Here is a 131,848-nt window from a genome sequence, read left to right as displayed (position 1 = left end):
ATGCTGCTGGAAACAAGGTTGGTGAGAGTGAAACAGAGCAGTAAAGGTGCAGGCCCCTTAAACGACACGACGAGCCGACAGAGCTGAGGGCGTCTGTGTGGGTTCAGACAACAAGCTGTGGCGCTCCACGTCGTCCCTTCAGCCACTGTTAATATAAAAAGATCCGTTTATTTTCATAGTCAAAGTCAAGGCTGATGGAGGATTGAAGTCTGAGCTATGTCAGCCTCTGCTTCTAGATTTCCTGTGGGTCGGACAGCTGGGAGCTTCAGCCACAGCGCTCCATCTTCTTCTGCTTCCCTATTTATAACGACCAGGACAGGATGCTGCACACAATAAACTTGGAAGCACCACACCCGTGACCACGGCCCATTTGGAGTGCCCCGCGAACAATCCAAGAGCCAGAAAACAATGGGCTTACCCACACACACACACACACACACGCACACACACACACCCCTGCACTTTCTGACCCCCACCCACCTACAGCAAACCACACACAGCCGCTGGATTTTCAGCATCCATGTGTGGTGACACATGGACTTACACGTAGCCACTCTGAATGACACGTGCACATTACCTAATGATGTTTTAACACGTTGGAGCTCAGTCACTACAGCGTTAATATAATCTCATATATATTATAATAAATAATAATATCTAAACCATACGACTTACTTCAGATTCTTGTTTTATTTCTAACTTGCACTCAGCCAACGATAATGAATCAGCTGGTGTAAATTTCACACGAGGCAAAGAAATAATCCCAGTGAACATCTAGTCTAAGTTGATTTATTCAACGCCTGTATGAATTTGCTGATGAGGACATGCGATACGGCTGAAAGCTCCAGAGTGGCTGCCAAATGGACCTTGAGGTGAGTTAATCTGTCTCTCAATACTTTCTGATTTTCCTCCCCCCCGCCTGCTGCTCTCAGCTCCGAGCCCATTAGTTCCTACTGAACCCTAAATCTTTGAAAACTCCTCACTCATATAAGTTTCATATTTCCTAAAGCAGCGTAGTGATTTCCTAAGACAGCTGTTTTCTGTAGTTTGAACGATTGTTACTTAAACAGAAGACAATAGGACATTTGTTGGGGACTATTTTCATTGGAGGAGTAATCCACATTTGTTGCCCTGGTGAGTATTTGTCACTGTCACGGCCACAACACTCTACCTCTAGACTAGACTCTAACTTTTAACTCAACATGTGGAAAAGTGGGACAACTTGACATTTTCTTCAACCGGTCACGTTCTCCAGTCGGCAACACGACAAGCGGATTTTCAAAATGCGACGTAAATCTGACAGAGCTCACTCTTCGAATCCCTGAGAGGCTGAAGTCACCAAACTTCACATGCTTCAGTCCGGTGCTCAGAATGTTCTGCGAGGCCGTGCTGCTCAGGTGGTGGATGACGTGAACCACATTTAAATTCTTCAGCATATTCTCAAGAGCCGGTGAAGCTGGAGAAACTCCCACGGCATGTGAATGCGGCATTAGGACAGTGTCAGGGGTTCGCAGATAAGAGTCTGCTCTGGTCAAGTGGAGGCTGGTAGAGCCGAGCCTGTCCTGTCTCTGGGAAGCACGCACACATCACTTATCAGCCTGCAGCCCACTGCCGTAAACACCGTTCCTCAGAGGAGTCCTTTGATTGGGCTGAGTGTTCTATCTACAGGACATGTGCTGCTTGCTGCTCCAACAGCTCGTAGATTTGCTCGATGAAGGCTTTTCCCCCCACTCACTCCCTTCACGGGTACTTCTTTCTAGAGATGCTGCTGAGTTGTTTTTTTTTTTTTGCATTGTTGTGTTTTTCTGAGATGTCTCGAAAATCAATTTGTCCGTTTCTCCCTCCGCCCCCGCCGTCTCTCGCGTTCTCCTCCCACAGGTGCGGTGTCTGGTTCGCCGTGACCCCCGTTGACCCGAGCTGTCACTGATGCATCTGTTTCCTAGCGGGCAACAGCACCCGCTGAACCCGCTCCTATCAGTGCCGAGGCTGTTTTTACCTCACCCACACATTCCTCACCGCACGGCCTCACCACCTGTAGTCCGTCAAACCCGCTGCCTCCCTCTCAGCTCAACACAGCACACATCCCTCTTCCTACTTCGTTTATCTCTAAAAAAAAAAAAAAAAAAAAAAGCTGATTGAGTTAAGTTAAAGTTAAACTTAAAACTGCACTGGTCAGTGTTTCTAAATGAACAATCACTGAAACATTATTACGACAGAGAATTGTCACCAACTCCACGGTGCCACTTTGTCGTCTTTTCGACCACTGTTTTTCTTTCATGGCCTGTAAGCTTGAATGTTTCGGCCTTCGGAGCTGTAGACTCTAATGATCTTATCATCTCTACTATGAGCTGACTCCAGGCAGCACGGTGAGCGTGAATAGTTTCTACAGAGATAAAATCATTTCCCCTGTGTTTTATAGGACGGAGGTTGTTGAGGCAGGTTTAAATGAACGTCAGTGACCCACGTCATGTCTTCTCTCCAGAAGGGACGTGATGCTCACTGCTATCTTTTTGTCTACGAAGCCGGCGTATTACCCCATTTCCTTTCAGAATTGCTATATGACTCAGACGGGCTCTATCAGGCCCACTCTACTTAGGAAGACTGCTTTTAATTTCAGAGCACCTGACTGCAGGAACGTAATACAGCACCTCCTTCAGATCAATACACGTTTACCTTTAGGACATTTTAGAAATTCGATCTTAAACCTCGTATCCTCTACTTGTAACTGTTTTCCACAACAGTATTTCATTTATATTAATGTATTTATCAAATGTCTACTCTGTTCGCAAAGTTTTAAAGCTTTTCTTCTTCCATAACTGCGTTCATTTGACAGATGGATCGACTGTGATGAGTCTGCTGGGCCCAGAAATACTGCTTTAACCTGTGAGACATTCCACCAAGCTAGTTAAATGTCACCACGCTTGGTCTTTGTAAAAACCTCTCCTGACCCATTCTACAACTTTAGGACCTTTCTAACCGACAATAACAGACCAACAGTCAGCCTCCGCCGGTCCGACCGTGTGGAGCTGAGTCCCGCCAGCTGACCTTCCAGCAGAGCGGAGACACAGTAACACCGCGCTGTTGTTATGCTGTTTGTCTCTGGGTGTAACCTGCTCCTGGGGGGGCTGCGTGAGGGTCAGACAGAAGAGGGTGTGAGAACCGACCCGCTGTCCTTTCCCTGGCTCTTCTTTCTACTTCTTGGCTCCCTTCAGTGACAGGAAACAGTCCTGTTGATTTGGGCCTGTGTGTGACTTCTAATTTTGTAGCTCACACAACCAAAAGGACTTCTGCTGGTATTATGCCAGTTGTTTCTATTGTTTGATCCGTCCCAACCAATCACGCTTACCTTTGGCCCAAAGCTAAGGGGGAACCGTGATGGACAACCTGTGCTGCTTAAGGCTGTACCGATCAATATTTTTATAGAAATAAACTTTTCTGTTTTAGTTCAGTTTCACCACTTTCATCAACCTTGTTTCCAGCATTTTGACGGTAGCCACTGACTGATGAAGGTAGTGGACCATTTAGCAGCAAAAGAGCGAGACGTTTTTCTCAGGAGTGGTTGGAGAGTGAATGCTGGACGGAGCACCCATCAGCTGGACACTAACTCAGTCTCAAATGAATGCTGCACCATGTAAATGGTCTGTATCTGCACAGCATCTTCCACTCAAAGCTAAACCATTCATTTGTCATTAATAGGAGAAGAATATAACTACAAACTAGTCTTAATTGTCATAATGTTGTTACTTTTTGCGCTGATTTATCAATCAATCAATCAAATGTATTACTTTATGGCGCAAGTCAGCGTCCAGGTCTCGAAGATTCAGGAGAAAAAGAGCGACAGTATGACACGTCCTCACATTGGTCTGTCCTCAGTGACCTGCTCCACCTCTGGAGCCAGTCCTTTAGTGAGCCTGTGGAGCGTGACGGTGTTTAGCCTGTATTCACTGAGACCAAGTGGAGGTCCGGAGGAGGTCAGAGGGTGCTCTCTGTCTCCCTCCCCTCCCTTTAGGGGGTCCCACCGCTTGGTTCCAGCAGGCGTCGACCCCATCCTGTCCAGTGTGAGAACCACCGTCCGCACACATTAAAGGAGAATAACAGCATGGCCAGAGGGTGGAGATTGCTTAAATTGTCTTCCCTTCCTGACCGCCATGTTATAAATAAATGCCCCCGCGAACGAGGCGCCGCACACACTGCAACGTGGAGAGGATCAGAATGAAGAGACAGAGGGGACGGCTTCATTACTGCCTCAGCAAATACTGCTGATACCAGTGCTTGAGATGGTTTGTTCCCATTCAGCCTCATTAGTGAGATGCAGCACTAATGCTGGCGATCAGTTTGTGTTTGAGTTCACCCTAAAGGTGCTGGATGGGGTTTAGCTGGGGGCTCTGAGCAGCACAGTCACACAGTAAACTGGGAGAACCGTTTCTTTTGTGCACGCAGGCGTTGTCACGTTGAAGCAGGAAAAGGACAAACACCATTTTCTTTGGTTTTCCGTGGGCAAAAGGAGTGGTACTTTCTGTTTTTTTCACCTCCAAGAGAGTTGAGCTGATACTAAAAGGTGCCGTAGAAACCCTGCAGACCACTGATTGGTCAGAGAGAATTGTACCGCAAACCGCAAATGTTGATTCATTTAAATTCAGTCAACCCAGATTTTGAAAAATGAGCCTGCAAAAGCACACTATGGTCGACTGAGCGAGGGTCAGAGCGACAGCGATCTAAAATATCATTGCATGATGACGCATTAAAGAGGGAATGAGTGGAGGGGCTGATTTATTGGAACGTAACCTAACTCTCTGTTGATGGAAAACTGTCCGCGTGGAACAAAAAGTTGCCCTAATAGATAAAACAGTAGCCCAGCTGGAAAGAGTGCCCCCTGGCTCTAACACACACACAAGAGTGGCATCAGTCTCGTCTTTTAACTGTCAGCCAGAAAGAGAAGAGGAGCATCTTCCCACACGTCTAACCATCTTTATAAAGACTGTCACGAAGGGAAAGTGTGTGTCCACATATTCTAGATACTGTACAACCACACGTCAGGTATCAAACAAGCTCCACATACAGCAGCAAGGGTGGACAAAATAACAGGAACACCGGAGCAACACAATGCCACTATTTGTTCAGGGATTATTGTTTTAGTTTTGGTCGTGTTGTTAAATTTCATGGTGTGTGTGTGTGTGTGTGCTTGTGCATGCCAGCCATCCAGCCAGCTCTCCGTCCAGCTTGCCAGAGGCCGTGCCTGTAACCCCGGATTGAAGTGCGTCTGAGCGTGAACATGCACTATTGGTGCCAAACGGAGGAGAGTAAATAAATAAATGTAGCTGTCGCTCCAAAGCGCCGGTGGAACAAAGCCGCCCCGTTAGCTTGGTGACAGCCCACACAAAGGCCCCTCTGGCCCCACGTGCGGCCATGCAGGCGTGGGCTACTCCCTCACGGCAGACCCCTGCTGCAGCCGGGGCCTTTTAGGGGTTCGGCTGCCCCCCCGTCCTCGTCCTCGTCCCATTGAGAGAGGTAATTCAGTTCTCTGTGGGAATGACACTGGGTAGGAGGGGGGGGGGAGGGGGGTCTTAGTTATACATGGTGCACTCCAATGAAGGGAGGTGAGGAGCTGTGAATGCAAAAACACTCGGCAGGAATAAAAGGGAGACGAGTAAAAGGGGGGGGGGGTGAGAGGAGAGACAGCGAAGAGGGGTTAGAAACGCTGTAAATCTAACGGCCACATGGAAATAAGTGACCACACACACACACACACACACACACACACACAGAATAACACCCTTGTACACATTATCCACAAACAACACACTCCCTGTCCTTGGAGACCAGACTGGTATGTGTGTTTATACGCTGGGGGGGGGGGGGCACTAATGGTAAAAGCTCCGTCACAACCCCTCATCACACACACACACACACACACCCCTCTGCCGGTAAGTAGAGAGAACATGAGCAGGAATTAATCTGCACCCTTAGATGTTTTTGACACGTTGCTACCTGACACACCCCCATAACTTCAATGAACTGGGCCCCCCCCTGCCGGTTTCATACATGTGGAGTTACATGTTGCTGGTTTGTGTGGTCACTTAGTGACAGTCCAGTCTGTCTTCATCTGAGATGATACATAAAGAAATTGCTCCTTTTCTAAACGGCATATCAAAGGACTAGTGTGGATTATAGGAGGTACTCATCCGTTAACTCACAGCTGATGGTGGTCGGCACAGTCCAGCCTGGGGGAGCAGCCATGAGTCCCACCATGGATGTAAGCAACGTACTGCCATGGACTATGTAGTGAGAATATTTTCATCTCTTACATTGCCACCTGACAGCCATCACCAACAGGGCTAAAGCCATTATCTCTTCCTCCTCACTCGCCTCAAAGACGCCATCATTCCATCGACAGAAGCCGTTTTCAGTGATAGTTAGTTTCAGAGAACTAACACACTGTCGTTTGGCCCCAAACTAACATGTTAGCTCACTGATCAGGCAGCAGGAGCACAGCGTGACAACTTTAGTTCTCCGTCGGAAAGTAAAGAGGAGAAAATAGTCTAAACACTTAGACTTTCTACAAGAGTTTGGTCTAGACCTGCTCTTCATAGAAAGAGTCTGGAGATAACGCTGTTGTGAATTGGCACTATAGAAATAATAAAGACTGATTGATTGACTTTCTTTGCCTTTTTTTAAAATACGTTTTTCCTCTTACCCCCCCACTGACAGCAGTACATCGATTAGAGTCTGTGCCTGCTCTTCCAAACTGGAGACCCCCCCCATCTACTGCAGGTAATGATAAGTACCTCATACAACCACACTTCACACAACCCAAGCTATCCCTTTAGTACACACACACTCTTACACGACTGTTACATTTGAAACAGTTGATAGATAGTTTGTGTGTTCACTGATAGATACACTGGCCGTGTGTTCTTCATGGTAACTTGACTATATTAATGCGTCTTATAGAGACGAGCTGAGAAAACACACCTTCTCGTCCATGAGCGTTTGAAACTTAGAATTATTCATATTTTCAGTGACTCAGTGACACAGAAACAAGTTGGGATACAATCTCTTTACATGTAAATATATTCTATAATAATATTTTAGGTGACTGTCACTAATAATTTGTACCATTAAATAGGTGCCCGTGTCATTTTTCTTCTATGATGTGTTTGAAGAACAAAGAAAATAGTCTTGCTGTGTGAAATAATAATAAGGACAGTTCAGGAGAGGTTCACAGCAAATAGACCTGAGAGAAAACTGATGAGGGTCACGTTTCTCTAATTGGATGTAAGAAATGACACAAAAACTCTTTTCTAAACACCAGTAATGAACATGCTGAGATGTTTCTGCCACAAAAATATAGAAGAACTATTTTATACTTTGTGTGAAACTGCGCTTTAAGAGAATTAGGAGAGGCTCAGTGTGTAGGCATGTTTCATTCACACACACACACACACACACACACACACACACACACACACACACACAGTCTTTACTCCTAGCTAATGTTGCCGCAGCTGTTTTCTGTTTTCCTAAAACCTTAGAAGTGAGGGGAGTTCACACAAAGTGATGAGGCAGAAGAAAAGAGTGCTGAGAAAGTAAGGAGGAGGAGATGAAGAGAGAGCGAGGAATGAGGAGGAGGAGGAGAGCGAAGGTCCGCGACGGTACCAGCCGCTGGCCTGATTAATGGACACCTGGGTGTGCAAGCGTGGCATGCTGGGTGGAGGGAGGGAGGGTGAGGTTACAGTAGAGGTGAAGGCGAATGGCTCTTTATCTGGAGCATCGGACAGTGATGAAACGCTCGGCTTTACGGTTCCTCCCTGAAGGAAGCCTGCATCCACATGCCAGCCATGCCTGGCCTTTCAAAACAAGAGCCGCTGCATCTGGACAGAACATCTATAACGGAGGAGGGGGGGGGCTCGGACCTCGTGAGGTCCTTGAGGGAGAGCAGGAATTTGAGTTTGCACAAGTATTTCATTTCCAAGGTGTTTGAACAGTTGGAATGATGAGGTGTTCAAGGACGCATGGGCTTCAGATATTTGAGAATTATCTGAAACATGAAGCAGTGACGACGCCGGATGTCCTACAGCACATCACAGCTCAACATTTTAAGGCAACAGAATTTTAAGCTGGAGAAACTTCTTAAAGATGTATTTTATCTGACACAACTTTGAGTTTTCACTCTACTACGTGTTCAAATGACTCAGTGCATCTGTGCGTTATATCTTTTTGGAATTTCTGCTTATTTTGTATCAAGTGTGACTCTGTGAGAGCCGCGGCCTCCACTTGTGATCTGTAACTGTGGTTGGTATTAACAGCAGTCAGATTCAGCTCCACATGACACACAGGGTGCAGGATAACTGGAACTGAAGCCTTGTGTTCATCATAGAAAACACCGGGGGTATGGAATAAGGACACATAACATGCCTCCATCAAGCAGCTCTTCAAATTAGACAGATGAACGTCTTCTGGAGCTTTTTTTTAAAACCTGTAAAGGCCTGTTTCCCCTAATGTGAGGAACATAACAACCATAACATAATTGTTATTTTGAGAAAAGTAGTCATGATTTTGAGTCATTATTTAGTATTTCACTAAGAAAAGTGTCTAATCATAATGACTTGCAGGAACTTTTTTTTTTTCCCCCCATCTTGTTGGAGGAAACGGGCTTCCATAGGAGATACATGTTAATATGCTGTTTCATGTATATGAATATAATAATATATGAATATGTTTAATATAGATGTTTCTAAACTGCCAGGTGTGTTAGGTGAGCCACCAATTGGACATTTAGTCAGCTTCTTCTTTCACTACAGGACTGAAGGTTCCAACTGTGGAGGCCAGACAATCTTTGATTTGAAAATCAGGCAGAAGAAGCAGAAGACTCCAGGATAGTTAAATATTTCTAAATGACCGGGAAAGATTTTGTTTTGTTAATGCAAGAGTCTGGCTTGGTTTGGTCATTTATATTTCATAATCATAATCCTTTTTATTTATGCCAAAGAGTTGAAAGGAGGTATTTCTATCATGGACTGAAAACAATGGCTGCCTGGAAATAAAAAAAAAGTTTGTGATTAAATTGCTAAAATATGTAAAAAGTATATTATTGTCGTCCACAACCTGAAGCAGCATCTTCAAAACAGTGTCCAAATCTGAAACCCCTCTTTTCACTTGGCTCCTGAATATTGGACTTCCACAGATCGTTCTCCACCGTCCAGCTGGATGGAAAGCCTCCCCGCGGCTGAGTGGGAGTGGGTGGCTCAAGGCCGCCTCCTGCCACCACACCCTCCTTGGGAACCGCAATGTTTTCGTCCCATCTATTGTTCTCCGCTCTCTCTCTCTCTCTCCCCCGTGTGTGCCGGTCAGCGCAGACACCAGACGAGTGTGCCAAGCAGGCAGCGTCTCCTCAGGCCCGTGGTGTCCGGACAGGCCAGGAACCCCGAGCGCCTGTTATCTTGTAGGAAATGAACAAGTCGTGAACCCACAAACGCACGAGGAAGATGGTCTGCATAGAGTCAGGAAGTCCTGGAGGGACTGATAACTGATGGCGCTGCTTTCTTCCCTTAGTTCCAAATGATTTCACATATCATCACTATCAAGCATTTCATGATTCACTTGAGCTGCACACTCACACAGAATTACCTTCCTAAACTCTGTGATGCCACCTCACCTCACCTCACCTCACCTCACCTCACAGGAATGCCGTCGGAGCCAGAGGCCCGAGTGGACTAGAGTAAAAGCGAAGCTAAGAAATACATCGTCATTCCAGCGGGGAGCACGAGGCCGATTCGCTTCATTCGTAATGAAACAACGTCAACGTGGTGAATAGTGGTAGAACGCAGCTGCAACCCCAAACAGCAGTGCTGTCCCCACAACACGGAGGCAACAGATACAAACCTCCAGCTGAATAATTGGACGTTTAATGACACAACAAGTGCAGGAAAACTGAATTAACACCTTCTGCTTCATCTGGTAAAATACTTGGACTGTAACAAACAGGCTCATGAACACTTCCAACATTAAGGACTTAGTTAAACAGCAACAGTCATTAATACAGAACTGGGTTTTGGGTCCACTGTCATGGGGCTAAAACTTCTCCCACCTTGTGTTCATGGAACCTCTGACACATGGACATTTGCCAAATTTGGCTAAAGATAATCTCAGTGTGCATTTTAATCAATACTGACTAGACCCAACTGTCTTATAGGTAATAATAATAATTTGATAATAAATAGAATCACTCCAGCAGGTTTGTGGTCTGATGACAGCGTAAAGGGAAAATGCTGTTGGAGCCAGTGTACATCACATTCATTCACATTCACTGCTAAGCTTTAGAAGTGCCGCTGGAGGATTAAACGTGTGAACACAGGCGAGCTGGTTCCCCATGTTGCCAGTCTTTGTGCTGAGCTAAGCTAACCGGCTGCTGGCTCCAGCTTCATATTTAGTGGACAGACACAGAGAGCGGGATCGATCTTCCCACGTAACTCTAAACCGAATGTGCATATTTCCTAAAATGTCAATCAATCAATCTTTATTTATAGAGCGCCAATTCATAACAGTGTTATCTCCAGACTCTTTCCATAAAGAGCAGGTCTAGACCAAACTCTTTAATTAGAGAGAGACCCAACGATTCAGGAATTCAACATTAAGGATTCAAGAATCCCCACATGAGCAGCATCAGATATTAGATTAGGACACAGTGGAGGAAGAACTCCCCTTTAACAGGAAGAAACCTCAAACAGACCCAGGCTCAATGTGGGCGGCTTCTGTAGGGGTCAGCGTTGGAATGTCAAACTATTCCTTTAGATGATCTTCGAAGGGTTTGTACGTGGACTTGTGTTGAAAAACTGCTCAAGTAAAAGTGCAAAAGTGGCTCTTTTGGGGAAAATGTGACCCCAGTGAAAGGACCGACGCTGCGTCCTGACGTCTGCAGCTCAACTGTGACCGTGTTTTTACATCACAAAGGTTTCTCATACACTACCGTGTGATGGGGGGAGACCGCTTGGCTTTAGCAACAGTTGCAGGCTGCACGTTAATACAAGTAACATCAATGAGGAGAAATCAGAATCGGTCGTAGTACAAGGAAGCTGCTCGGTGGCAAAGTTTCTTTAAAACCAGATCATTGTGAATGTGAATGTGAATGTGCAGACGTTCAGCAGCACTCGTGATAACAGGCCGTTGAACATACAGACACAGCTGCACGTTCTCATGCGTCGGGCTTTTATTTTTAGAAAAACAGCGCTGAGCTCTTCAGTCTGAGTTTTGGGGCTGTGTCACTGTTTGGTTTTTTACAAGAAATAAAAGCCTCCCATCTGAAGCCACCGACTGCAGTGGGAGCGAGAGCACAGCAGGTGCATAATTAAAGAAAAACACTTTCCTCTCAATCGGGGGAGGGAGGGGGGGGAGAGGGGGGTCAAGGGTGTGCTTCATTATTCAGGCTCCTTCTGTCCTCAGCCACAGCTTTTGGAGGACTGTGTGTGTGTGTTTGGAGGTAGGGGGGCTTTGGGGAGCCCTCTTTGCTGTGTGTGTGTGTGGGGGGGGGGCTGATCACAGCTACCTTCACACATTCTCCCGTCCACGCAGCAGCCGTGGGAACGTGTCCTTCCCAAACAGGTTGACGGTCACACAGAACACACCGAATGATGTTCTCAGAGCAACAGTAAACAGCCCCCCCCCCCCCACCCCCCTCTTTCCTCTATGACTTTCATATGTGCTATGTGTTTCATGACATATGTGCAAATTTAGATGCAACTGCTGTGAGCACAAGGTTTGACCTAAACTATCCAGTGGACCTGTGGAGGAGGAAACACAGCAGAAAGCAGTCACTTTGCTTTGCTTCCAAATTCACAAAGCCTTCTATTAGTCTGAATCCAGCCTGTGTGAATATGATATGATTTACAGTTACTAATAATGTTAATCAGCTGCCCTCCATCCAGCAGAGGAACATCACTATACATAACGTCTGAGCTACCTCATTACAGCCTGGATGTGACAGTTTGGAGCTTTACTAATTATCAGGATTGTACGTAGGAAACAAATAGTGATCTCACAAAATATTAAGAAATAGATGAAAGCCGTGGTCACTGGGGGGGGTCACTGACACTGGGGGTCACCAGATTAAAAAGAATCAAAGATATTTATACCACACAGAGCACTGGCAGCCCTTCGAATGATGATACAGTCTGAGTGGGAAAAAGTCTCTGAGGTCAAACTGCAGGCAGCCGTTGTCCTGAGGGTCCACGAGCAGAAAGAAAGCCCACCACCCCAAAAGAGTGGGACCCCAGGGGGGGGGGGCGGCTGGATTCAAGGCTCAGCGGCACGAGAAGCAGTTCAACGTGAAAATGCTGCTCATACTTTCAGTCCAACCATATAAATATATATATATATCCAACAGCAGAGGGAGGGGCCACTCACTTCACCTCACCACTGTCACAGCTGACAGACTCTTTACTCTACAGGTCTTAAAGCTCTTCACCAACACCTGCAACACCAACATGCTGCTGGGCCACCAGCATGAAACATAGAATAATGTAGTACACAAGGCATCAGTCATGGTGGGGGGGTCTGTCTGCTCACTGGACGCTTTTACTTTGACACTCAAGTATTTTACTGACACTTTTCCTGCTACAGGAGTTAGAATGTACTGCAGATCATCATCATCATCATCATCATCATCATCATCATCACCACACTGCTACAACACTTCTGTAGAACTCTGGTAACTGTGAGCACCTGTTGCAGCATCAAGCTTCTGCTCATTCAGCCCCAAGTCAAACACACTCTGCACAGCCCCCCCACCCTCCCCGTGGACAGCAGCCCCACGCACGGCCCGTGGCTCTGGGGTGTACTCACTGAGTGAAAGCAGCAGCCACGTGATCCTCCCCGTCGCCCTCATCCTGCTCCTGCTCGTGTCTTCTCCCGGATGGGGGGCTCCCTCACGCGCCGCGGTCCCTCGCTCTGTGCGTGGGGACGTCTGAGAGTGTCCGCTCCGGTCCGCTCCGGTCCGCCTGTCTGTCTGTCTGTCCCCCTCGGTGTGTCTCCCCAGTAACTGATCTCCCCCCGTATTGTCCCGGAGCTTCTCCTCCGCTCACAGCCAAGAATGCTTTTGTTGGCCGCTGCTCTCTCTCTCCTCTCTGCTGAGGGATCTGAGGGGGGGGGGAGTGTTTCTGCCTCGCTCCTTGGCTGGACCTTGTAGCCTGGTCTCCCCCCCCCCCCCCCTTCCTCTCTCTCTCTCTCTCTCTCTCTCTCTCTCTGTGTCTCTGTCTCTCTCTCTCTCTCTCTCTCACTCACTCACCCTGTCTCTATCTCACTCACTCAACCTCCCTCACTCACCCTCTCTCTCTCTCTCTCTCTCTCTCTCTCACTCACTCACCCTCCCTCTCTCTCTCCCTCCCCCTCTCTCTCTCACCCCCCCCACCCCTGTATTGTGCTCACTCAGTCCAGACCAGGAGCTCTGCCCCCCCCCCTGCCTCCCTTATCATGAGGAACCAGGGCAGCCCCAGCCTGGTCCAGTCCCAGAGTCCTGCTGAACAACAGAGGAAGCAGTGAGACAATGTGCTCCCCCTGCTTTGGATCCTGTCCTAAACTGGTCCACGACTCCAGGACTCAGGCTGAAGCCTCCCTGGGGGGCTGCTGTGTGGTCAGAGGAGAAAGGCCTTCGCAGAGTCAGCATGTCTTCATGTCCACTCGTCCTCCTGCTGACGCTCTCACAGATCCAGCAGTGATGCTCAGAGCAGATCTCCTCACTGGAGTCAGTTTGGTCAAAGGATTCCTTCAAAACATCTGTTACCCCCCCCCCCACTGACCCGAAACACGGCCTCGTCATCCCTGACTGACCAACACACCAAACTCTGTTCATAATTCTTGATTTTCTACAGGTTTCCCGCTGAGTGTTGGGGACCAGTGCTGAATCGAACGACTCCTGCCTCTTTTTGACTGACCTACACTGGGCCTCGTTCTGTGGGGCTCACATCTACTGTGTTGGACAGTCACACCGAATATTCTCTAAACTGGACCGAGAAAAGAACGGATCGTTCCAAAAAGTGATCCAGCTCAGTTTGTTCACCCAAACCATTGTCTCTTTTGGACACGTGGAGTGCAGCACTTTACTGCTTGTCCTGTCTGTGATCAGCTGATCCTCTCATCACATTCAGTGTCAGACAGCACGTACACAGTAAAAATTCACTTTTTTATTTTATTTTTAAATGAAAGAAGACTTAGCTTTAAGGTTACTGTTATTTCATCTGTTCACTCTCATTTTCTCTAAAACAAACAAGGACAAAGTCTTGTTTTCATTTTCCTTCCTCAGTCACCAGACAAAGCCAAATGATTGCATTGCCTCTGTAATGCCCATGTAAGGGAGACTAGAATTAACCCCCACTGGTCGTGTCTTTTCTTGTTCTGGGATTTTTAAACGACGAATATTCGTTTGTTCCTTTTCCATTAGCCTGCGACGACAGATTCATTTAGCACAGAAGTGTGCACACTGGTCCAGCTGGTGTTGTGTTTGACTTTTGGATTAAAGTCTGGCAGCTCAGCCAGATTGTTGCCCTGCAGGAGGAGCTCGGTTGACTCAGTCGCTTGTAGCCATGACGACGGATATTCACAAACGTCCTGGGAATTGCTTTCAGGGCAGTTTTTACTATGCTTCCATTCACTTAGCTCCAAAGCTCTCTGAACTGACAGCTCCAGACCCTTCTTTGAATACGAAACACAAAAACAACCAGCAAGTCTCTTTTTCTTTTTCTTTTTTTTTTAATAAAAAAACATTGTAATAATCTAGCTTCTATTGTGCTCTTGGGGATGTGATGCAAGTTCCACTGGCTGTTGATGGGAAGTCTGTGGAAAAAAAAAAAAATAGGAGTGATAACATCAGGGGTGTGGAGGCTTTCCTGGGTGTTTCCTTCCACTGGAACAGTTAGGAGTCATTAATAAAAAAAGCTTCAAAGACACGACAGTCACGCTTTGGACTGCAGATCTGTAAAACTTACACCAAGATCTACGGATGGCTGTGTGATTGTGTGTGCACGTGCACAACGACATGACGTACAAGCAGTTACTGACAAGGAAAAGCTCTGTGTTCTTAACTGGACCTAAATGCACAGTGAGTCACTTCTCCCCTTCTTCACGTTACGGCGTCTCATTCTAACGAACTGTTAGCTGAGTAAACGCTAACCTGCTAACAGGAATTAGTAATCATAGTAGTCATGAGTGGGAGACTTCTTTCCTTCTTTGCTCTCTGAAACATCATCTTGGTGTTTCCCACGTTTCCCCAGAAGCTGCAGTCACCGGGGGTAAAGAGGACATGATGCCACTGACAGGGGACCAAATGAAATGCACTTTCCCTTGATTATTACTCTAATTACAGATCTTTTCTGTACTGCTGGGATAATAGAAATATGTAACTAAACCAACTACACACCAGAGGTCTAGTCCTTTTTAGACATTTTAATGTGAAAATGTGAACTCGGCAAATATTAGCACTCACAGGGAACACTCTTGACTCTCTACCCAGAATCTGGACAGGTGAAGAAGTTCTGTCATGAACTGCCTGCATGCACGACTGCCGGCAGCCACCCCAGTTCTCAGTTAGAGGAGTGCCATCTTGCTTTGGAGCTCAAACGTGGTCTGATCTCAAAGATCCTCAGATTTCAACCTCCATTAGCTCCCCGTGGCCTGGATGATGTCCAGCTGTGTGCGGGGCGGACAGGGTGTAGAGCTGAGATCACTGAGAAAATGATGGATGGAAGGGCGAGAGAGGGAAGGATGTGTCACAGCGCTTCCTCCGTGGAACTTTGTTTCTCTCGTCGTTGGTCCGCTTGTCAGACCAGCAGGATGTTATTCACCCACTTTGATGTTAACTTTAGCCGCTCATAGACTGCTGATCACAGCCGGCTCATTTGGCTTTTGCCACGACAGATGTGCAAACAATAGGTATTTGAAGGCCAACGCCACTGCTCATGTTTTGTGCTGATTCAGTCAAATTCTCAGCGACTCTTTTGGAATAATTAACACTAATCCCTTTCTTCACTGCCTGGCCTTGTGTTTAAGAGGCACGCTCTACCATATAACTGCAGCATCTCCATGTTGGGTTCCAGCCGCTGACCTCTCCCCCTTCCTGCATTTCCTGCCTGTGTCACACCTACATTGAAACGTGAACTATCATTTGAACATGTAATACTCAATCTATAATGAGCATGTAATAAAGCGGTGATGATTTCTATTTTTAAAATTCAATTCAATTCAATTCAATTTTATTTGTATAGCCCAATATCACAACAGAGTGTCTCATAGTGCTTTACAAAATGAGATGTGTCAAAGGACAGCATTGAAACAATAATGACATATGAAAATAGGAAAGCTCTTCTTTTCTTATCATTATTACAATATATACAATAAGCTTATTGTTTGGTGGGCAGCCTGGGTTCAGTTTCACTGCTCCCATAGCACCATGTTCTCAGCAGCATGCAGACATGGTTAGAGAGCATTTAAAAAAAACCGAACTCAAAAAGGTTACTACTAACTGTTTGCCATATTAACATCCCAGCCGTAACTGGACGCTGAATATATGAGGCAGCCATCACAAAATCATCTGAATTTGTTGTCGAAGCAGCAAGAGGAAGCGCATATTAAAAAAAACAACTGTTCACCGTGATCGTTTCCTTTCTGGTATGTCATCTTCTACCTCAGCCAATTTTTTTTTTCTTTTTTGGCAGTATTTTTGCTTCCCAGGGTGGAGAATCCTGCTAACTAGATCATCAGGTGCCAGCAGAATTTTCCATTCCAATGTAATTCTAGATGGATCTCTTGTGAGTTTGAAGGAGTTCAAATTGCTTCTCTGTTCAGGGAGGAAACTCCATCCCATCCTCGTGGATGTCAGAACTGGCCGATGTCTTTCTCACACCGACGCAGCATCGTCCAGCCTGATGTAGGTGTGTGTGTGTGTGTGTGTGTGTGTGTGTGTGTGTGTGTGTGTGTGCCGTTAGAATCCTGCTGGCACAGAGTCGTGCCCTCTCACGTCCGGCGTTTGGAATTCCTCAGCCGTGAGCTCAGCCACTCCTGGCCGGCCGGCACTCCAGTGGTTTTGTCCTCTCTCTCTGGGCCCAGGGCAGCGCTCACTCCCCCCCTCGCCTCATTAGCCTGCTACAATGAGGCGGGCATGCCAGGAATGTGAAAGTGCATTCTTCCTTGTACCCCCCAACTCCCTACCAGTAACCTCCTCAGCACCTTCTGGGTGTCCTTTAAACACTCACTGCACCCCCCCCCCTCTCCCCTGTTGCATCTCTCCTCTCCTCATATGCACACTCCTCCACGTCTCACAGAGCTCACCCCTTCCACATCTCCTCTTTCAGAATATCACAGCTCCCTTGAGACGTGGTACCCATCACGTGGAGATAAGATTCGAACCCTCCCCATAATTGAGCGCATTTTTTCCAGGCAGATTTATTGTGGCTAACATCTCTGAGCGAGAGTGAGGCTGTTCTCTCGTCGTATAGATTCAGTAAAAGCTGCACGGACTTCCTTCACACAGAGGAAACTGTGATTAACATCGCAAACTGTGGTCCATAAATGATTAGGGAAAGGACGAGTCTGTTGGCATTAACATCACAGTAAACAACTGAACAGGAAACATTAGACCCTTATTGACAATTTCTATATCTGTAGAATAAGTACGACTGCTTGGGTGCAGTGAACAAGCTGTAAAGTTGTAAAACTTATTAGCGTAGCTGCTTATTTACACTCCCAGCAGGCTCAGAGTAACATCAGCATTCCACTGGAGGGATATATATATATATATGTATCTGCCCACTTGACCACTAAGTCAATTGTTCACTTTACTGTTAGCTCTGAGAGAAATATCTGGCTCTTGAGCTGCTAAATGGTCCAGTATGCTGAGCGGGGCATTGTTCTGCTGGCCAGTTCTGAAACCCCAATAGACTGAAAAGTGTCCCACTGGACAGGAAGTCCATTTGACTGACAGCCGATTATCCCAAAAACAAACGCCCACTGCTCTGACACTCTGGATGAAGTTCTCCTTCACTGAGGTTAACACACAATATGCATCTCGATGCATTGACAACAATCAGATACATTACAGGCACATTCAATTCAATTCAATTAAATTCAATTCAATTTATTTGTATAGCCCAATATCACAACAGAGTGTCTCACAGTGCTTTACAAAGTTCACTGAAATAAACAAGAAGTGTGAGCGAACAAACAATCTAATAAAGAGTCCAACAAGAGTCCTTCGGGAAGGAAAAACTCAAAAAACCCAGTGGGAAAAGAGAAACCTCCGGGAGCACCACAGTGAAGGAGAGATCCAGCTCCCAAGGACGGACAGGCTGGAGCCTTGGACAGACGCACATCCATTGGCTGATGGAGAACCACATATGAAGCAACTACCAATGCGCCCCTTTACCCCCATTACCCCCCGCAGTACGATTTGACACCATTTGATTCAACAAAATGCGATATGATGTGATGCAATTCAGTATGATACAGAGAGTTTTTTTTTCTTTGGTTCTTCTTAAGAAAACAACAAACCATAAATGAATTGAACAAGTGACATTTTTACTCCATATTATTTTCTCTCTCTTATTTTCTCTTGTACTGAAACTCAGTAATCAGCTTGTTTATGCTGCTTGTTTTTGGCCCCTAAAAAGCAGGCGTTTTGGCATATTTTGTATTGCAAAAAATAAAATAAAATAAAAAAACAAAAGAAGTAAATGTTAAAAAAAAGGTACAAGAACATATTGTGTATTGAATTCATCTCCAGATGCTCCAGTTCCAAAGGAGCCCAAATCTTCAGGTACATTTTTTAATCGGGAAAATCTCATGATGAACTTTTAAGCTGGTGCAACGATGCAAATGAGTGCATCTTCTTATCCACACACGGTTCAGTTAGGTCGTCCTAACTGAACCGTGTGGCACGGAATGAGTTTTTGATCATCTTATGTCTAATGGCTCAGTGACAGGGGGGGTGCACCAACTGGGTAAAACTGAACTGCAGCGAGTGTGTATATTTCAGACAAATGTCCAATGGCCCGTTCGATTTCCACTGCCTTTATATTGTTATTTACATTGTTTTTTTTCTAAAACCCAACTGATCTTTATGGTTTTAAGATTTTGCCATGAGTGGTGATATTTTTTGTGTAATTGATCCAATTTCATATTATTGACTCGTCTTACTCCACGCCTTGTGACTGTGATGTGCTGGGGAGAACCAGCACTTAGTAGCAATACAAAAGTAACGCACTTGTTTTTCTCTGTGCACATCCTCACATGTCATTACAACGCACACACAGTGCGAAGCACTCAGACAGAAACTTGACAAATCCCGTGGGGATGTCATATTTTCCTGTGAAGCGCGTTTGTAAATTCACTCAAACAGTCGTTTTTTTTTTTCACACATCCTGAAGTTGGCCATGACAGACTTTTTCAGTACAGAAGAGTACTCTGTGAAGTCAGGTTAACTGTCAGGAGTCATTGTTGGGACGATAGAACAGACGTTTCTTTTGTTCCTCTACAGTAAAAACATGCAATGACTCATATATATATATATATATATATATATATATATATGTATATATGTGTATATATATATACACTGTTGCCCATAAAGTTGGAATAATTGTTCAGTACCCCCAACTTTGTTAAAGCCTGAATCCACAGTCTGCAAAGGTTCATTGTGGTTTAAGTTTCACTGTGATATGTTTGGAAGAGTTTGATCAATAAAGTTGAGAAGATATAAACTTTATTTATCAAGAATAAATCACATTGTCACAATCATTTCATGAGAAGAGGTAAAAAACATTTGATTCCAACTTTATGGGCAACAGTGTATATACATATATATGTATATATATATACACACACACACACACATATATATTTATATATATATATATATACCTAAGTCATTCAACATTTGTACAAAATAACACCTGTTATTGATAGCACACACATAGGAGAACATCTAATTGCTTTTTCAAAATATCTTTCTGAAAAGTCTTACTTTCGTCCCAGCTTTTCCTTACAGTACATTTCTGCTTCTTCCAGTGAGAGTGATGTGAAATGTAATGTCTTTATTGTGGCACCAATAATTCTAGAAACATTTCTCCAAAAGTCGGCACAACACATTCGGCATCTCTGGAATCTTCTCTAGTGTTTAACATCAGGTCCTGTACGGGCTGAGTCACAGTGGTGCTGGGGAAGCTAAACAGTTTGTGGATACTTTCAGGCAGTTACTTTAATAAACCAAATGATTCCTAACTAAAATTCCACCTTCATCAGGGCAAGCTGGGGCTGATTCCAAGAGGTGCACTCAAAGATACAGCGGTCTGTCAAGAGAACAAGATGTCTCCAGCTCCTGGCTCCAGGAAGCATTTGCATATTTGCATGATGTTAAACTGCTGGTATTTAGCAGGGTGATGGCTGAAGTGAGAGTTTAAGACCTTTCATCACGTTTACTGGATCATGTTTACTGCTCTGTTCTGCACGCCATGTCTGATGTGGGAGGAGGCCTGGCATGAGAGTAATGATAGGATGCAGATCCCCCCATCACCCCGTAATCAGAAGCCTGGTACCAAGTGGAGCCTTAAGTACGCTATGTGAGTGTGTGTGTGTGTGAGATGTTGGAAAAAAATTCAGTGTCAGGAGGTTCTGCTCCGAGCAAATGCCTCTTTCCTCTGCGATGACTGTGAAAAGCTTTTTTGTTAACCCTCCTTCCTTCAGTTCACACCGTCAGTCATCTTCCCCTCTCAGAAAGGATGGGGAAGATGGGTCAAAGGTTAAAGGGAGGAAGGAGGGGATGTGTGTGTGTGTGTGTGTGTGTGTGTGTGTGTGTGTGTGTGTGTGTGCACCCTGGGGGAACATTCTCCAGACACACACACACACACACAGGGATAGCTATCAGGCTGAGGAGCCTCGGAGGAATCAGTGACAGCAGATACCTCTATCTGCCTTTGATAGGACACACAGCACAGGCTTGTCTGGAGGTGCTAGCGCACAGCTCCGTCTCAGACGCTGCAAACCGTCATCCAGAGTGACAGCAGACGTCTCGGTCCACCGCAATGTTCCCTAGCTTGTCTCTGGGATGCACCAGCAGCAGTGTGGTTGGAGAAGTGATGGGTGCACTGATGTCACAGCTTTTGTGCAAGAACCACCGTGTCCCATCAGTGTCACATCTCTGCAAGTGTGCAAGAAAATGGAGTCCGACATATCAGTCTACACTAAAAGTCCCCTTACTAAGTTTTACTTTTACTTTACTCACCTAAGTTTTGTCAAACAAAGATGTTGTGCTCAGCACTTTTATCTTGACTTTTAGCTTGATAGTTCAATCTCAACTTTGGAAACAGCAGTTCACAAAATAATCTCCTCTCAAGGTCTACTTACTTGTCTGAGCTGTCGATCACATCACATGGTCTGCAGGCTTTAAGCTCGACTAGTAGCCATTACTCAGAGCACCAAAAGTCCATAATTGAACTTTGAAGGAAGTGAGAATTTAAAAAACATTGCCAATGGATGTGATCACCTATAACTCTGGTAGGTATCTTGCAACTTTTGTTGAGATGACCATGACATTTGGTAGGAATACTCATGTCCCCCTGAGGATGGACCTTGATTCTGGTAACTCCTGCCTTGACCTGTAGCACCAGCGTCAAGTCAAAATGTCACCTTGACCGTCACTTTGCTCCGTGATTTTCTCTGGAGATATTCATGGACCACAAATACTTTCCTTGCAGAGATGTCGAGACTGTGAAGGCCACCTCGGATCATTTTCATACTCATGAAACATCCAGTGTGCCCTCATGCATTACATGTATTCAGGTTTTCCCTTTAATTTGTTAGATATCCTACTTTGGACACATGCTATGTCCTCATGTCACTAGAAGTTGAATCTTCGAGCAGCTCTTTCAGGACAAAATATCAGCCGCACACACGATCATATCAGGAAACTGCAATTGAACTTGAGCGTGATTACACTGCGACCTTATGGTCTTTCCTCTAGTGCCACCCTCAGGACGAACTTCAAGCTTTAAGCCACGCAGACGGTAAAACCAGAACATTCTTCAGTGAGACCTTCGACTTCTCGCTCTGCCCAGAGTGTGTAGTGTTGTGATATGTGAGGACAGAAACAGTAAAACCTGAACTCGGACTTTCACTCTTATGAGACAGTCCGCTGTTATTTATAGTTAAATATAACAAAGGGATGGGTGGGGGGGCCAAATTAGTAAAACAGTAGAAAAGGAGGAAAAGGAAAGGGAGGAGGCAGGCTTGTGGGGGGGGGGGGTCTTTTTTAGGACTAGTTCCTCAGACAGAACATCGATGTGATGTGCTGCCAGTGAAGTGTGAGTGTGTGTCTGTCTGTCTGTCCATCAAGGGATATACAAGGCTGCAGGCAGACACCACAGTGTGCTGTGTATTCAAGGAGTGGAGTGGAGGGGGGGGGGCTCAGGAAACAGCCAACAGGAGCTTCCCGGGGAAAGAGGCGAGGGGCGATCCTCACAGTTCTATAGGAGGAAATGAGCCACGGGGGCGTGGGCCTGATGGAGACCACTTCCAGCCACCCACAGGAAATATAACATGTTACACTTACATTACATGTACGTTGAGGTATTTAGCTTATCAAGAACAACTGAACACAATAATGAAGCCAGATGCCAGAGACTGACTAAGACTACAAGCACTGAGCGGCAGAGCCGAAACCACAAACTGTTCTGTAAACTAGATTAGAGGAGGCTGTCAAGAATGGACGTGAGGGACATTTTACACAAAGCAGTGAGCCACTTAGTCTTTCAAGTGGCAAAGAAAGGTGAACGTAGAGAGGGAGAGAGAGAGAGAGAGAGAGAGAGAGAGAGCTTGTCTACGCGTGCTTGTGGATGGTAATCAGTAAAAGGCCGTCACATTGTCCTTAAAAACTTTACAGCAAAGCCAGGGAAATGGGACTGCTTGTTAATCAGACTGATTAACGTTGATTATGACCAAAACCAAGCTAAATAAAGACTTATACCAAGCCAGTCTTCCCAAAATAGGACCTTTGTGAATTTTCATCTTAGGATCACTTACGGTAACTAGAGCATGTGTGACTGCTGACTGCTGAAAAGCTGACGCCAAACTGGATTGCTGACTTTTGAGTTCAATGAAAAATTAGCCGAAGGAATATGAGTGAGGTTCTAACCACTATGAAAGGGATTTATTTTACTGTGAATAATGACCAGAAACTATGGAACAGGAAACATTTCAATGTTTGCATCAATTACAAATCAGTAAAAATGATCGTAATACTTGAATAAAGCTAAATATTTTGAATGAACCACAGCAGGAGAACCAGGACCAGGATCCACAGGAACCAGAGAACCACAGCAGGAGAACCAGGACCAGGATCCACAGGAACCAGAGAACCACAGCAGGAGAACCAGGATCAGGATCCACAGGAACCTGAGAACCACAGCAGGAGAACCAGGATCAGGATCCACAGGAACCTGAGAACCACAGCAGGAGGACCAGGACCAGGATCCACAGGAACCAGAGAACCACAGCAGGAGAACCAGGACCAGGATCCACAGGAACCAGAGAACCACAGCAGGAGAACCAGGACCAGGATCCACAGGAACCAGAGAACCACAGCAGGAGAACCAGGACCAGGATCCACAGGAACCTGAGAACCACAGCAGGAGGACCAGGACCAGGATCCACAGGAACCTGAGAACCACAGCAGGAGAACCAGGACCAGGATCCACAGGAACCAGAGAGATGAGAAAAGCACAGAAAGGCTCCAGGGAAGATACCAAGTTAGTAACAGACATTAAAGAGACATGAAGCATCAGGATGGAGAGGAAGAGGAGGAGAGAGGAGCCCAGTGCATCATGGGAGTCCCCCGGCAGTCTGAGCCTATAGCAGCATAACTAGGGGCTGGTCCAAGGCCTGATCCAGCCCTAAACTATAGGCTTTATCACTAAGGAAGGTTTTTAGTCTACTCTTAAATGTAGAGAGGGTGTCTGCCCCCCGAACCCAAACTGGAAGGAGGTTCCACAGGAGAGGAGCCTGATAGCTGAAAGCTCTGGCTCCATTACTACTTTAGAGGACTTTAGGAACCACCAGTAGGCCTGCATTCTGGGAGCACAGTGCTCTAGTGGGGTAGTACGTTACTATGAGCTCTTTAAGATATGATGGAGCCTGAACATTAAGAACCTTGTAGGTGAGGAGAAGGATTTTAAACTCTATTCTAGATTTTACTGGAAGCCAGTGAAGAGAAGCCAGTACAAGAGAAATATGGTCTCTTCTTTTAGTTCTCATTAGAACAGGAGCAGCTGGAGAAATGTTTCTGCATCATTCATAGAGAAGATGGGCCTGATTTTAGCAATATTACATTTTTGACACCCCTGATTTACACTCGGAGAGAAGCCAGTTGTATAATATAAGAATATTAAAGTCACCTACAATAATTACTTTATCTGCACTAAGGACTAAATTTTATAAAACTCTGAGAATTCACTTAGGAATTGGCCAGGAGGGCGGCACACGCTAAATAAATGGATTGGTATATGTCCAACTTTTAAGTTCAGCCTGTTGATACGTTTTTTAAGATATCACGATGCATTTGAAGAGAGAGAGCAAGTGTGTCAGTCTCAAAAGGCAAATCTTAGGGAATAAAGCAGCAGCGTTAGAACATACAGAATAACCAACTCTGCAGACTTTTCTTAGGACCTCTCTTAAGAACAAATTTAAGAAGAAACTTGAATGAGGTCTACTGTTCTATACAAACTCAGTGTTCCCACCTCCATCACCAAGAGTCATGGCATGAGCTGGAGGCAGATTACTTTTGTTCGGCTGTGTCTCTGCTTGCTGTAGGTTCATGGAGTTAACATGTTCCACTCAGCCGAACGGTGCCAGGAATAACCCACTGCCCAACACAGACCTCAGATCAGTCTTAGGTGCCAATTTAGGCTGCATCGAGGAAGCAATCTGTTATGTGATCAGCAGATATATACAGAATTACACACATATTAGTCAATCAAAAATTAATGAGCAACTATTTTAATTTAGTCATTTTTCAAGCAAAAATACATTTCAATATTTGTTGATTCTAGATTCTCAAATGTGAAGATTTATCTGATTGTCTGTTAGTCAAACAAAGCAGGAGATTTGAAAACACTTTGTGATTCATCATTTTGGACATTTATCCAATAGATATGTATGGATCTTCTCATCTAAATCTATTTAAATTTAATTCTGATTTGTAGTTAGACTCAGTGTCAAAAATCCAGCGGGCCTTAAATCCTGTGTGTGGACAGTTTCTGACTTTGGTTCCCTCCGGTGGAAGTATCAAACTTCCCATCCTCCTAAACAGATCTGACACGAGGACACAAGAACTAAGAGCTGAAAGTAAACGCAAAAACAACCCAAAAGCTTCAGCCGTGAGAATAATTTGAGGAGTGCTTTTAATCACGTTAATTAACTTTTGACTTTTGTAAACTTTAGTGACAGCCTGGAAGTGAAACCCCTCTAATGAGTGTATATTTACCTTTAGTCTTCTTTACAGCCCCTCATTCCAGACACATTTCATTTACAGGGGTAGTGAAGTTCTGTCACTTAGGGCATCGTCTCCCCAGAGTACATGTGGTTTACATGTTTTACCACAAGGTGGCACTGTTTTACAAACTGCTGACTTAGTGGTGCTTTGTCAACCCTAAACTGAGATCTCTGCTTCCTCCTCTACCTCAGGGTGTCCTCCTGATCTGTGTGGGGGGGGGCAGTGTTTGGGTTGGCAGCCAGTCCGTGGAGATGAAAGGACTTTAATGAGTAAGCAGCTAACTGCTTGTAAATTGTCTTTGCCGGGGCAATGATTCATTTGGTAAGACGCCAAGTGTTGTAGTAGTAGATCACCTCAGCTGGGAGCCCACGAACTGGCTGCAATAGCTGCCTCGCTCTGCTCACTGCCACCAGATACCAGTGAAAAAGACAGTAAGTTAACCTGGTAGAAGACAGGAGGTGCTGGTGTGCTGCTGCCTCGACAGGTTTGTTTGTGTGTTATTGTGTTTTAAAGGGTTCGTTCAGTTCTAATGTAAGTTAAACAAACCACAGTCAGAATGAATGCCAGACTCTGGAGTTCCTGCGTCCTCTGAAGATTCCTCTGGAGACGACACGTGGTTGGCCGCTCTCTGTTCAGGTCAGACGCTCCTCAGGACTTCCCGGAAAACACCAGGAGTGCGATCTGTTAATCCATAAAGCTTCGTGCTACTTGCTGAGATATAGAGGCTTTAGCCACTCCTTGGATTCTGAACATTACCCATAAACTGTATCAAAGGAATTTGTCTTCTACGTTTGTGAGCTCTGTGTGAGCTTGAGAGCAGTTCAAGTAGATCTTTTCTAACCAAAAAGCAGGATGTTGCAGTCATGTCGTACGGCCACAGTAATATAAGGATGTCCTTACTAATCCCTGCCTCTTCACCCCATGGGACAGAAAAGCTGCTCACACAGTCAGCAGACGGCCGAACAAGACATGCTGTGGACAAGAGACTTCATGTGACATAAGTGAACAAAAAATAATAATAATGGGAGTTTCATAATAAAAAGAAACTGTGAGCTTGTTTAGAATGTATCATTTCCACGGTGTTCTATTTCTGCCAGGCATCACTTTTAATTGGGCTAATTGGGATGACCAGCATCTAGAAGGTTTAAACGGTATCAGTGTAGTTAGAGCCTGGGAATGTGTACAAAGGCTACGACAACTGAATATGAACCTATGCAGGATGGTAATTGTTTTATGTGAGAAATGAAAATGGAAACATTTCAAAGATCACTTTTGAATTTTTATTCAAAGGTTTTACTTAACATTAAAGCACATGGTAAATTGTGTGAACTTACAAAAGAGCTGCATGATCTGATGTGACAGTATCAACGTGGCTTCTCTCACAGAGAAGGCGTTCAAAAATAAGTATTCAGTACAACACTTCCCCTTATCCCCCCCCACCCACCCCCACCCCTAGCCCAACCCCGTCCCCAAGAGAAGAAAATGCATAAAAGCAAACACATTAACACACACGCACAAAAAGAATTTGACCACTAAATAATGTAGTAAGACTAGCCTTTAAAATAAAGCCTCAATTTCCCAGCTGGTTTGGATGCACTCCAAAACATTTGGTACCTCACAACTAGAAACTACACTTTCTACTCAACAGGTAGTGATTTCTCTGTACATGAGGGTTTCTGCAGACGCCTCTCCCCCTCCTCCCTGCCCGTCTGATCACCTTTACCCTGTGACGGGGTCCCAGGTCATCTGGCAAGGTGAGCCGGGTAAGGAGCCGCTGTGCTCAGGCTTGGGGTAAGGCCTCGTCATGAAAACTGGATCTGTTGTACGGTGGGAATCTGCAACACAGAGACGGTGTCTGTTATTTCCTTCTTTATCACCCCATCCACATCTGGGAGGGAGCTTTGAAAGTAGTGCTGCAAACAACACATCCAACCAGTGACGTGCACTTTACCTGTTGATATGAGGTGGTGTACACCATGACATTCTGCTGCTGACCATCTGCTGTGATAATCCCAGCTGGCAGTGGATTTGCTGACGAGGGACAAAGTTGATTTTAATGAGAATATGAACTTCAGAGGTTCAGACAGAAAACATAGTCTTGGATATGTTAATATATATTGTGTGATGTAAGAAAAACGTCTGTCGTGCCACATTGTGCCTTTTATTTCATATTTATTTCCATCCCTGTCTGTCTGTGTGTGGATCACCCCTGTGAGTTCTATCTCACAGCTCTACACTGTCATGAAACTTCAAGCAATGCATGTCAAAAGAGGAGGAATATAAAAATGAGGACAAATTCTAAAATGTTTGCCATAAATTTAACTATTTCAACTTACTGAAGCCATCGTCTGTGAGATCCTCTCCCAGGCTTTCTCCCACCGCCACCCCCGGAATCCCCTTCTCCCCCTTCATTGCCTGGAAAAACACCGGAGAAGCAGAAAACATTACAAATAGGAGCACGGAAGCATCTGGAACCAAACAGGAATGTGGTGTAAACTGGACCGATTCCGTTTTCAGGTCTTTGAAGTCACGTGAAACCTTGAAATCAGATGAGGAAGGGGAAAATACGGACTAAATTGATTAGAAAATCGATTATATTTAATCATTTTAAACAGTTCAGCACAGGTTTTAACATCTGGCAACCCAGCTGCTTCACACTGTGTCTGAGGACACGTGAGTTTCTGCCCAGCTGGGCTTCTTCTAGTTACAGGAGAAAATGTCGACGGAAAAACAAACTGGATAAACTGGTAAAAATGATTTGGATGAGTATTTGGTAAAAGCGTTAGAATACTAAATGTAATCATCAGACAGACAAACCTAACTGTTGTATCACTTTAAATTAAAGCAGCTGGTGTTTCGGTCCATGTTTTGCGTCTCACCTCTCTGAACTTCTGCAGGTAAAGCTTCAGTGGCTCCACGTACATGTCAAAGCCCAGCGTGGACATGGCGAACAGGATGTCCTCCCCATTGATGGTCTTCCTCTTTTCCTGATGGCAGCGCTCGCTCGCCTCTGACGTAATGAAGCTGATGAACTCGCTCACACACTCCTGCACACACTCCTTGGCATCTTTTGCAATCTGCGAAGAGCAGAAACAAGTTACAGACAGGCGGATGTTGTCTAGAGTTGTTGAGATATAAGCTCTTCCCTTTTTGCTGAATAAACACGACCATTAAATGTTGAGCGCTCATCACTTGGTACAAGCAGCTGCCCCATGTCATCCAAATAGAGAAACATTAGACAAAGCTCCCATAGGCCATAGCAATTAAAATAGCTTGGAAAGGCCTGGCAATGATGAAAATAATCCTTTAAAACGCCACAGGAAAAAAAAAGTACTCCTCATAGGGGAACGTTTCTCTGTGTTCACCTGAAATCTGTCCTGTGGACTGAGTTTACGTTCAGTCTTCGAGGCCTTGAAGCGTGTTAAATGCATTCCCTTCCTCGCAGCTGTTTTAAATCTTCAAAGATCATTTTCTATCATTTGGAAATCGACAAATAGACTAAAGCAATTTTAATTTAAGGGTGTGCCTGTATCACAGAAAAGGTCCTCAGAATGAACAAAACATTCTACCTCCTGCTATTCTGAGAAACCGCTGCAGTAAAAATAATGACACAGGTTGACTTTTAAAGCTTAAATGACACATTTTCCTTTCCTGATAAAATAATAACTGCATTTCATAACTGAAGGAAACGTTGAGTGTTCCTAATCCTTCCCTCTTCTCTCACTAACCTTTCCAGTCTGAGGAACAGCGTTCTTCATGATGCGAGCCACATTGGCAATGGGAAGGTAGATGTCCTGCTCCCTGAAGTTCTCCTTGATGCCGCTTTCGTCATGGTCATTCAGACTCTCCTCTCCGTCATCTACAGGAAACAAACACACACACACACATCATGGAATCAGCTCTTCGTGACCACAGCGTCAACGCAACACTGGTGCGTGTTTTCCGACGATGTGCAATCTGGCTGCTTCTTACCATCCTGAGACTGGAGAACGTAGTGACCTGATGCCATGTACTCCCCAGTGATGCCCAGCTGGGAGGCGTCGGTAGTCGAGCTGTCTCCGTCCATCTGCAGACATACACACACACAAGGCAGCTCGTCTGAATACGTGAAGCTACAAGTAATAATAGCAATAGTACTAGTGCAGCAGTCATAGTAGTAGTACCACCAGTAACAGCAGTCTCAAATTCACTCCATGGCATCACACTCAAAATCTGACTTGAGAGTTACTGGAGAAGCTTCCCCCATGCACACACAGCCACGACGAGGAGCAGACAGTCTGTCTGCTTTGGAACTCAAGGACAGGTTGTTTTACTAAACTCTAACCTAGATGGTTGAAAGCAGGAAGAACTGAATAAATACTGGAAGTAACTTGCGGATGGATGACAAGCAAGTCCCACACACGTAAAATACAATATGTGTAATTTTTTCATTACAAAATGTAATTGCCTGAATTACTTGACTGTTTAAATGCCTGAGCTTGATTCACTGTTCTTTAGGCAGTACAATAGTTTTAAAATGTTGGACCTATAGATCTGAAGTAAACCTGCTTTGGCTACAATAACAAGATCTATTTAGATCACTTTAACTCTTCTGTTGGCCTGCATGGGTCCGTATGTCTTGTCTGTATTTCATTCTACCAGCCGAGAAACCTCATGAATGGATATAATAGTAAACTGAGTAACTAGACAAAACCACATGAATACCTCACTATAGGCTTTTTCCCCCACTAGAGCCACAGTTACACAGCACGAGGCTCGCACACCACCGAGCCGAAGAGCAAGAGGGCTGCGACTCACAATACATCAAGGATGGATTATATGAACTGGTACTACAGCGGTGATGTTTGTTTTACAAAAGTTACTTAAAAACACACAATAGCTGGAGGTGTCTGCAGTTTTACAGACATCTCTTTTAGGATGGCTGTCCATGGAGAAAACGCTTTTTGGGCTGCAGCTGATTTTTTTTTTTTTTTTTTTGCTATACCGCAAGTGGCCACAGGGAAAAACTGGAGGCCAGGCTGGGTGAATGTTCTGGATCCAATTCTCCTAATACATTCATGGAGACAACCCGTAGCTCATGGAGACATCGAAGTAGCTCTGAGCGGACGGTAACATTATGTCTGTGACAGAGTTGTGGGATTTTTGGTTGAATACTTTAAAAATCTAGCTGCTCTTGCTCGTTCCTCCAATGTTACATACCCTGCCTTTAATCTAGAGCCACAGCTTTACAGCCACATCCCCACAGCGGTTGGAGTACATCTTGTTGAGGTTCCTCACTTACTACAACCAAAACATGCAATTCTTTGCACAATTATTTTCGGTAAATAAATTATTCATACAAGGGTTGGATAACCTCCCCCATTGTAACAACAGCTTTGACCATGGCGGCCATAAAGCGGCACTCATTCATGGCCTTCCGGAAGACCTGGTAATGCTCCAGATGTTGCACTTAGCTCATTAGCGTTGTGTTTTCATTCTAAAAGATACCAACTAAACATGCGTAGCCTCCTTAGAGGACGGATATATTCTGAGGAGGTGGACGGTGAAGGATACCAAATTATGACCCCCCCGCCTTCACAACACATGCAGTTTCTATACTGAAACGTATTAGCGGGCTCAGGGGAAAACATTCTGCCGAGATACCCAACATTTGGCACGGCACTGGGGCTGGAAGCTGGCTGTGTTAATGCGGTTAGCATTGGCGCGTTGACTTTAAATGGAAAAAAACCCGCTAGTTAGTTATCCAGCTGTTTTAAACCCTCATTGGGGTCAGTTAACGTTAGCCACACGACACATATATTGCTCCGTGTTCAGCTATCGTACGCTAACTAGCTAGCAGATGTCAGCCGCGGGACATGCGAGACATTTAGCTAGCGTTAGCTTCTGTTAACCCACTAACAGAGCTAGCTCGCCAGTTCGCCTGTCTGGATACAAAGAAGGAGTTCAGCATAATGAAAAGAGGCTGTCCAGCGGGCTATTACCTTTGGTAGTTAACCTATTCAGGTAAACAGTGTCCCGTGAATACATTTTCATTGTAAATCCAGTGCAACCCGCGCCAGCAGAGACTGCGTTGGCCTGTTCTTTGTCGTACAGAGCGGAGCAAGACGTAGCCAGGGCCGAAATGTTAAATAGTGGTTTTAAAAGTTTTGCCCGCTGGATACTTCCTGATGAGCAGCCCTCATTCACTCAGACAACAAATAAAAAATCAGACAGAGACGGACATTTCCATTCGAGCTAACGAGAAATCGGTTAGCAATCATTGGCCGGAGCCAGGCACAAACCTGCAATGAAGCCCTGGTTGGTTACCTTCCTGAGACGGCTGTTTGGTTGGACAGAAAATGGCTGCGAAAGGACCAGTCCCAGCGCGGAGCCGTGGCTACACTACCTCCTCTGGCCGGCAGAGGGCTGCGCTGCGTTCAGGGACTGAGCAAAATCAGTAGCCGAAACACAACGAGTAGTACATGTGAAATTGCAAACATGGCTCCGGTGGTCAGTTGAATGTGTGTATTACAGCTGCTTAGTCTAATGATAAAGGCCAAGTACAGAACCACTACACCCTGAAACGACAGAGTGGGGAGAAAATAGGCCTACAAATGAGTCATGCGTTTTCAGAGTAATGTCGATCGGTCGCAATCGCAATGCGTTTGAATAATTCCTACATTTCTGGCACTATTCAAACGCATCTCTTCTTGCTACCAGGTTTGCCCAAATGTTCCTCCTCTCAGGCGGACTGCGGTGGCTGTGACCACCCCTGTGTTAGTGTACAGGAGCACTTCAGGCCACCGTAATGCTGCAAAGAAGGACCAGATACCCCCAGAAAGTCCTGTTGGGCATGTTAAGAGGCTATTAAGGCCAACGGGGCGAGTTAGTGTGTGGAGAAGTGTTAAAAGAAGTGCTTACATTCCACCACAGCCACTTGACATGCAGAAGTTACGCTGTGAATCCTGAACAGCTCTCCGATCAGCTAAAGCCACACTTTATTGACAGCTGTACTGAATCTGTAGCTTCCATGCACTTCATTACGTTTATTTGCGGTGCTTTGGGTGGTAGAGGCGGGACATGGTCACCGAGACTGCTCCAGAGGCTGCAGCGTAGTTAACATACTGAAGTCTGTAGTGATGTGACGGTCGCGAACGATCCGGTTCTTAGAGCCGGTTTTCTTTTTTCTGTTAAGGCCGCACGTGATTGGTCAAGATGTGTGGCGGTGTCTGTGTGTCCACACTGAGCAGGGCAGGACAGGTGAGAAAAATGAGGGACAGAAAATGTAGTAAAATTTGGACACACATTGATAGTTCGAGGGCAGAGTGCAGACTTTGCAAAATTAAAATTTCATATCAGGCAGGCTCCACAAGCAACCTGCACAGACGTGTGTGTACTGTTCACCCATCAATTCAGTTAGAGGAGAATAGACAAGCAAGGGAAGCTGCTGTTAATGAGGGTGCCAGTGTGTCTGCTGCAACAGTTGCTGCTCCTACAAGCATAGTCTGCAGCATCATCCAGGACAACAGCACAGCCGCCAAGACCTACAGCCCAGAGCTCTATGAGACAGTTTTTGCAAGAGGCTATGACATATTCGATACAATGTGTTATTTACATTAGTAATTCATTTTACACATAATTTGGTAATAAATTTATTGAAGCAACAAAAAAATCTGAGGAGCCACTTGGGAGCCGAAAGAGCCCGCTCTTTTTAGGGAGCCGAGCCAAAAGAACCGGCTCTCTAAAAAGAGCCGAAATTCCCATCACTAGTTCAGAACGTGTCTCCTCAGACACCAGAACCATTGACCTCTGGTGTTGGTGCCGGTGACTCTGAGTCCATGAACTCTTTTACTGTGGCTGGCAGCCTGGGTGTTAAGCCACCAAGCCATCAGTGACAGGAAAATCCACACAATCTGTACAGCTTTCAGACTGCAGCAGCACAAACTCAGAGTCTGAAACCTTTTCCAAAAGAGGTTCTATGATTTGAATCCCTGTTCTTGGACAGCTTTCTTTTTCCCGCTCAAAAAGCTGTCCTCTGATGTGTTCCCTTCTGATGAGGTCTCCTCTGAGGTGACTGATTCTACTACTATGACTGATGTCCACTGTTGTGCTGTTAGTCCATTAAAAAAGGTTTCAACCAGTGAACACATGGTTTCTACTGTAACTTCTGGCATCTCCAATGCCTGTGATTTTCTTTGTCTGTCCATGGGGAGTGTTACTGTACTAAAATTACCTTTTAAAGAAATACCTTAAATACCTTAAATACTTTGGGTTTGGTGAACTCATTGGTGTAGTTTTCCTGTACTGGTCTGTGGAGAAGTACTGACAGAAATGTAGACTGACAGGTACAGCAGTTTTCACATTCTGTCATAAAATACTTTGTTGTTCAGCAAAACTGATCAGACCTTTATTTGTCACATACACAGTTATACACAGTATAATCCTCTGCTTCAGATGGAGACTTATTCATACACAGAAAGCAACAATATCCCACTAATATTTACAGTTATACTAAAACTCACACCCTTTCACAGTTCACAAATTAGTCTCTACTAAGGTTGCAAAATTCCGGGAATTTTCTAAGTAGGAAACTTTCCATGGGAATTAATGGGAATAATGTGGGGATATTCAATGTTTAAGGTGAGAAACTTCAGATAGTTGTTAAGTTAATTTTGGCTAAAATAATAAGTTATGATACCAAAACTGAATAGCAATGGTGCTCCTCATCCCAGGCACATGACAGTTACACACTGAAGGGCTGTTGAGGCCATACCCCTTGCATGCACAGTTCATTCCTCCATCACATGTACAGATTTCTAGAAGTCTGACACTCACCACTACTGAAACTACACATTTGAACCCAAGGACTACATCTAGTCAAGTAAGTTTTGATGAAATGAGGTAGATATTTTTATTTGACACATTAACATTTAACATAACCTTTTCATTAGAGTCTAGCATGGCTAGCATACGACCTACCTAATTTTTCTGTTTTCTGTAACCAAAAATATTTTAAAGACCATTAGCTTTGTGGTTTTACACTTTGTCATTTTATTCAACAGAAGAATGCCACGTGCACCATCTGAGGTGTGGAGGCATTTCTCACCAGCTAATGTTTTTGTGTAAATACTGTGGAAATAGTTATGTGAAGAATGCTACCAAGCTGCAGCAACATATTGAGATTTCCTGTTAATTCTCATAAATTCCCAAAATTCCCATGGAAAGTTTACATTTTGGAATATTTCCAAAATTCCCAAGCTAAAGTTCCCATGGAAAGTTACCAGTAATTTTCCAGAAATTTGTCAGAAATTTTCCACCCCTTTGCAACCCTAGTCTCTACTAGGGAGAGACAAAAAAGTATTCTACGAAACTATTTTAAGAACTATTTACACACAGACTATTTGCAAAATAAAGTCAAAGGCTTCTCAAAAGAATGCACTGGAAAACAAAAGCATGATGGGGTTTGTTTTAAAAGATTCATCTGCAGTTTCATGTTATATAGTCATTATTTCACAGTTTCCAGTTACTCATAGCAGAGTGAAAATATATGAATAACCAAGTATATCTAATCTAATCTAATCTAATCACCCTCTAAAGCAAGTGGTAAGGCTTCATAGGCAAAAACTATTTGCGTTTATGTGGTAATTCCTACACTGGCGGGAGGCAGAGGGCAGAGAAGGAGTCGATCTCCAGCTAAAAGAGGCTGCAGAAGTGGAGGAAGGAGTCGGTCTCTGTTTCGAGGATGCAGTGGGGGCTCCAGGTCAGAGACGCTTGCTGATGTCACAGCTGGCTGGAATGTGGAAAATGTGCCTGACAACTTGCCACATGCCCTACCACATTTCCTGCCCAAAAGAAGGCCAGGTGTGCAGCCACCTCTTTCAAACTGCGTGGACAATCCATCTCCATCTGAGCTTTTCCAGATGTATTTTGACCGGGTTGCCATCAAAATATTGTGTGCCAACACAAACAAAAATGCAGAAAAAAATATTTCAAAAGGGAAGAAATTCAAATGGACTGACATCACAGAGGCTGAAAGGTTAGAATGCATTTTAGGTTCATCCTGAGATTTCACCTGAAAGCTGAATATCCTGAATATCCCTAACTTTTAGTGAGTAAACTAATGGAGATCCAAATAAACAATGTAAAAACAATCATTGGTTTCCGGACTGCTTCTCTGCTGGGTGCAGGGCCCTCGTGGGAGGTCCCACAGGTCCAACAATGAGAAGAAAATAAAAAATGACCACTGTCCAGCTTGGTATAGGTGGAAGTCCAAGATCAGAACACTGGTCAAAGAGGAGGGTACGTCCTGATTCTATGTATCTTGATTCCTTGAAATAATGAAGGATTTTTAATATTCACCATCAGAGTGCCTTCTACATCACAGACCTCCACCTACACCGAGTGGTCAGACAGTCATAGTTTCTTTATTTGCTTCTAACTGAAACTAAACCGAAAAATAAAATGAAAAACTAAATTAAAATAAAAACTAAGGAAAACATAAAACTACAAACACTCCTCTATATGAACATATGAAGCCTGATTCGTTTCTTAGTCTTTTTATCTCCTTTATTTAAACTTTAGCGTTTAAAAGAAGTAGCGTTAAGCAGTTTCAAGTTATTTTTCGTTCGGTATGATCGTGAATGAATGTGTTTATCTTTGAGGTTGTATCATTTTTAATACATACTTTTTATGTATTTATATTTTTTACTTCTGTGTTTGAACTTTATTCTTATTCTTTTGGAGCTGTGTGTAACAAAAAGCAATTTCCCCCTGGGGATTATTAAAGGAATTCTGATTCTGATTCTGATTCTGAAATCGACTGGCAGTTTACATTAATAAAACCCTTCACGTGAATGATACAGTTGTTAGATTTCATTCTTCCTGCAGATTTGCTCTAACATTATTTTAAAACCTATCTGAGCGTCAGCAGACAACCCTGTCGTGTTTTCTCTTAATCATACCAGCAATTACAAGACTATCATTATTCATTTGTCACATACACTGATGAATTCTTTCTACAGTTGCACCTCTGAGGTGATATTTCTTGTTGCCTTCGCACAGAATGGCAATGCAAACGCATGGTTTTATTCAATTAAACCACGGATGTATTAAACAGGTGACAATGGGTTACACACTCTGATAAATTGTTGAACTTTTAAATGTGTTTATTCCAGCCAATTATTACACCTTAAACATATTATATTATATATATTATTATGGATGAATCAAACAAAAACTGGATAAATATGAGTGGATTGCTGTTGTTTTCTGTGTATGAATAAGTCTCCATCTGAAGCAGAGATAAGATACAAACAATGGGTGGAATAACATGTACGGTAGCACAGAAATTTCCTTCCTGGTATTGATCTGGTATTGATAATGTGTTGAAATGGACATGAACAGACTCAATCTAAACTCTGGGTAGTGTGGTGGTAACTTTCAATGAGACAAGTGTTGTGCTGAAGAAATCAACCTGCAAACTGCTAAATATTGATGATGAAGTGTTATACTGAAGTGAACTGTGATGTGCTATTAACCATGATATGCTATGAAATAGATTAGGAAAAGTATGACGTAAGTAAGTAAGTATTCAACAATATGTCTTATGCACTCCTCACCGCACCACCTGCTCTGCAGAGTTGGAAAGCCCCCAGTCCGGGGTTTCACCACAAGATGTCGCCCTGTTACCATGGAAACACTACAGGGTCTCTTTTGGCGATCGCCTTTTTACACATAAAGAAAATGTATTGCGCTGCCTTTGCTGTTCATTTGAAATGTTTCTAATGTCTTTTCTTCACAGTGTGGATTATATATAGCATAATGAAACACTCCTATGCACGTTTATCAGTTCTAGTGTTTGTCAGAAGCCTTTAGGCTGGAGGGGTTTCTGTCAGTTATTAGATTAGATTTCACACTAAAACACCGTTTAATATACTTGTGTTAGCAGTCTGTGCCTCCAAGTCTAAATGCTGTCGAATAAGGTCTTTTCTATCCAAATATGGACGACACTCACAAATGCCAGTCGGTGACGTCATCCGGTGTGATCCACATCCAGCCTACAGTCAGACTGAGCTCCGGGGCCAAAGTCCCTCCTCACACTTGTGGCTTTGCTGTTGTGCGTCTGTGCCTCCAGGAGCCACAGCAGAGGAAGGTTCTTAGTGAAGCATGGAGCCACCAACCGGGCCACCATCTGGACCTTATGACTACGACCTGCTGGTCATTGGAGGGGGGTCAGGAGGCCTGGCTGTGGCAAAGGTCAGCTCCATTCCCACTCTGAGTGTTTTCACTGCATTTAATTGGTTCCAACTAGTCAAACTTTTTCTCTGCTTCTCTTTAGTTCAGATTTTTTTAAGCTTAGAGATAAAAAAGCAAGCAGTGATGATAGAAAGCAGAGCCTAAAGACAGTAGAAGTCCATGTGTTCTCTTTTATACACTGCACATGTACAGTATTAGATTCCTGATCTTTGCCCCCATGGTGTTTTTTTATTCAGTAGTGCTGTGCAACATTTTGATCTGGCAAGGAAAAAAACTAAACTAAACTAAATCTAAGCTTTTGCAGCTTTGCTTTGTTTTGAATGGAAGTTAATTAAACAGTTTTTAACTACTTGGTAGTTTTTGATATTGTCTCAATCAATCTGTTAATCAAAAGCAATTTCCAGATGAATCAGGAAAATCAGAGAATAATAATTTACATAAAAAGTTTGAAATCAAATTGAGTAAACACACACACACATGCATGATCACAGACACACACACACACACACACACACACACACACACACACACACACACACACACACACACACACACACACACACACACATAATAGAATAATCAAAGCCAAACATTATGCTCTTCCCTTTTTTCTAGTTCCTCCTCTTGTCTCTGCTGTGTGACATGTCTTCGTGCTCGTCACTTATATTATTGCACTGTAAACTAATAAAACAGAGAAAATAAAAGATAAAAAAAAAGCGGGAAAGGGATAATAATGTGCAGTGAAATGAATAAAAAGGAAAAACAGAAAATAATAATTTGCGTCAAAGGTTTGAATTCAGATTCTTTTGATTCTAATTCCAGTTGTCCTGGATATTAGTCCTGAATATTAAAGCTTACACCTCTGACTGTTAGATGGGATTTTGAAACTCTCCCCTTATTTGCATTTGTACTTTCCATTGTTTGAAGTTCCTCTGCATGCATCCAACTGTGAGTCCTGCTTCATTCCTGTGGTTAGAGGACACTCCACCAACTCAGCCTCATAATTACTGCTAATCTGGTCAACGAACGCACACTTTACCAAAGCACAGCTCAGATAATTATCATATTAATGGGATTTATGGTAATGGGCCGATTTGTGAGCAGCTCTAGAGGAAAGTGGAAATGAGATGAAGGGGCAGGAGATGAGATTGTTGAGAAGGACAAATGCTTAACCTGTTTCAATATTTAATTTCTGTCTCTCTCTTTTGCTCTTTGACTCTTGTCTCATTTATTCTGTTTTTCTCTTGTCTCGCTCCCTTAGGAGGCTGCAGGGTTGAGGAAAAAGGTGCTGATCATTGACCTCGCTGATTCCTCTCCAAGAGGCACCAGGAGGGGTGAGTGTTTAATCCTGTCTGCTGAAGAACGGTAGCAAATATGAATCTCTTCTCTTCTCTTCTGTAGACATGTTAGTTATCATAGACTGTGTGTTCCTACTGAGCTGTATTCTTGAATGAAATGTGGCAATTACTTTTTTTTGTGTGCTTCTCGTGCTCTTTCATGTTACCAACATGAGTGCATGTCAAGTGTCCAACTAGAGGGGAGAACACTCTTGATCATGTGTGTTCAAACATCATGCATAGAGCCATACCCCCCCCCACCTCGGCCAGTCAGACCATCTCTCCCTGCTGCTTACCCCAGCATACGCCCCCCCTCAGACGGAACCAGGCCTATCACAAAGACTTCTACTACAACTTGGCCTGGAAATGCACTCTCTGAGTTACAGGACTGTTTCGAACACACAAGTTGGGATTTATTTGAACACCTGGAAATATTCACAGTGACTGTGTTGGATTACGTCAAGCTCTGTATTGGAAATGTGACTGTGGATAAAAACATTCGGGTTTTCCCAAATCAGAAACCCTGGATGACCAGCCAGGTCCGCACGCTCCTCAGGGCCCGCGACGCTGCCTTCAGGTCTGGTGACAGAGCTCTGTACAGAGCGGCTCGAGCTGACCTGAAAAGAGGAATTAAAGAAGCCAAGGCGGACTATAAGAGTGAACCCCAGGAAGGCTGCCGGCCCAGATGGAGTACCTGGCAAGGTGCTCAGAGCATGTGCCCACCAGCTCACACTCATCTTTACCAGGATTTTCAATCTCTCCCTGGCCCAAGCAGTCACCCCCCCCCCCTCTGCCTAAAAATAGCCACAATCATCCCGGTGCCAAAGAAGTCGCCCACAGTCAGCCGAAATGATTACCGGCCTGTTGCCCTCACACCTGTAATCATGAAGTGCTTCCAGAGGCTGGTTCTTCAGCACATGAAAGGCTGCCCCCCCCCCATCTTCGACCCTCACCAGTTCGCATACTGGGTGAACTGACGACACTACAGTGGTAGGACTCATCTCTAAGGGGGACGAGTCAGCCTACAGAGAGGAGGTCCTGAAGTTAACAGCCTGGTGTTCAGTCAATAATCTGGCACTGACCACAAAAACAAAGATCATCCTGGACTTGAGGAAGCACAGAACAGAACCCCCCTCCACAGTAATGGCCAGTGTGTGGAGAGGGTCCACACCCACAGGTTTCTTGCTGTCCTCCTCTCTGCTGACCTCTCCTGGACAGATAACATCACAGCTGCCACCTAGAGAGCCCAGCAGTGACCACACTTCCTGAGAGCACTCAGAGGAACAACCTGGACTCTAAACTGCTGCTGACTGTCCACCACTCGTCCACTGAGAGCCTGCTGACATACTGTATTGCAGTATGGTTGGGGAGCTGCACTGAGGCAGACAGGAGGCTTCAGAGAGTAATCAAAGCTCTCCCCCCTCCCTGATGGACATGTACACCTCCCGCTGCCTCAGCAGAGCACAACACATCACCAAGGACAGCTCACACCCTGGTTTCCACATGTTTGACCTGTTGCCCTCTGGCAGGTGCTACAGGTGCATCAAGGCAAGAACACACAGACTAAAAACAGTTTCTTCCCCAGAGCCAGAACCTCTCGGAACTCTCACACAGACTGATCCCCCACCACACATCCTCCCACCTACTGTGCAATATGTTTATATATGGATTTTCTTCTCAGGGAGCAAATGTTATCTTGTTATACATTGTATAATGACAATAAAGGCATTCTATTCTATTCTATTCTATTCTATCTTTGCTGTCATGCTTTCCACTTCTTTCTTGTCTTCTTCTTTTCCTTTCCATTCCTCTAGAACTTGGCGGTTCCCGTCTCGACCTGGACAGCGTTAGGAAGCTTCTACAACAGACGTCCCTGCTGGGAAAAGCTATTGAAGACTGTCAGAACTATGGTTGGGGGTTGAAAGTGCCTGGTAATCAAAAACAATCCCTAAAAATGAAATGTGTGACTCAGAGAGCCTTGAATACAAACTAGATGGGAAAAGTTGGAACAGTGCTGCAACATAAGAATCAAATATATATATAATCAAATATAAGCAATGTTGAGGTTACATGTTTTATATGGTTTATATGGTTGTTTTATAGGGCATGGCTGGGGGGAGCTGATGGAGGCTGTGCAGGAGCTGGTGAATTCTCACAGTTTGGAGCTGAAGAGAGAGCTGAAGAGGTGTGGAGTCTTTTACCTCGGTGCTCGTGGAGAGATCGTAGCTCCCCATACAGTGGAGGTAAAACCATCGGAACACCTACAATCCACGTCTGTGATGCAGGGAACGATCAGAAAATTCAAATTTAGGCAAACAATACAGAGTGGGAGGAGTTAGGGACAGGCAGGTGTGAGAGGTCTACCTGAACAACACCTTTCCAAATGTCCTTATGACAGACACAGTGAAAGAAGTCCCACCGGCAGCTTTGACCTAAACTCTGGGTGACTTTGTATTTCTAGAGAGACATTGAGAATTTCCCTAATCCTGTTATCTGCTGTCACAGTAACTGCCACAGCTTCGCCATGGGCTATGCTGTAAGTGACATGCCTGAAAACTGAAACCTTAATGTGTGCGTCAGGGCTCCAGTATGTGTGGACCACAGCAAGTGTGACTGGTCTGATGTCATCGACCTGGGACAATTTCAGCTGCAATGTAAGCTGTGTTTTGTCTTGTTGTTGCTCAACCAGGCGACAGACGTGAACGGGATGAAGAGGCGTCTGACAGCAGAGACCTTGATCATCGCTACGGGGGACAGACCCCAGTTTCTGGGCATACCAGGAGACCGACAGTGCTGCCTCACCAGGTCACCCTGCACCCAGGGCCTCAGTTAATAGCACTGTCTAAATACAAAAAACCATCATCACAGAACTCACCTCTGAAATCCCTTTCCTCTTTCACCCCTCAGCGAGGATCTCCTCTCCCTGCCTCACCCCCCGGGTCGGACCCTGGTGGTAGGCGGATCTGCAGAGGGGTTGGAGTGTGCCGGCTTCCTGTGTGGCCTTGGAATGCAGGTTACTGTCTTGCTGCAACCAGACCTGCTGTCTGGGTTTGACCAGAGGATGGCACAGAAGATAGAAAACCACATGGCCGTCAGTGGGGTGGACTTCCTTTATCACTACTTACTCACCAAGGTACTCAGTAACATAAAGACTGGGGCTGGATTACTTACATCAGAAAGCTGGAAGCTCTTTTTATGTAGTCTTGTTTGTGTCTGTGTTAGGTGGAGCAGACTGAAGCCTTCAGTGAGGATGTCATCTCAGGTATGGCAAACCAAATACTGCACTTAGGTACAAGTTTGTAGTTCTTGTGCCTGATTTGAGTGTTTCCACTTTATGCTTCATTATATTACATGTACAATTTAGGGATATATATATATATATGTATATATACTTTTAACTGTCACTAGCTTCTTTTCAGACTAAAATTATACATAAAAAGCTTAGACCTAATTCTAAATCACTGTTACAGATAAACCAGTAGTTTCTAACCTTTAAGGCCTGTGAACCTTTACCAACAAAACAGTGCCTGGTTGAGGACCATTGTCAGATTTCAGATTTCTATGGTAATATGGTAGCAGTTCCAACAAAGAGAAATTTTCCCTCAGAAAGTTATTTAGATTCATTTATTAAATTTGCTTATTATGTCTATTTAGAACTGTTTCAAGACCCAAAGAGGTAAAATCCCCAATATTTTACAAAAATCTGAAAGGACTTTGCTTTTTCCTTTTTTCTTCTCGTATTAATCATCTCATGACCTCTCAGATTGATTGGCCTGACCTCCATGTCAGAACCACTGGACTTATATGTAAAATCTCTACTTTGACTTTATCTTGATTTTATGATCTGACTACTTTTCCCACCGCTGGCCACGGGCTGTTTGATGTCTACCAGTAAGATGTTCCTTCATTACTGCCGCGATGGGGGAAATGTACAGTACATGATTTGGGTGTGATGTTTGGTTTTTGTAAGCTGTTTTTAAAGATTTACATCCTCAGTAGGAGTCAAAGAACTGAGAAGTGAGAGCCGCAGAGAGGGTGGGACGTTTTAACAGTCAACTCAACCTTTAAAGAGGACATATAAGTGCTGTGACTGGCATCACCATGAACAATTACAACTGCTCAACTTACACATGAAATTCACATTTTTATAGTATATAAGTTATAATCTAAATATGACATTATACATCTATTTTATTATCATTTGAATTAGGTGATTCTGAAACGAGATCCCAGCAGATTTCTAGGGGGAGACTTCGAGTAACCATCATCTCCAAGGAAGGCCAAAGCAAACAGGAAGACTTTGATACGGTGCGTCATCTGCTGCCAGTGAATCTTTGTCGTTTCTCTCCAAAAATGCTCCCGTCATTGTCTTAAAAAGAAGAGTAGAAAGCAGTCGTGTAATTAGATTGGTGAACGTGCATTGTGAGATGATCCTGTAGATGCTGAAAGGACTTCCTGCTGGTGAAGTGTGTTTGTGTGTGTCTTTGTGTGCAGGTGCTGCTTGCCGTTGGGAGGAAACCCTCCACCAGCGACATTGGCCTGGAGTGTGTTGGGGTGCAGTGCAGCCAGGGGTGCGTTTGCTCTCTCCGCGATCATTTTAGCCTAAATGTGTGTGCAGCACATTTAGTTTAATGGCTCTGTGTGTTCTTCATGTATACATAGTTTGATTTCTGTGTCGTGCAGCACTGGCAGGATCCTGGTGAATGAAAGGGATCGGACCAGTGTAGATCATATTTATGCAATCGGATCAGTGCAGCATGGACGCCCCTCCTCCACAGGCCTCTCGGTGCATGCTGGGACCCTGCTGGCCCGTCGACTCTACAGAGGAGACAGCGTCTTGGTGCGCGCTTTGCAAACAGTTTGATTGAATAATTATATCATTGTGTGTGAAACCAAATGTTTGCATATTAGACAAGAAAGTGATTTGAGCTAATATCATTTTTCATCCACAGTGTGATTACACCAATGTGCCAGCTGCTGTGCTCACTCCTCTGGAATATGCTGCCTGCGGTCTGTCTGAGGAGAAAGCCAATCTCACATTTGGGGAAGCCAATGTAGAGGTACACACACACGCATACTAAACATCCTAAACTTGCCATCTTGTAGAAAGATTTCAAATCCAGATATCTGCCCTTTTACAGGTGTATCACAGCCACTACTGGCCCCTGGAGTGGGAGCTGCCTGCCAGAAATAAAAACTCCTGCTATGTTAAAGTCATCTGCAACATCTCTGACCATGTAGGAGTCTTTTTTTTTTTTTAAAGCTGCACTTATCAGTAGTTTTATATAAACAAAGGATGGAATAACTGTGTGTAATGTGAAAGATGAACCCATCATCACCAGTTCCACTCAGCGGGGGACACGTGACAGTGTAACGCTCACTGAGGAGAGCGGGGTTAAGTGGTCTCACAGGTTGGTCGTCATGGTGCAGCCAAACCAGAGGGTGGTGTTTCATCATGTTCATGTCAAAACATGTCGCGCTCGTTTCTGTCTGGCTATTTTGTGTAAGACACACAAGACACTGAGGGCAGAGGACATTTTTTATGTCGCTTTTGTTTTTGTAATAAAAGTTTGTAGGCAGTTAGGCATCGCACAATCAAACATTTATTCAGTGTAAGGAAGGCGATAGCTCTCTTTTTAGTCTACTTTACAGCTGCTAGTTAAAGACACACGCTCGCTAGCATCAAACCCTTGTCAGAAGGTCCGGTGGGTAGGGTCATCGCACCTGTGACCTTCATTAGATGTTACATACATAATGAGTTGTTGAGAAACTCTGCAAATTCCTTCATTTTTCTTCTCATTCCAGAGAATAATTCAAACCAATAATCATGAGTCACATTAACGGTCTAAACAATTAGATAAATACACATTAGAGTGTTCCAGTGATGGTGATTCCACTCATTATATAACTAATTTGGTGTCAGAGTGTCTTTAATGGTTAATAACTTAATAATAAGTTTTAAGAATCCGCTACAGCTCCACAAACTGTAGCCTTGACGTCATTTTGTCTGGGTCTCTGTGTCTCTGGGTCTCTGTGTCTCTGTGTCTCTGGGTCTCTGGGTCTCTGTGTCTCTGGGTCTCTGGGTCTCTGGGTCTCTGGGTCTCTGTGTCTCTGGGTCTCTGTGTCTCTGGGTCTCTGGGTCTCTGTGTCTCTGGATCTCTGTGTCTCTGTGTCTCTGGGTCTCTGTGTCTCTGGATCTCTGTGTCTCTGTGTCTCTGGGTCTCTGGGTCTCTGTGTCTCTGTGTCTCTGGATCTCTGTGTCTCTGTGTCTCTGGGTCTCTGTGTCTCTGTGTCTCTGTGTCTCTGGGTCTCTGTGTCTCTGGATCTCTGTGTCTCTGTGTCTCTGGGTCTCTGTGTCTCTGGATCTCTGTGTCTCTGTGTCTCTGGGTCTCTGTGTCTCTGTGTCTCTGTGTCTCTGTGTCTCTGTGTCTCTGGATCTCTGTGTCTCTGTGTCTCTGTGTCTCTGGGTCTCTGGGTCTCTGTGTCTCTGTGTCTCTGGGTCTCTGTGTCTCTGTGTCTCTGTGTCTCTGTGTCTCTGGATCTCTGGGTCTCTGTGTCTCTGTGTCTCTGGGTCTCTGGGTCTCTGGGTCTCTGGGTCTCTGGGTCCAGTCACCTGTGTGGTATCTGCTGAAGTGCTCATCTAGCGTCTGTACCTTCTTTTTCCTGTAGTCATTTAACTTATGAGGATTGATGCCTGTAAAGTACATTATAACATCTATTGCTCAGTGCTGCACATAATAAGATATCACTCTACTGAGATGTGTGTAGCTGTAGACATGTTCATGATCTAACCCTAACTGAAGACACCCCCCCCACACACACACACATTCATAAGTGTGATGTATGCCTCAGCGCCTTAGCTATAAAATAAATAGATCTTTTTGCTCCTTTGCCCTGGGGATGTTTAGTCATGATGCCAGTGGTGCGATAGCTCATACCTCATTAAACCACGTACCCCTGTTATATTTTCAGCTCTTTCCACAGTTGACTTGGCACCACTGGAAATAATGCATTTCAGAGTTGCTCTCTGCCAGGCTGGTGATGACTATGTTAATATCAATGCTCTCTGCTCATTTACACTGATTATCTTTGAGTAAATTCTGCTGCGATCCCTCAGATATTTTAATTGCACTTTATTCCCTGTCTGCAGACAGTTATCATCATTGAAATTACACTGCAGTCATCCCAAACACTAAACCATCTTGGAAGATAAATTACATTTTATTGTTATTAATTTGCTCTAGTGTGGATAATTTGAAAGCAGCCTGGAGACTCAGACTCACAGCCACACTTGGGCTTATCTCTGGCGTGACAACAGCAGCACTGACTTGATCTAAGCTCGCATATGACCCTGGCGACTTGGACATAACCCTCCAGACATGACCGCAGCGGTGACCAGGAGTCACACGTGGTGTGCAAGGGCTCGATTAAGTCAATACCACGGCAATTTAGACTTCCACACTGAAGAATGACTGTGTGACACGGACCAGGGGGTCGACTCTGACTCACACACAGAGGAACTAGACTCTGACTCAGGATCGTAGGGATTTGGAAACACACTCAGACCTGAGTCAGTGGGAGCCATGCTGATGTCTGAAGTCCTCTTCAAACATCAGCATGGCTCCCGCTGAGTAACTAGCACTCTGAAAAGACTCACTCAAGACAGAATCCAGAGACTATTTGGACTTGACACATGACATCGGTGCCTCTGACTTGAACAGCTCAGCCTGTGGTGAACCTACTGTAACATCCCTGTGTCTCGACAGGAGCGTGTGGTTGGTCTCCATGTCATGGGCTCCAACGCCGGAGATATCCTCCAAGGGTTTGCTGCAGCGATGAAATGCGGTCTTACTAAACAACAGCTGGACTCGACAGTGGGCATCCACCCCGGGTCAGCACAGGTCAGCACCCCCTTTTTTTCCCCACACTATTTAATAAAAACGTCTAAGATTGGTTCACTATTAAGTCTCTAATTGGCCACTTTGCTGCCTTTGACAGCTATTGATTTTCTCCCCGGCACTGATTTTAATTCGCTGTCAGCTCCTCGATGTGGTGTCACACTCTGTTTCGCAGTGCCGTGCTGAGAGGTCACTTTTGAGATATTACCATGTTCAGCCCTTGGAAAAGCTCTGCTGTCTGGGGTCAGCGCCAGAGCAGCAGATTCAAATGAGTCTCCTGCTCTGAATGCTGCCTGTCTGAATTATTCATGGTCAATATTTAATAAACCTCGCCGCTCCCAGTCCGTCTCTGTGGGGACCGACCCCCACAGAACATGAGAGGGTTAAAACTTGACATTTTCAAACTTAATTAACAAGGTAGTCAATGGAGTGTTAAATAGAGGTTGCTGTTCCTGGTGATGGCGGCTACTAAAAGGGCTTTGGGGACCCTGTGTGTAATGGCTGACCGTAGATCCCCGCTGGACTCACTGGTTGCATAAATTGATTTCTCTGAGGACAGAGGATCCTGTCATTATGAACCTTTTATTAACAGCATGTTTTACAGCTTACAGCGCAAAGATTTCAGAATGCTAAATGTTTCTAAACTTGTCTGTGCTCATACAGTATGTTGCTTTTTTTCCTTATTACATTCACCCTGCAGGTCTTTTGACAGTTGCTGCAGTTTGGAAACAGATCATTTGGCTTGTCTGTTGCCCACGGGCTGTCAGCTGTTAAAGCTGACAAAGGCTGCTAGTTAGCAGTCACCGTAATGTGACAGACATTTGAGCTGGAGTTTCAAGGTTCATTTGTTTCATTTGTGTCATTTTACAACACAGGGTTTCACAACGACATGAAAGTTGTGGCCCCTTCCTGCTACACATTTAGAAATATGCATTTGGAATTACTTAAGGGTTACCCTCTGTCATTCCCCTCAGCTCTACAGAGCCTTTTAGGGCCTTTCAGCTCATTGCTTGGATTTTCTGGCCCATAACTCCGCTGTCATTAACCTAGCTCTGATAAATCCACCGCACACTACTGTCCCAGCAGCAAACAGACAAAGTTGGCAAATAGCTGGTGAAATAGAGCATCAGTAGATAGTATTTGGTGGTAAAGACAAACTAGAACAGAGACAAGAGAAGAGTGAATGTTGGACTCTATGTCTTTAGCTAACTTTATATGCCAACATGGGAGCCATAAGAACTTTATAGTTTGAGATCATATCAGTAGGCGTTTTTCATTTTCATGGTTCTGTGAGTAAATGAGTAAATGAAAATGCTGCAGTCGCCATCTTACATCTACAGAACTTTGTTTTATAGGTCAGAAGGGATTTGCACTTAAGAAATGCTCCTAAATGCTCCTGTACAACTCATTTTTCATGTGCAATAATTATTTATTTATTTTTCATTTCACATCAACAGCCACATCAATATGCTGCACACCGTGTGTTTCCACTAAGAGTGAAAGGTGTACATAGTGGAAATATTTATTATTATTACAATATATATTTTTCTACTGTTGCTTATTTTTTTCTATTGTTGCTGATCTTGCCCCTGCCTTTGTTGCCGCTATAACATTCCCCCGATGGCTGATCAATAAAGTCCCTCTTATCTCTTATCTTATCTTAAACGATAGAATGTGTTAATGCTCCATGTGTCCCAGAGGACAGCGTGGTAATTCATGTCTGTCCCGGCCTGGTGACACACACTGATAAGGTACTGGTCTCTCCCTGCTGCCTAGGTGCTCTGCTCTTTGACCCAAACCCAGCGTATGTCTGAGGCCTTGATGATGAGGGGAAACTGCTGAGGTTAGCCCCCTGCTGTCAGTCAAAGTAGAAGATGGCAGGGGAAGTGCTTGTTATCACCGTGAGGAGTGATGGCGGCAGGATGGCCACCTGACCATCCAATGACGTCTTCACCTGAAGCCTGACGGACAGGCGGGCGAGGACCGATGCTCTGCTGCTGACACACTTCCTGTTTTGTGCGCGCTTGTGTCTTCGTCTGTGCTGCTTTTTAGGTTTGTTTGCATTTCTTATGAACTATTTGCTTCCCAGCTTAACTTTGAAATATGCAGTACAATTGATGCATTTTTATGGCTCTCAGCTTTGAGGAAGATAAGATGCTCCCTACGGTTCTGCCTCTGAAAGCCTCTGTAAGCTTTAATATAGCTGAGTTTTTAAAGGCTGCAGGAGAGTGATAAGACGCTGGGATTTGATGCCTTTGCATGGAGCAAAAGCTCAGGCTTATGCTCTGTGTTTTTATTGCTCTGGCACAAGCCTCAGGGGTTTTACAGCCTTAATTTCATGTAATGAACTAGAAGGGGATTATGGAATTACCCAAATTAATAGTGTTTATCGGTAAATGCTCTCGCTTTAATTGATGCATATGGAGTCTTTATTGAGACATTAGGACAGAGTTCCTGATGCACTCCCTTGTTTTATAGGCTCTCTTTGATTCAGTGCTGCCAAGCATGGCGACTTAAAACAACTGTTGAATATTCATGCGGATCATTAAGTGAAGGGTTTCATACAAATGAATGCAGGGACGGGAGTTCAGATATTTCTTAAAAGCATGCCGCTGACCCTTCAAGTGTTCCCCACCAGCTCCGCTTTACATTCTGCATTTAAATCAGAAAATGTATCTGTGAGCGTGCAAAATGAGTGTGCCCTGTGCAAGGGCGTCATTTTCATTCTCTCGGTGTCTCATGAGCGAGTACAGTTTCCCATCCATCCCATATTAATGCCTATGTCGTTGTGCTGTTGCTCGCTGGACATTATAATAATTAGATGCAGATTTTCTGAGGTCATCCTCTAGACCACCTTCTGATTGTCTCCCTGTCAAACCTGCCCGTGGAAGTAAGACAGATATCCTAATTAGAAAAAGTGGTCAGGAGTGTCTCTTTTGGCGTGTGTCTGAAAATGCCATTAAAAGTATAATTGCATCAAAGCAAAGCAGCCCGCTATGACTTTGCGCTGGTCTCACAGCAAGGTTAAGAGGCTGCATGGAGGCCTATCCATCAGTGCCGGCCGGTCTTGGACGGTGTTCAGGGGTTTCACCTGACCCCTGTGCACCGTGTGCGTACACACCACTAGATGGCACTGCAGCCATATGTGGACACTCACTGCATTTTGTCAGAACTGGAGCGAAATTAAGTGAAACTGATGAATAAATCAAAGATGTGTGATTTGAAAAAAATGATTACAGTAATACTGCGAGCGTAATGTTTGCAACTACAATTACTGATCCTGCTGCTATTAGTATGACTGCTTTTACTATTGTACTGTGTTCTATACTAATAAAACTACTGCAATCACTGTATTACTGCAACTACTGTAGCTGTTACTATCAGGATATATGGTTGTACATACTAATACTGAGGGCAGCACGGTGGTGCGCTGGTTAGCACTGTTGGAAGAAGGGCCAGGTTCGAATCCAGGTCTGTCTGTGTGGAGTTTGCATGTTCTCCCTGTGCTCGCGTGGGTTCCCTCTGGGTTCTCCAGCTTCCTCCCACAGTCCAAAGACATGCAGGTTACCTGGTGACTCTAAATTGCCCGTAGGTGTGAGTGGTTGTCTGTCTCTGTGTCTTGGCCCTGTGATTGACTGGCGACCAGTCCAGGGTGTAACCTGCCTCTCACCCCAAAAGTCAGCTGGGATTGGCTCCAGCTCTCCTGCGACCCTGATGGATTAGCGGTATAGACGATGGATGGATGGATGGATGGATGGATGGATGGATACTAATATTGTCAATGAAAAAGTGATAACACCTGCATACTTGCTCCATTCCACAAAACTGTTTTTGTCACTGACAACAGTCGGATCCTTTTTGGATCTTCATGTGGCCAACATGCTTAAAAGATGCCAAGCACAACCATATCTATACATCATGTACACCATGCTGACAAGCTCCATGACAGCAGGGGTGCTTGGCCATCTTAAACACCTAGAATGATGAACATCCAAAGAATCCTTGGCAATTCAGTGGAAGTGCATAAAAAGAGAAACAACACTGGAAAGCTGGGCTTCAAAACATCAAAATTGCATTTTCAATCCACAGACACAATATCAAGTGCATACATCTACATGCATACATTTAAAGAAATACATATTATGAGGAAATAGGACAGAGTTAGAAAAGACATGCAGACTCATAAATGATTGTACAGGGGTTGCCTCTAAGCTTCCTACTATCAGAAAAATGGTTTGAATCGAATCGTTTGGGACAAAAAGGTCACTACTAGTACCACTGTAACTGCTGCCACAGTTCATATTAGTCTAACTAGTATTTGTATCGCCATCATAACTATTACTATTAGAACCTGAAAAATGTTTTAGTAGTATTGATGTTGCCTCACAGCTTGGTCTTTGCTCTCGATCCATGTAGTGACATGATGAGTATTATCATGACCACACTGTAATGACATTTCATGCATCATATTTAATAACAATCAATAAGTATAAGCATCCTTGTTGATTATAGGGTACATTATTAATCTGCAAAGTCACTAGTGACTGAAGTTATCAAACACATATAATATATAACATATACACATATATACACACACACACACATGTGTTTCTTCTCATGAAATGATTGTGACAATGTGATTTATTCTTGATAAATTATTCTTCTCAACTTTATTGATCAAACTCTTCCAAACATATCACAGTGAAACTTAAACCACAATTAACCTTTACAAACTGTGGATTCAGGCTTTAACGAGATTGGGGGTACTGATATATATATATATATATATATATATATATACACACATATGTGTGTGTGTGTGTGTGTGTATGCATATACATGTGCATATATACACACATATATATCATATGTAATTGATATTGAGATTCTGTATAGATAGGTATATTTATTTGAATATTTAAAGGGGTGTGTGAGGATATGTGTAATTATATATGTATTTTAGGCATCAGTTATTATAGATTACACTTCATAATTGATTAGTGAAGGGGTTAGGATTAAATAAGTATACACTTCTTTATTTTAATTCATTTAATTCAAGATGTTATGTGTTAATGGATGAAATTCTTTGTCCTTTTTTTTCTTTTAATTGTTACTTTTTTTAATTACATGTACGAAATAAAAAAAAAAAAACAATCAATAATGGAGTAAAAGGTAGAAGTGGAGAGGAGGTATCAGCAGCAGCAGATGACTGTATCTGAGAGCAGTCTTGAGTAAATGCTGCTGTTGTGTGTTGTGTTCTTCTGTCTGAAAAGGTTAAACAACCCGTTTTCAGTCGATGCGTTTGGGAATGAAAGCGCACATCTGGACGCGCTCATTCCCTCCATGCTTGGGGGGGGGGGGGGGAAGGGGGGTGGAGGGTGGGTGGAGGGTGTCTCTTCACACCGTCTCTGCCCGCCCCCATCCAGCAGCTCGGCAGTGGTACGCTCCGTGTTGGACGCGTTCAGCTCATTGACCGGCAGACTATTCTCATCAGTACCGCCGGAGCCCCGGAGCCTCCCAGCCAGCGGCCCTCCAGCGCCCCGCCAAGCGAGCAGCTGCCCCCCCAGCCCGTCCGTGCGTCATGAAACAGACTCTGAGCGAGCTGATGAGGATGAGCAGGATATGTCGGATGGTATTTGCCACCTGTTTGGGATCCTTTATTCTGGTCATCTTTTATTTCCAAAGTATGTTCCAACCAGGTAGGATCTCCCATCTCTCTTCCCTCTCGCGTTTGTGTGTGTGTGTGTGTGTGTGTGTGTGTGTGTGTCTGGCAGTCTGCTGGCATGCTGACACATCGATGTGTCCAGGCTGTAGAGAAACGCAGCAGAGGAATAACTGCTACTTGTGCGGTGCGGACGCGCGACCCGTCCGGCTGGAGTGCGGCCAGTGTTCAGTGTGAGGCACCGTTAGAGGCACCGACACTCCGGACTGGTTGTCTGTGAGCGGGTCCTCTCTCGGTGGAAGTGCGGGGCTGGTGTGCTTGTGTGACTCGCTCTCTCCCCTTCAGCTGACAAGTGGCATGGAGAAGGTGCGGGAGGCTTTTTGTCTCCGGAAACGTGGCTTGGCGATGGGAATTGTGCGCACGGGCGGCACTTGCAGGCTGAATCGGTCCCGATTTGAGGTTCTCACCATGTGGAGGGCATAACGGAGCTGTAATGGACATCACTTTAAGTCCATATGTATAAAGAAACCGCCTTTAGGGAGCGTTTAGGTCCGACGCTCTGGAATCCGTGCGCGTCTGGAGACCCGATTAATCATTTATCACACAATGAAGGGGATCCGCTCCGTGCCTGCGGGGGCTTCGGGAGGAGAATTTACACCACATGATGTTAAATTAGGAGATTTGATGTGTCGCTTTGCCAAACCTCCTTTTTAAGTGGATGGGTGTGATGTCCGCGCGTCGTCCGGCAGCGTCTCTGCGGGCCACCATCCCAGAATCCCGCGCTCCGACAGCACGGCGGCGTTGACTCAGAGCTGCTGACCCACAGTACAACAGGTTTACTGTGCAGGGCAATGGGGAAAAACTCTGTCAGGGTATTTGCTTTCCATTAACAGAAACAGAATCATCCCCGAGCAGAAATGATAATCCCTTAATGCTGCAGTTGGAGACAGTGAGTCTGCAGGGCTCGGAGTGTCTGTATCATGCTGCATGGTGTTTTTACCTCTTCAGTTCTCCTGTGGTACTTCAGGTTGCAGGATGTGTAAATCTGACAGCTGGTGTAGGGTCAGTGCTCTAAAGGCCCAGTGACGGACAGTCTGCAGGTGATGGTGTGAAAGGAGATCCTGCTGGGGTAAAAGAGAGGTGAAACATGAGGTTCACCGGAGCAGCAGCATCCACAGCAGACACACTGTCACATTTCTGATCAGGAGGCATTTCTCTGCAGCTCGGAGTGAGTCACCGGTGCTGCTGCTGCTGCTGCTGCTGGCAGCGGTGGACGACTGATGTGTCTAATGGTCACAAAGACAATCACTTCTTGATACAGTGTGTTCATAATGAGCTAAACCCTCTACTGTAACATCAGCCCCGGCAGAGCCAGCCTGAAAGACTGAATCAATGTTTAGAAGGAGATTGATCGGAGGGTACCAAACCTATTGCTTGTCAGCAGCTGCCAAAGGGATCAATAGCTGGACCACATTCACCCCCCCCCTCCAGTGTTGTTGACATTGAGCTCACTGAAAATGATCATAATAATTGTAAAATCCACCCTTGACCTCTTTAACCATCTTCTGTTCTTCTGAGTTAACCCAGCGTGCTGTATCCCTTCACACTCGATGAAGGTGACGAACCCAGAGATGAGTATAAAGCAGTATTCACGTGTCAACAGATATATTCCGTGTCTTTTCTTTGTCACAGAGTTAATTCACAGACAGATAAATGTTTTCCTGCACTGAACCGCTACTTATATTTGAGACAAAGGTCAGTCCACCCAAATAATAAATGTAGCGAGGGCTTTGTCTGCAGAAGTATCAGTTTCTAAGATTTCGGATTGGGACTCAGTTTAATCAAGAGAAATGGAATTTCATCTGTGGTTCTCACAGAATAAAAAAAAAAAAACATGTAGACTCACAGTTTTCTTTGGAAATACTCGAACAAAGAAGCACTTCCCATGAATACTGCTGAATGCTTCTTTTGCAGTGTGAATCATCCAGGGTAACTGAGACACTGTTGCTAGAGGGAGATGTTGAATTTTCAGTGCTGTAAGCTACTCAAATAAAATTCCATTGATCTCAGGACTCGCTAGATATCCCAAGACATAAGCTCCTGTTTTTAACAATTTTGGTGTACCTACCCTGTCAGCATTTAATAAGAGCCCTTCCTAAGAAGCCCCCCACTGGAGCGCGGCCCGTAGGTGAATATCATCTAGTTAAAAACCTAACTGTATCCTTCAGCGGGAACATTGCACAGAGTGAGGCCTCTTCTCTGCTGAGCGTCAATAAATGAGCCTCCAGGCGGAGAATTGATTGTAAAAATTGAACCCAGACTCTATTAAACCCGTGTCAAGCACCCCTGAATCCTGCTCTCACAGTTGTGCCAATCTCTGCAGGCATTGCATCAGCTTCTGCCTGACACACACACACACACAGGTCACAAAGTGGACGTCTTATTTCCCTCTGGTGATGACAGGGTGCTGTATCCAGGATGCCCTGATTGAAGAGCAGATGTCTGAAGCTGTCTTTGCGCTGGAGCTTGGATATAAGTTTTAATGCTGCGGTGTGTGTTTATGTGTGATTACACAAGTGGCACTGACACTGGTAAGAAGTGTGTGTGTTAGTGTTGCTGACTTCCTTCACGGCCCTTCTTATGTGTTTACCTTCTTTTTCAAATGACTCCCCTGTCGTGCTCCCGCCCACTGTTGTCCTTCAGATAAAGTTCCAGGCAGCGTTCCCCGGCTTCAGGCATGTTTAGTGTGACTGGGAATCCTGTCTGACCTCTCAGTGTAAACTCTCACCTCTCTTCCAGGACCCGCAGGGGTCAGGACCTCTTGTAAAAGAGACGGAGAGAGGGGAGGGAGGGGCGGCATCACACTGTGGCTTTAACTAACCCACACACCGAGCAAAGCTTAAATACTTGCAGCGTATTTCACATAAACACACACAGCAGTAAGACGTAATGCTACACATTTAGTGTGAAAATCAAAATTTAAAATCTACAATTTTCCTTTTCGTCTTCCCTGTTCCCATGGTAACTCTCAAGCTCCTGAGACGCTCTCCCCACAAGGCTTCCACCGGAGGAAGAACAGTCCTGGAGAGACTGCGTGTGCTGGCATTAGCCTGCAGCGCTGCATTGGGCAGCAGGTTGGGAGCACGGCAAATTAGATTTTGCTTGGAGTGTGCTGCCAGCTTTAGTCAAAGCAGACAGGAAGCATGTCAGCAGAGAAAACATTATGTAAGCCACATCTCGTGCTCAGTTTGGTTGTTTGTACATATGTGTTAAAGGAATATGCCAAGTTTTTGTTAGATTATGCTGGCTGTGTGGTAACAACTAGAATTATTTTGACAGTAAGAAAATACTGTAAAACGTTATGAATCTGCAGTTTATGTTGATTGTTCATATTCATTTGTAGACATTTATTTAAAGAAGGTGAGGTGTAACTGGCAAATTTTTATGCGTATCAATCAATCAATCTTTATTTATATAGCGCCAATTCACAACAGTGTTATCTCCAGACTCTTTCCATAAAGAGCAGGTCTAGACCAAACTCTTTAATTAGAGAGAGACCCAACGATTCAGGAATTCAACATTAAGGATTCAAGAATCCCCACATGAGCAGCATCAGATATTAGATTAGGAAACAGTGGAGGAAGAACTCCCCTTTAACAGGAAGAAACCTCGAACAGACCCAGGCTCAATGTGGGCGGCTTCTGTAGGGGTCTGTGTTGGGTGGAGGTTGGAGAGAGAGAGAGAGAGAGAGAGAGAGAGAGAGACAGAGAGAGACAGACAGAGAGAGAGAGAGAGACAGAGAGAGAGAGAGAGAGAGACACAGAGAGAGAGAGAGACAACACAAACAGCAACCAACATAGTAACAGTGACTATAGCACTAACAATAGGAGTGTGACTAATAAATTAGCATTAGCAATATAAATATATACATATAGATTTTTTTGGCGTTTATTTAACAGAGGCAGGGCAGACAGGAGAGAGGGGAGACTGAGGCAGGGCAGACAGGAGAGAGGGGAGACTGAGGGAGGGCAGACAGGAGAGAGGGGAGACTGAGGGTTACAACGTCCAGCAAAGGCAACGTCTGCAGCTGACCATGTGGTCATGTGACATGTGCTGTAGCCGCTTGGCTACCAGGTGCTCTGGATGGAACTACTTTCTACCAAGGAAATAATAGAGAAAAGTCCCGAAAATCATTTTCAGTGCTGTGAAATTGTTGATCATTAACATGTTACAGTAATGTAATGACATTTAACATTTGACATTTAATTCAGTAATGAGACAACATAACAGTTTCTAATCTCAATAACATCTCATCACTTTGACATTTTTGCTGTCTTACCCTCTTATCCAGTGGAGGTAGAAACCTTCATGGCTAAAAGCTCTCTGCATGGATGAGATATTACAAGAGGTGAACTAACTGAGTATGTTTTCAGCCTGAGGCCAGTGATTGTGGGCCAAATGTGAGAAGTTGGTGGAGTCATTGAATAGTTTAGTTAACATTGAAGTGAAATAACCAGCATTGTGGAAAAAGGGAAAGCTAACCTGACAGAATGACCACTGGCATCACAGGAAAGCTCACATTAGAACATCGCTCTAGTTGTTTAAGATGCTTACTCTCAGCGAGTCATAAGCATTAGGCAAGCAAAAGCTTTTCCCAAAATGAACATGAAGGGTTTTTGAAAGCAAATCCCATCGTACGGAAGATTCCCAGTGCAGCTGCAGACACACATACAAACAGCCGGGCTGTGAGACATAAGTCACTCCTGCCAAATGGAGGTAGTCAAGCCTGTTGTTGTTTTTCAGCCAAAAGCGCCGGCTCCTTTAGTTTAGGCCCTGCTCGCTGACAGCCATGACTGAGGACCTGTGCTCCCCCACCTCTCTGAATTCCCTTTGAGTCTAAGGTCACTTTGTGTCTGTGACAGATCTGGTCTGCTTCATCAGTCCAAGTCTCTGCTGCTCCTTCAAAGGCATTGGAGCTGCCGAGATCGGTGTGGCTCAGGCAGCCCTTCTGTGGGCTGCCTGTTTGGTTCCTTTATGGAGTGCCATGGGGATATTTTGGGGAGTGTGTGTGTGTGTGTGTGTGTGCTGTTTGCTGCTCTGTCCACCCACTTCACTGTGTCTTTTTTCGGCCTGCGAGTGGTAACCTGCCACTGGAGGTGCCTCTGGGGCGGTCAGCTGCACCCAGAGACCTCATTTGAAATCCCAACACGATTTTTTTTTTTACTCTATGTCTGTGTGCCACTGTGGGTGAGTAAGAGATTTCCATGATGACGGTCATGGAAGGAGGCCACGCTAGTTTGAAGCAAGGAATGGGAAAGTCTCGGGAGAGAATGAAGTATTCCTGTCTGGAATTTCTACAGGAAGCTCGAAATTCCTCATTTTCATTGGTCTGTGGCTGTTGTGTCATGTGTAACCTTAGCGCAGAGAGAGATTTCTGAGTTGCTGGGGTCGGTGACCTCAAACATGAGACCCTGTAATCGGAGAAATGTGCTCCTCCTGTCCTCAAACGTCCTTCTTCAAGTCTCAACACTGCCTTGGAGATTTTCATTCCAACAAAATACAACATTTAGACCTATTTATTATGTGCCTGGTCACGCCGATATGTGGCAGAACAAAATTCATTCACAAAGTCAAAGGCAAAGTCCTCACTCTTCAAAAATATACATTCATTGATATGTCCGCTTTGCTATGTTAAACTACTGCATCAAAGTTCAAATGCACTTCGGCACTTACTCACAGAAGGTACCAATACCCATCTCTAAATTTGCTAAAGTTGAAGTTTAATCCAGATTCACTTCACCTCTGTGCCACTGATGGCAGGAGTTTCATTGAAATGTGTAGTGTGGAGATGCTGCTGTTGTAAATGCTGGTGAGATGGAGCCCCCGAGCAGAGCCCCCTCCTGCTCGCGGTGACTCTGTTTGTTTTCCTGCTTCTCTGTGTTGGATGTTTTTGTCTCTTTAAGCCCGTTTGCCGCGCCCCAGCTTTGCCGTGTATCAAGTGGCTGTTGTCCTGTTGCAGTGCTCCACATAGAGCCTGTCTGATGTTATCGCACTCTGACGGGGGCCCCTGTGAGAGGAGATAATCCAAAGAGATGAAATAAGATAGCTCTACCGTGTGTTTTGTGCGTGATTGCATTCACGCTCATGGGTGTGTTTGTGCTCCCCCGTCTCCCAGCCCGTCATTGTCCTCGGACCGACCCGCTCCTCTGCCCCTTCGTGTGTGTGTGTGTGTGTGTGTGTGTATTGTGAGTGTATCCCGGACATCCTGTTTGTGTGATGTTAGTGCTACTGCTGCTTTCCTGCCCAGCGCCGCTTCTAAATCCCGGATCAAACATCCCAGCGTTGGGGGGGGGAGGGGTGGATCCTCTGCTGCTGTCCCACCATAGCATCCACATCCAGCACCCAGGGTGCCAAGCTTCCACACATACAGCAATCTGTTCACTTTCCCAGGAAAAACCTCGATGGAACGACTGCTCTGACTTGATGTCACACATTAAGAGATATAGCCCCAGGAGCAGCCATGCACATGACAAGTTAGATTTGACAAGATTTTAACATTGTGCAGACAATATTTCATCATCTTAATCAGAATCAGAATCAGAATCAGAATTCCTTTAATAATCCCCAGGGGGAAATTGCTTTTTGTTACACACAGCTCCAAAAGAACAAGAATAAACTTCAAACACAAAAGTAAATCAGGTGAGTCCAGAGTCCAGGGTCCTCTCCTCTCTGGTGGAACAGTTCCCGTACTGGGTGAAGTTGGGCAGTGCCTTTGCCACGGTGACATGGTTGAAGACAGAGATAGCAGTGAGTGCGATTCGACTTCAGAATCAGTCTAATTGTGAAAAGAGTCATCACACTTTTAAAGCAGCTTTGTGTAGATGATCCTGAAAACTGAGACGCCCTGTGGGAAAGTCTGAATCATTTGTCTCTTTTTTAATAGTGTGACTCGAGTGCACCAAAGTCCTAACACACAGGCTTTAAAAAGCATAGTCTGACTCTAGTAAGTACACTTGTTGGCTTTTGGTTTCAAGGGGGAGATTAGAGCATCGATACAGAATTTTATGTTTGTGAGTCAATTACATAGCTGGAGCCAGGAGAGGCTTCATTTAGCTTAGCATAAAGACTAACTAAACTAAAAAACACACCCACCAACACGTCTGAAGCTGAGTGAGAGATCATGAATGATTCAAGGTATTTATTTGCTATCATATCCTCTACGGTGCATGTCTGCCCTGTCTCGTGGTCAACATGTATATATAGTACTGTATACGCAGGAAAGAGAAATGTCTAAAAGCAGCCAGACAGAGCACAACCCGGCTAGAGTCTGGCTTCAGATCACATAGTGTCTTCCCTGCTTTAAGTGCCCCACGTGTCTTCCTGAATCTCTGACTGAGTAATTCGCAGCTCCGCCGTCTGCTCCGTGGGTCAGACAGCAGCCGGAGGCCGACACTGAGGACTCCTCATTTACTACACTGAGCTGATGACCATCTGCATGAGCGTCTGGACTTCATTAGAGAGGCGATGAAAGGGCTGCCACAAAGAAAGACGCATAAACATACACACACACACACACACACACACACACACACACACACACACACACACACACACACACTTTGTGGGACCTCGATTGAGACTCTATTGAGTGTGTGAGAGAAGTTTGTCTACGCTGCAAAGATTTCCACATTTTCCTCGTCTCGTGAGGACACTTTTGTCCCTGAAAGTATAGATAGAGAACACACACACACACACACACTGTGACACAACTAGTGTGTGTGTCCCTGTAAATGGATCTGCCTCCTATTTTGCATCCCTGATAACTTCATCTTTGCGTCAGCGACGAGGCCTGAAGGGATTTACACACACACACACACACACACACACACACACTCAGTCTCTCACAAGCAGACACATACCGGTAGAGTTGCACATGGGAAAAATGTCATCACCCCTCCTTCTTTCCCCCCTGAAAAACCACTGTCTGCCTGGAGAACAGGAGTCTGCTGCGTCTGTGATAATCCAGGTCCCAGGCCACGCTATACGACCTACGAGTCTGTAATTGTGACCAGATCGTGTCAAATAGTGTCATAAAACTACGCATGAAATGTGTGCCATCGTGTTAAAACATAAATGGGGGAAAGGTGCGGCATGTCGCTGCACAAACGTCTGTGTTTAACAGATGACGGGTCTCCCAGATGTTTTGGGGTTTCTCTCAATCCCTTAGGATTCTTTACTTCGTTTTCCATGAATCAGAGGCGGGGACCTTAATGATGGGGAATGCCGGAGTCAGCAGTGTTGTCTGCGCCTCAACATCTGCCTGCCACACGTCATAAAATGTGTCTCAGGTTGATTGTGCTGTTTGATGCATGTTTGGACGGGTCTCCATTCGCCTCATGTTCACCTTGTTCCCTGTCGGGAGGGAGCGGATGCTGCCACGGCATCCTTACCTGGTTCTTGTATAAGCAAGAAGTGGCACATTTCCAGTATCATCATTTCTTACTGAGCTGGTTTAAAGGAGTGTGTGTGTGTGTGTGTGTGACGGGTTAAAACCTCGTACAGGCAGCGAACTGAAACATGGCTACCATCTGCCAGATTTCCATGTTCCACTCTGTCATCTGGCTTGTCTGTGGTTGTCCCTCTGTGTGTGTGTTCAGGGTAAGAGGGTGTCTGCTACTGGGAGGAAAAGGGCCAGCGCTTAATAGTTAGAACAAAAGTGGATGCAGGGATTTTTTGAAGAAGGCAGCTTCAAAGGCTTCATTTGAAGGATTTCATTAAGCAGAAGTCACGCAGTGAAAGTCAGTAAAGTGCACACTTGTAAGAGGTACTGTCTGTTGTTCTCTCTAATGGATGGTGAGCGCTGAAGAGGCTTTGATAAGTCCAGCTGTCTGTGGACAGAGGGTTCCGTAGCTGCTATGAAGGGAACCATGCAATGTTCCCCTGATTGGTATTGATTTGTCCCATCCTGTGAGCAGAGCAGATTTCCCACCAGAGACTTGGCTCAGAAATGTCTGTAAAAGTAGATGAACTCGAAAATAAGGGTGAAATCATTGTAAAAGATGCAAAGTGATGTTAAAGATGTTTTTGGGTTTCTTAGATTTAGTTTTTCGGAGAGAAGCAGGTGAAATTGTGAGCGAGGGTTTGTTCATTTGCCTTATCTGATCTCTGAGCCCATGTAAGTTATTAATGGCTGGCAAAATTCACTGTTCATTTCCACTTTGTACTTCTTTTGAATGACACTTTATTTTCCAAAACAGTTTTGCCAGCAGTGATAACAGCACACTGTTTGTTTTTTTTTACTACCAGTAAAATAATGATCCTTTTCAATGGAATCACTCCAAACAGCAGATTAGAATAGTTTTCATTCATGTCGTCAGTCTTTGGGATACAAATGATTTATTTCTGGACATGCAGAGCAATGCAGTTTACAATACATGTGTTGATCCATGGCAGAAAATAGACCCCAACAAATAAATACACTATTTCCTCCCATTTGATGAACGTTTGTTAACAGCTAACAGCTCCCAGCTGGTTTAGCCGTTGCTAAATTGCTTGATAGTTCAGTAAAATTGCTCCTATAAGGACCCTGCTTTCTTAAATTAAGAATATTACTTTCCACCCCTGGAGCCAAATTATTATAATTTGTCCAAGTGATAGTATAATGAGAGATATTTAGGGTTTTTTTTATCGTGTAATAGCACAGCCTTACCTGACATGCATCAGCGAAGGCTGAGAGGTCTCCCAGGATGCTGAAGGCCCTAGCTGCACCCCCGGGTGTGTGTGCGTGTGTGCGTTGAGTGCTGGCATGTTGATAAGTGTTGCGCGGGAGTGAAATGGTTCCCCTTTGTCATTATGCACGGCCGCCCCTGTTCCTCTGCAGGCCCTCAGCAGCAGCAGGCGGAGATAGGAATGTAATCACTCCGCCGCTGCCGATAAATATTGATTTGGTTGTTAGGTTTTAGCCCCGAGCAGTAAGCTGGGAGTGCGGGCATCGCACATAAGCCACATTTGGGCATTAATATCAGCAAGCAGGAGGGAGCGGGGGGCATTTTTAGGTGGTGACAGAAAGACTTTCAGACTAGCTCTCACAGTCTATGTTTACCTCCGGAGTGCAGGGAGCCAGGGGAGTGTAAGTTTGTGAGTGTGTGTGTGTGTGTTTAAGTGCAGGATGTCTGAGTAAGCATGGAATGTGCCCAAAATGCGACAGATTTGCCTGTAGAGTGTCAGGGAACAAGAGTGTGCTTGTGTGTGGGAGAAGGAATCCTTATCTCCGTGGATGTCAAGGCATTGATTTAGGAATAAGGAAAAGTAAGTGGGCTTGGTGAGGCACAACACCATAAAGTGTGTGTGTGCTAAAAGAAAAGAGGGTGTGTTGGTGATCTGGGCTGCCAGATGTACTGCAGACTGGATGGCGTAAAAGAAGTGAATCATGGTTTTAATTAAGTGGAGGAGGGCTGAGCAGTGTCTCATTAAACGGCTGGTGGAGGAACATTTAAACTTGCCTGCTCTACACCAGCTACTGGGACACTTAACTGAACAATTGGGAGGGATTTTCCACTCCTCCTCCGCCTCCTCTTCTTCTCTCTGGATTTTGACTCATTCCTCTCGCTAAAGAAAAGGAATAACCCACCCTTGGATGTTCTTTAAACACCGCTAAATGCCATCGGTCTGCGGTGTTCTGGCCATACTAGGAAGGATTTTGTGATACAATGCAGATATTGTGCCTACTGTCTTTCACTGCGCCACGTGTTTCTCTACTTCAGTGAGAGATTTCCTGCATCATTCAAATCAATCAAATTCTAAATAATGATCACATCCCGTCTAAGGCAACTCCACCAATTTTATATATGAAGGTCTTTTTACTAGTCTGGAGGTTGTATAACCTCAGTTGTGTAATGTCTGAGAGATGATAATAATGATGTCATTTGAGAAAAACTCTTTATGATAAGATACTATTGGGAACAGCATAAATGTAATGTGATGTAAGATCCCGTGCTTTTGGCGCTTGCAGCACAAAAGTCAGTATTGACTGCATCAATTTTGATCTTTCCTTTTTAAAAGCAAACTGTCTTGGTGTGTTTTCTGCTCCTACTGGTGTAGAAATCTCGCCTCTGTGTCACTTCCTTGGTGTATGTTGTTGAGGGTTGGCCATGGTGCCAGGGTTAGAGTCAGGGGTTAAAAGTCACCAAACCTGACACGTGAGATTACTCCATCTCTCTTTCCCATCATCCAGCCACCTGGGCTCGGTGTTGGGAGATTTTTTTTTCCAGCCGGGGTTGTTCTGCCAGCGTGGCCAGTTTGGCCTGCAGAGTAGGTGGATGCTGCCACTGGCCTCACTGCAGACTCGCATGGCAGCGCAGAGCCTGCACAGCTGGCCGCTCCGACGGAGACTCGAAGACTCCTTTCAAGTCCCTCCAAAGGGGTCAGGGCGGACATGTTGGCAGAGGAACGCAAACAAAACTCTCCTCATCTCTGACTCAGCAAGAAGTGGGCACCCACACACACACACACACACACACGTTAGCCTCAACAAACGTTGAAGGTGGAACTGTGGGCTGGTTTGATGTATCTTACTGTACAAATGAGCCTTTTCTCTCAGAAAATGAGTTTATTCCCTCATGGCTCATGGCGATCTACCTCTTAGATTATGGATTTGATGACTTGAAACTGGCACAAGAGATAAGCTCACATTGTGTCCAAAATGGAAAGGATTCATTCTCTCAAGAGCATGAACGTGCAATATTCATATTCTCTCTCTTGCTCTCTCTACACTCATTTCACAATCCCACTTCCCCTTCAAACCACAGCCAAGGTGGTGTCTGTAGCGTAGCGTCTGGCCAGGTCACATCGGGACATGGCGTGCCTGAACAAGATGGCAGTGGGGAAAGAGAGCAGGAAAAGAGGGATAAGGGAAAGAAATAGATGGATTGAAACAGAGGAAGAGGATGAAGGCGCAGGAAGTTATGACAGCAATGGAGAGAATGGAGATCACGCAAGAGCATCGAGGATGCTGAGCCCAGCAGACACAAATGAACAGATGGGGAGAGAAAAAAAATAGATCCTGGAACTAATGGACAGTATTAATACAAAGCACGCACGCCATTTGTCTTTGTTAGCAGCGGCTGTGGTGAAGCTTGAGTAAATGATCAGATCAGATTGTTTGTTCGCTTACACTTGTTTATTTCAGTGAACTTTGTAAAGCACTGTGAGACACTCTGTTGTGATATTGGGCTATACAAATAAATTAAATTGAATTGAAATTGAATAGATCTACACATTCAGGGTCTTATCTCTTCTTGGTGGTGGATGATTGACAGCTTCTGTCTCACGCCCCTGGTCGTGACATCGCTTTCACCAAAACCCTGATGAAGAGGATGTTGACATTTGTCTCTCCTCTGTTGCCGTGTTTGGCTTTTTCCGAGGGCAGATAAACGTAGAAGGGATTTCTCGCAGGCTTATAATTCCTTCCACCATCTGTTATGTGGAGAAACAGCCAGTTCGCATCAGATATTCACAAAGAGACGGTGTGTCAAATGAACAACTCCGCTGCGTCTACGCTCCATGCTTTTTAGTAGCATCCTGGTGATTACCTGCAGAATTTCAGCTATGGCCATAGTGAGGTTTTTATCTATAGCACTCCTTTTTCTACTTGACAGCTCTTATTCCCTTTCTTGCCTGGAGAGCTCTCTCCTCTAATTTTGTTGTGCAAAATAATCCATACATAAGCCTCTCCTCGCAGTAATTATACCGGTTGTTGACATGAAAATGCCACAGTGCCTGCAGCACCTTTAAAAGACAAGTGGTGTTGAGTCTGTTTACTGTGCTGGACTGTCTGAACTGAGCTTGAGCCAAACCACATCCAGACAAGCACAGCAGAACGTCATAATAGCAGAGGGTTAATGACAGCTGTCTGTTCCTCGGCTGTCTGCTGCAGCCTGCCTCACTGCTCGCTCTCCTCACTATCTGCAACACTCCTCTGAACTCCTTTTCTTTTGTAGAGCGTTGCTTGCTGCTTTCTTGCGTGTCGCCTGCGCTCAGCCGGCTCCAACACTGTTGTTAGAACCACAGATTGTATTTTTGCATTTTCTGTCTGCCCGCCACAAGAAAACTATTTTCATAGTAATAACTGATGCCGAAGCAGAGCTGTGTCTTTGCATTAAAGGCATGCTTCATCGAGATGTTTTGTCCTTGTAGCTCTGAATCACTACGACAAAGGATTCAAATGTAGTTTCATCATCAGACTCAGTTGTAACTGTGAATCCAGGCAGAATACAGTTTCTCTCCGTAATGAAAGCAAGCAAAACGTTGGATCAAGCAGGGAGTGGGTACTTGATACAAAAGGTAGATTTTCAGTGGAATAACATTGATGTGTTTTGGATGTGCAGACACAGGCTGAGGTCTGGGTGAATGAAGAGACATTTATCCATGACAAATGTAATGCAGTCTGGTCTGAATGGTCAGCCGCTGATATGAATGTGTTAAATTTCTGCACCATGCTCGGGCTTTTGTGAGAAACTGGTATTACTCTCAGCTTCTCTCCACTCGCCTCTGGCTTTTCCTCTCTTTGATCCCGACTCCTTTTCCTCATCCTCCCTTCTCCTATGCTGCCTCATTTTGTTGCCCAGGTGTTTTCACCAGGCAGTCCTGGAGAACCTCAATCTGTCACTCTCCGCCCGAGAAGGCCCATCTGTCCTCTGCTTGTGTGTACGTGGGAGAATTGTATATATATACCCGAAGGTTATCCGTCTGCGTGCTTCATGAGTCACCAGCGATGGTGATTAGGAGATATTTATGAGGTCTGGCTGTGCATCTGTTACCTGCTGATAGAGGCAGAGAAAGGATGGAGGGAGCGTCAAGTAGAAAAACGAGCAGAAGAGCGATGGAGAGAAATGGCAGAGGAGAGGGGGGATACAAACGCACAAAGCTTTTACACTTTCCTCCTACAACCAGTTTGCTTTGCAGGCGGGATGGGGTTGCCATGGTGATGGGGAGGGAAGGCTACAATGGGAGCAGAGCAATGTCCCAGTTGGCTGGGGTCTGCCTAACACTGAAGCGCGACAGACGTGTGACTTCTGATAGCGAGCGTGTTTGGAAGAGCGTTGTCGGAGTCTATTTTCACCTCCAAGTGTTGGTTTGGAGTTTGGACATCTAGAATACAAGTAGATGAAGATGATGAATAAAGTAAAAGAAACGTTTGCGTTCACCATCAACGTCAAGGGGGGAAACCCTCATCATGTCAACAGCCTTGTTTACTGCATAACCACAATGCATTTTTGAAGTTTATCCAAGGGGGTTTGAAAGGGTTTCATCAGCCCAAGCATGTATAATTTAGTCAACCCATAGAGACCAATACAACCCTTTAATTGGGACTTAGATATGAAAATTACCAAATTTGGAGTCAGAAGGTTTCCACGTGGCACTGACAATATAATAACTAGAAAAGGAAATGAGGCCTGGATAAAACAGTCAAAGATGATACAAACATGGATCTGTGCACAGCACTATGTATTTGCGTGCAAGTATATTTCTAATCTGTTCCTATTTTACTGGCAAATGCAAACTCAGCACTTCCTCCGTGTTTCCCTTTTGTCTTATTAAAATCAGCATAATGTACTTTTCCAAAGCACTAATTCCATCAGTGCAACAACGGCCATGCCAGAATTACTAATTTGTGTTTTTCTCATTGAAGTCGGTTCTTCTTTGCCATTTTTCTGATCAGTGTTGAACTGTCGTCAATAAGACTCTGCACCTCCTGCGCGAGTGTTTCACATCAAAAGATTTCCAGCAGCTCAAAGGGCATAATCCTACCCTTTCTTAGGAGGATTTTAATGTGAAACGTCTGCAGGAAGTGTTGAGTGTTATTTAGAGTGGCATGTTTTTAACATTGATAAAAAATAATGGCAAAGTAGAAGTGATTGAATTTCATTGAAGGGAAAATCTGGTATTTTACAAACTGGGTTCTGAATTGTGTGTGCCATGTTAATTTTGCAGTTGCCACCACTGGCGAAGCAACATAATGCAGCCAGATCACTGTGTGCACTTGAGTGGCCAGCCTGTTTAGTTAGCCAGTAAGACATCCTTGAAGGACCTAAAGTTAGCATGACCCATAGTTACAATGGCTACAATTAAGAAATACAGAGTTTTCCACTGATTAACTGTAATTGTCAGAAACATGACAGACAGTCATGCTTCAAAATGATCCGAAAGAGCCAGAGGTATGTTTTTTATCCAGTGCTTTCTTCTTCCTTATCCTAGCTACCGGCATTACCCACAAAAGCAGGGTGGGAGATTCAGATGTTTGTTGCTAGTAATGGCTGTTTCATCATCAAGCAGCTAGCCTCAAACCAGGATTAGGAGTCTGTTAGTCTGGCCTGGTAACCTCGCTTCTTTCTAACTTCCCAACAACAACACAATTTGCATAATTTTGAATGTACCCTAGTGAAGGTCTAGTGAGGATCCACCTCTATGAGGCCTTCAGGGACTAGGCTGTATATGCCTGTGCAGGATACACCCCAAGCCACGATTTGAGAACCTTCATTATTTGAATACCAGCTCTCAATTGATAATTTATGGTATACATGCACTCTCTATTTCCCCGGCCTTATATGTGCCTGAATTCTCTCCATGTTTACCTCTATATCTTTTTTTCTCTGATTCTGAATTGTAAAAACTTGGACACATGTTTTCTGTCTCAGTACCATCCTGACTCCAAAATCAATCTTTCTGCCAAGTCATGGCCATGGTCAGCTGTAGACAGACAACAGAGACACCTATGCCACTTCTGATCCCTGCTCTGTGTCGCTCAGGGTCCAGCAGCTCATTGATTCGTGCTCAGTCACACACACACACACACACACACACACACACACACACACGGGCACAAAGGGCTATAATTTCCTCTGCTGCTATTTTAAGAGAACTTGCAGTCCTCGAAAAAACATACACACTATAATTTAGCGGTGCATAACTGCAGAGTTGCAGGAGGAGGCAGCATTAGAGGTATCTGAGTACACTAAGAGAGGCCATAGCAGACTGTCATGGCAGGATAACACACACCCACATGACTCTATGCTACTGTGCTTCACGCATCTCTCAGTCTAATGCTATGTTCTTACAAAGCTCTTTGAATTTCCTGTAAGTCGATCTATAAAAAACAAATAACACCATCCACTGAAATAGCTGTAATGGCTCATTGCTCACATGGAGACAAACGCATTCGCTGCAGGTTTTGGCTGAAGCGCCGTCGGTGTGCGTCTTCTGCTCAAGGCGGTACGCGGCAACAAACAAATTAACGTCTTCCTGTGTCTGCGTGGGTGTCGGCGGGGAACTGAACATTAAACAAAGGGACAGAAACATGGCCCTGCGTTCACACGAAAGAAGTGAGAATAGTAGCAGCAGCTTCTGTGTTAAAGCTGTGAGCTCATGTGTTTTGGCTGGGTGTGGATGAATCAGGCCTCCTACGCTCAGAGGACACAGAGTGTAATATGGAAACACAGAAAAGTTTGACGTATTTTGTTTTATTTGTCTGAAAACTGACACACATTCAAGCAAGTAAAACTCCCTGTTAAGCATTGGGACTTTTTTTTTTTTTTTTTTTTTTTACCATATAACAAAATTGTCTTGCAACAAACAAAACTGATACAAACTGCTCATATGCGACATCTGTCCCTATTTATGAGGTTTGTAGGTCGATAATGCAGCAAACCTGCACACTAACAAGGTGTATAAAGTAACAATCCTGAAGATCATCTATAGTCTGGCATCACCGCAGGCATGTCTGTTTCTAGCCTAGCAGGACTTCATCAGGAGAAGTGGAGGAACTCCTTTGCACAGGTGCAACCCTGAGCAAATCTAAGCATCCTATGTTTGATATGAAACATGCAGGGATCAAATATACAGGGCAGGTTTCTCTCTCTCAAATATCACAAAGCGGGTCAACACTGCAGCTATATGGTTGATAACTCATTAGTGCTTCTCTCTTACATCCAGTATGCATCATCTCCTTTGTATGCATTACATTGGCACATTGGCCACGACTATGAGATAAAATAAGAGCTTATGGAGGAACGCTTACCAACGCGCACCACAGAACGCCACAGGAGGTCTTTCCTACCTGTGGCTATTAGACTGTATAACACCTCCTCCACCAGCAGGGGGGACACGTAACGGACTCATTCAGCATAATCATGTGCAATAACCGTAAAGGTCATTCCCTTTCACTTTGTCTCCCGTTTTGCAGTTTGCACTTTGCATATATCATATTTAATTGTTAAAGTCTTTTCTGTATAGTTTCACTTACTTTGCACACTTCACCTCACACACTGTGACACTTCTCACAAATTTGTACTTTTCAATCTGTACTTTTTGTTTTAAAAAGGGACAGACTATTTAATTTAATTGTATTGTATTGTGTCTAAGTTTCTGTTCAATTTTGTATTTTAATATTTTGTATTGTTGTGACGACCTCTGTATCGCACTCTGGCACAACAATTTCCTCTGGGATAAAAAAAGTCGGTCTTATTCTTATTCTTATTCTTACTTGGTGTGACTACTTGAAATGGCTCAGCCGTTTCAAGGAGAGAAAGTATCAAATGTGACATTATTTGGTTGTGATGATTTCATTTATTGACATTTAAAAGACAAATGATAGATATATTCGAAGTTTGACAGTAGATGAATGGCTAAATTATAGGTGTTCTTATTATGAAGATGGCTAGTCAACGAAACAGTCTTTTGACAAATAATAGATTGAATGTGTCAGTTATCACGTAAAAAATACCACAATTTTACTGTTCATAATTATGTTTCTTTGGCTCCTGGTCAGATTAAGTAATATTGTAACGATTAGGGATGGGGTGGGATTAGGGATGACTTTCGCCACTATTTCTCATTTAGCTAGATACCAATAGGAAGACAGCCATTGTTGACCTCATCTACTGCTTTGCCCTAACCAATAAGTCGTGGCTGCAACAGCAGTGAATGCACAGCAGCAGCCCCCTTTGAATAAGTGAACAGACCATAAAGGTGAGCTGTGATTCAGAGGTCTGGAACCAGCTTTATCAGACAACAGGTCCATTTCCCACAACTCCCAAAACCAAAAAGGAAAAGAAATTGTTTTGGGTTAAAATAAGGATGTTAGATGTAGAGCAGATGGAAGTAACATCAGACTTAAGTTATGTTATGCACGTTAGAAGCTGAAATATGTCTTCACCTTTGGTATCACATGGGACGTGAGCAATAGTCTCCTGGATGAAAGTCCCATGTTTGACCTGAACATCCATCCCAGCCTCCTCCCTATGTGTCTCTTTGTACTATGACATCTGATGTCATCCCATCATAAGTACTACGGCCACTAGAGGTCACCTGTGTACACAGCCATCCATCCATCCATCCATTATCTATATGTCAGGGTCATGGGGGAGCTGGAGCCAATCCCAGCTGACTTTGGGGGTACACCGCCAACACACAGAGACAGACAACCGCTCACACCAACGGCAATTTAGAGTCGCCAATGAACGTAACCTGCCTCCACTCAGAAAGACACCAGGTTCCAACCTGGATTCAAACCTGGAACCTTCTTGTTGTGAGGTGATAACCACTGCACCACCATTTAAACTAATGTATCAGAGGGTGTTTAAAACTCTTCATGTCTCCCTGTTGATGCATCATGACGAAACTCCTCAACTTCTGCACCTCTACATACAAACTGCAGATCACTTAATAAAGGCAACGCCAATCTTAGGGGGGAATGGAAAAGAAAGCCAGAAAGGTAATAGATTCCTTTCGTTGGGAGGCCTAATGAGGAATTGATTTCCCTAAATGTAAGCGAAGATGAAAACAAAGTTGCAGCACGCTGCCGAGGAAGTGCAAAGGAACTAATGAAGAAGAAAATGACAACATGCAATCCTGAATGCGATAAACAACCTATTAAGAGCGTTACGCTACTGATGTGTCCGTATTACTGACACACACACACACACACACACACATATTGAGTGTATCAGCAAACTCTTTTTTACCTGTCAGGAAAACAATTTAATGGTAATAAGGACGTCTGTGGAAATGAATAATGTGACTCAACTTGATATCATTATAATGCACTCAGGTTGTTGCTATATACACACATTTTGACGCATAGTAACACTTCCACACAAACACACACACAAACATGCACAGACACACGTTTAAACACACACACCACCTATATTCAGCTGCATACATACATACATACATTCTGAGACACACAAACACTTTAAGGCTATTTTCAAACCTATATATGCACACAACTGCCTTGATGTGTCTGCGTTCTGTGTGTCCGCCGCTAGCTTCGGCATCCTCAACCAGCATGACTGATGATCAGTATCAGAAGGAAAGTTTACCCAGAGCGCAGCTACTGTCTCCAATCTCATTCCTGTTATACGCCAACCACAGTCTGCCTCTGACAAGGATTTTAGTACTTTAAAGTTAGTGTTATTAAATATCAGGTCTCTGGCTGGCAAGTCACTGCTTATCAATATTTTATTGTGAAGGAAGGCCTTGATTTTATTGATTGATTGTTTTGAACTGAAACTTCCATTGTATCAGTGAGGCTAGAGTATTTAAGAAAGGACGAGGAGTCGCCACTTTATTTAATGATACTTACCAATGCAAACAGTTTGCATATGGAAAATATAGTGCACCATTTTTTGAGGATTTTACCAAATTGCCGTCAGCAGTCTGTATGGATTTTAACTGTGTTGTTTGAGTAGGTGATTTTGATATTCAAATTGTTAATCGATGATAAAACGATGGCAGTGCAAAAGAACTTCTGTACATCCTTGACGGCTTTGGACTTTCTCAGCATGTATCACAGTGAACACACAATAAGGGACATACCTCAGACCTAATTATGTCCTAAGGTCTACTCATCTCAGAGGTTGCAGTCACTGATGTTGCCCTCTCTGATCACCACTGTGTTTTCTTTAAAACGACATTCCTGACAACATCAGCAGAAGTTCAGCTGAAATGATCAGAGAGCGTTATGTCGACAAAAACACCTGCATGTGATTCACCCAGGCCTCTACACCCACACCGGCTCTGCCTCCATTTTCCCTCAGTGACTTTGTCGACAGTTTCAATTTTAATATCACAAATGTTTTAGATGCCATTGCTCCCTTGAAGACTAAAGTGGTCTCTGGTAAGAGGGAAGCACCATGGAGGAATGCCACACTGGTGAAAACACATAAAAGAGAGTGTAGAAAAGCAGAACTCAGGTGGCTTAATACCAAACTCCAGGTGCACTATGGTATTTTTAAAGAGAGACTTCTCATTTACAGCTTTGAATTAAAATGGGCAAGGCAATCCTTCTCTGAAATTATTAACAAAAATGAGAGTAACACATGCACTTCATTTACTGTTGTTGACAGGCTAACAAACCCCTCAGCGTCACTCCTCCCTGAACTGCTATCCACTAAATCATGCAACGACTTTGCATCCTTTTTTACAGAGAAAATAGTAAAGATCAGACAGATAATCTGTAACTCGTCTCTGAGCAAAACCTGTATGTCAACTGTACCTCAACGTAAAAAACACTTGTGTTGACACTAGTTCAAACTGTCGATTATGCAGCTTCGACAGACATTGTGTGTAATCTTAAACCCACTACCTTCATACCTTGCCTCCAACCTTTTTTAGAGATGTTTTTAATGCACCAGATATATTGCAAATTGTCAACAGTTCTCTTCAGTCAGGCCTTTTTCCTCAGGCCCTGAAGACAGCAGTTATTAATTAAAGGAGTTGTTTTTCTGCAGCCTAACACCTTCTTGGTGCAAAGTAATTCACTCAGTCTCTTTCAGACTGGTTTTAGACAACACCATAGTACTGAGACTGCACTTGTCAAAGTTTTAGATGAGCTGCGAGCCAGCTGAGAAGCAACGCATCAAAAATCTCTAAATTCGAATTTTTAGTAAGTAAGTTCCAAATAAGTTCTAATTTTATTGGATCTCAGTGCTGCATTTGATACTGGTGACCATGAAATACTGTGGATGGGACTGTCTGGCACAGTGTTAAACTGGTTCTTACTTGCTGAATAGGGACTACTTTATGTCAATTGGTAATTTAAAATCTGAGCAAACAAAAATAACATGCAGGGTTCCTCAAGGGTCCATTCTCAGACCTCTTCTTTTTAACGTTTATATGCTTCCCCTTGCTCACATCATTGAATCTTACAACATCTTGTATCATACTTATGCAGATGACACACAACTCTATGTAACAGTGTCTCTACATGACTACAGTCCCTTACATTTGCTAAACAAATGTATCAAACACATCAATGAGTGGATGTGCCAGAATTTTTTTTACAACTAAACACAGATAAAACTGAAATAATTGTTTTTGGCTTAAAAGTCAGCGCTCATCTTGACTCCAAAGATGTTTGTCTAAACAAAATACAGAAAAAGGCGTTTATCTTCAGCAGGCAGGACTATTCCAATAGTGTAAAAAATCAGTTAGACAACTGCAGCTTGTTCAGAATGCAGCGGCCAGAGTCCTCACTAACACCAAGAAGGTGGAGCATATCACACCATCCCTCAGTTGGCTTCCAGTGTGTCCAGACCCCTCAGGTCTTCTGATGCAGGTCTACTTAGCGTTCTCAGGATCAGAACTAAGCAAGTTGAAGCAGTTTTTAGTTTCTATGCTCCCCACCTATGGAACAAGCTTCCCAAGGTCTGCTAAAGCTGTCAGTGCATTTAAATCAGGCCTTGAAACATCACTGTTTACTGTGGCTTTCCAATAATAGAGCTACATAGAGCTACTTTCTTTTAATTTGCAACTATTTACCCACATGCTTTTATTGTCTTTTAATGTATCTTCTCTTAAACTTGAACTATTTATTTTCTTGTGCTTAATTGTGTTTTACATACAATTTAATGTTTGTCCCTGTAAAGCACTTTTGTCTGAAAGGTGCTATAGAAATGAATTTACCTTGTCTTGCCTTTACAACACACACACACACATACACACACTCAGACTTGCATTTATATTTAAGTGTGTGTGTGTGTGTTTGTGTGTGTGTGTGTGTGTGTGTGTGTGTATGTATAGCTGGCAGCAGATCCTGAGCAGCAGACAGCAGCAGGATCTCTTAAAGTGTACGGACACACACACTTCCCCTCTGCTCCCTGCTGATTAAGGCTTTTATAATTACAGCCCTCCGAGTGCCCAACGTGTTCACACTTCAAAGCTACCAGACAAGATTGGAGGTTGAGAGGAGCCGCGGCAATATACCAGAGTTGTCCTATCATTTCTCTCCAATCAATCTGTCATTGTCTCTTTTTTCTGAGCCTAACGTGTATTTATGGTCCAATCCTCTCTGATAGAGACTTAGAAATACAGTATATACAGTGATATATATATATACAGTTTGGAATTTTTGTCATGAAATAGATTCTCTTTCAGTGTCATCTATTCTTTTTTCACACACTGGACACAGAGTTCCAGCTCTATCTACAAATGATATAAATCCCAAATTCCTCTTCCAGTGCAGAAGAGCAGCTCTCTCCTCATGATGTAACAGCAGTGCCAGTTCGTTTTATTGCTCTCTTGGTTTTGATGCCCATCTGTTGTGAATCCTCAAGTAACTTTTTCGTCTTTATCTTACGTGTCTGGTTTCTGACTGTAACAGCTGCTCTAATTTAACTTCTTACGGCTAAAAGAACACAGAAACATCGGTAAACATTAGATTTAACAAAACTCTACTGTTCAAAAATCTTTAAAGCTTTGTCTTTGGTTTGTCTAGCCAATTAAATTCCTTACAGATAAAGGCACTTTCCTACTAAACATCATCTAAAATCCAGTATTGTCCTGCTCATTGAACATAGTAATATTCCCCATGGATATGTATACATACACATTTCTATAGTCGCGCCCTCCAAGAGCATGTTGCCAAGTTTTATTTTACATTTCAGTCAAAATCTAGTTTAAGATATTAAATATGTCAAGATAAATTTTGAGAAGTTTGTATAAAAAATGTTAAGAGACATGCTTCATGAGAATGATTCGATTTGATGTGATGATGCATCTTGGGACTGAGTAGAAAAGTCAATATCAGTGTTTAAACACTGATTCAAAAATATACTTGTGACACTGTCATAAAGTGTGCAGAAAGGTTTATTAACAACACTAACATATGCCCCATCTGTATGTTAAAGAGTTATTGGCCACATAAGAATCCCTGCCCGCACTGGCCTTTGTGTTGTGACTCCAGGGAGGGTTCAGTCGTCTCAGCTGGACAAATCAAATAGTGATCTTTGTTCTGGTAGTCAACCTTTTTCACACTGCAGTGCAACATCTGGCAGCACACTGTGTTATCAAATCAAACACATGCAAGTGCACATCTCTGGTAGGTAACACTGACGCCATAATTCCACTGTGTACCAGTATGTTGTCCTGGCAACACATCTGCATTTGACAGCAGTATCCCTCCACTGTGGCTCAGCAAGTAAAGGTGGAACTCGCTCTGAAACACCATAACATTGAAGGACACCCACTTGATTCGCCTTCTTCAAACAGCTGAGGCTTCAGAAACATTTCCAAATCCATTTTTCTGCTACTTGAAAATTGGGTCAGTTTTGTCCCCCATGTCTTACTGTATGGTTAAGCCACAAAGCTATCATATCAAAGCCAGTGCTGAGGGGAGGAGTGACCACAGTGAATACCACTTTCAAAGCACATATGGCCCATAAGTTTTGTACCCACGAACCCACCTTTGGCAGGCAGTCATTGAAGGGGCCATGTAAGGCGTAACTGTCTGGATGCAGAGGTACATGTCCAGGATGGAAGACAGTTTAAAAGCAACCTGCCATACTTTAGACCTTTAGTTTATTTTCTGATCCAGAGACAGAGCAGTAAACAATGTGGTAAATTAACTCAAAAAAATTCTAGTATTATCAGACATGCTTTGATTTTTTTTCTCTTCTTTTTAACTCCTTGAAACTTGAACTGTTTGGTAAAGAATCAGCTAATAAAGCTTTAGCAAAAATGATTGAGAATGTTTGTAATTTGGGTGAACTGACCCTTGGTCAGGTGGCAGACCAGGTGATTTCCCTTTCCCCTGCATTTCTATATATATGTTAGGGTAACAGCCCCCAAACACACCCACGACAAATACACACACACACACACATGCATCCATTGGTGTGTCCGCCCACTGAGGCAGCACTGATGTGTGATTGACTTCCGTAAGAAATATAGTGTTTGTTAGTGCTGCGGGTCAAATCAGCTGCATCCTGGTCCACCAGCAGCGTTCAATCAACACTGAGGTCCCTCCTCCTCTAAAGTGAGCCTGGCTGCTGAGCAAGTGTTAATGTAAAATCAATCCCATCTCTCTTTCTGCCAGCACCAACACTACATGGACTTTTTTTCTGCCCATGTTTGATTTGGTGGAGCTGGGCTTGGGTGGAACTTCCAGCTTCCTCCTCCGTTCAGTGCTTCAGCAGCAGCAGCAGCAGCAGACGTGTGTGCCACAAGGCACTAATGGAGCTGACTTAGGAAGTTTGCTCCCATCGCTCTTTCTGGGGCTGTAATGTAATCTAAACTGGAGGCTGGTTTCACTCGGTTTTATATCGGTTGACTCTTTTTGATGTTTTTGGCAAGACAGAATTTCATCAGTTAAGCTGCAAAGGAAGTGTGTGTCATCGTACTGAAGCAGCTTGATTTATCTTACCTCAGCATAGTATTGGCGTTACAAGTCTTCTGCACAACAACTAAACAGCAGATACATGCAGCTGTATGACCTTGGAACAGGAAGTGTATTTTTAGTCCACTCCTTTGTTTTTTTCTTGTTTTTTTGGTCAGCTCGACACTTGGTGCTGTTTTCTTCGCTTACCTTGACTACCTCACTGCTGTCCTTGTACGCTGCAGAATACACATCAAATAAATGACAGACGTTATTACCTGCTCCAAGGAGGGTTTTTTTTCAGTGCAGATTGTTTCTCTGTTTGTCAGCAGGATTACAGAAATACTGCTGAAACTTGGTGGAAGAGTGTAGCATGGGCAAAGGAAGAGCCCATTACATTTTGGAGTGGATTTGGATCCAACTGATGTTGACAAAGGGAAGAGTGTGGTGCAACTAAACACTTTTTGGACATAATTCTCATAGTTTTGGAAATGCATCCAGATATATTCACTGTAGTGGTTGCAGTGGGAGATTCGTATATCAAAGAAGACATGACTGGTGGCCTTGCCGGAGGTCTGCGCTCTCCAAGTGGCCTTCCAGTTACATGTTTGTCTCTTTTTTCTCTTCCATGTTATTACTTGAAAGTCAGAAGTGTGGCTCAGACTCTCTGAAAACCTATGGAAATCTTAACTATAAATATATATATATATATATTACAACAACAGAACTGTTGCAAATAAGACCCATAGGTGATGAGACCTGACCCAAATTTGGTGGATGTGAACAGACCCAAATAGAGAGGGAACAGCAGGCATAATACAGCATAATGCTCCACCAGTTAATGAACAACCCCCGTCAATTCAATATATTATTTTTTGTGAAATTGATGCTAGAAGTAAATAAGCTAGTGCAGCTGATTTTCAACCACATCTTACTCATCAGACAGAGTTTGCTCTGCTGTAATGGAGAGAGGACCATGCGATGCGGTTGAAAGTGCGGGGACTTTATTGAACCCAGTGGTTGTTGATTGGGAGCTGAATAAAGAATCTTGTTTTGTCCGTCTGAGCCTTCCACCGACACTTGAACATAATGATACGCATAACAACACAATGATCATGCTAAAGGAAACTAAATGGAAGACATGTCTCAAGCTAATTTCCAGTCTCTGCAAGTTGATTTCCAAACTGTGCTGACATGAAGTAAAACTAATGGCTGACCCAACAGGAGAGTAGAATATATTTACCAAGCTGAACAACTAGTATGCTTTGGAAAAACATCACCTGCAATGTAGGCACTGTTGCTGCAGCTTCATGCTAAGGTTATATGTGTGTGTGCAGCAGGACTGACTGAGCCTTTTCAGCCTCAGGCCACAGCACAGTGAGACGGCACAGCTGGAGCCACCCCCAGCGTCACATCTTAAATCAGCACAATTCACCGTGGAGGTTAGGATTGCACAACATGCTCTGTAATGCTTTCATGCTCTGCTCCTCTCACCATCTTTATTATATTTGTTTCTTCTCCCTCTCTGTGCAACAAGCCTTTGGGGGTTTATCTAAATTGATCTAACTTCTGTTTCACCCTCCGTTTTCTCTCCAGATTGCCAAGGCCTAAGCTCTTTCTCTATATTTAGTCCCCGAGGCCAGCTGTGGCTCCAGAGGGGGCCGATCTGGCTCTAAACAGCCCTCAGTGGGACACAGCTCTCCCACAAAACCCTTAATCGCATGGGCCGCACCCCAGAGAGGAGCTGGATGAATGAAACGCTGGCAAGGGGGGAGAAAGAAAAGACGGGTTGAACACGGACAAGCTGAAAAACAGATTTGAAAGAACAAGTGGGAGAAAGAACTGCAGAAAATGAGCGCATGAAAGCAGCTCATTAGCTTTGAGCAGAAATCTCATTTTCAGCCTCTGAATGGAACAAAGAGATGAGAGGAGAGAAGAGAAAGAAACCTGGCAAACTGATAAGCAAGTTTCACCATGAAAAAAATCTTTGTCAGGACTTTAAAAGGCTCAATCCATTTCAGGTGGTTTTCTTTTTGCTGCGAATGACGTATGATCATCTTATTCACATGGCAGACTCCACACTTACACTTTTGAAAAGTTAGTAACATTTTGTTGAGTCTACACTGCAGCCATGCGAGCAGCTCTGTGTGGCTACTTAACAGGGATGTGCATCTCGACGCAATAGGCATCTCAATGCATTGCCAATCATCCAGTTAACACATAGGAAGCAAATACTAATGCAATATGATACTATTCACTTCTATTTTGATGCATTCGACATCGCTTAATTCAATACGATGCGATTCGACGTGATAAGATGTGATTTTACATGATGCAAAAGAATACACTGCTGTGCAATTGGTACAGAGAATTTGATGTTCTTTGGTTCTTCTTTAGCAAAGTAAACACTAAATACAGTTATGGCGCTGTGCTATGGCAACATGGTGTTGCTCATGCTATATGTTTGCTGTGGCTCAGGAGGTAGAACAGTTCATTCAATAATCAGAATGTTACAGGATTGAGTCCGGGCTCCTCCAGTCCACATGTGGATACGTGTCCTTGAGCAAGATATGGAGCTGTAGTTATTGGCAGCCGAAGGCCGAACCTTTTTGGAGCACTTTCACTGGGTGAATGATTAGCTCCTCCTGATGAGCAGGCTTACATAGTAGCCCCCTGCCATGAATAGGTGAATGCCATGTAACCTTGTTACATGTAATGCTCATGTAATGCTGTACAAGTGGAGTCTCTCCACAAGTTACAATAGTAGACAGCTACATAATCCTGTGAGTGGCAGTGTCCTACAGCTTGAACTGGGGTGTGATACCAGAGATCTTTCAAGACAACTGAAAAAATGTGGTGCCGTTTTTAAAGATATAAATTTAGGCAACATGTCAGCTAAAGAATGGAGACAGTTAAACTAAGTGGTGCATACCATATTCCAGATTACTGGACATGATCTCCAAGCTGGAAATCTAGGAAGGCTAGGTTACAAAAGAAGGGCCTGAACGTTCTGAAGGACCCATCTCCACTATTCCACTACAGTTTATCTATGGTGTTGTACCATATTGGATTTTATTTTACCCATTTGTTTTATGCTTTCACGATTACTCTTTGGGTTGGATATTACCTGCATCTGTTTTGTTCTTTGTTTAATGTCTTATGTGCTTTGTGAGTGAATGGATTTTTAATTTCTGTTTTTGTTTAAGTGAGCTCACTGAGCCAAATTCTGATCAATAATGTTAATATGGCAATAAAATACCTTGAATGGCTGATGGGAAGGTCATGGCTAGGGTCATTAGTTTTAGTTTTTAGAAGCATTTGATTGAATTGAAATGATGACCTGATGGAGGCGCTGGATGAGATCACCAAAGTGATTCCAATTTATCCTGATGAATTTGTGTATCACAGTTGTTAGTGACGACAAGAAAAAAGTGGGGATTCTTGAATCCTTAATGTTGAATTCCTGAATCGTTGGTTCTCTCTCTAATTAAAGAGTTTGGTCTAGACCTGCTCTTTATGGAAAGAGTCTGGAGATAACGCTGTTGTGAATTGGCACTATATAAATAAAGATTGATTGATTGATTGATTGAGCAGGTGCGGCCATCACAGTATCTTTAGGGTTTTCTAGGCCAAAAAAGAGAACATTACAGCAAATGACCCAAGATCACAAACTGGTCAAGGGTAGACAGCATAACACTTACTGTGTAACGTCTGAAAGCAGGACACTTTTCAGCTAACAGGTTTTGATGCCAGTTCTTAAGATCTCAAGGTAAGAGCCTCTATTTAGAGCCATCATGAGGCACTGACAGTCAACAATCACAGAAACCTGTTAAAGAAGAAATAAAAACCCACACCCACAGTAGCAGACAAGTAGACCAGGACATAGAGCTGACACCACATGCTCTGGTAAATAACTTTTGTTTCTCTCAACTGGAAAACCTGCTTTTTTGTCTATTCAATGTCATCACGACCACTCCCTCCGCCTACGTGTTTTTCCCACCGCTGAGAGGGTCATATTTCTGGGCGCTTAAGTGTTTAACTGTGTCGATTTAAGGCTGAAAGTCTTTTTCAGAGTGGTTTGCACATGCAGAAGCCTCCTGAGTCCAAAGTGTTGTCCATAAATAGATGATGACACACCCATATTTAACTTTGTTTGCAAATGAACTGCATTTGGTCCGCCCTAACATGAATCTAGACATGTTATATATTATATAAAGCTCTGTGGAGGATCACCGTTTACATGTCACTGAAATATTATCGCTGTATGGTCATGGTCCTCTTTTTATACCAGTTTCTGTGTGCATTCCGATCCCTCAGGCCTCTGTGGTTTGATAAAAGGAATTCTGGGAAGTGTAGGAAACCACTGAAGCAGAAACAGATGGGCCAGATTTCGAGAACACGAGTACCTCAAAAAAGCAAATTACAAGATTTCATGACAGAAATAGCAGTAGAAGCAGAAATAGAGAGCAAGAATGTGGGTACCTCTAAAAGCAAGATTGCCATGGAATTATCCATAGTCAACAGAGGACGATCCCTAGTGGGTTTGTGTTCTATTTGGTTCATGGCAAGTCAGCCAAAAGACCTACATATGTAAATATGAGCATCACCCGTTGCTCAGTGGAGAAACTGATGATATCGAACCTCGTAACAGAACCACATCGGTGTTGCACTGCGCTCTTGTGTACAAAGTTCAGTCAATTTCATATCGGACCTCTTTGTCATAGACCTTTCTGTGGCTTCTCAAATGACCAGCTGTCCATCATAGCTCTGCATCCCACTGTACGGTTCACATAGCTCATACCACTGAACGTATGTAGAGGGACACAGCTCTTCGGCGAAGATCATCTGTGGTTCGGCAGTAGTTAAGTCCTGTGTAGTAGCTGCATTGATCAAAGTGTATCTGTTCTGTGAGCCTTTTGTGAGACTGACGACCGAGACCCTAGTTTAAAACGTGTCCTGCACATTCCATTTTCATGAAATGTGCTGTGGGTGTTCATGGTCCACAGAGGATGAATCCTAATAACTTTTATGACCCCCTTGCACGTCTCCTCTAGGGTTCTTAGAGCCAATTTTCACTCATCAAAAACATGTGCCTCTTAAAATACTCAAACTGCTCGTTGCAAGGATGAAAGAACGAAGCGAGCTCACACACCAGCACACAGACACATGCTGACAATATTTACCTTCCTCAGCAGATAGACGAAACCTACAGCTGTCTCCTACACAAACTCTGAAATGAGACGCATTAAAAATAAAAGCAGTGTGACAGTAACTTTTATATACTTTAATAAGGCCCTCAGGTGACACATGGAGAAAAGAGCGCTGCAGCATGAGAGAATAAGGATGTGTCAGCGCCTGTCAGTCACTCCTTCACCTGAATGGCTGACATTGGAGCGCCATTGGCTGACAGGGAGATATACTGTCGGCTTCACAGCCTCGTACCACTCACACACACACACACAGACTTGCGCTTTGTCAGAATGTCATCAGTTATTTTACACCCACCTTTTTCTGCTGACTCTGGCTTTCCCATCCGACTCCCACTCTCTCCCACTCTCTCTCTCTCTCTCTCTCCTCCTGAAAGACTCAGTGTAGTGCGCTTGGTGACGCAGACCGAGGTGTTGTGTCAACAGCACGCTAACGCCGAGGTGACGTCAACCAAACAGACCTTCCACAAAGAATGCTTGCTGAGCTGGAAGCTGACAACGCAGAGCTTGTGCCACGTGTTGTGTGTGTTTGTGCTACTGTGTGCACTAAAGCAATTTAATTCATTTATTAATGTATTATTCCAAATCAAACATTACTGCTGCCTGTCTCTCAGGACTATTGTATCTAGAAAAACAATCTACTATACCTGTTAATTCAGTATTTGTGTTTTTAGTGGCATTTCCCATAAGCTCAAGACATCCACTAGTTAAATGCTACGGCATTGAAAGAAGAAGTGAGTCCATTAACAAGTTGAGGAATCTTAAATTCTCAGCAGGGCATCATTCCAAATTTTGTCAAAGCTACATCAGTGGAGCAGTACTTATGGCCCCTCAAGTCATTTTTCAAAGACCAGTCATGCCGCCACATTCCGACATGTTGCTTGAAGGGCAGACTGACTCAGCCTGAACCTGAACTGATCTCACCATGTGGGGCACAAGGACGAATTCACCTCGTGAAAAATAACGGCTGGCACGAATGTAAGACTTGCCATTAAGTATGATTTAAGCTAATGGCTTTTTAAATCCATTACTCATAGGATGGTATATGGGATGGTCCCACTAGGTATTTCACAGGCTATCATCATATCAGATGTTTGATGGATGGTGCAGGTGGCAGCAGAGATATCAAACAAACACATTTTGATATCAGACAGTTACAGTATCATAGCCACTACCTGCAATTTTTCCATGTTTTTCTCCTGTGCGATACTTATTTTCTTATATTTGTATTTATTCTTATATTTGTTACATGGTAAGTGGTCCCTTGTTTTTGCACAACTTCTGCTGTAACAAGTGAATTTCCCCAGTGTTGAATGAATAAAGTCTCTTTTATCTCTTATATCATCTTACAGTTTCTTTCCTTTTACAAAAGTGGCTTCAAATGCAGACGAGGCAGAGATCAGGTATTCTGTGTCACAAAGGATCATTTGAGTATTGTTAGGGGCATTAGGGTTAGTTCACTCACACAATGTTGTGTGTTTTGCAAGGTAAAATTACTGTTTTTGTTAATGGAGTCTGGTGGCTTTGACGAGAGCGACGTAACGGCTGCTTGTGTTAAACGACTCTTCAGAGATCCTTTCAATAATGTTATCCGACACTTACAACAACAACAAATGGCTTACATTGTATTCATTGCAGCCCATTTCATAGCCGAGGTAAATGGTCTGTACACTTTTCTAGTCTTTTTGACTACTCAAAGCGCTTTTACATCACATCCTCATTAACCCATTCACACATCATTCATTCAGGAAGAATCTAAGTTAGGAGGAGACTGTTGTGACTCAGTGTCTTGCCCAAGGAGACTTCAACATGCAGACTCATAGCTGGGGGATCAAACCACCAATCTCGACCCACTCCACCTCTGAGCCACAGCATCATCCTCGTGCTGCCAAAACAAACAGAGATGCTGATTTTATAGTGCTGCTGCAGCGATGTTGCTGGAGACCTCCCGCTTGGTAGATGGCTTTGACTTGTTTGAGGCTCCAGAGCACCATCGGAGGTCTGCACGAGACAATGCACTTCTCAGCAGGGCGCAGGTCATAAACACAGCAGCTCCACGGTTTGATCTGAGGTGTGTCTGTGTGTGTTTGCTCAGCCAGGACGGGTGAAATGTGGCGAGATAAAGCATGACCTCATAAAGTGCTGGATGCACAACAAGTAACAAAAATGCATTTTCACACAATTGAAGGATTATATGGTGGAGACATGACTGTAGAGAGTAGTCATTGAGTGGTGAGTGAAGTACCAGCAACTAGGTTTTGGTCTTTTCTGTCACTTTTTATTTTGTCAAACTAAAACCCTGCATGTAAACTGCACACAGCTAGTTTTACTCCACATCACCATCAACTTGATAGAACCTGCACATGTTTTGATCAAATAATTATATACTGTGATTTCTGAAGAACTACTTTTGTGGTCTATGGAAGATAAAAAAATGTTACATAGTAGATGCAAATAGTTAAAACTATGCGTAAATGACTCTATGTCCATTTGAGAGCCATAAAGTTGCTGCAGAGGCCATCAGTGGAAGCTGCTGCTCTGATGAGGCTTGGGTGTCAGATGCCCAAAGATGGACCAGAAACCTGGACCTGGTGTGGCTATATTTAACCCTCCAGAACTTAAAGCTACACTAAGTAATATTTCTAATTAAAGATGGATCAAAGGACTTTTGTGATGTAAAAGATGGTTGTGTTTGGAGTGACAAACACCTGACCCTGCAGCTCTGTTGAGCATTTTAGCACCTGTGGCACTTTTGATAAAGTTTTGGTTCTATCACCACAAAAAAGCTCTGACAGACCCACTGAACAGTTATGGAAATGAATACTAATCATGTTCTGTGTCTGATGGATGTATTAATAGATCAATTTGAAGTGTTGGCACACAAAATTTCCATCTTAGGTGAATCTAAACCTGATGTAATGGGTTATGGTCTCTGTTATCGTCGCTGACTTTAATGTAAAGCAGCTCACAGTTACATATATATAATCTATATGTTGTCTTCCTAGATTACCCCCAGTAGCAATTTAATTCGTAACTGCAGTGTTTGGGCCATGCACTTGAAACTGTACTGTACTGAGAATCATTTAGACCATAGAGAGCTTTGTTAGTTGTGTGTGTGTGTGTGTCACTGTGACCTGCCTGGGTATTAACCAGCATCATTTTTTAATTACCCTGTAATCAACGTGTCTAATGAGCCACATTAAGACTGAATGGAAAGTCAAAGGTTACAGCTGATGGAAGTGATGAGGAAAGTGATGAGATACAGTGTTTCTTTGTTTTCTAACAGGCCACTTGTTTGTCCTGTACCCCCTGAGTGCTTCTGACAGTAGAACTGGTTCTATAAATGACATTATTACACTCTGACTTACAGACCACGTCCTGAAATACAGATGTGGGCTCAGATGTTAGCATCAGATGCTGGCATGTTACAGTTGTGTTGAATGAAGCACGTTAATCCTGCATTACTTAATTCATACGCGCTTGTTTTAATTAGTTTGTCTGTCAGCAGGCGGTTTACAGAACTGATGAATGGGTTTCCGTGCATAGTGTGGAGCAGTTAGGCTGTTGGCCAAGGAACAATGGATTAAATGTGGGGGGGGGGGAAATATAGCGTTTCTTCAGATGAAACAAATAACTTAAGGGCCGAAAAAAAGTATTTTCGATTTAATAGCAATTTTTCTTTCTAGACGAGTAAAGCTGCTTCTGGTTCAGAAGCAGGACCCTCAGGCACTGCAGGGACGGGCTCAGCAGCCAAGCTGCCCATTGTTTGCCACGAGAACAGAGAAAGCCAATTAACTGAGCCAGTGTTGAAGTCACACACTTCGGCATCTGTTACACCTTCACTTCAATGTCTCTCTCTCTCTCTCTCTCTCTCCATCTGTCTGTACATCAGTGTGTTTTCAGCTGCCTGTTACGAAGCTGTATCTCCAACCATGTAGGCCTCATTTCAGCCAAGAGAGAGCTTTAATCATCCATCCGCAGGGACCTGTGTGTGTGTGTGTTTCATGTGTGTGTGTGTGTGTGTGTCTGTTTGTGTGTGAGAGAGAGAGAGAGAGAGAGAGAGAGAGAGAGAGAGAGAGACTCATCCTATGGTGCTCTGCTGTTCTTTTAGATTGTAAAGCCCAAAGTTAATCTTTCATCTTATTGAGCTACTTATTTACATTTAATCATGTGTATTTTATTCATCCAAATTTAGTAGCTATCCCAGAAAAGAGTGCTACACAGCTCACCCATGCGTAGCACAGAGGGCATTAAGGCTGTTATTCAGCATTCCATGCAAAGAAATGAATGTTTTGTATACAAACAATGGATCAAATGACTATGTGGAGGGGGTTGTTCCTGCTGACATAGTTCATAGCCATAACCATAACAACTTAACAAGGTGATAATATGTCAGATCTAGTGTTTACAGCTTGTTCTGCCGCCCCCAAGTGGTCAAACTCTGAGAAGATTTCAATGATTAAGAAGGTACCCACCTTGCGTAAAAATGAGTGTGGCAAAACCGGGTTTAATCTAGAATATCATAAAAGTCACAAACCAGCACATTTACCCTGAGCAGACCCTCTGTGTGCTCTGCTGTAGAGCCATGCTGATTAGTTTGTCACAGCTCTTCAGCTCACACCTGTTCTGCCTGGCAGGGCCGTTCGGAACTGAGCCAGCGTGGTGAGGAGTTTCACGCCACGTTTATGTTTTCATGCATCTAAATCAGCAGCATAAACCCAAGCAGTATCACACTTCAACGGCTTGGTGCAGTTTTGCAGCGTTGCAGTGGCTGATTCGTCCAGCAGCTTCCACACAGCAAAATCTTTGCTCCGGTTCCAGCGTCACTTCAATTACCTGTCTCCTCTGGAGAGGAGGGCAATGCTGGGAAAGTTACGGATTTCAGCTGTAATGGAGGGTTTTAGTATCCCTAAATCGTTTAAAGCTTTTTCAGAAGCTTTTCCACTAGAGGAAACTTCTGGGGAAAACTCTTCCGTCCATTTTTGATTCATGATGTGCCATGAAAATGGTCCAAATTAAAGATATTTAAAATTGGCACATAATATGACATAAAAGCCAAATTACTGGAACCAGAATGTGTGTGCACATGTGAGGCATGTGAGTTTCTGTGTGTGCTTGTGTGCACTTGCTTTTGAAAGCTGTGCTTTGCCTTGGATGTGTTACAGCTCTACAGATTTGAAGTAATCTCTCTTGGATATCCAGCAGCCTCTTACATCAAAATACATACAGACGAGACGAGACGAGTGAATTCCCACTGAATGAAGCTGAAATGGACTGATTCAACAGCACAAAAACGGAAATGATAACAGGATCTGTGTGTGTGTGTGTGTGTGTGTCACAGCAGGGTACGCATTAATGCAGGGAAGCATGTTTGTATCTGGACAGACAGCTACAATCCAGCGCTGATAAATATTGCATGCAGACAATTACAGAACTAAGTTCCACTAGTGGCCTACAGTGGCTGCAGTGCTCATTAGACGAAAATGCTTGTCCTGGGGGTGGTGCTAGAGGAAAGACCAGAGGATTATTGATATTCTATCCTGTTCTTCCCCGGGAAGCAGGAAAGTGCCCAATCTGCACAGTAGATTTAGAGTGAAAAGTGTGTTTAGGATCATCACCAGAAATGTAAGGATGCATCCTCTGTGGACCATGAATATCCACAGCAAGTTTGATGGTAATTTGGCCAGAAATTTAAAGGTCCATTTTCAAAGACCAAAGTTTAGTGTCATATACTACAGTAAAGGTCATGGAGGCACAAAAAAATTGGAAAATTTTGTAACAATGGTGGAGGCAAGAGGTTTCACAGCCCTCAGGTTTTTTGTTTCTATGCAGAACTGCACTTTAGACAAGTCATTTAGGTGCACCACAATAATATAGACCCTGTTTTTAGCTATTCTAAAACTCCCAGTTGCTTTTCCTCTTCAATTTCTTGGTTGAGTTTTTTTTCAAATAGGAAAATTTGTCTCTATTATTTCTGTCCTCAATTCTATTAAAGCTGCACCAATCAATCTTTTTATCTTAACAACGTGTAATGTGACAGATGTTGTTCATCGGCACAAACCCAGAGAATACCTGGCTCTGCAGTTCCCCTTGGCTTTAAGGAGTGTTTTAGCATCTTTCAGCTCGTTGTTTTGGTTTGACAGCTCACAGTCTCACTGCTGTCATCAGTCTCATTTTAAGCTGCTATTTCAGTGAAAAAGCTCCACACAGGGCCCAGACGAAGTTGGTGACAAGTTGGCGAATATAGTGGAGCATTTAGCTGCGAAAGAGGCAGATATTTCCCCCTGGAGTCAGTGAAGATCGAAACAGCTCTAATAGGAGAGTGAGAGTTCGACTTAAATTCATCGGGTGGCCAGAAAGACGACTCTCAGTTACTGAAGAGGCAACTGCACGTTAGCCATATCATTTTTATGAGGTGATAATATGCCACTGTTGTATTTACAGCATGTTGTGCCGCTCTCTGGTGGTTAGAAAATCAATTCATGCAGGATTAGGGGCTTGTTTTTGATGATACACAAACCTCCACTAACTAACTAACGTCATTAACTAAAGAAATTTTCATTATATACTGCATGGTTCCTAATGGTGCACTTGCTCGGTGGTCATAAAGCAGACACTGTGATCTGCGTCAATGAATGAACACTGAGAGATCCTCAGTAGTGTTTACTGTGCCAACTGTGATTCACTATTCGGAGTGTGCTGAATCTCTCAGAAGGAAACTGAGATAAACAACTACTAACAAACAACAGTATGTTGTGTGCCACCCACTGTTTTTTGCACCTGAAACAATAACCAGCAAGAGTTACCAGCGGTGCCTGCACACAGCATGGGGCTCATTTGTGCAGTGAAGTCCGCCCACACACTCCTGTCAGCCATCATAGGAATAAATAGTGACATACTGTAGAACTCATTCGGTCAACCCACCCGCTAATGGCACACACACACACACACACACACACACACACACACACACACACACAGTATGTTTTGCTACACACACACTAGGGGTTTACCTTCCTAGTTAAAGCACAACTGACCTGTGTGTGTGTGTGTATGCCAATCACTCAATCACTCAATCAATCAATCTTTATTTATAGAGCGCCAATTCATAACAGTGTTATCTCCAGACTTTTTCCATAAAGAGCAGGTCTAGACCAAACTCTTTAATTAGAGAGAGACCCAACGATTCAGGAATTCAACATTAAGGATTCAAGAATCCCCACATGAGCAGCATCAGATATTATATTAGTATTATTATAACAGTGTCAGGAAGAACTCCCCTTTAACAGGAAGAAACCTCGAACAGAACCAGGCTCAGATGTGGGGGGGCTTTCTGTCGGGGACTATTGTCATATTAACTATGTTATTAATATATGAATAATAATAACACGACTAAGTAAAAAGTAAAAAGTGGCGGTGGCCGACAATCCGCAGCAGCCAGAGAACCACAGCAGGAGAACCAGGACCAGGATCCACAGGAACCTGAGAGATGAGAAAAGCACAGAAAGGCTCCGGGGAAGATACCAAGTTAGTAACAGACAGTAAAGAGTGTGTGTGTGTGTGTGTGTGTGTGTGTGCACGCATGCGTGATTCTTGTCACTTAACATGATTCTCTGTTGCGTGTAGACTGTTTCAGCCTGTGGGCGTCTTTGTTCATGGCAGATCTGCATTACTTTGTCTCCTTATCTGTCTCTTTCCATTCTGTCTTTCTTATCACAGCTGTGCGTCTGTCTGTCTGTGTGTTTATTCCAGTGGCTGTGACCTCTATCATCCCGTACTATCTGACCCAGTGAACTGATTCAGCAACAACAGTGCAGGGAGTGTTAGGGAGCACGCTCCTCCATGCTGTGCGGTGTTGCGCAGCAGAGCTGATCCCGGTCGGCCATGTATAACAGAAAGGCTTCCTGCTGGGTTGTGGTCAGGGGCTGCAGGGGAAGTCGTATAGCATTTCAAATAGTAAATGGTCTGTATTTGTATAGCTCCTTTCTAGTCATTTTGACAACCCAAAGCGCTTTTACATGACATCCTTATTCACCCATTCAACATTATTCATCCAGGAGGAATCTAAGCTGGAGGAGACTGTTCTTTCACACACATTCACACACTGAAGCTGCTTCAGGAGCAAGTTGGGGTTCAGTGTCTTGCCCAAGGACACTTCAACTGACTTAGAGGAGGTGGCGATCGAACTGCCAACCTTTCAATTGACGGACGACCCACTCTACCTCTGAGGCATAGCTGCCCTTGTAGCACTGGCGTTCTGGAAACATGTCATACAAACTGTCTTTGCTGGATGTTTTCATCCAAAGAGTCTCAGTAACTGAAAGGTGTATATTTTTAGCCCGGGAGGCCCCAGTGGAAATAACAAAAGCAATGTAGAGAGGCTTCAAGAAGACCAAGAAGAGTGTGTTTGCAATATCACACAGGTATTGATGTTCATTAATTCGTCATCCATCCACAAGGAAATGAAGCTGGTCTTATACATGGCATATTGAAAAGCTGAGAGTCTAAAAACAGGCTCAGAATGATTTGACAGTGGTCCAAAAACTCTTTCTACTGCCACTGTCATTTTTCTAAAGCCTAAAACCCCAAAACACAGAATAAAGGCCTCCGTATGGTTCAAACTAGTCTGTAAAAAGTGTCATCTGAACACATCCAAAGGCAAAAGTGTACCTGCCACTGCACCAGACCACTCTCTGCACAAAGTGGACATGCTTATAGGATTGTCTTCTGAAAAAAGATGTAAAAATTGCTGGATAGCTAATTTATAGCTAAGCTAATTAATCGATTTATAGCAAAATGAGCTGAAGCACTAAAAAAAATGAGGAGAAGTGATGAGCTAGAGTATAATTGAAATGACAGGATAGATCGATTTACAATGTGTCCCAAAACAATAAATATGACCATGTCAGATGGGAACAAGCCACAAGAAGCAAATAATATGTTACGTCACGTATGCAAGCTAACGCTGTCAAAATGGCCACAGTTCGGACAGGTTTAGGAACCAAGACTACTTCTTTAGATTGAGAAAAAAGATGATGGTTTGGATATAAACAACTGTGGATGGAAATGAAGTTAAAATAACCCAGTGTTTGGCCTATCCATCCTACACAACCTCATTCCCATAGACTGTATAAAAGAAGTGGTGATGTCACCCATTGATTTGTGGACTACTGTTATGAAGCCTGGAGTTCAGCTTTACGGGCGTCGCCATCTTGGTTTTTGGGAGCCAGAAGTTACGTTCATGCCACAAAGACCACCTCTAATTGGTTAGTCACAATAATATGGTTCCGCCTTAAGTCATACCCTGCTTTACTGTCTATTTTCCTCTACATGGGGCCATAATTTACTAAATGAACATCATGCTGTAGACTGTAGATTAGCGCCTGAGACCATAAACTCATCGGGAACATGTTTGCTAAGATAATACATCAACTGAGAAGTAGGGTCATTTTCCCATAGACTTTCATACAAAGTATTTTTGCAACCAACACAGTCGCCCCTGCGTGAAAGAATGCAGGTTTAAGGCACTTCCGCATTGGCTTCACTTAACAGACCTGGAAGCCATCCACTTCTTATCCACTTCTTTATACAGTCTGAGCGCTTCCTCTAGACTTGATTTGCTATGTAAATTGACTTCCACCTTTGCCCCATCATAATTACTATGGCCACTAGAAATCGCCTACACCTACACATTGGTTGTTTCAACCCCCTTGAAAAACCAACCACTCTTCTTGTTCTCTGTATGAAGACCAGTATGAAGACAAGCTGACATAATACTTGTTCATTTATTGGTGATACAAAAATACTGATAAGAGCAGCTTTAAAGCCACTATGTGCCCACCTGGTTAGAGTCAAATCAGCACTCTAATCAAGTTACCTCAGTTATCCATGTATGACGAACAGGGCTCTGATAATTAGTCACCACAGAGCTTTTATTCGTGATTTCATGCTAATATATTCCAATGAATTGGGAGCAGCTTTCAGCATGTTTAATATCTTTCTCTCTGGCTTACATCAGTCACATTGGGAACAACCAATAGGAAAAACCACTCTCTAACCGACCTGTGTTTGTTCACCTTTTCTGTGTCTCACAAAGTCATGGGGGGGAGAGAAGAAGTTTAAAACAGGTTGAGGGAAAGTTTGTTCATTGAGAAGTAGATCACAACACTTTACCCTAAAAGAACAGTCGCTACTTATGTTCAGCTTGAATTGATAACTTGTCTCTTTAAGAACCACTTCACGTCCACCCTTCTTTCATCTCCTGTGATTCTTGTGTCTGACGGAGCTGCTGTGCTTGACTCATCTTTCTTCATGTGTCACTTCTCTTTCTCACTTCATAAGCCAAGGTTTCTATAATATTCAGCTCTGCATTCACTGTATTATCATCCCATTGTGGTTTTTTATCCTTGGCCTCTATACTGCGGGGTCATTTTTAAAATGTAAGACTTTTCTAAGATTGCAGCAACTGTTACACTCTCCAGACACAGCACAGACTAGAAGCTAGAATGTAGTGTAAATGCATTAGCAGCTGTATTTCTAAGATTCCCTCAGGCTTTATGCCTCCAGCTTCACTGTAAACTTTAGGAAAAATCTCACCCAGGAGTTTTAGTGCTGAATTTTTTCATTTATCTTATGTGATAAAAAAAAAAAAAAAGCTTTCTCAGCTGAAGATTGAAGTGACCTTCTCTCGAGTATGTAGAAGACTTACAATATCTACAGAGTATCTTGCACAATTAAATATCATCATCATCTGCTTTGATGAAAGGATTGTAAATAATCACTAAATCATTAACCATTTAAGTCAAAGATAAGTTATGCTGCAAAAATCAGTCAAAAACACATCTAAGAAATTCACGGTCCCCAAAGGACAGATCCTGGCTTCTCACCTAATACATTTCCAATATTTAGCTAGGGGCATGGCTCTAGGGGTGGCAATGTCATTCCACTACTTTTGCTATACTGAAATGTCTAAACTGCTATTAGATGGATTGCAAGTTGTGTACAAACGAAAAGGTTGAAGCCTGCAGACTTTGATGATCTGCTGACTTTTCCTCTCGTGCCATGGTGATCAAATTAAATGTCATGTAAACTGCTGGATGGATTGCCACATAATTTGACACACACATTCAAGATGACATGGAATAACTTTGGTGGTCTCTGACCACTAGCCATCCATCATCTATACAGCTTATCGTTAAGGGTATGGGGGGGGGGGGCACTGTCAGCTGGGACAACTATTCATGCTCACACTCACACCTACGGGCAATTTAGAGTCACCAGTTAAACATGTGGGAGGAAGCTGGAGAACCCACGCAAGCACAGGGAGAACATGCAAACTGCACATGAAGAGGTTCAAACCTAGAACCTGGAACCTTCTTGCTGTGAGGCAACAGTGCTCACCACTGCACCACCGTGCTGCACATGATAAAATTCATACCAGCTAACTATCAGCATGTTATCATTGTCAAGAGCATATTAGAAAGCTGACATTAGCAGTTAGCTTAGTACACTGCTGTGCCTCAGTACAACCTCACAGAACTGCCAGCAAGGCTATTAATAGTTGTTAGACCTATGCTATAACTTAAACGTAAAATGCTTCATACCAATTTACAATAAACCCTTGTACTTACAAACGCTTTCTAAGTTGTTACTAATCTTTAACCTCTTTAATGTTAAATAACCACTTAATATTGAATAGGCTGTGCTGGTGGAAGATCTAGGCCAAACAAATGGATCCTTCATTTAAATAACTCCCAACCTGACAACACAAATCACTCATGCAGCAACGTTTTACTAATCTGTAAATCATTAATAAATCTTTCTTCAACCATGGACCCCGACAGAAAGTCTGAGTCTGGTTCTGTTCGAGGTTTTTCCTGCCACTGTTTCCTAATACAATATCTGATGCTGCTCATGTGGGGATTCTTGAATCCTTAATTTTAATAATGATAAATAATGAGATGATGAATTGGCGCTATATAAATAAAGACTGATTGATAGATGTAGTCAATTGTGACTTCCTCTCAAGATTTTTAGTATATCTAAGTATATCAAATTATTAAGCATGATCAATGTTTGACATATACAATGCATATATTTACTCAAGTTAAACTGTTTATAGTGCTTTGAAATCTTGCCCCTGCAAGCCATTTTAAACTCCATTTTGCGAACATGGGCAGCATCGCCATGTTGTCACTATTACTGCTCAATATCTCCTTCCTTGAAGGAATCTAACGGCTTCATGACCTCCTGTCAATTCAGAGCGTTTCTCCAACTTTAGATGTGTTTTGCATAAAACCTGTGCAGTCACAGATGATAAGGGAAGATTAAGATGAAATGTACTCTGTAGTTCGTTGGGATTTAAGTGGCTTTGTTGCTGCCACGCATCATTTGATTTTTCTCCCAGAATGCCTTCTGTGTCCGCCTGACTGCCTTGCCTGCCGGTCTGTGATGTTCCTGCGATGACAGCTTGACTTGTCAGCTTGCCGTCAAGCCTCGGGGATCAGATACCTCCGTCTGATCCCAACACATTTTTCTTCTTCACTTAATTCATGTTGGTTTCCATTCACATGCTTTATTGCAGGGTGGAGTGTGAAGAGGTGGAGGCTGGAAGTGTGTGTTGGAGTTTGTGAGAGTCCCACAGGGCGTGTGAGAGGCGGTTCAGTGAGTTCACTCTGGTCTCTCTGATCTCTCTGGTCTGCTGATCGTCTGTATCCAGGCAGAAGTCTCTCCTCTCTTCGTCCTCATGACTACCCCCTGTGGCGTGTGTGCCCTGTGGTCTTGTGGTTTTTGTGGCGTCTGCTCCGGTGCCCCAGTCAGCCCCTCTCATGTGACTGGGTCTCTTCTACGCTTGGCCACCTTCGGACTGAATTGGCCCACGGTTGACCGCATTTCACTGCTGGTCCATTTCCACCCAGTCAGATCGTGTATACACACACACAAAAAATTCCCCTTCTCACCACACCCCCTCTGGGGTGGTGGTGTCTCTTCCTTATACTTGGGTCTTCTACCAGAGGCTTAGTTCATGATTGCTAGAGGTGGGGCTCTGCCACACCAAACAGGACCCCAGGTGCAGGCTGTGCAAAGATGCTCCTGAAACAATCTGGCACATAATACCAGGGTGTAAGATGCAGGCTGGAACCGTGTACTGAGAGTCTGAGGGTTCTGCGTAGTATCTTAGCTGTTGATATGATTGTGCTCTTCTGGACAGAGACCTGGAATCTGCTGGAGCCACTCTTCCAGTTTGTGGGTCACAGCCCCCAGTGCTCCCATCACCACTGGCACAATGGTCAATCAGCACGATGTCATGTTGGTTAGCCATCACCAGTTTGTCAGTCTGGGCCTGGAAGTCCTACAGGATCGTAATTCGTAATTTCTTGATGTGAACCACTTCTTCTATCTGTTGGTGGCACATGCCGTGTAGGGGCTTGTCCATCCAGGACGGTTCATTCTCCTCTTCTGCATGGCCAGGTTGCTAGGGGTTTCTCAATCAAAATAATAATAATAATACGACGTATTTTAATGAGCTCATGAAGCAGCGTGGGATCATGGGAGTTGACGTCTTCACCACTATTATGGGTGAAATTCAATCTCCCTGAAATGCTCTTCATCACTATTTGTGTTTATTGCTTGGTTTGAACTTTAGTAAGCTGAGACATACTTAGCCTACAACTGCCATGACTTCCTGAGAATCAGCACCGCATGCTGTTTGACCTTCCTTGTCTTAGGTGTACAGTTCTTTTCCAACAAGACTGATGAGTGTCCCAGAATTGTACAAAATGAAATTGTTTGGCATTGAAAGAGAGACTTTTACTGTCACACAGTGGTCTAAATTCTTCAAGTTTCCCCTTTGAGTAATTAAAGGCTGGAGACTGCCTCTAAATGTCTGGCATGAAAATCCTCACATTCAAGATTGTTAGTTGACCTACTGTTTCTACATGTTTCCACTGTCTGACTCATGCTTTTCTAACGGTTTCCGTGCAGACATTCATGCTGCTTGGCAACCCACCAAGTGTGTGTTGTTTGTGTCATAGTGCAGCCATAAAGAATTCATCCATACCAACCTTAAGGTTACTGGGTATGACTTCCTTTCCCTTGTAGTTATAAGTAGTAATGTTGAGTCAGGCAGTGAGAGGGCAACTTTAACTCAGGGGTCCTGGGACACTGGGAATAAGAGGAAGTGGGGAGGTGCCCATCATGGACGGAAACTGGCAGAGGTCCGTCTCTGCCTTGTGGAGCTTATTCGACACTTCCTTCTGCAGATCTCACTGTGAAGTTTTCATTGGTACTACCTTCTATTAGAGGAATAGTCCATATAAAAACTACTGACAGACTATGAATTATCCAAAGTGCAAAATTGCAATGTGCAGCACATTAATGCAATGCTTTATTGAAAAATCATATTGGTGTGATGACAAAAATATCAGAAATAGGTATCTCAAAACTGGAAACAAAATCATCACTATTTGCATGGCTATATGGCACTAGAGATGACAGAAAACATGCTTACTGTAATTTAGATGAGCTGACCCTTCAGTATTGGTTTGATAATGCTTTATGTTGACCAGCTTTGTCTGTGTGGGCACTGAATGTCAACATTTTGACTACCAAGCAAGCTGGTCAAGCAGTCACGATGATTGATCCCCATCAGGCATTAATTATTGAGCTAATTAATGGAGGAAGCCTTGAAGTGGCAAATGAATTATTTATTTCTCAGAAACAAGTACTCCAAAGACTCTATCACAATAATGACTGTATTCATTAAACATGTTTTGCAGGATCAATAAAGCCATAAAAATAATCCCACAGCTGTATTGCATTCTGATCTATTGAAGACAAAAGATTCCTCTTAATAAAAGAGTTTGGTCTAGACCTGCTCTTTATGGAAAGCGTCTTGCGATAACGCTGTTATGAATTGGCGATTGATTGATTGATTGAATAACCCCAATTGCATGGATGAGAAAAATATGATAAAACTCACAACACTGGAGGATTGGACTTCAGGGTTTCATGTGCATCTCTTGTATACATACTGCAGCATACATGCAGCGCATGTTACTGCAGTGCGTTTGCACAGGAAGAATGCATGAGTAATTGAATCCCTCATGTTAAATGAATGAAAGTACTTGGCAGGGTGATGCAGAGGCTGTCTGCATGAGCACCAGCAGTCTTCTTCACCCTTCGTCTCTCCCTGACCTGCTGTGTCTCCCGCTGTGCTTTATGCTCTAGTGTGGATAGTGAAGGCTCTGCAGTGTTGGTAGAGGCCTGAAAAGCCCAGTTCACTTTTCTTGTGTTATGACGTAGACATTTTTAGAAGCTGTCAGATTCTATGTTTGTCCTCAGCTGCTTTTGTATTCTGCCCGCGCTTCTCCTCTAATATCACACTCACTTCATTTGCCAGCTATCATGAATATGTTGGAATTTGTCTTGTGCGGGAACATATTGACAGCAGAAATATGAAGGCTCATTGGTACACATGGGACAGGACTACAGGAGTTGGGAGGCCATGGAGGCTGTTCAGTAGACAGTGACATGCTGTCACTGTGTGCATGCAGGCTTGAAGTGCAACACTGCTAAAGTGGCATTTCATCAAATACAGATCTTATTTTTCTTCACTAGCACAAGATTATTAAATGTTTTTCAGTGTTATTCATCAGGATTTGAAGTAGAAGTATTCAATTTAGTTTTTTAGCTAGAGCTGACAAGAAACAAGATTTAAAAGTGGGTGGACGGCATAGTTACATAGTGGCTCATATCTCTATCATCACTCTCTGACATCAGGAGAAAAATGACTATTTTACTGTATTGGCTAAAGGCAATCCTCGGTCTTCTCTGGGAAAAACTGTTTGTCTAAGTTAGCACAATAACTTCAAGTCAAGTCTACTTGGAATTAAGGCAAGTCACCACACTACTGTGATGCTAGTGTAGGAAATTGATATTGATTGATCGATTAGTTATTTTAAGATGACGCAGTCTGCATGTCCACATCTGACAACTACTGATGCAAAGACGGACCTGCATTCATCAGATCTGTAAGGATTACATAAAAGAATGTTCTAAAGAGAAAATATTAGCTGAAAGTGAACAATAAAACTATTCACTGAAGTGTAGGAGTAACTATTAGGAACAGCTTTCAAGTGATCACATTATTAACCACATGTATGTGCAGAGAGGAAGAGCCAGTCGGATAAGGATTTAATATATCTGACTAAGAATATATCTGTTTTTTTTTTAAATTAGACCAGGATCCCACGGGTCACTGTGTCAAAGGCTACTGAAAAGTCCAGCAGGATGTCAGAGGAGAGGGAGGCTGCTCTGCCAGTGGGAAGTTCCTCTGTGACAGCAAGGTCTCAGTCGAGTGGCCTTCCTTGAAACCAGAATGATGAGGGTTGAGAAGGTTGTTCTGATGGAGATACGCGGAGAGTTGGGCAAAGACAGCGCACAAGTGTTTTGGAAAGAAATGGCGGAAGAGAGACACGTCTGTGAGCCTTTCCAGATTGTTATTAAAGAGTTTTCACTCCCGCTACTTTAGGGTTGTGTGGAAAACCACTAGTTGTCAAAGAGGTATTGAAGATGTGGGTGAGGAAAATGATAGAGTGGGGGTGGGCGGGCGGTGGGAAGTGACAAAGAGTAGTACCTAATTGTGAGAGAGGGATGAAAAGGAAGTTAGAGTAGGAGATCAAGAGGTGAAAATAGGACAGCTAGTGTCAGCAGGCGGGTTGGGAAATGAGACGCGTACTATATGTCATCTGTCTTTTTTACAAAGAAGCTAACAAAATTGGTAAAGCAGCTGTGAGGGAAATGGGGTGATCGTGAAGGGTAGAGCTGATAGACTTTTAGAGAGATTTTTGGGGTTGGAGAAGGAAGATAGAATTTTAACTTGAAAGAAAGAGCTTTTAACTGAAGGTAAAGATAGAAAAAATGAGGCAACGAGATCCTCTGGGGGCTTTTTTTCTTTTTGCACCATCGTCCTTCAGCTGCCCATATGGTGGTACACATTGAATCAGACAACCACGGAGCAGGAAGGCTTGGGTGAGCCTGCTGAGAGATGAGAGGAAAGACAGAATCCAGGGAAGAGGACGTAGTAGAGGAGGATATCCGTGGCAGATGAGCGCCGCAGCATGAGTGACAAGGAGTCGAGTGAGGGGAGAGCCGATAGGACAGATGGAGACAGACAGCAAAGGGACAGAGATGGGGGAGAGAGTAGAATGTGAAGACACGGTCAGACATTAAGAGGAGATACGGAAAGGTCAGCGGTCGAGCAGGTCCTGATGAAAGTGAGGATATACGGTCTGGGTGGTTACTAGGTACTGTGACAAATGACTCCTGTGAATGACTTCTTTGCCTTTGTATGCCTGAGTCATTGTATAATGGGGCACCCGCGTTAAGCAAATGGTGACTTTTTAGACACGAGTGCTGATTGCTCAATCTACTACAGAACTGCTAACCACACCCCTTGTTCGTAAGTAATGAAATTGGAGCAGGGATGACCGCAACGACAAGTGCAGACCAGAGAGATGCATGGAAAGTGATTGCAAATACAGACTGATTCTTGTCTGCACCACTGAGGGATGCAAAAGAGGGGGCCTTTTGTTCCCAATTACAAATGGTATGCTGCTACCTTAAGCTGAATTTATGACTCATATCCTTTTGTTATCGGTGAAAGTGTTTCCAAAGCTCCATCAGTGTGAATGTTATTACACTGGCAGACTGTTGTATACTGACTGAAACTTCTTGCCTCATGCTGTCAGTCAAAGCTCATTGGATTCTAGTGATACAGACTAACGATAAAGCCGAGTCGAAATGAGAGAAATATCAGATCTTCTCTCTGCTCCGGACTCTGTCTGGGAGCCTGAGGTGAGGACTGCCGAAGCCGTAGTTGCTTGCGTATTATTGTCATGTTAGTAATCACCATTAAGGGGATTAGACTGAGCGCTCTGACCAGAAAGAGACACACGCAGCCAATCATCACTGGAGACTTGATTGGTTTAATACACCCACACACACACAAAATCATTTCCCTTAGTTCCTATTGAGCTTTGTTTAATGATGTTGTGCCAACGTTGCTAATCACCTGTATCTCTACTTCTCTGCTCCACTTGTATTGTTCATTTAAATCCCAATTAGGCTGCAGCACTTCAATTTTCTGTAGGATGATAAGACCCTACGTGCACACACACACACACACACACACACACACAGTCATAAAGAAGTGCTGTGCAGTATCTCAATATTTAGACCCAAACAACCCAAAGGCTGATGTGCGGGCAGCCCAGTGTGAAGTGAATCTCCGCCCTCTCCCCGCTGTGAAGGTAAGATTAGCAACAAATTAATCTTCCTCCAGCGGCCCATAATCCTTTGCTGAGAGACGGCGGCAGATGTTGTGCGTGATTGAAGACTGAGTGAGTGCGGGAGCCGTACTGCGCCTTGTGTGTAATCAACCGCTGAGAAAATACAGCGTAGTCTAATATTTACTGAGCGCAGTGCTAGTTTTGACTAGTGAGCTCAATCAACAACTGACAGCCATTATGAGGTGTACCAAATTGGTATTTGCCACCCTGTGGGGTGCTTTATTTACTTCGTACAGCCCTGCTTGTCTCATTACTTAGAATGTTCATTAAATTATTACTGCTAAAAGTTGCTCGATATGGCTAATGTCTCAGCGAACAGTTGCACATGCAGCAGACGGAGCAACATGATCATTCAGTTGGAGTTGTGTTTGTGTGTCCACCTGATGAATGTCACTCTCTTTTCCTTTTACAAGGTTACTTCTGCACGTTTATAGGAACTTTTTCTCTTGAATTGAATTCACGACCTGGATGAAAGCTACTGGAAAAACAAGACGGTCACGATGTTCTTTACGGAGAGGAAAGGACACGATGATGAAAGGGAAAGATGTACGATGCGTGCTTCCTTCTGAGCTCTGATGTTTGGCACTGCTCATGATTTACAGCCATGGGTGGTGTTCTGGATGTCACTGTTCTGACCCTGTCAAAGCCAACAAAGACTTTTTAAAGTATGATCATGAAATCTGTCTGTTTTTGACCTTCTTGGGCAAAATGCAGCTTAATTTAGAGCAGCAGTGTTTGGAAGCAGCATGGAAGCATTAGGCTTTAAGTGTTCCCTCTGGTTCTTAGTGGCTTGTACTGCTTCTCAGCTTCCCTCCGCCTGCTTTTAAAAGGACTAATAAACGTGAAATTTACACGTTCCTGAGCATTTTCAGCAGCAGGATGATGGTGACAGGGGAGAAGAGGAAGAGGTCTCCCAGCTCAGTCTGATGGAAGCAGAGTATGAAAGCTGAATGTGTGTGCTGTGTTTCTGTGGTGTGTGTGTGTGTGCTTGTTTGTGCAGCACACAGAGCGTCTCTTACCTTCGGGATACAAATTGGAGACTGACTGGGCCGCTGGTGTTTAGGCTGGCAGGGACACCGCTCGGAGCATTAAAGCCAGAGGAGAAAGGAGGGGGGATGAGGGGTAGGAGGAGGAGGAGGAGAGGAGCAAGGGGGAGAGACAGGGCGGTACACACAGTTTTAAAGTTATGTCTCAATAACTCAGAGGGCAATTAAGAGCAGCAGAGTCTACCACCATTACCTCAGCATGTGCTTCAGGTGTTCCTGTGTATGAATGTGGAGAGGAAACATTCGAAACTGTGCAATTCTTGAAATGTTGATTCTTTGAACAATATAAATAAGTTCAAATGACAGTCCTTCACTTGTCTGATGCTGATTCAGAGTTGACTTTGAGGAATGGGTTTGAAGTGTAAAGGACTGAAAGCGGTTGATGTGCCACTCGAAGGTGAACTGCTGGAATGAGTTGAGGATTCAGCTGCAGGGAAAAGTGCTGAAAGCAGCTGAAGTGTCCGTCAAAGAGTGAGAGATAAAAGCAGTTGAAGAGGAGGAGACAAAGTTATTAAAGGTTGTGTATCTCAAGCTCTGCCAGCGTGGGTTTGTGTGCTCGGGGACAATGTGTGCCACCAGTGGCTTCTGGGACTAGAAAAGGGCCTGTTTGGGACCACGTTTGCTTATTTGACAGCTGCTCGGTGTTTGTTTGTCCAACCTTAGCTTTACCTTGGCTTCCTCTTTTTGCATGTTTGCAAGTTTTGATTTTGTGGCTTGAGTAACTTCCTATGGAAGTGAAAGATCATTATGTAATTTCAACTTACTTTCCCCTCCAAAGACACGGGGTCTGGCATTACTGAATGTGTCTCTAGCACCAAAAAAGCACATCTTCACCAGATTAAGTAGAGGGGTAACTTTCAACACTGACAGTTTGTGAGTTCAAACCACTGGCTTCATATTTATTGCATTTAGTAGATCATCATGAGTGTGCTTGTGTGTGCACTTTGCAGTTGTGCACAGTCAGTGCCTGTCAGCACTAAGGAAATGAAAAGTTTCTGCTTTCCCATGACCTTACCTGATTCCGGACCTGTGGAATTCAGCCAGCCAGTGCAGGTGAGAAGATGGTGAAGTGTAGCAGTTTCCATGGTTACAGCTCACTTTCCACTAACCAGTGAGCCAGGTGTTGGCAGGGGGCTATAGGTGACCTTGTGTTCCTGTTGACAGGGTGGGAGCAGGCTGGTTCCACACCAAGTCCTGTAAGCTGGTTTTCAGCTTCGTCATACAGGTTCCAGTGCCGTCAGTGTGTGTGTGTGTGTGTGTGTGTGTGTGTGTGTGTGTGTGTCCAGGACAAACAGTCTGTCAAAGGCAGCAGACAGACCACAGACAGACCACAGACAGGATTAGTAACATATTAAACAGTTCAGTCTATGTCTGCGTGTGTTTGTGTGTTTGTGTACATACCTGGAGGCATCAGATCAGACAAGAGCAATGATAAGTGAGTGTGTGTGAGTGTGTGTGTGTGTGTGTGTGTGTGTGGGGGGGGGGGGGTTAAGCACCACGTGAGGGCAAAGGCATTTAGACAATCAAAGTTTTCTCATTTCTCATGAACACAAAGCAATACAGAAATGTGTTTCACTTTGAGATTGGTTGCAAACAAAGGATGGACGCTTCCAAATGAAATTGTCATATTTGTTGAACTTTCACAGACTGGTCATTTCAACAGTTCTTTCAGAGCAGGTGTTTGAAATGAAAACTCTTAAAAACTGCTTTTGAGTAGTGAATGAGAACTCTAGGCAAAATGTTCCTTCACTGATGCTTCCTTCACAATAAAAGCCTTTTGGAATCTGCCAGGCATGAAGCGAGGGTTGAAGCGTGACATTTATGGACATGTCAGCACAGAAATGTTCCATAACCTGGTGCTTCATTAAAACGTTTATTAAATCTGTCTTCCGTACATTTGCAGCACTTCTGGCACTGTGCTGTCAGATTGATGTCAGTGTTATCTGGTTTTGAAAGCTGAAAATATGTTCATTTGATTTCATTACACAGCAAACATAATCATTTTCTGTGAGATACACAGTTAAATTGTGCTCTTAAATCCTAGTTTAAATGAATCTCATAATGCCATTGTACCATCAGCATATTGATATCAGTTCTGCATGTTCTCCATATCGCACAGCCCAGGTTAATGACAACATGAAGGCATAGTGTATTGTTGGAATATAAGTGTCAAATTGGAGAAATGCAAAGTTTCCAGCATAGCCAGAGATGGAATTTTCATGACTTCTGTCCTACTTCTGTAAAGATTTTAACTAATAGCTTTATTCATAGTTAGTAAATAGCTGTAATGTTTCAATCATCAGTTATAAGTTCTGAATGAGAACAAGTTATGGTGTCTGTATGGTGTTTGTTGGAACGTTTAAGTTGATTTGCTATTTGTAGCATGGAACAGGTTATAGAAGATCATACACATATTTTGTGACAAAAGCTACTTCTAAAAGTAAAATGATTTACATGTATCGCTGTGTTTTTGCAATGAGGTCACCACAGTACTAGTGGCTCACTTCCTTCTGCCTCCATCCTGCTTTAGTCTACTGCAAAGCCTTTCTCAGTGCACTGAATCTAACTGGATTGTCCCTTATGGGTAAGGTTCACTGTCAGCACTGACGAGCTTTCAACCTGATTTATCTTAGCACTCGTCATCATTAGGAGGCTCGCTGGTGCTAGCAGCTAAGTATCACCACAGCCCTGTGACCCATCAGTGCCATGTGGCGCACACTCACTTGCACTAGGACTGAATCCTCATTACCATGACCTCCTCCTCAAGCCTGTGTCCACAGCAATCAGCAATCAGCACTGCTCTGCTGATTCAGCTCGCCAAGAATGGAAGTGTGTGTGTGTGCACGTGCTGTGCCTTTCTGTGTGAGCCTAAAAAGCAAATATTCTATGATTGCACTTTCACTGAAAGCTCTCATCCTCTGAGAAAGCAGTAATTGTCTATTTACATTGTTCACAGTAGGATGGTGTTGAATTGCATTATTAAAGAGCAGCTTTAGCAACAAGGTTATCCATCACACTCTATCTGTTTGTGTGTGTGTGTGTGTTTGCACGATTAACTGTGCGTGAACATTAATGTGTGTGAGGGTGTAAAGGCATCCCTTGCCTCACTCCATCCTCCCCTCAGTGTTTGAAGGTCACGGCTGTCTGCTGGGGCTTGTTAGACTAACAAGCGCTCTACTCGCTCCCCAGAGCCCAGTCAATGCATTTGGTTTGGGCCAACAGAGGGATTACAGTTCACGTACAGGGATACAGGGGATATCTGTGGTCAGCGCCAACCTCAGCATACTCCATTCTTCAATTTTTAACCAGGATTTTAAAAAATCAACAGCCTGCTGAGAAATGTGAACCCTCCTCAAGCTTTGATGTTCCTCTGCCGTGTGTAATGAGAGCAGCAGCAGATGAGCCCTTATCAATGTTTAAGGGGATGTTTGGCCTCTGCAGCAGCAGAGACAAGTAGGATGTAAAGGATAGAAATACTGACAGCCACAAACAACATCCTCATTATGCTGATACCGAGCGTGCGCTGGCTAGAGTGCAGAGACAGATTTACATGTTTGTAAATGTGGATTCTGACATTATCAGCTTTACGCAGCTGATGTGCAAATTTGGATCCTGTATTACTCTCACTGTATCCTGTGAAGAGAGGAAATGTATATTGAACTTAGTCCACTTGTGCAAATAAGTATAATTAGCTACTGGCCCTGTATCATAGCAGATAGACGAACATGACGGACATGTCGCCTCAGACTGAAAGATACAAAAAACAGTATGTCCCTTTGTGGCTGTTTTGTGCTTCTTCCAGTGACATTTTGCAGGTTAAGCACAGGAACCTCCTCCCTTGGATCCCTGGGCTGGCCACATTATATCTGATGTCGCTCACAAATAGAAGCTCTAATTATTACTCACACATTTGGAAACATGTACAGAAAGTTACTGAGAGTCACAAACGGGCATGATTTGTTTTTAGTTTTCTATGTTATTTTGAACGTCAATATTGTACAAGATGATGATGATGATGATGAGTATTATTATCATTTTTATTATTATCATTTGCACCCACAGCTGTAGCCAGTAATGAAGCAGTTCATTCAGTTAAATTTCTCTGAAATCAACAACTGAACACAAATAGATTCTAGACTCCCACTTAGATTTGTAATAACACAAATTACAGGTACAGTCTTGGAACATGAGCTCACTTAACAGCATGTTGTGTGCTTCACTCCGTATGTGTAGATAAGTGTGGTTCAGAAAAATCATACCATTATTTGTAATTTGTTTATTTCAACTTTTGACAAAAACAATCTCATAAGCCCTATATCATCATGGATTAAATGTCTCCTTATGAATCCTTTTATATTATAATTATAAATCCTTTGGCGAGTTGAGGGGCAGGACAGGGATCACGGAATCGTATTAAAGATTTTAGACAGCAGAGATTACAGCTACAAAGTGTAAAAATGACTTAAGGTGGTGGACACCGTGGATATGGAAGAAACCAAGAAGTGATGACATGTTCAGGTGCTTTTTTTATGCTACACAATCTATTGGAACCAACCAGAGGGTGGGAAACACCTGGCCCTGGGGGCTTCAACCTTTCAGCCCGACACTCCTCATGACATTTGTGAGTGAGAGGAGATGAAGAAAACACACACACACACACACACACACTTTGATGCTACTAGTAACTCATTACTGTGTGACAATGGCCTCGGTAGAACTGAACATGAAGAGCAAGTGTCACAGACTACAGGATGTCAGTGGTCTCAATATATTTTGGGTTTACACAAAAGGATGTTCAGTCAGATATGTGCAGAACGTGCACAACCTGTGCCAACACTATATATCTGTTCATTTAGAGACATATTACAAGACCCTGCATGGTGATTGCGTGTCTAAAAACTTGACAACCACTGTGTCAAGTCCGACTACCATCAGGCAGGGATCAGTGATCAAAATATTCAAACTGTCAAAACAGTAGAGTTCAGTACCCTTTAGTCTGAATGATTTGCTACATAGATTCCTGGTTACACTGAGCCCCCAGTGTGTTAGGGGAGAGGGGGCTGTTGAGATTTTATCTGTTACTTAAATCAACATGTTCACGTGTTATCACTGTGCTTTGTTTTTCTTGATATTTCTATGCTGTATTTTGTGTGGTTTGGTCAGACAACTGACTGCAGATCAGTAGGATTCATTTCTTTTTCATATTCTAATGCCTGTTGTTCTGTTTTCAGATTTTATTGAAAAGTTCAATTATTTGATTACGTGTGCTGAAGTCATAAATATCCTACTGTCATAAGAGTTTAATAAAGATATGTTATGCATATCAATTCATCTAATTTCATCATAAGAGTAGTTTATGTTTACTATATCCAATGTTGTGTTGCTCAGACTACAGCATGATTTATTGCTTGTGTATAGTGACTTTTATACACGATAAGGAATTTAAAACTTAAGAAACAATTGCTTACTGAATAGCCATATCGGTCTAATTATTTGCAATTAGATTATTTTTCCTATATTGTTCAGCCCTATACAGAAGCTAATGGATGATGTAAGGCCTTTGGCTCTCAATAATGAGTAGAATTACATAGTAAATAGCAAATCATTACTAAATGATGTTCTGTTCATCATCCAATCAAGTTATCAAGTAATTAAATCACTAATGTAAACAGTTTTATCACCACGTTTAAAAGGCATAATCTGTGGTTTGTTGTATAATCTTTACTACTTCTGATGTGAAGTAGGCAAGTAGGTACTGTAACTGCTAAGGTTTTGCTGATGGAGATGTGCTGTATAGAAATGTATCCGGAGTCGATGTGAATCATTCGTTATTCTCGTCATAAGCTGCCCTGATGGCAATAACACATGTTCATCCATGAACATGAGGCATATGACGTGCGGAATAAACCGCCATTAAATCCTTGGCTTTCTCGTTAGCACTTCATTTTCTTTCCCGTTGATCCTGCATCGTCCTTCAGCACTTTTCCATCCAGAGTAATTGGAGAGAGTGTGCTGGCAGGGGTGGAGTGTTGCGCTAGCTGCTCCCACTGAGCTGCTGCCAGCAGCTACTGCTCTGTATCGAGTTGTGTAAAGAGCTGAGATCCAGCCAAACAAATGCTGAACTGTGGCTTTGCCCTTGGCATATAGTCACTGCTCTCATTATTCATCCCTCTAGCTTTCTGCCTCCTCCTCACAGTAGTTGGTCATTTAAAGTGATGGTCCACAAAGTGGCGTTCCTGAGGGTCTCCACGGCAAAATTAAGAGATTTCATTCTTCTCTCACATCCTGACGGTCAGAAAACTCCCCATACACTCCCCCTCACAACACATTGTTTTCAGTCACTGCCTGTGAAATGTGCGACAATCTCAATCTGTCACAGCTGATTAATGAGCTATCCATATCCAATCTAAAGTATCCCTCAAATCATTAACAGATTTGATTCTGTCCAATAGGATGGAAAAAATTACTGCATCTGGAGTTTTTCCGCTTGGTAGTAGTGACCACTGTCCTCTGGCCTGCATTAGAAGTGCTAGAATGCAAAGATCGGGCTCAAGGATTGTTATCAAAAGAAATGTTAAATCTTTTGGTACACAGGCTTTCCTGTGGTGGAGAGTAGAGTCCTGTCCGGCTGCTTTCCAAAGATCCTGTTAACATCTCTCTCCATGACCGAGAGAGTTGTAGCTGTGGTGTGAGGGGAGGGGGCCGTTGAAGTGGTGGGAAAGGTAGAGGTGGTGATCTGAAGCTGTTGAGTGGAGTCATGGGGGGGGGATGGTGTCAAGACTGTCCAATTGTCTTTCAAATTGACAGTAAAACTCATTGACGTCATTGGCAAGGTGCAGGTCATGTACAGAGTGGGGGCTTGGTGAGCTGTCTGTGACCCTTCCAGGTTCCCCCCCAACAATTGTTGGTGTAGTTTCTCTGCGTACTGACTCTCTTCTCTCACCGGCCAGCTATAATTGAATTTAGCCTGTTTGAAGCTGTCTCTGCCCCCGCTTCTGAAAGCCTGCTCCTTTAACTGATTGAATGTTCGGAGTTTGGCTGTGAACCAGGACTTGTCATTGTTGTAACTCACCGTGGTGCGTGATGTTAGACAGCAGTCTTTGCAGAAGCTGATGTATGAGGTCACAGCGTCTGTGGTAGCAGTCCTGAAAATGTCCCAATCAGTACAAACTAAACACGCCTGCAGACCCTCCACAGCATCACTGGTCCACCTCTTAGATGTTCTCACAACAGATTTGCAGAGCGTTCATTTCTGCCTGTATACAGGAAGCAGGTGGATCATGAAGCCATCAGTGTCCCAGTGCAGCACGCTGTTCACTGTGGTGTAACAGTGATCCTCTCTGGTCGGACATGTGATGAACTGCATTTTGGGAGTTCATGGCTAAGGTTACCCTTGTCTAAGTCCCCGAGGACAATAACTAAGGTGTCCGGGTTTGTCTGCTCCACACATAGTATCTGATGCTGCTCATGTGGGGATTCTTGAATCCTTAATGTTGAATTCCCAAAAGAGTTTGGTCTAGACCTATTCTTTATGGAAAGAGTCTTGAGATAACACTGTTATGAATTGGTGCTATATAAGTATAGTATAGATAGATAGATAGAACACATCTTCATATCTTATGAAGCAAGTTTAAGTTTTTCTGAGTCTATTCCTAAGTGAGAAAGGTCTCAACTTATCCCCCTCAACTAGTTTGTCTTCATTTTTACTCGATTTTGGTTAAGTTGGTTGGTTGGTTGGTTTGAAAGATCCACAGTTCTTACTGATGTCTCCTGTGTTTTGCAGTCATGCGGAGGAACCCCTTTGTGGTGGACAGCTGCTGCAGGAAAGGCTCCCGCAACGCCCTGCAGGAGCTCTACAACCCCACACAGGTAGGAGGCTAACATGGTTGAATAACCGCTCTCTCTTTTTGTATCTCTCTGTCTATCTCGCTTGACCCCTCATCTGTTCATATTTGTGCTCTCCTCCTCACCCAGCTGTCAATTGGGTCTGACCCAACAAGGCCCTCTGATGGGCTGATCCCAGCTGGCTTTGGTTTTACATTTTCTGTGTATGCCTGCCTGTGTGCAATCCTGCTCTTACTGTAGTTTTTTTTAGCTTCCCCGTTCCTTAACGTTGATTGTTACTCAGCCTCTACTGACCGTGACGTGTGTCAAACCCTGAATGTCAGCTTGGAAATGACAGCAATCAGAATGCCCCCCCCCCTCCTCCATACTGACTGCCCTATGAAACCGCCTGGGGACATTAGCATGATGGCTGTCCATCTTCCGTCCAGTGGTTGGGGAACTTTAAAGGCCTGAGGTGACAAAGCCATCTGCAGTCTTTCAGGAATAAGAGAAGACAACAAGGGAAAGATTATGACAGTCTATCAACTTACCTTTTATGGTCAGAGAGGAAAGATCAAACCTCTGACATCAAGAGTCTGGCATCGGCAGGTAGCATTCCTCATATGTCCCCATGAATAGCAGGACTATTACTGCGCTGTCACTGTGTGTTCCAAATAGCGAACCTCATTTCATTTAGCATTTCAGAATTTAGATATAAAGAGCCTCATGAGATGGCTGCCATCTGGGAACAGGACATCTGCTACAACTACATGATTGCCAGCATGAAATTAAAGCATCTTATGGGTTGTAGTTTTAAAGGCTCTTCTAATTTCTCGGGCAGTTTTCAGTGAGGAGACAGAGGGACGATGACAGAATGGGATAGACATGGTGACAAAGGTCTTAGCCTGCTGAGCTAGCAGGACATGCTGGGTTAATGCATGGTTACTATTAAAGCTGCACCAGGTAAGGTGTTACAAAAAAAATACACTCATATTAACAACTTTAAAAGTGTCCATCCTATCTAACCACAATTCTTAGCGAGTTTTGATTTACCTCAAAGAACTATATCAGTGGTTTCACACAATTAAGCCCATTGACTATTACTCTTGTGTGTTTTATGTGCATTACTGCAGACCAATAGGTTGATGTGTGGCTGCCAAAAAGCATTGCATTCATAAGCTTTATTAAAGGAAATAAAATTTTGAGGACAAAGAGTAAATGTTGAAAAAAAGGATGATGGTTACTGTATAAGTGTATGTGTACAATGCCTTTGTGATTACAGTTTTCTTTAATTCTTTTCTGATTGCATAAGTTTTTGTTTTCTAGAAAAATGAGACAATCCCAGTGTCTCTGTGCAGATTTAGCAGACTGATTCTCAATGCAGGGAGGCCACACACATATAGCTGCAGAAAACAATCAACAATTTGTATGCAAAAAACAGGATTGTGTATATATATACACTGAAACCAATGGATGCCCTGAAGGTGGGAAATCAATTCAACAACTTGATGCTCTAAAAAGGGATGGCAAGGATGACGTGCACAACGTGTAGTTTATGCATCATGTAAAACCATTACTCCCCAAAAAGGACATTTGGGAACACTGAGGAGAAACCCGTATATATATATGTTCTCCTGAAGCTGAAAAACAATACTGTCCTCAGGTGTGTGTGTAGAGTTTGAGCAGTGGTGGTGCAGTAGCTGAAGGGAAGAGAGAGACAGGAGGGCACTGCTGGAGGTGATGTTATCATAGTGACAGATTGGACAGTTTCTGTTCTTCTGTTTTCTCATCACTGTCCTCCTCACTATCTATCACTTACTGGCTTGCCTGCCTCTTTCATGTGCAGCTAGCACTGGCCCGTCTTGTCACTCCTCCAACCGTCCTTTATTCCCTCCGCTTAGCCTCGTCCGTCCTTTGCTGTCTCAAGCGCACTTTCCCTCTTTCTCATATTCTCTCAATTCATCTCTTTTTCTTTATCCACCATTTGTCACCATGCACCTTTGAGATGTGTTCGAGGGTCTTTAAGTGGTTTTCTGGACAGCTAAGATTAGATCAGGTGCACATGGACTTACCATAGGTACGTTTTCCATGAAGGCTTTTTCCACACGTTCTCACTCATGTGAAGTCCCATTGATATATTTCTGTGTGCACAGGGGCGTGTTACTGCAGCAAGAGTAAACTTTAGCAGGGTGCTTAGGGTCAGTGGTCAAGAGAAAGCTGTGTATGTGTGTGTGTTTGGGCTTTATTGAATTGTAGTCCTTCAGGGTGAGGACACTTCTTCACAGGTTGACTTTAGGTTACTGACTTGGGTTTAGGGTTGAGGCTAGAGCTAATCAGGTGAGCAGTGTGCAAGTTAAAGAAATGGATAGTTAAAACACTGGAGATTTGGGAAAGGGATTTTAACATCAGCATTTTCTAGAAAATATGAGTTATTATTATAACATGAACATGAATATATTAATTCGCACATACAGCAAACAAATAAACAGAACTAAAGTAAATAACCACAAATAAAGTGAATGATTTCTGTCGCTTTAACTTCATTTACACCCATGATTGTGCAACCTGTATCTTATTCTGACAAGGTGCAGTGCTTGTTAATGCAAAGTGTAAATGCCTCACACATGCATCACAGTTTATAATCAAAATACTACCTTATCAGAGGTGGTCTGACGCAGTGTAAAGGTTTGGCCACATTCATAGAAAAAAAAATTACCCAACACCTTGAAAGGTCATCTAATCCTGCAACCCATTTCTCGGCAAAGGAAAAATAAGCAGAGCACATATAGACCATCAGATTGAGTCTGCCAGCTCCATCTACCTAATTTGCATATGGAGATGTATTTGTTGGAAGCCAACAGGCATATTTTTAGAGCTTTGTGTCTAAAAATGCAGGTTACAAAACTAACACATAATGTGCTGCCTTCAAACTACTGTGTCTGACTAATGTGACTAATATGTTTGGTTCACTTTGCTGCTGCTTGCAACTGGCGACAGACCTCTTGGGAGCTAAGTCAGTGGCATGGGACACCCCTGGGCCCAAGGGTGTCCCACGCATAGAAAACTAGAACAGCAGCCAAACCAAAACCTTGGGCACATCTGTTTTTTCTTTTTCTTTATTAATTATCACAAAATGAAATAACACTTATCATTTTGTCAGTTAACCACATACTGTAGGAGCTGGTAGATGTATTTTCTCCAAAAAAAATCTGGTCAGTGCCATGACCTAACAATGATGAAACAAGCAGAGGTCATGTGTCAAAACTATGTTATTATGTTATTAGGGGAAAAAAACTCAATAAAAAAGCTAATCAGTGAGGTTGTAGTCAAGAAATAAGGTAATGATGTACAACAATTGTGGTTAGTCAAAGTCAAATCAGGAAATCTGGCTGTAAACTGTTAACAATGGACAGTGTGGGTGGTGTAATTTTACCATTTTCCACTCCAAAATGTCTGGCAACCTGGCGTAATATTTCCCATGTCTTTTCCTCACGTCTCGTGCTTATTTTTAGGGATGTTGCTGCATCTCAGCACCTACTTTGGTGAGTCGAAGGATATCACAATCTACAGAAAAGCTCTCAAGAGCTTCCAGGCTTCTGAGCTATGAAAATAAAACCCGAGTTGTAATAAACTTGTATGAAATAATGCTCTCTGGCACAGACCCCTGGGTGTCCTTGAACACATCAATGAGGTTAGCTTACAAAACAGTCCCTGCTTGCAATGTTAATGTAATTCTGACAAAGAGTAAAGAGACTTTATACTCTCTGTGATGGATTACGAATTTTAAGCAAGTGAACTGAAACTAATGGATGACCTACAGGTGGGAAATCAATAACTTAATGATCTGAAAAGGGTTGGAAATGATGAACATGTAGTTTATGCATGTTTATCATGTAAAACTATTTTTCTCCAAAAAGGACATTTGGGAGCATTGTGGGGGGAAACCTGAGTATACTGGAGCCGAAAAGTAAAACTGTCTTCAGCTTGGTTGTTGAATTTGAGGTTGTGTTTGAGCTCATGAAGATCATGATCTGCTCTCATTCTCAGATGCCACACTGAGGTGGATCAGATGTTGATCGTTTGTATTGATTTTTGCACTGACAAATACTGTTGTCCTCCTGAAAGTGACTCCAGTGAGAAAACTCTTACAGAAATTTTATTTTGGCAATGGCAAATGACCAATCAATCAATCAATCAATCAATCAATCAATCAATCAATCAATTTTATCTATTTATATTGCGCCGATCCATAAAAGCGTAGACGCTTTCCACAAAGAGCAGGTCTAGACCAAACTCTTTAATTAGAGAGAGACCCAACGATTCAGGAATTCAACATGAAGGATTCAAGAATCCCCACATGAGCAGCATCAGATGTTATATTAGGAAACAGTGGAGGAAGAACTCCCCTTTAACAGGAAGAAACCTGGAACAGAACCAGGCTCGGAGGGCGGGGCTTTCTGTCAGGGTCCATGTTGGGTGGAGGTTAGAGAGAGAGAGAGAGAGAGAGAGAGAGTTGCTGCTGCACAGTGTATGTGTGGTGTTTTCCTCCTATCTTAGGTCACCTCGCCCTGTCAGGAACTTGTTATGACTCCTCTTGTGAGACTTATTTTTCCCCCACAGCAGGTGGAGGTTGAACAGATAGAGAGAGAGAGAGAGAGAGAGAGCAACCAAACAAACAGCAACCAAAATACTAACAGCAACTATAGTACTGACAATAGGAATGTGACTAATAATTAGCACTATGGAAAAACATGACAATAGTTAATATATGAATGATAATAAAAGAACTGCTTCTAAGAACGGCCATGTTTATTTTTGTTTTTTTTTTTGTCTCAAGATCACAAGTTGATTATTTTGTTGTCTGGAGATAACAAACATTTTCATCTCACGATAATTAGACATTCAGCCTGTTAGGTGGTCATTTCCTGTTATTACTTATAATGTAATGTAAGTTATAAGTCCATTTTTACTAGTCCTATTTTGTTGCCCATAAGTTATTGTCTTCCTGCTCCTAATGCAGTATCCTTTACATAGATGTGCATCCTGCACGTGAACGTGTGACCAAAATAATAACAACCATTGGGAATACCATGTGTTCTCTCCTGTCCAACACAGACCCTGACAGAAAGCATTTGAACCTGGGTCTGTTTGAGGTTTCTTCCTGTTAAAGGGGAGTTCTTCCTCCACTGTGTCCTAATATAACATCTGATGCTGCTCATGTGAGGATTCTTGAATCCTTAATGTTGAATTCCTGAATCGTTGGGTCTCTCTCTAATTAAAGAGTTTGGTCTAGACCTGCTCTTGAGATAACGCTGTTATGAATTGGCGCTATATAAATAAAGATTGATTGATTGATTAATTGATTGATTGTCTGTTGAAATATGGCCTGCCATCATGACACCGTCCAGCTCAGCCTCAGTCCAGTCGCTGCTCACTGCTTTAATCGTCAAAGATGGATTCAAGTTAGCCATTACGATAGCACTGCAGCTCCACAAACCGGAACTGTGTATGCTGGTGACCCACCATATTCATCTGGTGCCCCTTTTTTTCACCCCTGGCCCTCAGACGGCCCAAGTCCACTTCTGTGAATGAAATACGTTTTCGTCAGTTGCATCCATGGTCTCATAGTCTCAGGGAAATTAACAAGTCAGTGGATTCAGAGGAATGCGTCTGCATGTGTCTGTGCCACAAGATAATACCTGTCTGGATTGTTTCACCAGCTGCACACATCCTGCTAAAACAACAATCTCTTCACTTAGTTGAGTGTGTGTGTGTGTGTGTGTGTCAGTATATAGTAGGTGTTGTGTTTTCTCACGCTTCCCCCCCCCGGCCTCCCCGGAATTGGCACCCTGGGCCAGATTATGCAGGAGCCAAGCGGCGGAGACTGGCACAGACTTGAAAGAAACGTCGCACCTTTCACCCAAAGCAAAGAAGCCAAAGCAGCTGTCTGAGTGTTGCTGTGCTGTAAAACCATCAGACCAGAGCGCAGCTATACGCTGTGGGTATGAGCTTAAGATGTGTGTGTGTGTGTGTGTGTGTGTGTGGGAAGCTGGATAAGTCATTCAAGGTTTAAAGACAAGGGGATTTAGAGGAGGAGGCTTTACTCTTTTTGTCTCTGTCCATCTCTGGAGGCAGCATATGAACAGGGCTGAAGAAAGGAAGGGAAAAGACAGACAAAGGGATTTAGAGGAGACGAGCGCTCTGTTTTCCGCTGTGAGAAGATAAACTGGGCAGTGAGAAGAGACAGCATAGTAGAAAAGCCCACAGAGAACATGGATAAATACGACTTTTCCTTTCCTTATGATCAAAAGGAAACTGTTTTATCATCTTGACATTACAAGCGTGTTTCCTTGAGATCATCAGACGATTACATTGTGGGACATGACACAATATCCACAGCTCAAATGGAACTGGGGCTCTTGTTGAATGTCGTCCTCAAGAAGGAAGCATATCTAAATTTTATATAAATTTAAAATTTTGTTCAAATTGATTTTCCACTGGATTTCATGTTCATACTTGCTTGGAATGTATTTCATTTCATTTTCATGCTTTCATGAGGTGAGCTGTTCACTGCAGCTCACAACACAGCAGTCTAGAAACATAGACAGCCTCTGGTGTAAGAAAGCAAAGTTAGTGAAAATGATTAAAAAATATGAATTAGCTTTTGATGAAGAAACTGTTTAAAATATCTATTTAAATAAACTTGTGTTATTTCTGTGTTCATCAAAACAGTTAATTTTTTCCCCGCCATGCAGCCATTGTCATGCTTGTCTGTCCTCTACTGCACGACAGTAGCATACCTAGAGATAGTGGACTGGGTGGGTCTCTCACATAACTGGGGAGCATGAGGAAAACCTAAATTGCAAAGTCTGAATTTAGCCTAGACAGCTCTCAGTTCTGTCCTATTAATAATATATAATAGAACCACATTAAGAGAACAGGGTTTGCATCCAAATGCTTTATACACACAGTCACATTGATTCATCCACCTCGATTGGGGCACCACCATGATAGACGAGATAAAAAAAAGCCAATTTAACTGATTAGATTAGAGGATTAGAGGACCACATCATTTATGCAACAGTAGCCGGCGTGTGTGCATGTTCTACTACTTGCGTGTGTGTGAGGTGTGTGAACATGTGATATGCAAAAGAAGGTAAGATGGAGGACTACAAAAAGGTGGGAGAACCAAATGGTGAGTCCCTACAAAATGGCCACCAGAACCCCCCCAGTGTGTAGGTCAGAGGCAGACAAAGGAAAGCTAAGGGCTGTTGTTAATAGCTTTGTCTCTCAGTCAAGGCCTGTTTGTAAAACTGAGTGTGTAGGATAAAGGTACCAGGTTAGAAGAGGATGGTTAGTCTGTAGACTCTGTGTCTGTGTGAGCAAACTAACATCAACTAAACTTTATGGCTGCACAGTAAACTACAACACATCACAATAATCAAACTCTATGATTAAAGCAAAACAAACCAACACATTAACAAGATTAAACCATTGTTTAGTCATGTATACAGTTATGCTGTGCTATATGTGCCCAGTTAGAGTTTGTTCCCAGTCCTCAGAAGGGAAGAAGAAGGTCCTTCAGTGTGCTGCTTTCTCAGCCTGTTGATGAACCAGGCTGGAAGAAGGTTCTGGTTCTTTATCACTCCTCTGTTCCTTGCTAGTTAGCAGGTCAGTGCTAAGAAACTGTTGGGCCCTACAAGTAATAACACAAGGTAAAACAGGAGTAACCTGATTGTAACTCCAGTTATATGAGTTCTTACTAATGTCACTTTATTAGGTCCACCCAGCCAAAGCTAATGCAGTAAAATACAACAGTCCTGCAATACGCCCCACATTCATAAAGCTCATAGTGTTTTGGAGAGGTGCTGATTTAACTGTATGATTTTGGAAGCTGTACTTTGTGCTGGTGTTGAACTGCATTGCACTATAATAACAGGATTTTTAGATCAGTGAAGGTAGGTCAAATAACAGGAACACCTCTCTGCATGATGCATATAGCTGCTGATATTATAATAGTTCAGGTCAAACAGGGTTGCCGAGGAATAAGATCCAAACCTACATCATTGCTTAGGTAGGAAGTATCAATCCAGCTTCAGTCATGTTCTGCATCGAGCATGAGGAAAACAACCATCATCAACCTCATCTTTTTCACAGACTAACTTTGAATTAACCGACATCACAGTGCACGACTGCTGCCCTGAAAATCCTAATTCTTTCTTGCTTCCTCTGTGAACTTTCCAGCTCACAGCCCACAGTTGCCGCGTGATAAGTGAAATCCTCCTTTTCACTTTTTTCCCCCTTTTTCCTCCTCCTACTTTTCTTTTTTGCTCCCTGAGGGGTAAAATATACCATGCAGAGAGAAAAAGTGCTCATGAAAGGAGAGAGAAACTTTGATGGCTCTTAGGGAAAGTCAGAGCAGTTTGTCATTATCTTGTCTGTGGTGCTATAATTATAACCCCTCTTTTCTCTTTGAGATATACTGGCACACACACACACACACACACACACACACACACGGCTTAACACATATCACTGGCTGCTGTGCAGTGTGCATTGAAACATTAGCATTAGCTTTTCTTCTACTGTCCTGGTTTTTTTTTGCAGCACCATTTGAATGTAATGGTTGAAAGTGAAGGAGTTGTAAATGTGCATCACAGGCAGGCTAACTTCCCCCTGGGAAGCAGTCTTGATTCTGAGCTCAGGTTTCAGGTTCAATGTTACCGTGGGACAGGGTCAGGCACACCCAGGTGTCGGATATCCTGGATTTACCCTGAGGTGTCCATAGACACACATAGAGTTCACTGACTTCAGTCTGTGTTTATTTGGTATGTGTCATTATGCGTAGATAGTTCAGCATCAGTAGCCAGCTGGGGGCCCATGTTCAAACCATTCGGTGCATTTTTTTGTTATCAAAGTTGCATTATGCAGCTGTGAGAGGAATGGTTTAAAAATAAAATTTTACAAGCAGGTGGTGAATTCAAGGACACACCAGAATGAGAGAGTTGCTATTTGGCTGCTGAAAGCAATCCATTCAGAGGCGACTTTGTGGGAAACCTGATCCAGGTGGTAAAAAAAAAAATCATACACCAAAGGGGAGTTTTCCAAGCAGCCCCTGCTCACAACTGCATCCCCACACAGTAATAAAGTAACGCTGCTCCGAGCTGCTCTCTGATCTTTGAATATGCCAAGAGCGAATATTAGTGGTCGTCAACTATATGGCATCAAGGCCCAGGGCTATAGTTTTCATTTCAGCAATGAGCAATAAGCATTTGAGGGGCTCTAAAAGTGTGGGCCATATTGTAACTTTCATTTCAAAAATCTGCCTCCTGTGAGTCCTAATACTTTATGGAAGTGCTACTGAATTTATATCGCTGGAGTACACCTTTAAATCGATTTCACTTCTGGGTTAGATTATACCCGTGTAGTTCTTTGACAGCAAGACTGAAGTAATTGATGGCCAATATCATTCTCTTATGTTTTCTCCTGTTCATTTTTACCATTTTCCCTCAGCAAAGAAAGCCAAGAGTCAGTGCTCTCTGCCAGAGTTATGTCCGTGTCATTGTGGAATAGTCTCAGTTAGACTATCACTAGGCACTAAAAATTCTCCATTAAAACCTCTGCTAGTGAAATTCTTACAGTCTGTTAACAGCTCCTTTAGGCGAGGGGGGGGTGCCTCTGGGTTTCACTGCAGCTTTTACACTCAACCATTCCTGAAGTGCCTCAAGTAAATTTATATTCATCGTGTGTTTGGCAGGCAATGCTGGAAGGGAATTTTTGGGGTTTATCTAATGATTACACTATGATAATTATCATGAACTGGTACTGAGGATTGAACACAAGCCCTCCGGCAAATAGCATCACATTACGTGTGTGTCTGTGTGTTTGTTTGGGCTCGGTAGAAAAGCCCAGTGCTTTTAGCCCCTGGCATACACACTGTGTCCATTCACTGCCTCCCTGCAGCGCCCTTACATAACAGGCATCAGCCTGAATCATTAGATTCACCGTTTTAAAGGTTCCTTTTTTTGCTGCTGTTTGAGAAGTTTGCTGTCTTGAGGTAAGCTTGTGGCGAGGTTGCTGGTTACAATGTCAGAGCCGCCACCTGCACTTTTGTCATCACTCATTTGTTGTCCTCCTGCGCAATGCCTGCAAAGTACACACACGTATACATTGTATTTTTTTCTTATATTTTCTATATTTGTATTTATTTCTATATTCTTATATCCCTCGGTTTTTTGTTTTTTTTTTGCACTACTTCTGTTACTGACACTTTCTTTCTACACTTTTTCCGTCTCTGGACTCTCTGCTGCTGTAACCAGTGAATTTCTCTGGTGTTGAATAAATAAATAAAGTCTCTCTTATCTCTTTTCTCAATCCAGGCAGCCTGTTGCACCAGCTGTGTAAATTCCAGTGTAGCTAGTGTCGAGATGAATGTTGAGCAGTAGGCTACCTACTTATGATGATGACTTACTTATGATGCCTTCGCTCAAAAAAGGGAAAATGCTGCTCACACTGCTTGCTTGTCTGAGACCGAAATGTCTACCTGTTAAAGGAAAATTCCACTATATTTCAGCCTGGCCTCTTCCCATGAATGTGGCTATACTGACTCTATGGGTCTCTACAAGGACTTGTTTATCCTACAGCTTGCTAAATAAATGCCTTTAATTCAGCGCCTGTCTCTGAGTCTGGACCAAATTAAACACAGTGAGCAGCCACATGTAACACTGCAAAGGGATCGAAATCTTAATGGCTCAGCTAACATCATCACTGTAATGTCAGGTCACAGTGGGTCCACCAAAATGCATAACCAGGTGCCACAGTTTGCTGGTGGTGGGGAAAATTGAAATATTTTTTTTTACCATATTGAGAGCTTATCCGGATCGGCTTCTCTCTTCTTCTAGTTGATGTTGGGGAGGTTATCAGGTGTTGATCTGTCAGGGCTGCTCAGTAGATGTCTGTGTGTCTGTGTAAATGTAATTTTCCAGGTGTGAATGTGTGGAGGAGCATGAATATGAAGCAGGAAATGCACTCCAGAAAGAGAGTGTGTGTTCCCGTTCATTTCCCTGGATAAATACAGTTAAAGAAACTTTTCCTTGGGTATTTTCCGTATCAAAGTGGGTGCGGGTGATCAGCGGCCGGTGTGTCACGCTGAGGGCATGGTCCCACTCTGCTGGTTCCACTTCCTGTTAATGAAATGTAAATAGAAAGTTAACGTGACGCAGGTCTGAGAGGATGAGCCCCCCTAAGAACCTGTCAGCATTGTCAAGGTTTTATCAAAGAGCCTTGTCTTGCTGCCTTTTACAGAGGCAGGTGAGGTGTTTCGCACTTGAAAATCAGGTGTGTGTGTGTGTGTGTGTGTGTGTGTGTGTGTTTGGTACAGTTGTGGTACACTGACAGCTTTATTCCTGTCTGCTCTATGAATGCCAGTCTGTAAGCAGAGAGGGTCAGAGAGACAGACTGCCTTTAGTGCTCGGTGTGTGTGTGTGTTTGTGTGAGAAAGAGAGGTGCTTTGATGAAACCTATTGAACTTTGTTTAGGTGACTTCACAGCTAGCAATGAGAGAGAGATTCTGATGCACAAACAGAAGAGAGGGCAAGCAGATGGTTGAGGCTTCAGGAGAGAAAATGGAGGAGTAGCAGAAAAAAGCACTCCTTCAACATTAGACTTAAATGAGGAGAATTTCTGCTGTAGCACTTCGCTTCCACCTTTGTCACTTTGGACATTAGGGGCATAGATTCACAGATTCTCCTGGACAGCGATGTTTGTCCATGCTGTCTGTTTCCAGACACATCACATCTTCCAGAGAGAGAGAGAGGAGTGTAAATACTCGAAAAAGGAGCACTGAATAGCCTTAAAGAATATAAACAGCGCTACACACTTGAAGTAATATCTAAATAGCAGTATTGGCTGCTGCAGTGTTAAAACTGCAGAGGGAAGAAGCTTTTTCACTTCTCAGGAAAAGATGTTTCAGGCATCTTCTCTAAACAAAGTGCTCCGACGCTCTGCACAATCCCTGGGCTACAAATAACGATGCATGAGCATCGAACAACGTTTTTTTTCAAACAGTATTGAAAACACATTTCTCAAGTTCTGAGGAATACACGATCAGCAGAAAGCTGTTTCCTTAAGTATGGTAATTCAGCATGGGAAGGTAGCACCCTGAAGCTATAGCTCAACATGATTTTCAGATTTCAACAGATTTGATATTGTGAATTCACCATGGCCAGTTTAACTTGTTAGTGATCCCCTACGGCCACATCTCACCTCTCAGTGTTCTAGAGGTAGTAACATTAAGAGATTTGCATCTCTGCACCACCATAAAAATTGTTTGCAATTAAAAAGGTCTGGACAGAATATAATTTGGGATGATTTACAAATGTACAAAAAATGCTTCATTTGTAAATAGTAAACTGACTATGCTTCTATAGCACCTTTCTAGTCTTTCGGTTATCAAAACTCTGCAACACGAGATTCACATGCACCCGTTCACACACAACCTGTTCATCAGTTGAAAGCTAACCACTCACCCAAAAGAAACTCAATCTGTCTTTGGTTTACGAATGAAGCTGCATTCCGGTTGACCTTAGCCCTGCATTATTTGCCGTTATTTGAACAAAGCCCCATGGGGCAGCTGGGATACCAACGCGGACGATTCCTGCGAAACAGTGCAGGGTCATCCTAAAAAAAGCTGAAACTGGCTCAACTTTTGCAGCATTGCAACATCGTCTAACAAGGTGCTGCAGTGAACGCATGCATTACTTTTTTATGCCACATGATTCTGAAATAGAAACTCTGTCCAAAAGCAATTGGATTGCTAAACTAGCTAAACTAGTAGTTACAAAGGTTTGCTGTAAATGTATCTTTTGGCGAAAAGCAGGATATAGAAGGAAACTCTTCAGCGTACAGGAGTCATACTAGGGATGTGCATCTTCATTATTAAGGATCACCAAAGTCACCAGGACAGTGTTCCATCAGTCCCTCCTTCGTTAATCTCCTCCTAGCTTTCCTCTTCCTTTATTTCTTCTTCTTTGCAACCATTTGGAAGATCAGGAGGAAGTTCATTCATTTGCATCTACAAGACTGTGTGCCGATCCTCAGATCATATTTCAAACTCATAACTTTAATAAGATCAGCTTTAAATGCAAGCCAAAGGCTGTCCCCTCTGTATTTTCTCACAGTTTTGATTGGTTTGTCAGAGTTAGCCCGAGTGAATGGATACATTTATTAACAGAGTGCAATACCCACACAACCACCATCACATCACATTCATACACAAATTAATATATATGTCGTATCAGTATGCTGTAATGCTAAGTAGTTCATCATATAGCACAGCTGCAGGGAAACTGCAGAGCTGAAGGTTTGATGCCCTTCTGAGACCTTGACCAACTGGCTGAGATCAAACTAAATGGGCCGTATCATGTGAAGCTGATAACTACCTTTATAGCTGTAGTTTAATGAGTTCTAGGTCCTACCCGGTGCTGACCCACTAGTTCCTGTTCACAAGGGATTGGGGTAATGTGCAAACAAATATGCAAGTAATGGTATCTGCTCTCCCATGGGAATGGCTTGACATGGCCAGAGGTCAGCGATCTCCATCACAGCTTTCTCTCACACTGTATTGACGTATCGCTTCTACCATCTCCTCCCCATCCGCTTTCCCTCTCATCCTCGCCCTTTCATGGAACTTGCACAAAAGACTCAACTGAGCTGCTTGAAGAGGAGATAAAATGGTAGAAAGTAATCCTTTGGAAGGAAGAGAGATAAAGAGAGGAACGCTGAGGCAGAGCAGGAGATGACAAGATTTCCTCCCTTGTCTCTTTTTCCCATGTTAATTACGGCATTTGTCCTCCTCTGGAATGACATCACATGTTGGCTGTAATATTTGTGTGAATCATAGCTTGATGTCTCTGAGCAGATAAAAAAAAAAGATTTTCATCAACAAAGAGCTGCTATTCGCTCTGTGCTGTCGCCTTAGTGAGCTTTGATGTGTAACCATGAAAAGGAGGAGCAGAGAGCATACAAAGAGAGAAGAAGTGGGAGGGGTGCAAAATGAGGCAGATTTTTTTTTAGTAGAGATGTTCATAATGCATCATGCCTTGTTAACTTATGCTGAAGTCAAAATGCTTTAAAGGGCTGTTTGATATGACTGAAATGCAAACAAGGTTTGAGAAAAGCCATAAAGAGTGTAACAGGTTAAAGCCGAGGTACCAACCCGGAGATGGAAGTCAGTGTTTGCATAAATTCTTTAAAGAATCTGATGAAGTTCTAAAGTAAATGTGAACTTCATTTTTCCATTAACAATGGAACATTTTTTAAATATTTTTTATCTTGTGGAAACAGGATATTAAATTGTCCTCCTAAGATATAATTTTGTGGAAATAAAAGGTTATATTTTAGGTACAATCTTGTGTGAACATCAACCAAATGTTGTGTGCACAGGTTCATATCTTGTGCGAACGACTGAGCAAACAATTCATTTTTCGTGACAATAAGATTCATATGTTGTGCGCAGACCCACCTGCTGTGGACACATGTTGCTGTGTTGTGGATGTGCACAAAGTGTTTTTTGAAAGCAATGCCCATATGCTGTGCACATGGTTATTATCTAGTGGGAATAATTTAAGAATTATACCATCTTTTGGCCTGTATCCCCACAAGGACATCCGATGGAGCTTATTGAGAAAGAAACAGATTGCGAAACTACTGCGGCCATCTTTCAAAAATAGCTCTGATTTCAAGGTGATGTGCTTGACCATTGCCTTTGTGACTTCTTCATGACTGCTTCTTTGTGCTGTCGTCAGATAAGATGGTGTAAAAGATCGGTTTCATCCCATGGTTTTGTTGCATACTGTGCACATGATGAATTGCCCACTTGGAGACATCGTAGATGATTGATCGATTTCAAAGAGAAATACATACAAACCTCTTTTGTGAAGCTGTCTTCGTGTACAGCTCTTGTTGGTGGTTATTTCAGCACTTCATGTCAGCAGCTCTCCCTCCCAGCCCTGGCCAATGAACCACTGAAAGGCCATACTTGTTGTGAATGGGATGGAGTGGTAAAGATGCAGGCCACAGCACAATCAATTTAGATTCCACAAGGAAACCGGGGAACTGCCCTGTAGGGGAATTCAGACCCAAAGGAAAAATAATCAAGAGGCACATGAAAACATTCCTGCACTCCAGAGGAGCCCTCAGGCTTCTCTCCCCCTCACTCTTTTAATTCCTCCCCAGCCCTGTCGTTTCCCTCCTGCCATGGCCCACTTCATCACAGGCATCATGGTGAATTTGAAATACGCCTCAGATGAATGATTGCTAACTGGATCTGTGCATATTGAACACTCAATATCTGTAATATCCTCCAATATCATTATTTTCCCCCATACCCTCTATCATAGTCTGTGGAGTGACTCAGATAGCAGAAAAAGATAGAGTCAATAAAGAGATGAGTATGATAATAAAGGCTGAGATTATTAACACTCTCTCTATCTGTCTGTCTATCTCTTTTCATCTGTCTCCCTCTTTATGCTTTGGTACACTTTAATTCATTTCAGAGTGCCTTATTGGCATGGTAAGTATTCCCTCCCATTGCCAAGGAAATTATATAGTAACACATATGGAGATATGGAGGTGTAAAGACAACAAAAGATTATAGAGACGTGGAGTTGTTTGGTCACAAACAATGTGTTAATAAACAGCAACCTAGCTAGAAAAAGATAGACCTGAAATAGTGAAGAAATATATTTTCCATGTGGGGAGATCTAAGATGTTTTCTGATACATTCAAATAATGTATTGGCTTTATTTTGCATAATACTGTGGCAATTATTTCTACTGTTTCAAACATTTAAAACACATGAAATGATACTAGTATAATAGTATAATAGTCACCTCCTGAAAGCCCTTTATGTAAGTTTCATAACCATGTCTCTTTTTCTTCTCATTTATCTTTCCCTGATCAGCCGGAGTTATCCGGCGCAGCTGTCCTCCATCAGGCCAGGAGGGATCAGGTAGTGGATGCCTGTCGAGTCTACAGTGCATCCAGCCGTAAGCGCAGAGTCCTGACGCCTGGAGACCTCAAGCACCTTGTGGTGGATGAGGACCATGAGCTCATCTACTGCTATGTCCCCAAAGTGGCCTGCACCAACTGGAAACGTGTCATGATGGTGCTCACAGGCCGAGGCAAATACAGGTGAGTCTAGTGCCTTCCAAACAATAGATTTAAAAAAGGGATTTAATGGCCCGCAGTGCTCTCTAATCCCATTCAACATCTATTGACAAACAGGAGGAAAAACGCAGTGATGATGTAGTTGCATCATGTGTCATGTTACATGCATGCTGCAGTAGGAGTTTGTGATGATACAGGGGTGTGAATGTGTAAGGTTTGTTTTTGCTCACTGTCCTTGTGTCCCTCGTCCACAGTGACCCGATGGAAATCCCTTCCAATGAAGCCCATGTTCCCTCCAACCTGAAGACGCTGAACCAGTACAGTATCCCGGAGATCAACCATCGCCTCAAGAACTACCTCAAGTTCCTCTTTGTTCGCGAGCCCTTCGAGAGGCTGGTCTCTGCATACCGTAACAAGTTCACCCTCAAGTACAACTCGTCCTTCCACAAGCGCTTCGGCACCCGGATCATCCGACGCTACCGAAAGAACGCCACGCAGGACGCTCTGCTCAACGGTGCTGATGTCAAATTTAAAGAATTCACAGAGTATCTGGTGGATCCAGCCACGCAGCGCGATGGTCCACTCAACGAGCACTGGCAGACCGTCTACCAGCTTTGTCACCCATGTCACATCCACTATGACCTGGTGGGCAAGTATGAGACGCTGGAAGACGATGCAAATTACGTGTTACGGCTAGTGGGTGTCGGTGACTCTTTGCGCTTCCCAAGCTATGCCAAGTCCACTCGTACCACAGATGCCATGACGGCCCAGTTCTTCAGCAATATCAGCACTCAGCAGCAGATTCAACTCTACCAGCTTTACAAGTTGGACTTCCTCATGTTCAACTACTCCACACCCGGCTACCTCCGGCTGGACTGAAGGAGGACAGAGCTGGAACTCTGAGAATGGCTGCTTTGTTTCAGGAGAGGCAACAAAATGAGGGAAGGGTGGAATTTTTTTGGGAGCAAACTTGATTTAAAAAACTGTTGACGTACCTTGCAGGTGAGGGGTCTGAATTTGACATACAAACAGATGCTGAAAGAAAGAAAGGGTATGTTGTGCTTCTCGCAGCATAAGTGAGAGTATGTCCAATCAACTCTGGGCGATACAGAGAGCACTGATTGGATGAGAATATGGGCAAAAAGAACCAAACGCATGTAAAGACTATAATGTGTGGGTGAAGCAGGTCTTCAAGGTGTTTTAAAAGGGGAACTTATCCTCAGAGGACAGACTTGAAGAGGGATTCTTGTGATGATGTTCCCCCTATGTTTAGACAAACTGCTGACAAATTAGGCTGCTTCAGATTCTACAAAGCAAACAGCGGCCTTGCACGCGCCCTGACCCCAGTGCATCGTGGGAGCTAAGCTTATCTCCCCCTCCCCCTGATCAATAGAGAAACTCCGTCAAATTGTAAAACACAATTCATGTCCTTCACAGCGCTGTCAGCGCTGTGTGTTAGCTCCCATCACCCTTGCCCTCATTAGATTCCCACCTTTCAGAGTGAATCTGGCTCATCACCACCTCAAGGATGCCCAGTAATAGATGGCTGCTGACTTCACTCTCAAGACCTCTACACCCATAACTGTGGCGACATGGCCCTCAGCCAACAGTTTTAATGAAACGTGTTGTCATTGGTCTCTATCATCATGGTGATTGGCAGAAGGTACTTCCCGAGTCACAACCTGAGGACCCTGTGAAAACGGGGGCCTCCTGTTTCAGCAGTGTGGATGTGCTTCATACGTCATTGCCTGTATCACCAAGCATCCTTAATACGTTGAGCTACAGGACATGGTTAGAAAGGTGAAGGATGCTCTCATGGTGAGTGGACACACCAACAAGTCTGTGCAGAAAGTCTCAGCTGAAAGAAAGAAGAAAGGGGTTGTGAAAGGGTTCAAGACACTGGATCTCATAACCCTGCTACAGTCCACCATGCCCCATCCAGAAACACGGAGGTCACACCCAGGGCCACACCCACAAAGCCCCTACTCAGCCAAACACGTCTTTCAGTGAATTAAGATTATCCTTCTGTCTTCAGGCTTATTTTTGTTTTTATTGTTTTACGAAGCATTGCTGCGAGCAGCAATAATAAAAGATTATTTAATTTGCTTTGTTGATTACAGAGAGAACGATTTGATTTTTTTTCTTCCTGGGCTGATGAACATTTTAGGACATTTTTAAAGATGAACTGTTTTTAAGAGTATTGCTTTGCTGTATTTATTTCATTCTTCACAACTTCATTTCCGAAGGGTGTGCGGTACATTTCAGCTCACGGCTTTGTCCTTCTGTGTCAGAGATCATCAGAGATTTATGGCTTATTTTTCATTTCCTGTCAAAACATTTGGTGCCAAAATGGCTGTGAGAGCCTCGAAGACCCATGCTTGGTGTTCAGGGCACATCGCTGCCGTTTATCGTATTCATGGGAAGATTCCTGACCTCTCTACCCAGAACATGAGAATTAGCTGCTGCTCTCAGTGTACATATCAACAATCTACTGCCCACATCACAGAATCAGAGACTGTATCTCATACTATAATGTGATTAATGTTAGTGATGCAAAGCAATGTCAAGGTTAATAACTGCACTCTCCATCACGCTGTGAATTGGATTAAAGGCTGTTGTGTAAGCATTATACAGGAGTGAGAGAGTGAGGGGGGGTGGTGGTGGGAGGAAGCGAGAGAGACAGCTCTTTGTAAATTCTATAAACCACTCCAGCTTCAAAGTTAAAGAGACATTTTTTGCAAAAAAGCTCTTCGTTGCACTTGACTGAACCAGAAATAATATTTTCCTTACACATTTGTTCATCAGGTCAGACTAAATTTAAGGGACTTTTGTTTAGTTTTGTCCCTTATTCCTGTTGATGATAGCATTGGACTCATCGGATTTAGTTGCTGATGTTGTGATGCTGTTGGCGGTAAAGCAGGTTTGTGGTCATTTGGTTAATTGTACTTTTATGTGGCGATTTGCACCAACTAAAGCACAATATCAACTGACATGATGAGGGCCTTTAAGACGGTCCTTGATCTTGGGGCCCTGACTTAAAGAGGGTCCCTGTCAGAATCTAGTGTGGACACCTGCATTTTTGTGCTCATACGGCGAAAGAGCAATTCCTTTAGGGCGCAATATCCTCAGGAGTTCCTCAAAGATCAAGTTTCCCTGTTAGGGAAGTGATTTGTGGTCATTTAGTTGTAACTAAATTTAGTTGAATTAGGTGTGATGACCAAATCTGAGAGTATAAATACACAGATATTTCCTCCAGGACACAGGCTGGTCGGTGTTTGAGCTACAAACCACTTCTTGTAGCTTTTGCAGTATAATTACTGAACATGTGTGAGCACATGTCTGTGGGGGTTATGATGAGAGAGCAGAGAAACATCTGACATCTGTCTCTAATAGAGGAGAAAAGCTACTGGCCTGGCCTGTTGCCCCGGTCATAGTCCTCCATAGTCCTGCAGAAACAATGGCAGTATTCTCAGGACGGCCTCACACTGGGACAGGCGCGCAAAAATTCACACACACTCAGCTTCCACATTAGCACTCCCCGCTGCTGTTGACGCTGTGCAGCATCCCACTCAGCAGTTGTAAGCAGAGGCACAGGCGGGGAGCACCTTCTCTCTTTAACACACCGAGTGAGCCCCTGCTTAAGTTGCTCATTTAACCCCCAGAATGGAGTACGAACGATACACAAAGGGCCTCTTAGGCTGCAAACAAGCCATTACAGAGGCTCTCTTCTCCCTGCTCTATTCTGTTCTTTCCCACCTTGCTCAAAAAGTGGCGTCCTGTTAAAAAAAAGAAAAACAGAAGCAATGGTCCCTAAAGGAAAAGGGCAGCCTGCTTAAGTAAACAGAGCTGGTACTAAATTCTCACAGGGGACCATGCAAGGCCTAGAATGACTTTCTGAACACAAGCGACCACATTTTGAGCACTTTTGTCCCTATTCTGAACTCCTCAGTCTGCATAAATCCAGGCCTGTTCACTGCCCAGGTGTCTCATATTGTAAAAGTGTTTAAGCCAAGCCAACAGGTATATTTATGTTGTTTTTGGACGATGTCTGTCATTAGACTGAATTATGTATTTGCTGTTTAGCTGAAAGGCACACAGGAAGGAGATGGATAATGTGATTTCTGATTCTGTCTTTTATTTTTTTTTGTTATTTATGCACAGAATAACACATTAAAAGTGCCATAGCAGGGTTAGCTGCTTCGTTACCAGTTAACGCGATAGGAAATATGCTTATTTGCCGTTTGACAGATTTGTTGAGAAGATGAATACCACTCTCATATCTGTTTGATACGGAGCTACAGCTAGTATACAGTTAGCTTAGCTTAGCATAAAGACTTACTCCATTCATCGAAGTCAAAAGATAGAAACAGAAAAGATTTCTGTCATTTTTTAATATGTTCTTCTATGGCACCAAAAACACAATATTTGAAAACATATATCTCACTAAAACTATCTATCTCATCAGTAGCATAGAGGGACAAAGCCAGGAAGTTTGTTTTTTTTATCAACCTCCCTCCTTCTCTGCCTCTTTCATTTGTTACATATCTACAGTCCCATCGCAGGACGTTTTTGTACAGTGTAGACAAGATGTCATTCGTTCTGCTGTTGTTTTTTAGCTGTAATGTTTGGATGTGGGATCGATTCATCACTCCGGTTGCCTCACGCAAACACACACACACACACACACACACACACATACACATCCGCTCCGTATATTTGTGTGGCACTCTTGTTTTGTAAAAGCACTTTGAGTCATCAAAATGACCAGAAAGGTGCTTTACAAATACAGACAAGTCAGACCATTTCTCTGTGCCTTTCACTCACAGCAACCAAAAGCTGCTGAAAAGATTCAGAGCGCCTTCCCTCTGTGGTCACCTGGGCCTTCCTCACACACACACACACACACACACACACACTCAGAGCATTATGTGTTTGAGTTCATGTTTAGGATTTGCTGGAATACTTCATGGCACAACAGAGAAACAGGACGCATCCATTCAGTTTGCATTTGAGAAACATAAAATTGCAACAAATACAGTAACACCAATTAGGATGTGTTTTTTTTACTTCAAAATACTTCCATTCACACTCTTAAAACTCACTTCTCACTTGACAAACCTCTCGCTACAGTATTTGTTCCATGCACTCACTGTGATACCACACAGAGAAGCACCGGCGGAGGCACATGTGACTGCACCGAGACACACAGGCTCTCAGCACCTGTTCACACCAATGTGGAGACATCTAAATCTTTTTTTTTTTTCTTCTTGAAAATGTTCTCACATAGGGATGAAAAGAAGCTTTTGGTTTTGGTGAAAACTGAGCTCCAGATCAAATGTCATATGATCCATTTTTAAAAAATCTTGCCTTTGCGACACTTTGGTCACACTTGATCTGTAAGATCACACAAAAGCAACCTGCTGAAAAGATGTAATTTATCACAGCTTATTTTTCAAAATGTGGCCATCACTTCTAACACTGCACCAACCAAAGTAACTGCACACGTGTCAACATCGCTGAAGTGTCACCAAGGCCGCACTGAGTAGACAAGTTGCATGTGCGAAAACTATGGCTGGCACAGTAGGTTAGAGCTGAACCACAAAGTTGGTCTGTAGGGGAATTAAGTAAAACTCTGAATTAATGCTCACATCTCTGATACGATCTAGTGTGGCATCACCAGACCTCTCAGTTCAGTTTGGATTTCCAAGGGTTATCAATGGGTGCAGACCAATCAGAGTAATATAGTGTAACACAATACTACGCAAGGCAACACAACGCAACTTAACATACTAAGGTTTTGACGGTTGTGATTGGTCAGACCGGGACGGGGTGGCTAGAAATTTGTCAGAACGGGAGGGGGAACAGGGTCACTCTTGTGTTGTGTCCACTGACAGCTGACCAGTCAGAGCTTTGCAGACATGGTAAGGAATAAGGATGTTAGCTAGCTAC

At 43.5% G+C, this 131,848-nt stretch overlaps 3 protein-coding genes across 4 annotated transcripts; 2 read left to right on the top strand and 1 right to left on the bottom strand.

Moving 5' to 3' along the window:
• Positions 1-26,989: 26,989 nt before the first annotated feature.
• On the bottom strand, positions 26,990-31,876 carry nfyba (nuclear transcription factor Y, beta a). 2 transcript variants are annotated; one of them, XM_070853728.1, is made up of 7 exons: positions 31,804-31,876; positions 29,495-29,588; positions 29,251-29,381; positions 28,402-28,599; positions 27,859-27,937; positions 27,474-27,553; positions 26,990-27,357 (listed from the first exon to the last, which is right to left on the bottom strand). In XM_070853728.1, exons 2-7 carry the CDS (start codon positions 29,586-29,588, stop codon positions 27,325-27,327), a joined length of 615 nt encoding a protein of 204 aa, XP_070709829.1. In that variant the 5' UTR covers positions 31,804-31,876; the 3' UTR covers positions 26,990-27,324. The 2 variants fall into 2 exon arrangements, with proteins under 2 accessions (XP_070709829.1, XP_070709830.1); XM_070853729.1 differs by lacking the exon at positions 31,804-31,876 and adding an exon at positions 31,504-31,696.
• A 5,744-nt stretch (positions 31,877-37,620) lies between these two features.
• On the top strand, positions 37,621-49,675 carry LOC139221646 (thioredoxin reductase 1, cytoplasmic-like). The gene is made up of 14 exons (XM_070853567.1): positions 37,621-37,756; positions 39,018-39,090; positions 40,908-41,024; positions 41,197-41,336; positions 41,783-41,898; positions 42,001-42,226; positions 42,316-42,355; positions 43,304-43,401; positions 43,588-43,664; positions 43,777-43,933; positions 44,046-44,153; positions 44,235-44,330; positions 46,860-46,994; positions 48,768-49,675. Exons 1-14 carry the CDS (start codon positions 37,667-37,669, stop codon positions 48,831-48,833), a joined length of 1,539 nt encoding a protein of 512 aa, XP_070709668.1. The 5' UTR covers positions 37,621-37,666; the 3' UTR covers positions 48,834-49,675.
• Positions 49,676-52,572: 2,897 nt separating this feature from the next.
• On the top strand, positions 52,573-126,778 carry chst11 (carbohydrate (chondroitin 4) sulfotransferase 11). The gene is made up of 4 exons (XM_070854138.1): positions 52,573-52,690; positions 109,692-109,777; positions 125,694-125,923; positions 126,154-126,778. The coding sequence occupies exons 1-4, from the start codon at positions 52,573-52,575 to the stop codon at positions 126,776-126,778; spliced, it is 1,059 nt and encodes a 352-aa protein (XP_070710239.1).
• The last annotated feature ends 5,070 nt before the right edge of the window (positions 126,779-131,848 follow it).

This window comes from Pempheris klunzingeri, chromosome 22 (genome assembly GCF_042242105.1).
Source record: "Pempheris klunzingeri isolate RE-2024b chromosome 22, fPemKlu1.hap1, whole genome shotgun sequence".
NCBI lineage: Eukaryota > Metazoa > Chordata > Actinopteri > Acropomatiformes > Pempheridae > Pempheris > Pempheris klunzingeri.
This window is presented reverse-complemented; position numbering and strand designations above follow the sequence as displayed.

Bases quoted from the DNA above. Each gene is read 5' to 3' on its own strand.
- nfyba (XM_070853728.1), bottom strand. From the start codon at position 29,588: ATGGACGGAGACAGCTCGACTACCGACGCCTCCCAGCTGGGCATCACT. The intron at 29,382-29,494 runs GTAAGAAGCAGC...TGTTTCCTGTAG, and splicing joins CGTTCTCCAGTCTCAGGATG to ATGACGGAGAGGAGAGTCTG. The intron at 28,600-29,250 runs GTTAGTGAGAGA...TGCTCTTCGCAG, and splicing joins CTGTTCCTCAGACTGGAAAG to ATTGCAAAAGATGCCAAGGA.
- chst11 (XM_070854138.1), top strand. From the start codon at position 52,573: ATGAAACAGACTCTGAGCGAGCTGATGAGGATGAGCAGGATATGTCGG. The intron at 109,778-125,693 runs GTAGGAGGCTAA...TTCCCTGATCAG, and splicing joins AGCTCTACAACCCCACACAG to CCGGAGTTATCCGGCGCAGC. The intron at 125,924-126,153 runs GTGAGTCTAGTG...CCTCGTCCACAG, and splicing joins ACAGGCCGAGGCAAATACAG to TGACCCGATGGAAATCCCTT.
- LOC139221646 (XM_070853567.1), top strand. From the start codon at position 37,667: ATGGAGCCACCAACCGGGCCACCATCTGGACCTTATGACTACGACCTG. The intron at 43,402-43,587 runs GTGCGTCATCTG...CTTTGTGTGCAG, and splicing joins AACAGGAAGACTTTGATACG to GTGCTGCTTGCCGTTGGGAG. The intron at 44,154-44,234 runs GTACACACACAC...GCCCTTTTACAG, and splicing joins TTGGGGAAGCCAATGTAGAG to GTGTATCACAGCCACTACTG.